This window comes from Tinamus guttatus, unplaced genomic scaffold, assembly GCF_059628265.1.
Source record: "Tinamus guttatus ecotype Peru unplaced genomic scaffold, ASM5962826v1 Tinamus_guttatus_pri_ptg000439l, whole genome shotgun sequence".
NCBI lineage: Eukaryota > Metazoa > Chordata > Aves > Tinamiformes > Tinamidae > Tinamus > Tinamus guttatus.
In genome coordinates, this window is record NW_028288973.1 from 1,470,504 (window position 1) to 1,585,980 (window position 115,477).

Consider the following 115,477-nt stretch of genomic DNA (forward strand, 5'->3'; position numbering starts at 1 on the left):
GAAGTCACACTCCACGGGTCAAAGAGACAGTCTTACGATTTGTATCCTCCTTCAACTTTCAAAAGAAGGTAAGAGGTAAAAGTTGTTCTGCCAGCTACCAAATGGAAATAGACCCTCCAGGTAATGACCATAAGATGTTGGTATCTCTAAACCAGAATCTAATCTTGGTGCTTCATCAGTATGTGATGCCAACCCCACTCCAGGCTATTTAGCAACTGGCATACAATGAATCATACTTTTCCAAAGGTAACCCACCAGTTGGTTGAAACATTTGGACTCACAAATCCAGCTATCCCACAACATAACTAACTACAAAGCCTCACCTGCTCTGAAATACTGCAGGGAATTGGTGTTTGTCAAAGTAAGGATTAAAGGACTCCAAGACCACCATAGGAAATCTAATGCAAATAAACAAGACAGAGGACTTCAAACTGATTGAATTAATCTTTGTCATATTTGATTCAATAAAGCTTCCACTTCTGAAATTACCTCAAGCTGCTGGAGAATTTCCAATTTATCACAGAACTTGGCATCAAAATGATACCAACAACAGAAAAACATAGTTAAGTATTCTTACCCCATCTATACCTCAATTATCTTTTCTCCTTTCTAGCATCAATTAATCAAAGTAGAAAAATCAAATCTCACTTTGCAGCACCTGCGCTTCCCAAAAGATAATTTCAGATGTATTACAGATGTGCATTACCATTTCATTACAGTCTGGTTGTGTTTTAACCTAAGAACTATTCCTTCTCAAACAGAAGGAAGCAGAGAAGACCTTTTACTAACAAATATACTTCAGACAGATGTGACTTGCAGTCCTTTATAAAATATTCCCTCCTCCCAGAAAAAATAAAATTAAATAAAGAGAAGCAACCCCATATAGATTACAAACGGAAATGGGTTTCAATGGCATTTTTATTGTTGTTATTGCTTGACATAGTAAAAATGAAAATGTGTTCAAAGATGTCTTTATTCTGAACAAACAAGCTTGTAGTAGGTAGACATAAAGGTTGTAGTTGATGTATTATGACTGTACATATTGTAGCTCTCCGTTTACAACCTTCCATCTCTTCTAAGTAAGCTCACGTTTAAAAAAGTATAGGCTTCTATGGCACTTTACCCAGTGGAATCCAAACTGTATGCCCTTTTGTATGTCCCTTTAGGTAAGAACGGACATAATTACACAACTTAGGTTTGCTATTGCCCACACGCTCCCGAGTATCTGTGTTAAAGTTGACTACATCTAGACTGGGGTCTGTATGAAAACGTATTTCTGCCTTGCTTCAAGATCAACAGATAAACCAAGTGCTGCAGCTTTAGGTGCAGGAATATGTTTTAGGGTTGTTCTCTCTTGTTTTGAGTAGTGCCTTCCAAGGCTAAAGAGCCAAAAAGATAAATTCTCACAATAAGCCCTTGCTCTCCCTCACTCTGATGGGGACGTTGCATCTTCATATTCCCTTTCTTCTGTAACTCTTGCTTCATCGTGACAACTCACTTCATCTTTTGCAGGATGAAGCACCTATTTGCCCTCATATAGTTATTTTATACCCCTCTGCTCTTCCCCTTACCATTAAAATGTCAAGCAGACCATCCATTTGCCGATGTAATAGGCTTTTACAGCTAAGGGAAGGTGAGTGCCAGGGATTATTAATAGTGTTCCTTGATTAGTTAAGGGAAAGATAAATGTGACACCGCCACCAAAATCCCTGAATATCTGATACCAGTGAGGAGTGGGTATCACCGGCCGAAAATAGAAAGCACAAGAGAGATTATATAAGTGGGGCTCCCACCCCGAGATTCACCTTTCCTTGACTGTCTCCCAATCTAACATTTTCCAGCGTGCTTCAGAGACATCCAAAAGGTAAGTAGCAAGAAATGTTAACACTGCCACTGCAAGCGTGGATTCATCCGCTCCTAGAGGAAACCCAGAAATTTCGCCTGAAGGAAAAAGGAAAAAAATAGATACGCGATTCCTCCAACACTCCGACCCGTCCCTCTTCCCACAAATAAAAGTCGAGAGAGACAAAGAGGTGCGAATCTTCAAAACACAGAGGAAAGGCTTCCCGCGGAGAAGACTTCAAGAGAGAAGAAAGGGCCGTGTAAAAGGAGGAAATAGCTGAACATATTGAGAGATAATAAGGAGAAGAGAAGGGGGAAAGTGAGAAAATGGAAATGAGAAAATAAGGGAAAAGACAAAGTGGAAAAAAAGTCGTGAGCAAAGATTTGGTAAACTGAATTTACGGGAATGCTTGGTAGTAAACCAAAATCAAACCTGCCCCAGAAGTTAAATGCTTGTTTATGCACAGATGATGGTAAGCGATGAGATCTAGTTGTTCTCCTTGGCGTGGTCACCAGTTGTATACAGGAATGTGTTTTCCTTTTTGCAAAGGTCTCCCGGGTTTCTGCTTGTCTGCAACGGCAGCTTCAGGGTTTGGTGTGGGGGCTTCTTGCTGTTCATTAGGTTCTCCATCCACCGTTTGCTTTTGACAGCAGTGGTTTGATCTCCATTTAGTTTATTTGGTTGTTTACTTAGTGAGAATATCATTCTGTCGCTAGCCGGAGGAGGAGCTGATCTACGCGAAAGCTTCTTTGCAGTAAACTTGGAAATCCACGATATAGATTTTGCAAAGAGTTCGGGCAGTAAATTTGGCAAAATCTCAGAAATAAAGAAAAACACATCATCCTTCTCTGAAAGATGATGAGAAAAGGGTGACGGGCGGTGTGTGAACTTGCCAATTCGTGAAATGCTGTTTTTATTAGAATAACATAATATTTTTAAATAAAGTTTTGACTAAGAGCTTCTAGAAGTTTGCTAACTGTCCTTAAAAAGGATGATTATAGCTCTGAGATTATAGCTCGGACTCTGCAGTCTCTGCACTTTTGATCCAAACTGTCGTGGCTTTCAGTTTTCTGCTTCTGATCAGCACAGCCTCTCGACTTCTGAATCTGGGACATTAAATTAGGAGAAATGTTATTTATATCATACAAATGACCCCACTTAACCTTGAAACCTTGTTCGCAACTGTTTCCTCTCATTTTACACCTTCACAAGTTTAGGCCTTAGCGGCCTGAAATCCGGATTAAGGGGGAAAGTGCTGGGGAGGAGGCGGGGGAGGCATCGTTAGGGATGCGAGGGAGCTCCCGGGCTCCCGTTCCTGAGACACGAGCAGTGAACGAGCTTCAAACGCCACTTAACAACCCGCCTCTGGCTGCTTTGCTTGGCCTGAGGCTACCTAACCGGATTCCTGCCTGTGCATCAGCTCGGCCAGCTACGGGCTTGGGTTACGCTGGAGGGCAGCCCTCCAAACGTGCTCCTGCCTCGTCAGCAGAGCGGAGCTGGCTCCGAAACGCGAGTCATCCTCCTCAAAATCATCTTCACTCGCTGGGAATCAGGGGCCTGCCTGCTGGCAGGGCCATACTAAGAGGCTTTGTGACTGCAGGTGCAGGACAACCCTGCAATGAGTTTGCCAAGGCTTGTACGAAAGAGAAGAAACTGCGGTGAGGGAGGCCCAGCTCCTCTGTGGATTGCACCTCTGCTGCCTTGAGCGGGGAAGGAAAGTATGTGGATGTCATATTAGACCGGTGACTTCTCTACTGGAAACAAGAAGGGACTTTTGCTTCTTCTCACACTTAAAAAACAAGGAGATGCCAATTACAGAACACTATGCATCAGGCAGGTTTATTTTTCTTGTAAATAGCTGCATTTTCAACTTCATTCTCCAAAGAGAGCTCCGCCTGAAGCAAGGGACCCGAATAGTGTCTTCATTGCACCCTGTCACCTCTCCTCTCCGAAAAAAAAAAAAAAAAAGAAAAAGAAAAAAACCACGGGGAGCAGCTGGGAGACAGGTATCTGTGTCGGAGACCGAGCAAAGCTCTTCTGCGGGGCTGCAGCTCGTCTTAGACAAGCATCCTGCTGCCCGGGCAGCTCCTCTTCTGCTGAAGATGAGGGGAAGGCGCCTTCAAACTACAAAGATGATTTCGACTCCCGTATCTGTCACCGTTGTTTGTCCTTGGAGAAAACAAAGCCTCTCGCGTATCTCGGGAAATACAGGAACACGGAGATGAGGTGGAAAAAAATTCCAGGGGGAGAAAAACGACAGTCCCTCCCACAGCGCAGAGTCGCCTTTTTTCTTTTTTTTTAAGACCCCAATGTCACCTCCTCCTCCGTCCTTCTGCGCTCAGTGGCACGTTAATGACCCACCCGTTATAGCTGAACATGGGCCACGAGGAAGGTGGCGCAGAGGGGAGGCTCGCACTTTGAAGGAGCGCTGAGGAATCATCGAAAGAGCAAATTGACGGGGTTTTGGCTTTTTTCCCCCCTTCTTTTCTATTTTTTCAGCTGCCTCCTACTTTTTTTTTTTTTTTTTTTTTTTTTTTTAGGCCGCTCTTTCCCAGCCTCTCTCAGGACAACGGTGCAATTGCATCAGCGGGAAAGAGCGGCGGTCCCGGGCTGCATCTGCTGATGCCAGTGTAGGGATCCTGCAGCCCCCGCGCTTCCTTCCCCCGCCTTTCCTTACCTGGAGATGCCAATATTCCTGCGGAGATTTGCCCTACTACTGGGCCCTAGCATTGGCTACCTCAACCTAATGGCTCCTGCCCAAACTTGGAACATAAGTTGGACTAGCTGCTGTATTTTATATGAAAGAAAAAAGGGCACGGTTTCTCAGAGAAGACAAACCTAGAAAATCCATCCGAATTCCTAAAGGTTTTGTCGGCTCTTTTGACAGTTTTGGGCAGCGCCCAGTGCCGGCTAAGGGCCCGACCACTGCACAAGAACCACCTTTAAGCGTGCTGTCACCTCGCATCTCCTTTCACCGTATTATATCATGCAATATTCTGCAGCATATTGTGCATTACAAATGGGATCCGTAGGATTCGCAGGGATGTGTTAATTAATTCAGTGAGGATGATGCTTAATATGGACTGGCCCCAAAGAAACAAGGTCTGAAAGGAGTGTGTCTGTGGAGGGGGGGTAAGAAGGGGACACGTCTGAAGTGTCTGAACGTTAAGATAAACGCTTAAAAACTACTTTTGCTTCCTGGCCTCGAAAGCGGCTTGAAGCTTGGCATATGCTGCAGTTCTCTACTCCTCAGCAAACGTAGCTGGTAAAGAAGGTCTTGACTTCCTAAAACGAAGAGGATCTGCCGTGCACAACTAGCCCTTGCACCGCACCTGCGGACTTGACCTTGGCGCAGCTCCCTTCCTCCCGTCGGTCACAACAGCCCCTGGCACCGCTCCAGCCTTCCCGGGGCTGCCCCCCACTCGCATCCTCCCCTCAGATGGGCGCCCGCTGCTCTCCCCGGCTCCGCGGCTCCTCCCGGGGACCGAGCGGCGCCCGGCGAGGCGCAGAGCGGCAGCCCGTGGCACGTAGCCACGCGCGGAGCTGTGGAGCTGGCGCGGGGCCAGCCCTTCCCGGTGCGCCGTCCCCACACGGCACTGCAGCTCTGGTCATATGAGCAGGAATGATGAGGAAAGCACTTTTTAATCTGTTCGCACTTGCTTCCCTGTTCAAACAGTTGCAAGATGAGTATGACTGACGTGCTCAGCGCTGAGGATATCAAGAAAGCTGTGGAAGCCTTTACAGGTGAGTGCTTTTTTTTTTCTTTTCTTTCATTCTTTCTTCTTTTTTTTTTCTTTCTCCCTCTCCTCAACAAGGGAGAGAAGTGCATTTATTTCAGCCGAGGGAAGATTACAGGACCTTGCCAGATAATAATAATAATAATAATAATAAAAGAGCAAGTGCAGTGAAAGCATGATGGGATTATCAAGTGCAGGGCTGCATTCTCTGCGAAGTTGCCCTGTGTCTTACAGGGATGAAATGCTCCTTCTTCCTAAAGGAGAGGAAGAGGTAACTGCAGACGGATCTTGCTACTAGCAACGGAATACTTAAAAAGAGAGAAAAGTTCCAGGCGCCCCAGGGTGGCTTTTGTCCTGATGTGGGACAGGGTGGTCAGCCAGGACGTCGGCAGCTTCCAAATCTCCAGAAATTCAGTTTCAAGTATTGCAGAACTATTTCTCTTTTTAAGGAAGTAAGAACCGCTTTTTTTTTTTTTTTCTTTTCTTTTCTTTTTCCCCCATGGGGGCTCCTCGGGTCTTTTTCTTTCTTTTCTTTTTTTTTTTTTCTTTTTTTTTTCTTTTTTCTTTTCGGGATAGAGCAGGGGACAACAGTAAAGCAAGTTAGTGCCCTGCTCTACTGCAGAAGCTTCATGCAGGACAAATGGCTGCAGTAGCCACTCTGTCGGATATTCCCTATCACTCCCCTTCACTCGCGACCCCTCTCCCTGCTAGGAGAGTTTTAAATACTTACTAAGGTTGCCCCAAAGGAAAGTCAGAAATTGTGCTCCCCAAGCCCCGCTAAAGCTCCCTGCCTGGTCCCACCACCCAGGACAGCAGCCTCCTTCTCTCCTTGTCTGCGTGATGACCTTCCCGAACAGGCAAAAGCACAAAGTCAGCTCAGCCTAAGGAAGCTCAGCAGCCGGAGAGTCATAAGGAGCAACAAACTGCCCTGCTCGATCCCGCAGCTTTTTTTCCCCTCGTTAGCTTCCATTGTCCTAGGGAAGCCCCGGAGCAGATGCGAAGAGCAGCCGCTCATCACAGACCTCAGTCAAGAGCGCCCCGAACGACCGGGTCGCCTGAGTTTTATACAGTAGGAAAAGGTACGGCGGGAATAAGGAGGCAAATAAATAATAAATGAAAACCCCCAGCACGTCTCGGAGGTCACTGCGCTGGATTTCGCTAACATCTCTCCAGCTCTAACAGCCCTGCGCGGGTGGGGACAAAGGCGGGTGCGGTTAAAGGACAGAAAGGTCGAGCACCAGGTAAGCTCGTTCATATCCCCTCTAGCGCCGAGGGCTCCTGTCTCTGCCCTGGACTCCTGCTTCCAAGGCTTGCAGGCAGCAGCGCGCTCTCCACCGCCGCGTCCGAGCTTGCGAAGCTGCACCTGCCTTTAGCGGTGGAAAGGCAGTGCTGATGTCTAGGAAGGCTCCAGGAGCCACGGAAAGGAACTGAGCCACGCAGGTGCTCCGGAACAGTCCTCATCAACGCGGGGCTCCGTGGTCGAGCAAGACTAGCGTGCTTTGGTTTTTATGTTGTTTGCTTATTTTTTTCATGAGTGGAAATGTCAGGGAGTGTTACATACAATCTAGTAGCTAGGGGTCACCTTTAAGAGAATATTCTTAGCACAAAAACATTTCATTAACCTGAAAAAAAAAGTCTTGCAGTTAAGGCATTGTTAGACTTGAGTCCCCAATTCTGTCACACAGACTTTCTGTGTGACCTTGGACAAGCGTCTTCATTCCTTTGTAGCTCAGCTCGTCACCCAGTATCTCTCTCATCAGTTGTTCATTAAATTACCATGTCTTTGAGGCATGGGCTGTTACAGCTCCTACCACAGCTAAGCTTCTGAACAGTTTTGTGTTCCAGGGTAGGATACGCAGAAATAGGGGAAAAAAGTATGAGTACGTGTATATGTTTCAATAATTTTTCTAAACAGTTCTCTGCATTTTCATCTCCTGTAGCTGCTGAATCTTTCAACCACAAGAAGTTTTTCGAGATGGTAGGACTGAAAAATAAGAGCCAGGAAGAAGTGCAGAAGGTTTTCCGCATTCTTGATAAGGATCGAAGTGGCTTCATCGAAGAGGATGAATTAAAGTAAGTTTTTTAAAAAAATTCTCAACCTCATCTTAAGAGTCTAATTTCGTATTTTTTATTAAAAAAGTAGTTAATAACACACAATTATTCTGACCAGTTTTTGCTGTCGTTGTTGGTTGTTTGTTTGTTTTTGCTATAATTATTTACTTTCTAGTTGTATAATCTAAAGTATGTCAGAACTAACTAAGTGTAGCTTTTACAGCAGAGTGTCCGAAACATACAAATGATTTACACTTTCCTGATAGTTATTCAGTCAGATGAAGTTTCAGAGCAGAGCCTTCCTCCTGAACTTTAAAGGCCAACAGCAGAAGCATCAATCCTAGATCCCCTCTCAAATATTAAAACAGAGGTACAAATAAATGCAAAGTGAAAGTGTTCTTAACAAACTTTTCCTTTTTCTATGGCTTTTCCTTAGGTTTATGCTGAAGGGCTTCCTTTCGAGTAGCAGAGACCTCTCAGACAAAGAAACAAAGGCTCTTATGGCTGCTGCAGATAAGGATGGTGATGGTAAAATTGGCATGGATGGTACGTAACTAAAGGAAAAAACTTTTATACCAGAAATTCAGTGTTACTCTTACATGCAAGGAATGAGTAAACCTGCGGCTCTCACTACAGCTGTGACCTCCTGAAGGGCAAAATTTGGGCTTAGCCAAGTTTTGCTACATTTGCTTGAAAACTTCATGGGAAACAGACACTAGAGGGGGCAAGAGTTTACAAACCCCAAAATTCAGTTAAGGCACAATACAGAACAGGAGGTAGTTCCTGATCTTCAATCTCCTGATGATGCTTTAATCATTTAATTTGTTCTGTTGACTTCAGTACAGTGAGGATCAGGATACTGGGAGCTCACGGACCTTGAGATTGACTCAAAATCCCCATGGAGAAAAAAGGATAATAAATAAATGTTGTTGAGTACCAACCTGCTTGGTAAATAGGAAAATGATGCAAGATTTTGGACAATTTAGGAAGCAAGTTCTTAGAATTTGAAGTGCAGTCAGCCGGCTAAGGAACTTCTCTACAATGGCTCTGTAGCTTCTGCTAGTGCTTATGTGGGTTTTCATAGCTAAAAAAACTTATCACATTCTCTGGGAAAAGAACATTTTCACTCATAGCATTTCTAAAAAAATTAAAAAAAAATAAAAAAAATACTGTTTTCTTTTACCCTTTGGGAGGAAGCGAATTAGCCCACACAGAGGAGACAACAAAACAAAAAGATAAATAGAAAAATATGTCACTGAAATAATCTGGAAGAGTCACCAAGAGATGCACATCTGAATTAAATCTTTCCCCACTGCAGCACTGCAGGAGACAGCAGCAGGCATTTGTGGTCAGAGTACAAAACTCAGTAGACATCATTAAACAACAACAACTTTCTAAGTTTCCACCAAATGGAAAGGCCATATGCTAGGTTAAAATTCAAAAACATCTAAAAACTCATACCTCTCTGTGTTGCCTGATTTCTGGGCATTAGAAAAGTATCTCTAGATAAAGGGAACAAAAAGGCAAGAATGAGGGCAGCTAGGAGTCTCCTAGTTTAGAATCTGAAGAAATGACAAACCAAATCATGCACTGCCACATTAGCCAGGTGATATATTAGCACACTGGCATATCAGTTACTATGATCCTATTTCTAATCTAAAGCTTCTTAAGTTCTCAGACCATGATGATATCACATTAGCAGAAGAGAAATTGTGAATCATTTAGGGAGGTTGAAGCTGAGCTTTAACAGCATTACTGAACCTAGGAGGTGTCCTTACTTGAGGTACTTTCACATGATTTATTATACGAGTTCTTCTTATACCCATTAAAATTAGTGACATATTAATGGGCATGATTTTCAGAAGAAAGATTGATTCAGGTAAGTAAGCTTATAGCAGACAACCTGATATCAGTGTTTTTTTTCTTTTTCTCAGTAATACCGTAATAGGGACTGCAAAATGAGTAGAAGTCATGACAAAAATGAAAAATATTTTGGAAGTCCTTCTCCTATATATTTGTTTTTGCTTGTGCTATAAAACAGATTAGTGTAAATCATTATTTATTAAGTTTCTGAAAGAGATTTTCTAGTGTAAAAATAATGTAGAAAACAAAATCTGACCATAGAAATCACTAAGCCACTACATATTGGAATTGGTAATTGGGAATTGAAATTGGTAATTGGAAACTATAGTTTGTGCAAGATAGATATAACTTAATTTAGTTTGGAAGGGAAATTACAGAGGGCACAATCAATCAAAAGGAGTATCACACTAACAGGTGACTCAGAGGCAAAACAATTTTCTAAGAATGACCAACAGACAGGCAGCAATATCATGTGTTTTATATTAGAAGCTTTCCACGTATCAGTGAAGTTTGTAACAATGTTCCCCCAAGCCATGTGCAGTGAGATAATCACTTTACGTAACTTTTATGTGAAGATACACAGTGAATAAGTTTTAGAAAGCTATTCGTTTTGTATGTACTTGAAATACTTAAATCTGTCACACACATTGAAAATAGTGGAGAAAGTATAATGTGTATAACAGTTATTCATGACAGGTCACCTTATAGTTTTTTTGATATCAGGAAATACCCCTGAAATATATTACCAATACAGTAATTGTCCATAGACAAAACTTCTTATAAAAAGGACTAAGGACTACAGTTAAGCTATAGCAACTATAACAACACCTTCTAACAGAATACGCAGTTGTTTTTTACTTTTAGAAAGGTTTCATCCATTTATCATTTGAGTTTCTGCTCTGTAGGATTTATTCCCAGCCACTTGATTATCACAGCCTTTTGCATTTTCTTTCCAGAATACTCTTGGTTCTTAACACAAGTGCTTCATTTCATCCCTTAAATTCATTTTGCAACACTCTCAATCTATGTACTCACTACACCCAGGATTTATATATGTTTCATGTTAAGTATTCTGCACCACTAATCCTAATTTGGATTTACATCTTTCAAAATGATGGACAAATGTGGATTTAATTTAAATCCTCTGAGGTTTTTTATTTCCCAGCCTGGTTTGTCAAGATTTGGTAAAACGTTTTTTTTGGATACATCTAACATAAGGTACAGTAGGGTTCAGTAGGGTAACAATTTTTTTTCCGAGCTGAGCATTTTTCAGTTGAACATCAGAATTTTCTTACAAATGTCTAATTTACAACTTTATATTTTTCTTGGTTGCAAGACATTACTTCTCATTACATCAAACCTCACTAATTTTCTCAACTCTCTACAGATGACTACATCCTCCTGTCATTTTTCTCTCAGCTGATTACGTTAAGCCCATAAACCACTCTCTCTACACATCCTCTAATCCTTTTATCTCTTTTTTTTGCCCTTCTTGGGATTCCCTCCAGTTTGTCAGTTTTAATGCTCTGGGGCGCACACACACAACTGCGCAAGGTTTTCTCATGGGTGACTACTCCAAGGCTAAACAGTCAGGAATTAACTTCCTTGGCAATGTAGTATTCAGAAGGCAGTATGCCAAGCAGCTACTCACTGAGATGCAGATGTGCCCTTTCCATGCTTTATTGTCCTGTTGAAAGACACACTACATTCCAAAGCACAGAATAATGCCAAACTGCAAACGTTTATGTATTACGGATACAACACTGATGAAAGTAAGCAAAATCCTGGCCCTCTAAAGTTAAAGGAATTTTTGCCATTACCGTCGGTGTGGTCAACATCACTGTGTAGCAAAGAGATGAACCTTCTGTTTTTGCAATCTGCCATTTTCAGTCATTTTACCTTTATAAAATCAAGCTTAAATGCAACATATTTACCATATTAGGACACAAGCACTCTGAAACACTCGTTAATGACTGTCTTTGTCAAACTCTAATATAAAGGAAATTTATTTCCCTACAAAATTTAATTTCTAGTTTTTGATTTTATCCCAGTGAGATTTACAGGGAACTAATCAAGTTCCTCAGATGAACAACTCCGGACACTCTTCATGGTCTGCCATGTACGGAATTTCTTCCTTACCCTCAAAAAAATCCTTTCATGTCACTAAGAATTTCTAAATTATACTTTCCCTTTACCTTGGATTTCTTCCTTCTTCTGCTATTGTGATGTTCCTGCTACATTAGTGATTCTGTAATCATTGTAATATGCTTGCTCTTTACTTTTTTTTTTTTAACATTATTTTAAAATAATTTTTCCCTTCTCCAGAATTTGCAACTATGGTGGCTGAATTATAAAGGCTTTGACCAATGCAAACCCTTCATCCATTCTTCACTGCCCAATTCCAACCACCTTCTGCTGACTGCTTTGCCTCCTGTTCTATTTAATTATGTTATTTTATACTCCAGCTCTGTTCTCTGCAATCCTGTAACTCTGTAATTGTGCTGAAAGACACTGTTAAAATAATAAAGGTCACATCAATCCAGGCTTTATTCCCTCTCACTATGTCTGGTTTCTTCTTTCATGTAGTCTTGGTGCACATTAGGAGAAAAGGAAATTTGTTTTTACTCATTTTTGCTGACACTCCTGCTGCTTCTCCCTAATTAAGGTAAACTTGGAAGAAATTTTTAAAAGCATTTGGTATAAAACATGTGTGCAATAAGTCATTCAGTCTAAACTCTCAATTGTGCCAAGCCTGACTGCATTATTTTTAAGCCATCCCTATTAAATAGATGCATACTCATAGCCTGGAAAATCTCTGGTGATGGCAATTACCCAACTTCATTTGGCAGTTTGTTCTTTTGACTGTTACAGCTATAAAGGATTTCCTAATACTTAACCTACATCTTTCCTGCTGCATTTTTTTTTAATCAGTGATTTGATGCTTGTTTATATCAAAATTTGTTAAATTTGTCTGGTGCAATGGAATTTTTTGATTAAAAGCCTGACAGGAATATCAGTTGCTACCAACTATGCATAGGGGTAACCTCAGACTATTGAAATCACATTTAAAGTACAGGTTATGTTTATTAGCAACATTAAAACAAGTATCTAGAAAAGTAATAATGGACTTCTCAAAAGAAACAACATGCTGAATTTCTGAGAAGGAGGCACTTGTTATTCAGCACCAAAATTCAGCTGTGATGTCACTGTTGACCTTCTCATTAAAAGAGCATACCAAAAATCCTATGACAAAACATAGATCCTCTAAAACTTCACAAAAAAAGGTGAACATATTTTGAGTTACAAATGAGAAATTGAGACTTTAGTTAAAAAAAATGAGCCACATTAAGCCAAGGAGAGAATCAAGAAATAACCCCCTGCTACCCATCTCCCAGCACAGTAACCTTGACATCAAGCTACTCCCTACTCTCCTTTTTAGTTTGTTTGCTTAAGCAAAGGTTAAGAGGGAGGATCACCCGAGGAACATCTTCCTCACATCCTCACAGCGCATTGATTACTATTGCAAAGAAGGAAATCTGCTATTTGTGGATGTCAAACTGTTCCCTGAAGGGAACTGTTCTGTTCTGATTTAATATCATCAGTAATTTAGTATTAACACAAAGCTAAAACGCTGAAAGCCTTTCTCTCTGTATAGAATATCATTCTTCGCAGGAATGATTTACCAGTGCTGCCTGGGAAGCCAATAAACATACCTAAACCTATTCACTCTATAATAGCTCACAAGGAAGATTTTTTTTTTTTTTTTTGCCAAAGCTGTTGTTCATTCAAAATAAATCCTCTGCTTTTCCACAACGTTTGTATGGGTATGAAGAATGTATTCATTTAAGTATTCTAAATAAAGTAAAAAATGGATTGCAAAAAGGCAGGATTGTTTTTGTCTTCCTTTTCTCAGCAGCTGCTGACCTCAAGTGGTAAAAAAGTCTAATTACAACAGCGTGGTGGTGCTACAAAAGATCACTATCCCACCTATTAGAATATCACAAATAAGACCCATGGTATCACAGAATCAACATTAACATGATGATACAAGCACGGTATGACTGCAGTCCTTTATATGCTCCTTCTAGTCTTTGAACCTGCAAGGATTTATATGTTAAAACATTTCTAGTGTGTCATGCAACCTCAAATTTTATCCAGAATTTTACAAAACAAAACAAAAAACATTAACACAGCCATTAATGAGTCCTAAAAATTATTTACAGTACACTGTGCATAATAAAGTATGTTAAGGCAGTATTAACTGAGGTTGTTTGAAGGCATAAAGTTTGAAGGCATTTGAAGAATCATGATTCCTACATCATTTTTTTTTATATTATTCTCTCATTAAGTCCTGGACAAGCAATAGTAAGCAAGTCTAAGACCTGATTTGGCCTGAAAAATTTCTATTATGTAATGATATATAAGATTAAAATAAATATCCTTTTATTTTCAAACTGAAAAAATAATTACAGTGTGGATACCACTTACAATGAATAGAGATAGCTCCAAAGTATCACCCTCATTTTTCATGGTAGACTGCACTTTATCTTGTAAACAAGAATTTATATTTCCCTATCTATGCATTTGTCCATTTTATTCAAATATGCTACAGCATATGCAGGCCTTAGGTAAGCAGAAATCTCATATGTTTTAAAATACATTTTTTTTCTTAAATGCATTTTAAATTCAAAGTTTAAATTTCAATGTTTCTCACCTGTATCACTAAAACAAGATAGTCCCAAGCAGGCATCTAACATAAATCAATTTCTGCCTGAACCTAAAATTATTATTTTATGATTTATCCAACTCAGTTCTTGCTCTGCAATACAAATTGCTTCCACACTTTACCCAAATCTGGAATTGTTGCATTTCCACTTGATAAAAATCCCCAGAATTTTCCTGATTGATTCTTCTAGGAGGAACTGGCTCAAAAAATTTGCAACAAATTTAAATGGAATATTTTAAATTACAATAAAATAAGCACAAATTGCTTTTTACATATACAGAACATATACATATACAAAACATTAAATTATTCTCATCTAACCCTCATTTTAAAGTATCAAAGACTCTCAAAGAATCTAACAGGAAGATTAGGAAAACCACGATTTGTACAAAATTAAATCAAGCTTTCATCACAGGCTGTGGATTATAGTACACTTAACATATAGAAAAAATCCACATTATTCTGCATTGCACTATTTTATATAAAAGAGGTTTTATTTTCACACGGAAAAGCAAAGAGGCAAGATTTTTTTCCAAGAAACATTTATCTTGAATTTCTTAATTGGCATATTATATCTTCTCTGCTCTCCTAAGCTGTAAATGTTCTGTAATTTTCTCCACTGCTGTAATAAAATAAAAGTTATAAAACACCAAAATCAGCCAGCCTGTTGAAGATACAATCTTAGGCAACAAGGACTTATCCTTTCTTTAGATACGCAGAAAGTATTTCATGACTAGACAAAATTAAAAAAAAAATAAGATTTGCAAACTGTTTTTATTCACACAAAAAAGCAGTACTTGTTCACATTGATGCTATATATTGCCAGGGAAGAAATGCAGCACTCTTTCAGCTACAACTCAAAAGGAAGAAGAGCCAAAAATCCACAAGCCTTAAAGAGTAATTTTCTAACAAATGACAAATTAAAATCATACATAATAGGTTTGCACCAACCAACCACCACCTATCCTTAACACACCTCAGACCACCATTACCAAACTTTTCAACAACAAATTCCCAACTCCTTATGTTTTACATGGTCCTTTAGAGCTATTAATGGAATTTTGTAGATCAGCAATTTTCCACACTATATATTTTGGGAAACAATGGATTGGAGACCTATCCATTTTGCCAGAGCTTAGACTGATATGTACAATCTATCCATCACTTCTGAGCTCATCCCTGTAAACCTACGGTCTCATGGTTGCTTCTACCCTTTGTTCTTTTGCCTTCTCCTACTTCACAACTTTTTAGGGGAAATAAGGACACTCTCTCCTGTTTCTAAATACTTTCAAACACTGGAAATACAGTTTGCACTCTCTCTTCTAGCAACAGACAAATATTCTTATCAAAGCCTTGCTACTATTGGTGTCTATACATGGATACTATTCTATTCAGAACAGAGTTAACATTGTTATTGCTATAGAATTAAATACCGCAGCTGTGCAAAATATTCCAAATAAGCTCTGCCTCCACAAAATAATTCAAATTATGAATGTGAAAATGGCTGAATATTATGAATTACCCAAGGTTCAGCAAGGACACAAATTAGTCCACAAAACGTTTATTAGTGAGCAGAAGACACAAAAGAGCTCCATTTGGCTGCAAAGTCCCAGGCTGTGATTAAGTGGTCAGTAGATAGAAAATTCATCCTTTCATTTATAAATCAATTGCAAATGATAGAGAAATTATATGGCACACAATAATACATCAAAATTAAGCTGTGATTAAAGCATGTGCTAACATTCCTGTGTTAATTACACCCAGAAATCAGGGGTGACAAAGAATCATTATGTTTGGAAAAGACCTTCAAGATCATTGAGCCTCCCATGGAGCCCAGGGATGGTGACTCCACCACTTCCCTGGGCAGCCCGTTCCAATGCTTGACTGCTCTTCCTGTGTAGAAGTTTTTCCTAATATCTAACCTGAACCTCCCCTGGTGCAACTTCAGGCCACTTCCTTGGGTCCTATTGGTAGTTATTTTAGAGAAGAGACCAATCCCAAAGATACAAGAGCATAGGCTCTAGACTATGCCAGCAACTAGCATGCTTCCTCTAGGTCCTGGACTCTGCTCCTGGTAACACATGCTTAAACTTGATCTGCTGCACAAACACACCTTCATCCTGAGAAAGTATTTTGGCAGATACTCTTATCTAGGGACCTACGTTTTAGAAAATCAGAAACTCTTTAGAGCTCCAAAATGTTAATGATTTTCTCCTTAACAACAACAACAACAACAAAAGAACATGTCACAATGGGGGTAACTACACACAAGAGATCAATTGTCAAAAATTCCCCAGACAGTAAGGTTTGTAAGGTGGACTTACATATTTTACAATGGAGAAAGTATATTTCTGATGGATGCACTCCTCATTAATAAAGTAACAAAGCTTAACAAAGTTTATCAAAGGTTAATACAGTCTTAAAGACAGAAGTAATATAAATGCAATATATAGAATATTAGAATCCCTTCTCCAGCCACTGACAGAGAAAACTGCAGTAGCTTCAACAACAAAAAGGATCAGGATATCCAAATAAAAATATTGGAGGGCATTTAATCACAGAATGGTCGAGGTTGGAAGTGACCTCTGGAGATCATCTAGTTCAACCCCCTTGCTCAAGCAGAGTCACTTAGCATGTCTCCAAGGATTGTGTCCAGGAAGCTTTTGAATATCTCCAAGGATGGAGACCCTACAACCTCTCTGGGCAACCTGTTCCAGTGCTCAGTCACCCTCATGATAAAGAAGTTTTTCCTCATGTTGCCCCTCTTGGCCACTAGGACACATTGCTGACTCATGGTTAACTTGTTATCCACCAACACTCCCAAGTCCTTCTCCAGAGAGCTGCTTTCCAGAAGGTCAGCCCCCAGCCTGTGCATGGGGTTATTCCTCCCTAGGTGCAAGACCTTGCACTTGTCTTTGTGAACTCCATAAGGTTTCTCTCCACCCAGCTTTCCAGCGTGTCTAAGTCTCTGTGAATGGCAGCACAGCCCTCTGGTATAACAATATACAAATAATAACAAATAATAACTCCTCCCAGCTTTTTAACATAAGCAACTTGCTGGGAGTGCACTCTGTCCCTTCATTCACGTCACTGATGAATAAGTTGAACAAGACTGGACCCAGTATTGATTTCTGGGAGACACCACAAGCTACAGGCTTCCAACTAGACTGTGCCACTGATCACAACTCTCCGAGCTCTGCTATTCAGCCAGGCTTCAGTCCACCTCACCGTCCACTCATCTAGTCCACACTTTGGTATCTGTTTCAAGGATGTTATGGGAGAGAGTGTCAAAAGTCTTGCTGAAGTCAAGGTAGACAACATCCACTGCTCTCCCTCCTCTACCCAGGAAGTCAATCCATCATAGAAAGCCATCAGAATGGTTAAGCACGATTTCCCCTTGGTGAATCCACACTGACTACTCCCAATCACCTTTTTTTTATGCTTCACATGCTTAAAGATGACATGCAGGATGAGCTGCTCCATCACCTCTCCAGGAATGGAGTTGAGGTTGACTGGCCTGTAGTTTCCTGCATCCTCTTTCTTGCCTCTTTTAAAGACTAGACTGACCTTCTTCCAGCTTTCACATACCTCTCCTGTTCTTTTAAAGGTGAGGGAATGACCAAACAGTAACATCCACCAGCTCCCTCAGCACTCATGGGTGCATCCCATCAGGTCCACGCATTTGAGGGGTGTCAAGTTTGCCTAAATGATCTCTAAATCGATCCTCCCCAAACAAGGGGTAATCTTCCTTTCTCCAGACTTTCTCTTGTCTCTAGGGCCTGGGATTCTGGAGGACTGGCCTGAGAAATAAAGCCTGAAGCAAAGAAGGCGTTCAGTAACTCCGCCTTCTCAGTATCCTTCGTCACCAGGGCATCCATCCCATTCAGGTATGGACCCACATTTTTCCCTAGTCTTCCTTTTGCTATTGATGTGTTTCAAGAGCCCTTCCTGACCCCTCCGCTTGACTTGTCACTCCTAGGAACGCACCAATCTCCAGCTTGGAGGAAGTAATCCTTGAATACTCATCGGCTCTCTTGGACCCCTCCATTCCTTCTAGGATTCTTCCCAGAAGATCCCAGAAGGTGTTCTCTGGAAATAAATTTACAGAATGTACACTTAGAAGATGAAATGTTTCTTTATAAATTCATTTGCTCTTCCACCTAAGAAAAGCTAAAGGAAAGGATCTTGGCAATGCATAACTCAGAATGTGAAGCCTTTATAACATCAACTCTATGAGATACTAGTCTAAACAATTGATGGTACAAGAATACAGTTATTTTCACTAGTGTGACAGTGGCCCAACACTGGCATTAATGACTGCTAACTTAGGCCTTCAGGCAGTAAGAATACAGTAAAGTTAAACATTAATTGCAGTATCTCCAATGTAGAACTTCCAGAGAGGCAGAAAGAGAGCGTGGAACAGAGGTCAAATGCCTAACATAACTGTTGAAAGGAAGAGTCATAGGTTACTGAAGAGACAACTCAACACTCAAAAAACACTCAAACAATCAAAAACACTCAAACAGTGGCATCTTGAAGTTTTGTAAACTAATAAAACCATGCAATGTTTCATTTTTTTAATTATTAAATTTCCCTTTCAGTATCTTTAATGCCATCCAGTTTAGCAAAAGCATCACTAAAAAGATACTGAAAGTAATGTCAAAATTATAAAGTATTCATATTACTGCTTTAATATAAAGAAGACTCACAATTATGTGGCTGTGCTAATTTCCGCTTCCTTATGCGGATGAATGAAGCTTTTCTATTTTAACACATTTGCATTCCTCCCTTCCCCCCAAAGCAATTTTCAATTTTGCTGGATGCAGCAGAACTGCATTTACTCCTTCAGCTACAATGGACTGTTGAAATAAAGCTATTGCCCAGCACCTGCTCTTAGTCAGACAGCTCAAATCAGAGGTTAGGGGAGAAAAGAAAAGATTTTATGTCATTGTAATGCAAGTCTCCTTTTAGGTTTGCTGCAGTCAGTGTTCAATTATGTTCTGCAACAATCTCTATTACTAGAGCCAGTATTTTTCTGTCCCTCCTTGAATGCATTAACTTTCTTGTTCATATACGATAGCCTTCTTAGCAAAGCAGAGGAGCCCTAAAATAAGTCTGTCAATAGATTTAATGATCCTACATCTTTTTTTTTTTTTTTTGCCTGGTGAGAATCGTAGGATTCAAGTGCATTCTCAATTTGCATGCTCCAAAGGAATATAACTGATGCATATAACTTATTATAAATTAAATTACAAATTGCCTTTCTCTGGAGGTTTGATAGGTCAGAATTAACCTGAAATTTAACACATTCTTCTGAATACAAAACTCATAGCAGGTAAAGGAGGCACCTCATACATTCTTTTCTGGATGAACTCTGTTTTTACAGGCTTCGGATTTTTCCCATTCAGAATTTTTATTAGTTCAGTCTGCAGACAGAATATGTAAGACTTCATCAGAAACAGGAATGAAGGCTCTGCTTTTGTAGAAACAAAAAGAGGCAGAGAGTTATTCTAGCTGGGCACAACAGCAAAGGGGAAGGAACTAGCTAGTGTAAATAGCTACTGCAAATGCAGGAGGGCTGTCTTGCTTTTGAAGCAAGAGAGCAGCAATATATGGGCAAAGAGCTTTGTGGTGGAGGCCAGAGGGTGAAGCGCAGTGAAATTCAGGGTCTGGGATTTGAAGTGAAAGGAATCTGGAGCTGGAAGGACTGGAAATGCCTATAGGGAGGATTTTAAAAGCTTAAAGCAGGAGAGGTTTTATTATAATATGAACACACTGTAATAAAATGACCTTGAAAATAAGGACATGGTAGACAAGCTTGTGTCAAAAAATTAACCTTTGAGATAAGTGCAGATGATAAAAGGCAAACAGTGTCTGGATCTATTTATTAGGAGTCTCAAGGATTTCTCTTCTCCCTTCCCCATTAAAGCTTTGGGTCCTGGAGCCACATGATCAGCTCAGTTTTCAGGAAGGGGAAAAAATTCTAGGTGCCATGCCCTCATGAAAAAAACCTTGAAAACACAAAGCCTAAGACTTCACATGGAATTTAAAAGAAAATGATTCATATCTTCAATAAATCTCATGACTTTAGTGTGATTTGTCCTATGCTTTTATAGCATTAATGTAAACTTATCAGTTGCTGTCTAAGCACTGGCAGCAGCAGCCAGAGATTCAAAACAGATTCCCAGCTGATATCATCATCATCGCCACCACATAATGACTGGCAATACAGAATTACGGGTAGCTCATTTGAAGATGTCAAATACTTATTTCTGTATTCTACAGATTAACCCCTTCCTCATGATGCAGAAGCATATACTTACAGCTCACTTCCCACACTTGAAAAGACCCTATGCACAACATTGTGCTGAACAGCGTGACGGTGATTGCTCCAGGAATACACCCTAGAACACTCTAGTCTTTGCTGAGAAAGGTCTAGATCACATGCAAGATCACAGTCAGTCCCAAGTATGCCACTGATAATCCAATGGACATCTATACAACACAAAGACTTCTTGTATGACATGTCAGAGTTCAGATAAACTATCCCTGTCTAAAAGTGTGGGGAATATTGCTAAAAACTGCATAGATTTTACTTTTCATATCAGCACCTTCTGTAGATATAAGTATAACCTGAAGCTGATCTGTGATTCCATGAATTTCCTTTTATCACATGCAAGAGGAAACAAAGAAGCGTCAAGTTTGTGTTTTTTTCCTCTACGTACGTATCCAGAATAAATATTCTCCAAAGATTCTCCTTCTTATTTTTTGTCACTATGGATTTAAATATAGTCTTGAGAAACTTGTCCCTCATTTCATAAAAGAGGACATACTGGTTTCGCTTACCATACCTGAATCAAGTCCAAAGCTTTGTAAAGGTACCAACCCTAGACCTAATAGGTTACCATTTTTCATTGACACCACAGCCTTCATTCACTTTTATTTTCACTTTCCTAACTTAGAACAATAGAAATAAACAATCTAACAGATCAGTTATAAGCATTGTTACAACTGTCAACCCTTTGGCCGATTCCACCATTTCATAATCATCCTGTATTTCTGTGCACTGAGGCTCAGTCAGAAAGCCTTCACACCCACTTCTCAGTCCCTACCAGATGCTGAATAAGTAGTTCTACAAAATGGCAAAATTAGAAGACGCAGGACTACAGTGCTGTTACCAACAAGTAGAAAACTTCTGAATTCATTCTTCTGTTCCAAAAGCCCCACTTTAAGAAGAAACAAAAGACAGTTTTAGGGGGTGCCACATAAACTAGCCCTCAAAATGGACTGAGTTTCTTCTACTATTTAAGTAAAGCATAAAAGAAAAACAGCAATAAAATCTACACACTAGTTCTTGCTGTTCTCAAAGCTTTCCAGACATATAAGTAAATAGTCAGTGTTGTAAGAATTCTGTACATACTAATAAAGCCACATGGATTTTAAACATTCAGACATCCTGAGGATACTTCTGATGTTACCTTACCACATATTGTTTCTTTTTAGTAGCAGTTGAAAAAGAACTGTATTAGTGAACTGTATTTAAGGCATTTCTTACATAAAAATCTACTAACTCTTTTACTCTGCATTAATGGCCTCTTGAGAAGGACTGCTGTCTTCAAGAACAGCTATATTGGCTAGCTCCTCAATAGTGTCTACCAGACAACACATTCAAGTTACAAGTTTAGCCTGCTCATCCCACAGTATATCCAGAATTTTTGTTTGCATCTATACATGAATAAATAAATATATAAAAGAAACCTTAAGAATATTAGTGAATGTAGCCTCAAAAAAAAAAAGGGTGTCTATTGTGAAGGAGACAAAGAAACGACTTGTTCAGTGCCTAACAGAAGGAGGAGCACAGTACAAGCCACATCTCAATCTAAAGGACCATGTGACCTTGGCTTAGTTTTCTGCATAAAGCCTTACTTTGCTTCTGCTGTTCCTTGCCTCTCCTACTGAAGCTGCAGTCCTACCACCAACATTTTTGATGCGTGAGGAAGTGTGAGCTGCCACGTGCTGTTCACCCACTGTTTTGTGACCAGCTCCTCAAGGAACGTGACTTCAAATTGCAGAGTTCTGTAGATGCCAGGATAACTTATCCTGTTCATATTATGAAGAGGGGCACCTACTCGCACAGAATTTTGCTTTATTTGAAGAAGAAATTAAATTTGGGGAATAAGAGAGTGCTCCATTTCTCCTTAACTGCTAAATATAGGACTTAAACTCATCAACATTTCTTTGAGGTAAGGATTTCATCCATATTTTTTCTAATCCCCTCAGGGTTTTTTTTTTTCTCCAGCTCTTCCTCACGTACTAAGATGAGAAAAGCTTCAGTGAGCGCAGTTACCGGTATTCCAATTTATTTAGCAGCAACCCCTGTGGACTCAACATCACACTGTGATTCTGCTTGGATTACAAGAGCTGGATAAGTAATTCCTTCATTAATCCATCACTGTCAATGGTGTGTAATGGAACAACTTCTACCTATGAAAAGTCAGGAAAAGATTGAAGTTGTAAAAAATAATAAGAGAGAGAAAAAAAAACAGTGGGGCAAAAGGAGAGCAGAAATAAACAGGACACAAGTCTATTGAGAGTCTTGTGCACAAGTGTATGCAAACATAAATAGGAAACAAGGAAAGGGGACACCCTGTGACAGTAGAAGAGCAGCAAATGAAGAAGGAAAAAGTGATCTTCCAAAGTAGAGTTTTTCCAACAGCAATGAAAATCTCACCTCCAACATAATTTACGACTTCTATTACACAGATCTCAGCAAAAAGGTGCTGGAGATGTTTGAGACTTCAGTAAATGCTGAAGCCACACTACAGCTATGGTCAATAAATCTCAAGTACGTCATTATGGAACCTCAAAGTCTGCATATACAAACCTGTCAGTAAACTGGTACGAAATTACAAATAGACAAAAGATAATGCAAAGACTGCAAAAATGTAACAACAGAGATACAAGTTAATTTCTCAGAGAATAATATGGAAATCTAAAAAAAAAGGAGATGTACTATTTGGATGCAAGTGATGAGAGAAAAAGAACAGCAACTCAACCGCTGCTTTATGTGATGGAGAACTGTGAAAGTGATAATCAGACTGAGGGTTAATATTTGTTTTTCTCTTAAAAGATCCCATAATAATGATTCCCCTACTACGCTGCACTAGAGACCACCATCAATGAGGAAATGCACACTGCACCATAGGCCTAAGAATTTCTCTTTCATAACTTATTACAAAAAGGAAAAAAAGCTCAATTGCGTACAAAAGATTCATTTCGTTTTCCAACAGATACTTATTATTTTTATGTTATTTGCTTGTCTGACTAGATGTCAGACAGCTAGATCACATAGTCCCAAATATGCAAAAGGGGTAATTCATATTAGAAAAGACCACACAATTTGCCTTCTAAAAAGGCAACGACTTGAGGCAAAAATCTGGAAAACTATTTTCAACCAACTCTACTCTTTGAAACATCACTCTAAAGCTAAAATACCAGTGAAGTATTGACATTCTCTTCTTCCCAACACTATTTGCTTCTTTTTACAGTAAGCAAATAAAATACTTTGTTCTGCAGCAAACATCCTAGAATGTAGCCAAGTAAAATCTATACACTGAGCAAAAATATGCTTGGTTGCTATGGAAAACATGCTATCTAAAAGCACAAGCCCTGTCAAAGAGATTGGAAGGTGCAAAGATGAAGCTTCACATTCAGCTTTTCAGCTCTAACACAAAAAATAGTAAACTTGGTTTGAGTTGCTTAAGGAAGACGGGAAATCAGAGATCAAGAATGATAAGAGGAGAAACAGTTGAAGAGCAGTCAAGGGACATTTTGGTAACATTATCTGAAAATGAAGAAAAGCAAATAATAGAAGAAAGCAACTTTATCACTTTACCCAACCTGCACTGTGGATACATTGGCCTTGCAAGCTAGGTATTTATCATGCTGACACTGACAGAAAACGCTCCAGCTAAACACCCCAACTGACACTGTGAAATTCAAGGCATTTGTGGCCAACTTCAAAACAGCGAAGTGTGAGAACAGGGAGACACGGAGCCACAGCACTCAACCGACACCCAACCCCCGAACGCCAACCTCTCGTTCTGCGTCACCCGCAGCCGTGCACGCCCGTTAAACGGCCCGCAGCGCTACCGCGCACGCGCTCCGCAGCTAGGGCGGAAAGAGGGGGCTCGGAGCAGGCGCATGCGCAGGAAATAAAATACCCGGGCGCTCAAGCAGGGAAAGAGCCCATTCCGTGGGAAGGATGTAGGAGGAAGTGGAGGCTTCGCCTCTCCCCACCTCTTGTCTTTTTATTCCCCGCTGCTGCTGAAGCCCTATTCTGTAACTTAATTGTAAACTCCCCACAGTGAGTTAATTTCCTGCAGCTGGCGCGGCTCCTCGTAATCTGCCCAATGACAAGCAGGAGCCAAAAACGTAACTAGTTGCTGGGCAGAACCGCCCGTGACCCCGCGGCGACGCCTTAACCTCCAGAAGGGGCGGGGCGTGGTTGAGACTGCCAATAAGATCGGTGGGCGGGAGAAAAAAAGGGAGCCAATAAGCACTTCGGATATCATTGATGAACATAGCTAGGGTCCAATCGAGTTGTGCGGTCGCATTCCCGAGGAGGGGGCGGGGGCGGGGGCGGGGGCGGAGCTCCGTTGCTAGGGCCGCGCTGTTGCTAGGGCCGCGCAAACCGCCTCGGCGGCGGCGGCTGCCGCTGCTTTCCCGCTCTGCGGCCGCCGTTGCCGCCGGGCCCGGGGTCCGGGGTCCGGGATCCGGCCGGGCGGGCTTTGCCGGCCGTGGCCATGGTGAAGCTCGCTGCCAAGTGCCTGCTGGCAGGTGAGTCCGCCGCCCTGGCGGCGCTGTCCGTGCGGCTGGGAGAGGCCCGCGTACTGTGGCCTGCACAGTACGTAGGTGACAAGAGAGGAGGAAAGGGGTCCGCTGTTCTCTCAGGGAATCACGCTTTTTATTATGTCCCCACTCGAGTTGCGAGGTACGTGTGGGGGGTGATTTCAACTGCCAGAAAAGCAGAGGCAGGGTGCTCCAAAAAACGAGTGTCCTCATGAGGTGGAAACGTGGCCTGCAGGTGGGGAAAGAACAGAGGGGCTGAGGCTGAGCACGGTACTGGGTACCTAGTGCTGGCCCTCCCCGTGGTGCCTGGGAAATCAGGGCGGCTTTGAGAGTGCAACTGCTGAAGCCTTTCAAGTGGGCAGAAGGGAAAAGCAGGAGCCCTTCACCAAGGCTTCTCCTTTCCCAAGCAAGGTGTAGGTTAACATGAAAAAAAAGTGACGTGAAGACACCAGTTCGTCTAGCCACAGTGAATTATGGAGGTGAGGAGAGTAAATGCGGTTGACTCTTAATGCTACGGGATGAAAACTTTTTTTTTCCCCTCCCTCTACACTTAAGCTCTGTACACCGTCAACCCCAAGCATGAAGTCAGAAAACGCTCGTATGTGGACAACTCTGAGCTCTACACTCCTTGCTCCAAATCTCTTTTTTTCATCAAGAATAAAATCCCTTTGCCTTTTTGCCTCAGAAATAACTAACCAACTTTCACACAGCTTGAGTGCAATCTTTGACAAAGGCAAAATCTCCTTTATCATCTCCCTGATGCCTAATATTGACAGTTACTGTAGACAACGTGAATATCTTGCCTTTCTTCTAGGTCTGCAACTTATGCATCATTCTCGGTGTAAAAGTCTGTAGTCCTAGTACAGAGACTTTGCTGAGGTCTTTCAAGTAGTAGTGTTTAATGCTCGTAAGGCCAATTTCATGATCGTTTTAAACTAACATAGATTTTCTGTGAATGATCCAGTTAAATGCTTAATCCTAATTGGCTTGGGAGCTGCCTCTTCAATTCTGTGCAGCATTTCTAAGTGCTTGGATAATATCAATATAGCACTAGAAATAATAAATGAATGCAGCAGACCAAGCAAAATAATTTCTCCAAAAAAGACCAATATAGTGAAAGGAACATAACAGATGAGTTGTTACAACCAACTAAAGAGAACAGGGGAATGCATTTATATAGGCAAGAGGAAAAACATCCAAAGGTGGAGCAAGGAACTCTTGTGTACCTAAGGATATGATTACGAAGGTTAGAGTGGCTTACAGTATTGGGAGCAGCACAGAGGTCAAGAAGAATAACGGAGGGGAAAAAAGAGCTTGTATTAGAAAAAGAGAGATTAATAACTTGAAAGTAATTCCTATGTTATTCTGAGGGTAGGATACAGATACACAGTCAAAGATATTGCTGCTTGAGCTTGCTGTGGAGACACTGTGAAAGGATTTGCATTATAAAAAGTTGGCAGTGGTAGGCATTTTTGAGATGTACAACAGCTTCTTACAGAATAGCAGAACTAAGGATGCAATAAATACTGTAGGATGCAGTATTGGGATATGAGACCAAACTAAATGAAAAGAACAAAGAAACTTGTTTTGAGAGACAAGTGAAGTAATGGGCTAAGATGATGGCTAAGCATAACAGAAGAGTAAGAAAAGCTGGGGCTATCAAACTGTGAAAAGGCAACAAATTAGATAGGAATTTACACTGGATGATGGAATTAACATAGCCTTACATAGTTTGGAGCAGTATGTGCTTCTCTGCCTCATCTTAGAAAGACAGATCTAATTGTCTATTTAAACACAGATTAGCTGCCTCTCAGAACAGAGTGTTGTCTTCAGCGCAAACTTGAACTTGAATCAGGGAACAAACAAATTGACTTACCAGATTTTCCTGTCTAAATATTATGAGCTGAACTCAGTTTAAAGGAAGAAAGCACACCAAAAATATTTAAACAATATTTTTAATTTTGGTTGATGCATCTAGGAGCAGTTGTCACCAACTAAAGTGCCTTTCTCTACAACACCATGTGAGATTGCGAAATTTTCAATCTGCTTCAAAACACAGGAAGTTTAGGAAACTGGAATAGCCACAAAGTATGTTTCTACATTGATTTGTTTATTAATGATGCAAAATAAAAGACTTGTATTTCAGGTTTGGCTGTCATGAATATTCCTTCAAGGGTCAAGCTTTAGCTTTGAGAGATTTAACTCCCGATTCCTGCTCGTTTGAACTAATTAGATCAAGAAAAAGAGATACGAAGTAAGGATAAGCCATTTGAGAACACTGCTAACTTTCTTTTTCAATAATTATGATGTGCAGCATGTTTCATGAAGTGATTTGGGGGCACACAAACTCTGCAATTCTTTGCCACTGCATTGGTGCTTAAGGCATATTGTGGCAGTTGTCCAAGGTAGGGCAGCTTTCAAGTTTGCTCAAACAGTTGTGCAAACCAAACCAGTAAGTCTTGACTCTAAAAGAGCAAACACTAAAGTCCCCTGATTTTGTTCCCATTTAGGGATGAATCAGGAGGACCTTTCTCTTCAGCCAATGACATTTTCTTCTGTTATGTCCAGGATGCAACTAATGAGACAACAGCAGCATTGAGTCAGCAAGAGTTGCTGTCTTAGCAAGGTCAGCAAGAAGAGTCATGGAGGAATGTTACCAGCTTAAGGAGCTTTGGGGGATAAAAATGATCTGTCTCTTCCCTGAATTCAATATATAACAAGGATATGTATTCGAGGAAAACATGTAACCTAATGAGAAGAAACAGCCTCCTATGCAGTTCAGTCCCTCTTATCCTGTGTCTGGGAATTGTTAATCTTTAGGTAAAAGCTATAAATTAGACATTAATTTTAGAACAAATTGCAATTTTGCTCTGATCTTCGGTTTCTTTACTGTTGCTGATGGAGCAGAGCAATGAAATCAGGCCAGTATGCATAATGACCATATTGTTTTCACCATGTAGGCAGGCTTTTTTGGTTGATTTGTGCCTCTTCTGGGAGTTATATTACCTATATTCAGGTTATAAGCCCTTATGACATTTGATAGGAACAGAACTAAACATAACTGTAGGGAAATAAGATTCTATAAAATGAAATGAAAATCTCTTCTATTTTTGGTCTTGCAGGTGATCCAGCTGTGGGGAAGACTGCTTTAGCCCAGATGTTCCGCAGTGATGGGGCCCATTTTCAGAAGAATTATACACTAGTGAGCATAAATGAGACAATAGGCTCTCCATCAACTTTTCTGTGTTATATAAAAACAGAAAAAAATGTATATATATATATATAAATGAAAATGTCATTTTTTAAAAAATGAATAATGTCATTTATAAATATAAAAAAATGAATAATGTCATTTTAAGATGAGGCATTGAAGGTGGGATCTTGTTTTAGGGTTTTCTTTCTCCCTCACACTCCTGAAGAGAAATAGTTTAGCATTTTAAGTCTTTGCATTATGTAGGGGCAGGCTTCAAAGCTTGATGCAGAGTCAACTACTTAATTTTTGTCATTTTCCTGCTGAATCAATATTTTCACAAGCTTTTGTGGTCTTGGAGATCTTCCTCCTTTAGGGAGCGCTCCATGAAAAAGCATTGCTGAAGGAGAAAGCTGTTCATTCCAGCTATTAAATGTGTGTGTGGACAGTGTGCTTATCACTATGCAAACATGAAGATGTGCTGCGTAGTCACAAGATAATTATAATCTACAGAAACTGTTCGCTGATGAAGAGGATACAGTTTGCAGTCTTTCAGTGCAGGAATCAATGGTGATGACTAATCAGCAGCAGGATAAAAATAAAAGTAAATATAAGTAAAGTAAAAAAAAATGAGGGGGGAGAACTGGCATATGTTTATTCATTGAAGTAATGCTGGAAACCAGAAGTTAAGGATGGAAATAGAACAAATGAGCTACAAAGCAGAATGAGATAAAAGGTGGAAGAAGGACAAATTGCCACAATCCCATATGTTAGCTGATCACATGCTTGGTGCAAGAAGTTCTAAGGCAGAACTGTGAAAAGAGCATCACTGTGAAAGTGATCATAGCCCTGCAGATTTCAACTAACACCCAAGTATGTAACCAATTTCTGGATGATGTTTCTTTTTTTGTCTTTTTTTTTCCTCTTATTTGAACAAATCTACATAGATTTGACATGTAAGTAAAAGTATGTTATCAGAGCTTTGCGGAGTGTTGTTGACTTCCCAACAGAATATGTTTGATGGAATTGTAATGATTCACAAGAATTGCCTCAATCCAATGAACAGTTGGTATGCAGTTAGACAGGCTCTTAAAAACTCTTCTGATCCTTGTTTTCCTGATTCTTTTTGACAGACAACGGGCACAGAACTGTTGGTGAAGGCCGTATCGGTTCCAGAGACAAGTGATAGTGTGGTGAGTTTTTCTGTGACATAAATTGAGTCAGAAAGACATGCCTAGAACTCAGACCTCTCTTTTTGTCTCATTGGTGGAAGATCCCTCTGCATGTTCATAAGACCATTAAGTTGTATTAAGGAAATGAGGGTGATCTTGTAAGATTATTGATTCTCCAGGGATAGTTTAATCTTAGAATGCAAGTTTTACGTACTTATATACAAGACGACATCTTGAGCGAAAGCTGCTGCCAGCTTTTTAAAGAATGTGTACTGTTCTTTAGGACACTCAGGCTTAGTTCGTGTTTCTGAGAAAAAATAACCCTCAAAACTTCCACTAATGGCTTGTGTATGTGTGTATTATCTTATATAAATAATAGAGGTTAGCTTCTTACTAGCTGGTTGCACATATACTCTGTTTCCAGTAGGGATGTAAACAAAGTTTGGTGATCTTTTTCTTACTTATATAGGAAAAATAGCTATTTTTTTCTCATGCTGTTTGAACTGGCAGTATTCTTGATGTGAGAAGCTTGTCCCTTAGGGATATGGCGCTGCTGTACTGAACAAAATTTAAAAGTAGCAGATTCCAGTATTTACTTTCTAAACCTTTCCCTACACTGCAATTTTCCTAGCAAAAGCCCTCTTTCTCCTTCTGCTTTCAGGAACTCTTCATTTTTGACTCTGCAGGCAAAGATCTATTTTCTGAGATGCTGGAGAAACTGGTAAGTATTATGTAACAGCCTTCTCCTTCCAAAGAAGTGCTTTTGCTTTGAAGAGCTGAACTCCCCAGTCTGGCAGATGTAGCAGACTTTGTCTTTAGCATAAATGGGCACAGCTACCTCAGTTGCCAATTTTTCCTGCTCTGTCTCTCTGAAACTTGTAAAAATATTACAAGATAATTTTCTGGAGGAAGGAATGCGGATGTTCCTTCAATTTCTTAAACAAAGAAATAAGGATATTTGGCTGAGAAAAACTATGTGCTATTGGTTGAACATACTTTTATTTCACAGAAAGACATCCATTTTGCTACTACTACAGCAATGGGCTTTTTGCCATTATAGGGATTGCTTTGATCCAGCAGTACTCTTTCATGTCTGTGGGCATAATATTGCCCTTGATTTTTTGTTTGTTTGTTTGTTCTTATCCTCACCTATACAGCACTCCATTGTATTATCTCATTTCAAAAGGTAGAATCAATTAATTGATGCAAGATGAGACTTCACAAAGTGGCTAAGTCAATGTAATGATTCATTGCACTACAAGGGGCAATTCCACTGTTGCCCGTACACCAGGTCCAGTTTGCAAAGGACCTCTTGGGAAGCTGCTTCAGCTTCTCAAACTGGCAAAAAATCATTCTACTTTTTTCCCTGGATTAGTTTTGTGCTGACTCAGCATGCAGAATCTGCTTCCCAGGGATCAGGAATGAATGCGGGAGCTGCTACAAATAAAGGAGTGCAACTGTGCAGACAGGAATGGGGGAAGAGAGCAAGACCAACGCTCTCAGCGGCAGCTACCCATTTAATCAGCTCAACAGAAATATGAAACTGCAGCCTGGGCTTCGGGTTCTTGTATGTTAGGCTTTTTATTTTTGTCTTAGCATCTGTGTCCGCTGTGTAGATGCGGGCTGGCTGTTGACCACATCAGGTTCATTAGAGCTGACAACGCTCCTTTCTTGCTGTGCAGTGGGAGCAACCCAACGTCCTGTGCCTTGTGTACGATGTCACTAACGAGCATTCTTTCAACAACTGCGCCAAGTGGCTGGAGAAGCTGAGGGCTCAGGCAGTTGGGATGCATCTTCCAGGTAAGGAAGGCAGGGGAATCTTTTTATCTGCTCCCCTCTTGTATGGCAGCAGCTGCTTCCCTTGAGATGTGGCATAGACTATGTATTTTAAGCTAAGTCCAGGCATTGCTTCCTCCGGCTTATCTGCTTTTATCGCAAAGCAGACCAGGCACAAGTATGTTTCAGATGATTCCTTTGTGGAATCTTTTCTAGGTAGTTTTGTAATTGTAGCCTGTTCTCCCAGCCCCAAACCTTTTCAGCTCCTTCCACAAATATTCTGGCATTTACTGCTAACAAATCAGCATTTCTGGGCTGGGATTTTCTTTTTTTTTTTTTTTTTTTCTTCCTATAGGTGTCTTAGTGGGGAATAAAACAGACCTAGTTGGTCGTCGAGTTGTGGAGCAGAAACAAGCACAGGAGTGGGCTGAGAAACATGGCCTGGAATACTGTGAGATGTCAGTGGTGAGTACCTGCTCCTCCCACTGTCTGTGGAAGTAGGTGTCTGTAAAGTTACCTCTCTTTTAGGTGAGGAGCGTAACTGGGGGCTCTATTTCGCTTCTAATTCACTCTCAGTTAAAATCTGTCTTTTATGAAGTAGCTTGAGTAGTTAGTCAAATGCTTATTCCATCTGCTATTCATAGCTTTCTTGTTTCTTTGCAGAAGGAGATGAAAAACTTTGAGGCCCCTTTCCACATCCTGGTGAAGTCATTCCATCAACTGTACAGAGAGAAGGTGGAATCGTTCCACTCAGTAGTTTGAGGAATGTGACTAGAGTGACTTATTTGGCTCTTGAGCTTCTTCCAGTGCCCAGGCTGGAATACAGAGAGAAGATAAAAGATGAGATTTTTGTATTTTTCATGGTCATATTCTAGTATTTCAAAATAAAAGACATTTTTCTAGAGTTGCTACCTCAGCATTCCTTTCATGTCCCCTAGCTTGCTGCTCTGCTCACTGAAAATCTGCTTGGCTGGAGGAGGTGGAAAGAAAAAGGGGGAGGGCAGAATCAAAATTGCTAGCTCTTTGCTTTGATAGTGCCATGTCTCTTGTCTGAACAGACTTCCTGCTGCTGCAAGGAAGGATTTGGAGGTTTTCAGAAGGAGAGAGGAAGCTGACAGGGTATTTTTCAACTTAAGCAACTCAGTCCCTGTACATATGTTGCAGGGAAGGAGCGATCTGGCCCTGCCATTTGAAAAGCATTTTCAGTAGGAGACTTCTGCTCCAAAATTGACGCGTAGAAACTGAGATGTGTGGGGACCGATCTGGGCTGAAGTGTGCTCCTGAGTTTGGGGCCAGTTTTAATGGTGTTATCTGTGTCAGTTTTAAGACTGTAGGGCTGGTGACTAGTAACTGTATCTGACTTCTAGAAGTGGTTCCCTTCTCCTGCGTGGCTCACTTCCTCTGCCTGGTAGGAGCAGTCTGCCTTGCCTCGGTGTCACTGTCACTTGGTAACGCAGTGCCCTCTGCTGGTCCCAGCTCACGTGTTTTCTCAAGAAACTGCCCTACCTTGAAGCAATCAGGACTGCATCCAGTCACGTCCGAATGGCCTTATCTGCAAAAGGAGGTCATAGCAAGAAAACCTCTTTTATTCTAGAGACAGGTGCAACACTTTAAAGCGAATTATCTTTTCGTGGATTTCTTTTGTTTTTGTTTGTTTGTTTTTGTTAAGTGAACTTGGAAATGCCTTATTCTTACTAGGTTCAGTTCACAGGTCCTCATTATGGACCTTATGCTAGAATCAATTGTTTTTGTTGTTTAACTGTCCCTGCCTATCCTTTTGACATCACTAGCAGAAAAAGGATTTAGGAAGGAAAAAAAAAAAACACCTAAGTTTTTCTGATTCAGGGACAGGGGCATGGCTGCCTGAAAGTTTGATGTAAGACATGGTAAAAGCTCAGGAATAACTTCTTTTGTGTGGAGAACTGATGTTGCTTGTGTACGAGTGTATGTGCTAATACAGCACGTGAGAGCAACCATGGTACTGTGTTGTAGCTGGGCCTGAGGAGTTCAAAACTGTAACCTTTCTCTTCTCCCAAGATTATGTTAGCCTCCCTTGGACAAGCGAAGATGAAATTTGTGGAGAGTGAGCACTGAATGGTTTTTCAGGCAGGCTTTTCAGGAATCTGTATTTCAAGACTTATATGTATATTTTATAACCATTTTTATATTCATTGCTAGGGTAAGTACTTTGAACATAAGAAATGTTGCTTGCAGATGTTGTAGCAGAGTTTATGAAGAGCTTCAAGAATCTGGAAAAGCAGATGAGCTTATTTCACTGGCAGCAGAGTGCTGATGAGCAGTGTGTGGGAATTAGCTAAGGAACATGACACATCAACAAAAGGGGTTAAATACACACTAGGCCCACAAGAAAAGGAATGGGGCCTTTTGCAGGAAGCCTTCTGAATAAATATCAGAATTTATAGAGAAAGATCTTAACTTGCTCCAAAGAAGAGAGGACTCCTCCATTGGCTTTCAGGAACTAAAAGACCTGCCTTTTTTGACAAGGATTAGGATTACTGCATGCATGATGCTTTTTGTGTTTGTTTTTTGGTTTATTTTTGTTTGTTTTTTAAATCTTGAATAGGTTGTGGGGAAATCCATTTATTTACGTGGACTGAGTGCAAACTTGCCTGCAGATACTAGCTATCTCTGATTAGTAAGAATAAGAGTTATTTTAGGTGCTGTGCTGCTCTAGTTAAGGAACTATTCTGCTCAAGTCTTGTTTTGATTTGGCAGCTCTTTTCCCCCAAATTCCACTCATGATATGATTGCAACATGAGGATGATTTTTTCCTTTCATATTGAAAATAGCATGTCAGGTGTGTCTGCCATTGCAACATGGTATATGGGGGAATATAAGTGCCTGGGGAATGGGTGATAAAGTGAATCCTGTGTGATCTTTGTGATCTCCCTGCACCAGAAAGACTTCCCCTAGCTTTGAATAAACGGTCTAAACTCACCAGTAAGATGAAGGTAGGTGAACGTTGTTTATTAAATGAATGCAAAAACTATAGAATTTCATTAAGGGAATGCTTGCAGTGGTGAGTTATGATTTATAGGGAAGCTGTTTGTGAGAGGTTAGTGAAGAAAAATGCGTCCCATGCAGGGAAAGATATATTGCCTGGGAGAGTAAATGTATGATCTAATTAGCTAGCAGTAGGGATTTACCCACTGCCCCTTTCCTTCTTTCCCCAGGCCATTACAAGAATTACAAAAGAGGTTTGTCTAAAGCATGCTGGAAAACTTTTTTTTCTTCCTATGACTGTTCCAAGCACTAATGTAGACATAATTTAATGACTTTCAAAACTGTATGCTTGACCATAGCCCAGAGAAGCCTGAGAGGGGATCTTACCAACATGTACAAATACTTGAGAAGAAAATGTAAAGACGATGGGGCCAAACTCTTTTCACTGGTGGCCAGTGACAGGACAAGGGGTAATGGGTACAAGTTTAAACACAGGCAGTTCCATCTCCATGTGAAGAAGAACTTCCATACTGGGAGGGTGTCAGAGCCCTGGAACAGGCTGCCCAGAGAGGTTGTGGAGTCTCCTCCTCAGGAGATCTTCAAAACCTGCCTGGATGCCACCCTGTGCCACGTGCTCTGGGTGTCCCTGCTGGAGCAGGGGGGTAGGACTAGATGATCTCTAGAGGCCCCTTCCAACCTCAACCGTTCTGTGATTCTATGAGCATAACCATCTTGCTCCTTTCCAATGCATTTTAAAGGCACAGTGTATTCTCCCTCCTGGCTAATGTGTTGCATAATACTAATATGGTGCAGGTGATGCTTGTTGCTGTTTTCCTAGTCTATGTGTAGCCTTCATTGCAGATGCTGATGGTGAAGAGTGGGAGGGGGACTGTGGGAGACAGGTATGGACAGGCTGTGGAAAACAGTTTTGTGTCTGGTTGAAGGACCTTTGGTGAGCTGAACAAACAGGATGAGTAAAAGTCTGAAGCATCATTTAGTTCCATTTACTATATCCCCTAATTGTTGTTTCATCTCTAAGGTGAGGATGTTTCATATCTAAGATGAGGATGCTTGTTTGCTCCTTATAGCCATTGAGTCTCTCTGACTTACAGAAAACAGTGTGAGAAAAGCAGAAAGCTGAGCAGGAAGCTTGTTGTCTTTTTATAGATTTGTTTTTTCTCTTTGTCCAGCTGTGTTGTGCCGTGTGTGCCCAGAGTGGATGTTTACAACCTCGAAGAGCCCCAGCTCAACCGAACAACAGAAATTTTACAAGGAGTGAGAGGAACCGATTGGGCCTTTAACTGTCTTTCAGAAAAGCATAGTCCTTCTGTCTCTCTTTTTTTTCCCCCCCTCCTGCCTGCTTGCATGATTGGCAAGAACAAGCTTTCCTCCTCAGAGCCTCTCGTTCTTATCTTTCCTTTGGTCCACACGATTCTGCTGCACAGAATCCCTGTTCCCTGCACTGCTTTATTTAGCTTGATATATCAGAAGATATACTTTCTTTTTGTTTTGATTTTATTTTGTTTTTTAGGTCCTTCTAATTTTCTGCTAACAACACCTAATGCTACAGGACATTTCTTCTTAGGGAGATTAATAAAAGAAAACAAAATAGAATTTTTAGTCAAATTGTTTTGGAAGAACGAACTTGAAAAAGTTGACTGACCTTCTGAAATTTCTATTGGAAATTAATTTTTGTAAAGCTATAATATTAAAGATGCTTTAATAATTTTTGTTCTGTCTTGTCAAATCTGGTAGATGCATACTACAATGGAATGAAATGCAGGATATAAAATTCCAGAATCAGCAGATTTGGAGTTAATAGAGTAAGATCAGCTTTGAAACTCTAGATAAGATCTGTTCAATCTTAACAATGGAGTGGTCACTGCTGTTCATAATAAGGCATTAAATATACTGAAATGAGACTGTCAGAACAGTTTCTTCCAGAGATTTGTTCATTTTGGAGACTTAAAGCTTAAGAAAGGACATATTTTGGAAAACCGATCTGGTCCAGGGTTATTTCTGATATAACTTCCCTGACTTAAAGGGCTGGATTTAGTCTTTTATGCCAGTTGACTCCCTTGGGTAAGCTTCATTTCTTTACCCACTATACATCTTAGATCCATCTAACCTGATAGCAAAAGACACATGATGTTGTTGAAAATGAAATACTGCCTGGGGGCAGAAGGATAAACTCTGTGGCTCTTGAGGTCCTCCCAGCAATATTTTCTATTAGATTAAATGGGGAAGGAAGTAGCATGGAAAGCACAAAACAGGCTAAATCTTAAGCTAGCAATTAAACTGGGTTCTGGGCTACACTAGAAAATGTACAATCTATCCCAATTAAAAACAGTATCTCAAGAGAAACCAGGTGCCTGACGCAGGTGCTGACAGCAGGGAAAAGAGTGCTGTTCTTTAGGCAGCAACTGCTTTCTACTGCTGCTTGCACAGATCATGGGGGTCCTGCTGGAGACTCAGCTCTGCTTTTAATAAATACTCCACCCATGGTGTCCAGGTGGTAACTGCAAGTGTCCAGCCTGCCTGTGTGATGTCAGATACCTGCTAGAAGCAGGAAGACATCCCTATTCTTCACAGCATCTGTGATAGGAACCCACTCTTCCCATGCATTTTCAGTCCCTTTCTTCCTATCTCATAATCACTTCTCAATGGGGAACGGCCATCTCTGCTTGTTCTTAGCAAGTGATTTTTCTGTCTTGCAGATGGTGCTCCGGGGACTAAGGGATTTCCAGGACCTTCAACAGCAGAGGTAGAGTCGGAACAGAGGCTCTTCAAGGGTCATGTTTCCCCTCTCCACTCTCTCTCTTAGCTTAAGGGCACATCATCTCTCTCCTTCTCACATCCTATTTCCTCCTCCTGCTGTCATCTTGCCTCAAGAACGATATCTTCTGTGCCAGTTGCCCTTGGCTCTGTTGACCCGGAACAACAACATTTTGGGGAGGGAGAAAGAAGAAGGCTACACAATCTCCAGTCCTTTCAGTGTTCCTATCTGTATGATTCCCAGTCAAAGTCACCTGGAGAAGAGCATATTGCTCATTCTCCAGTATAATTTCCTGGTAGGAGACCCCCAACTTAGTCCTGTTTGTTTAATTTTGACTCTTCAGGGCTTGCTGCAATGTAACTTTTGCAGACACTGGTTCTTCTCATTCCTGGACAATTTTTTCTCTCCCTGGAGGGGGCTTTCTCTCCTTCTTTTGTTACAGTTTCACATATCTCCTCCCCTAGAGCTGTTTGTCAAGAGAAGCCTGAAACTGCTCTCAGTCCTGGTCTGTGAAATCAAATTCCGATCTAGCAATGGTTAAAAGCAAAATGTGACAGACCCCACATGTCAAGTTGGGGTCAAAGATGGGGTCAGTTTGATGAGTTTCCCTCCAGCTAAGCATTCATCAGCTGGAGATATGTGGAGTCTGTAATCTTTCTGCATAAAAACTGGAAAAATCTACTATGTGAGGATTTTGTATTAGGGACTGCAAGCCAAACAGGTATGGGGCAGGATTGATCAGCAGTTGTGTCTCACATAGGGGAAATGTAAGAACAGTTGGAGTATAATAACATGGTGGAAAGAGTGGGGTCTATTTCCCTGCGTGAAAGCCCCAAAGGAGTTGCTGAGGCAAAGTGGGAAGATGTGGAATATGGGTGGAATTACATCCGAAGAAAAAAGAAAAAAAAAAAGTGTGGAAAGGAAAGTAATATCTTCTTGAGCAATTGAGGAAAAGTGAGAAAACAGCCTAGTGCTGGATGACACTATAGGTTGAAGAATGATTGACAAAAATAAATAACTGTTTAGAGATTTTCAAGAACAATATCTCTGTGTCAAAGTCATTTGGGGCAAGTCAGAGCTATAATGACTAAGGTCAAAAGTAGCCATCAGTTTATGTTCAAGTCGTAGGACCTGCATCAGAACAAGGCATGGTGATTTCAAAGTCTGCATGAGAGGATTGATGCTATGATTTGATATGAGAATCCAGAGTGATAAACCCAGGAGTAGCATGGGGAGATGAGAACAGCAAGCTATGGTGCTGCAAGAAGCAGTAGCTTGTGAGATCAGAAAAAAATATACAGTAGGTGGGCAAGAGAGGACTAAGAGGGCAGGAGAAAGTGAAGAGATGTTGGAGATACATATAGAATAAAATTCTTCACTGGGATATTGGAGGGAAATAGATACCTACAATTATTACCCACAAACCTTTGTATCAGTTAAAACACAAATTAATTCCAGTCCTTTCTGTATTTTCTTTTTCTAGAGATTGGGGTGATCTATTTGCTTAAACATTTCTGTGGGGGAAAAAGAGCACACACATTCCTGCATAATTGTGCTGCAGTATCCCAAATGTATTATGTTCATCCATTCAAGAAATGGAAAGAGAACCTGCATCTCTCCTGACTGAGCAGAAGTGACCATTACAACCTCAGCACTGACCTATCAAGAACAGTCATAAAGCAGAATACCTTCACGAAATATCAATATGTAGCCTCAGTATAAAGCAGGTAGAAATCACCCTGTTCATGAATAAAATTACTTTAATAAATAATTCCATCGGCTCTTCATGGGACAGAACTATTTGCTGCACTGTTTTCCCTTCTTTGGTTTTGCTAATCTATTTTGACTCCTGTGAATTATCACTCTCTTTTCAATAGATTTGTGCGGTCATTGTGCACTATTTCTGGGACTGTTATGTTGGATGGCTTCAGTCCGTGGACTGTGAAGCTGGAAGTATTGGAATTCAGAGTAAAATTGAAGCAGTGGACATAAAATCAGCTTTTAAGGATAAAAACTGAATGTCTAGGAAAGATGTCTTACAGTGTTAAGAATGCTTTTCAGTGCTATTGTCCGTATAGAAATATCAGGTTGCAATGAATATGAAAACATTAAATTGGGAAGGAACAGCTAGAGGTTTTGTCAAAGGAAACAACTGTGGGTTTCTTAGGGCTGAGGTAAATGCACAGGAAAGGATGGTGTAAGTTTCCAAATGCAGATGTCTGGAGAAGTAATGGAGGAAACAGTTTATTGGGTAATGTCATGAAGCTCAGTAAGGGCAGGAGCATGTTTGTGGTATGGGCAGAAGCACAGTATTACAGTTGTCTGTCCTCTCTAGCTTCTGCACCCCTTGAGACCTCAGGTTAGTTCTTTTAAGTGGACTATGTTGTTACTGTTGATGGCCGTCCCCACTGAGACTGCCAGCACCGTGGTTTTCCCTCTTCATCAAGACAGGAGAAGTGAGCACACAGTCATTTAGATATCTTATTCCTAAATGCCCCTGTGCATGGAGAACTGGTTGCTCCTTGTAACCAGACGTACACACAGTTCTGCTACACCTCCAGTGCTAACAACTCCCCTATTATGTTTAAAACTGCTTGGATCCTCCCATGTTCCTTAGAACATTTCTGGGGTTCTAAGCTGCCATCAGGAAAAAAACAGACATTTTTTTCTATTCACTAACACCCTCTCCTACCCCTCTCCTCTCCATCTCGTGTTAGGGTAGTGCTTATGCCTTGCTCAATTGGGTACTTCTGGCGGGAAACTGGACTGGCAGAGGAGTAGGAGAGCTGTGCTGATGTTGGATGTGTATCTCTGTGCAGGCGAGGGACATCCAAGGCAGGCACCCTTTCCTCCTTTTATCAGACTGTGCTCATTTATTATACCATCTGTTTTCCCAGCGCCGGAGATGATGCTGGGGATATGTGACTTGGGGCACTCAGGCAGAAACTGGCCTGCACAAGGCCGGCCATGTGTTTGCCTCCTAGCAATGCAGCGGTCAGCAGCAAATTCTTTGCTGCCGCCTCCTCTCAGTATGGGAGAGAGCGAGCGTGGTCCTGGGTGTGTAGGAGACACAAAGAGATGAAATCGGTGAAAGGGAGGGGAAAGGGGGAGAGGGATGGATTGGGGAGCATGTGAATCAGCTAGAGAGAATGGTAAGAAGTACGGACAGACAGACGGGCAGAGTGTGGGAGAAGGGGAGAGAGATGGATTATATAGAAAGACAGACATATGAATTGTTGGGGAGGGGGGAGACAAAGAAATGGACTGGCTGGGGGATAAAGTGAGAGAGAAAGACTTTGAAGGAAGGAGAGACAGGCAGATTTGGCAGGTGTGTGGTGGGGAGAAAGATGGATTGTCTGTGGAAGAGAGATGTGTGTCAGCTAAGCACTTACAGTAATGGGTAACTGGATAGCTACGGAGATGAAGATAAAAGAGATTTTGTGTGTGCGTGTGTGTTTATGTATGTATGTGTAAGGGGGAGCTGAGGGAATGGCAGTGAGGGAGAACAGCCATAAGGAGAGAGGAGAGAGATAAAGCAGAGCTAAAGGAGCAAAAGATCATAGCTGGAGATGAACTGAGGGGAAAAAAAAAGAAAAGGAGAGAGATGTGGGAAGGAAATGCAGCCCTCAGTGCAAATAAGAACTGGGATTTTGGGGGTGGGGAGAGGAAAAGGCTTCATATGAGAAGAAGAAAGGCTAATAGTGATACCCCTTTGGTGTTTGAGGGTTGACATTCTCTTGCTGTGAGAATGCAGAGCAGAGATCAGAGCTCAACTCCCTGATACTAAAAAGAAGCATTTTTACATATGCAGGACTCACTGGCAGTGCATAGAGAGACCCACTGGACCTGGGAGCATGAACACCACTGTGTTAGTGCAGATTGCCTCCTGCCTGCTGGACTGCAAAGTGTGCCTGAGCTCTCACAGCCTGTGGACTAGCTGCTTACAGCATACCTGCTTCACTGCTTAGGAGGCGTTTAAGATCCACAGTCCTTTTCCTACCACTGTATTTTCAATGGACAGGGAGGTATGAAAAAACAGTGCCCAAACCTCACAGGAACCTTCTTAGTTTTTCCCCTCATCTCATGGTCGGGGTTCCTTTCTTTGCTGCTTAATTCTGCCTGTCCCCCTCTCCTTTTGGCCATTTTTCCTATTTTCTTGCCTGTGTCTTTTGTCATCTCCTTCTTTATGTATTTGTTCCTTCATTTGCATTTTTCTGTAACTCCACTTCCCCCTCTCTATTCTGTGTTCTAGATTACCACTTTACATACCTTGCTCTTATTGTTCCAACTATTCTTTCCCTTTGCCCTGTTTCTTTTCTTTAGCTCCTTTTTTTCTCTTTCCCTGGTTCCTCTACCCGCTTCTGTCTGTGCCTGTCTGCCTGCTTTCTCTCACTCACTGTCTGTCTCTTTTGAACTGGGTTGTGAATTCTGCTAGCATCAGAGTGGGACAAACTGTAAAACTGAGGTTCCCGGAGGGCCAGGTTGTGATCATTTTATTTTTACAGTGTCCTTGGATGTATAAAGGTGTTTGTTTGAGGGGGAGGAGCAGTGCATGTACTCCATGTGGGAGAAGAGAAGGGAGTGCAGACCAGAACAAATGAAGCTTAAAGCTAATATAGGTCAATTGCAGAGAAGAGTCCCAGTGGTCTGTGAAATAGAGTAGTAGTTTGTCGCTTCAGACTGGCTACTTGAATGATGGCAACTAAATAGTTTTATCCAAAATGTGTGGGCATATGATCTGGAAAAGTATGCTGTCCAAGAATGCAGCTGTCGTGAGCATGGCAGGAGTGTCCATCTGCACGGGAGACAGCTCATGTACCAGCTACCTCCTTAACCCAGGGAATAACCAGCCTGAGAGCCCCCCTTCCTGCCTCTGAGCTGCCTTCTCCAGTGCATGTTCCCTTACCCCGAGGTAGAGAGGGGAGCAAGGCTGATAAAAGCTTTCTCTGCCAGACTTGCTCATTGTGTCAAAGCAAACAATAATGAGCGAACAAGGTGCAAAGCACAAAGGAGAAGGTACCCCCACAGCCTTGGAGGTGGTGATGAACAAGCTGAGATGTTCAGCCGGCCCCTACTGGGGTCCACAGAGCCGATGGAGAGATGTTGTCAATGCCCTCGACCTGACCTTGTGAAGCTGGAAGAGCCAAGTGCTTTCCCTGGCGCTGCTGGGAATTGCTCTGCTCTGCAAAGCAATTGCATGGTAGCTGGTTTGCTACAGAATGTGTAAAGCCTGTTTCCACACCATTCCCCAGAAATTTACACAAGCAGCCAGTAGGTGCAGTGAGTGACTGAAAGGAATAAGTCCTGATGAGCCCTGAATTTAGCCTGGAGACTTCTGATTTCATTTCTATTAAAAATTCTGTTGTTATAGGACATCAGAATTCATGTGTTAAAATGATATATAGATATCAAAACAGACATCCAGATTTTCAGAGGTATTTGGAATCACTGCATCTGCATAAAATCAATGGGAGATGCTGATTGCTCAGCACAACCGAAAAACAGGACAGTTCTTCAATGTCTAAACATGGAGTTAAGAGCCTGAATAAAAATATGTGTTTTATTTTCCTTTTAAAGTTGGCCTCCATTCCCAAGGCAGGGAATACCTAAACCATTATGATGGTAATCTAAGACTGCTTCCTAGAAACTGCTGTGATGGATCTGTGGCTGCAATATACCAGCTGGCTTTCTTTGAAATAGTTTCTAAGGTAAAACTTACTGAAGTTACTTACTAAAGTGCATCTTACTGAATGCCTGCCTGGTCATGTGGAGCTACAGAAAGAAAGTCTAAACATTAAAATCAATAGCATGTTCTCACTGATTTCAGTGGGAACTGGTAACTTTGACTCTTCTAAGCTTCTCCACTCTTTGAGATACTGAACAAATATTAGGATACACACTTTTCTTGATTTGCCCCCTGAAAAGCCTGAAGTACAACTGCTATACTAGTCCAGAGACTGATCTTTTATTTTTCAAGCTTCCACCAAAACTGTCTCCATTTATTTATTGATCTATTTATTTATTTATTTATGCTTAGGCTGTTTCTTTTTCAATCTGAACTATTCCTGAGCACCACTGAAATTGAAGGGTCAATATTCCACTGCGATATCATAAGCTACCTGTCAAAAGAAGAGTTAGGGAAATCTTAAAGATGACAAAAGGATTGCAGAAGGGTTACCTGCATCAGTCCCACTGGACCTAGGAAAGTAAGCCTGCCCCACGCAGGAAGCCCCAGTGATGCCTCTGTGGCTGTTCAGGGTTCCAGAAGCTCCTGTTAAGGCTGGGTTGTGGCTTTAGCCTATGACAGTGAATAGGTAAGGCTGCACAGGATGCTCTTCTTTTGCGTCTCTCCATCTGTGCCATTTACCATAGATGAAAGTCTGCTACCAGGAAACATTGATCACTATCAATGTGAACAAACCTCACTGTAGACCTTGCCTTTCCTTTAGCATTTATCATTTTGCTCATTCTTCTAGGAAGATTCTGAAAATCGTCAGTTCTGAAACAATATAAACTTTCTTTCTTGGTTTATTCTTGGAAATTCTCTTCTCTGCTTGATTACTGCTGTGTTTATACGAAACGTATTCATTTTTATTCTTTAAGAGACAGTCCATGTTGGCTGCATATTTCCTCATGAGAATTTCATAAACCTGTTTGCCATGAAATTACGGGTTTTTAACAAGTGGATTCTGAAACTGATCAAGAGAGACCATCTCTTAGACCATGAAAGGAAGATCTGGGGTGAGACTGTTCTAGTTACAGAGAGTGAATGAATGGACATCTTGGGAGCAAGATGAAGTTATCTCATATTTCTGCCATATTTCATACAGGATCCAGCCAGATCCATTGCTTCTCTGCTCTATTCTGGGGGATCCACTCCTTGTGCACTGACCTTTCAGGAGATTCTAATCATAAAATTTGTGCCATATTCATTTTTAAAGTAATGAGCAACTCATTAGAGATTCTTTCCCCCCTCTTTGTTTTCGTTATCTCTGCATTGCAGAAACTTACTCATCCTGGTCTCCATTTGCCGTACCTTTCTGCCTTGTTTCCTGGAATATGCTTCCAGAATTGGTTGTATATGGATGTCCATGGAAACTATCTATGCCTTATTTTTTGGATATGGATGTGAAGAAAATGGAGGATAATGATGAAAGATTTCGGGAGGCAGAAGAGGAGTAGGAATGTCTGTATGCTTAGGAATAAGTGAATCTTACAGTGGACTTCTATAGGTTATAGATTATGGAGGAGGGTGTAGAGGTATGTATTTATAAACAAGACAGTGTGACATGTAGGCAGCCTGGGATTGTAATGAGCTGCAGAAGAATGTGTGCTCTGGAGTTTAAACACAGTAGGGATAGCATCCAGGTGTGAGGCAGGCAGTGTCTTTTAATGAACATAGTTATGCAGATATGTGGGGAGAGGCATGCTGGTGGGGTGGAGGGGATGTGATCACAGGTGATTATCTCTGCTATTCTTACTCGGTAATAATGTATGTGTACATATGTGTGTATGTATACTTACAATACTTTACCAAATACTGTAATTCTGGCTGAAGTGACTTACTAGCAGCCTGCCCTCTGTTAGAGCTAATGGGTTGCAGATATTGATTTTTTTTCTATTCCTATTGATTAGGAGCTTGCTGTACATACAAACTCCAGCACAGCATGGAAAAAGGAAGACAGGCAAAACAGTTCACATTCCAGCAATTCATCATGGTGGAAAATTTGTGCCAGGAACCCAAATCTTCTATCACAATCTACTTCAAGTAAAAGAGAAAGCCTTTCCCTGTTTGAAGAAATCAATCCACAGGCTCATGAGAGGACACTTAGCAGCATGTGATTTTAAAAACGTTGTAATCAATATAGCACATAGGGGACAACTGGGGGCAGTGTGCATACACTTTGGGAAATCCTAGATCTGAGACACCATTTCACCATTTGCATTTTTTTTAAATTATCTTCAAATAGCAAACATTTCAAAGGTCACCACAAAATGAAAAAAAAAAAATGAAAAAAAAAAAAAAGGAAAGGTTGCATGAGAAAAGGAATCTTGCACTGAAAGGACAGAAATTTTAGCTTCAAGCATCACACTGCAACAGATCTCTCTGGTAACTCAATGGGCAACTCACTTATGGCAGCACCCAGATCACAATAAAAGGAGTACAAGATTTTGGCTTTCATGGGTTTTGGGGTTAGGATTTTCTTTCCAGTGCCTCAGTGCCTCTACAAACCACTGAATATATTGCTTTCCAAGATTGTTATGAGGCTAAACACATTCTTTGCGTAATGTTTATCCGTGAAGAGAATGTAGAAACAGCTATGTTTGGAAGCCTTTTAGCCTCATACTTGATCCTCTCCTATCAGGGTTTCACTCTTAATGAACACAAGTTTTCTGTGCGCTCTCAAGATGGCTCCAGCACCAGTTCTGCAAAGAAACCTAGTCACTTCAGAGCTCTTTGTTAGACCTCTATGCCCTTTATCTCCCTTCTTCCTTCCTTCCTAGTCATAGCATTATTCTAGAAATGAATCCCCTATAGTATTTGAATGTTTGAAGCTTAAGCTCCCTTTTGTATTGATTCCCACATTAATAGACATGAAGATAAGGAGTAAGGACCACTGGGGCTTTTCGATCTCTATCTGTATCACTGTTGCCGTATCTCTATCTCTATTATCCCTCTCCCTCACTCTCTCCTTTACCTCTACCTGTCAAAATCACAAAATTTCTTATTACTTCAGTTTGCTAGTTCATTAAATGGTTTTAAGAAAGCTATCATCATGCAGATGTTGTGTAACTAATATTTCTAAAGTGTTTTGAGAACATCAGCTTTAGGTGTCAGAGATGACTGCTCTGATCTTCTCTTCTGCTTGTCTCATCATACAAATATGCGTTCTTTTTCCAACCTTCTCCAGTGAAACGTCCTATATATTAGTTATCTTTCTGGAGTCATATCTCTCTTCTGTCTTCCCTGCCTCACTGGCTTTCATTTTTTACTATGATCATTACCTCACCCCAATTTCTTTCTCCTAACATCTCCTATGCTGGTGCATCTATTAGCACCTCAGCACTGCCTGTGAATACAGCTGCATCAACTCCACTGCTTTTGCATTTCATTACAGCAGCTTCTCCGTAGCTGGCCTCCCCAGGACAAAGATTCCTAGACACCAATTTTCATGTACTATCACTATATGATTTCTCCTATGTGCCAAAAAGTGCCACTGCAGCACTCAAATACTCATTTCAGTTCCATGGAGTTGCTTCTTACTTCATGCCCTTCATCTCCCTCCTTGCATCTTTCTCATGCCCCTTTATTTCCTACAGCACTGCCCCCTCTCTCCACAAATAGCAGCACTCTTGGTTTGCCATTGGAAGCAGACTTCCTGCAGCTCCCTGTCTCATCAGCTTCTCATTTCATGTAATTTAAAATGTAATTTAAAATCTCTCTATTTCCTCCAGCCTATTAATTTCTCTCTCCTTACTCTCCTATAGATGTCATTTTGTGTTGTGCTGTTCGGTAACACACTACTGCTGTAAAAAAAATCTGCCACAGTGCTTTTATTCTGTATTCTTGTTTTGTATAATCATTTTTAATGATTCTTTGTAGGAAAGATGAAATCTCAGCACAGCATCTAGCCACAGCACAAGTAGTCGCACAGGACATTCTGGCATTTGCATTGCCTTTGTTCCGTTCTTCTCTTGTGGCATTTAGAATTGTAGAGGGATTATTGTGCACGGTCTAGAGCGTATAAGTAGGATAACAGGAAAAGAATTATTTCTGGAAATTGGGAAGTATGAGGCAGGAGGATGTATTTAGTCCTGATTCTAAGACATGCTGATTCCTTATAGGTCCCACTCTGTTTAGCCAGAGAATAAAGAACTCACCATATTGCAGACCTTGCCTTCTTGCATTGGCAGTTTCTCTTGGGAGAATGCTCCACTGTTCTGTTGCTGGACTAACCTGAAATCAGACTTGTCAATAGTCCTGTACTGACTTGAGAGTGTTTGTTTTGGCCCAATTGCAGCTTTATCCTCTGAATCTGACAAGATGAGTCTAATAAAAAAATATATAGTCCTATAATTTCTGCAGCATTTTCCTTGTTGCAGATTAAATCTATAATTTAATAATTTAATAATAATTTAACCTTGTAGGAATGCCCTGTAAGCCCAAATCTTCAGCCTCAGCAGTGTCTGCTTACTCACCCTACCAGTCCCACTACACTCAGCAACAAAACCAAGCTCCTCAACTCAGACACCACCCCTATTTGAACAGAGCAGCACAACAACCCTGTGCCAAGTTGTCACAGTAATACAAAGACTTAACCACACAGGCTACGCAGGTAAGCCCTAAGCAAAAAGAAACATAGCATCACCTTTTCTATCCCTCTCCTCTTTGAATGACTGCTGTGTAAGGATAGCTAAGCTTTCAGGGGCCTTGAGCCTTTCATATCTCCATTCTCTCCAGTCAGATTGCCTGTGCGGTGTTACTAGAAGATTTGAACTAGAATTTTGGAAAACACAGACTAACTGAGAAACTCATCTTCTACGGAGCTACGAGCTCCACAGACTTTCATAGTTCCTCCGCCTTCTGCATATGCAGTGTTGATGCCTGATGGACTTCAGTGACAGAATATTAAGCAAAAGCTTTCTTCCTCTTCAGAGCCTTCAGAAATAAGGGTAAGGTAGGAAACATACAGCTACCAACAAAAGAAGAAAATGGTTCTAAGGCTTCAGAGTGACTTATTTCTCCCTTACTGCTTTCTTCTCCGAGACACTCTCCCCTCTCTCAGGGGAAACTTCTCAGAAGGGGAGTAGAGATCCTAGGATGATCTTAATTAACTTCCCTAGCTACAGGCCGCATGAAGACCCCTCGTCACTGCACACAACCCTTGTAAGGCCATCTTCTCCTAGCAGCTGGAGGGTGGGGTTCTCTGCAGCTCTCAGCCTTTCAAAATACTTTGAGCCAAAAACACCATTTCAAAGAAACAATTTGTCACTGCTCTCCTCCCTTCAATGCAGAACGCTGTACACAGAGAGTTAAAAGGCCCTCCTGCCCTTGCCACACTCAGCTGTTTGACAAGCCCAAGAACCTTGTCTTCTCTCCCTCCCTACCCCGCTGCAGCTCCTGTGAAGCCAGATTTCTGACAGATGAGGCTAGGAACTGTGCTTATTGCCTGAGGAGATGGCAGGGACTCCCAGCAATGCCTCATTGGGGCTCAGCCTACATGGCCTCTTGTCCACCTTCCTCCATCTCTCCTCCTGCTTCTGCCAGACCTTTTCCTGCATTCTGCTGAGGATCTGTGTATGGTGGGTTCCAGACAACAACCAGTGCTTGCTGGTGAACACCCTTCTCTCTTTCTCAACTGTCAGGGTGGCCTGGTCTGAGGTCTCCCAGTCGGGGAAATGCTCAGCAGTCTGTAGGGTATCCAGTGGACATCCTGCCGCTTGCTTTAGAGTCTGCCATGTCCAACAGACCTGAGGGAAATTGTCCTCAGAGGACAAAACCATCATGAATCCCAGAGAGGGAGAAGGGAGGACAGAGAAATGGAGTTATGAATTTAAAATGTAGCTGAAGCCCTCAACTTTCCAGCACCCCCCTCCCCTGATTCTCACCCCCACTCCTGCAGAATAGTGGATGTAAAGCCGCCCTTCTGGTATCTTGTTCACTCAACTATGAAGCGGATCACAGAGAAACAAAATCAGTAGCATCAAGAACTACATTATTCTTTTTCCTTATGATTGTTGCATTAATGAGCAGCTACATGTACAGAATCAGGAGGTGACTAATGTAATTAACCTGGTGTAATGATGCTGCTTAGGAAGGGAGAGAGAATTAAAGCATACTTAGAGGTCAGTATTGCACAATTTTCTATATGTTTCTGGTACTGTTGGGTTGTGTCTGACATGGGATACTTAAGCATCACAGGCAGTGGTAGATTTCAGTTTGTATCCATTCTGCTCATGCATCTTTTTGCGCAAAAGGAATATGTGAAAGGCGGATTATCTTGTGTAGAGCGAGGGTGGGGAGGAAGGGATTCAGTTTGCTGTGGTTCCTTTTCTTAGCAAAATAATAGTAATAAATCATCCTTTTCATGACAAATCTTCCCAAAATGTCTGCTTCTTGGAGCAGGCTTTGGGATTTCACAGAAAGCTACAAAGAGAAAGTCAGAACACAGGGATTCATGCAACACTGGTCAGGGGAAGACAGAGGCACAGAAGAAAAATGAGCAACACCAAAGCATATGCAACTTGCAGCTACCCCGAGAAGAGTGAAGAGCAAGCACTTAAAAATAATAACAACAACAATAATAAATGCTCATATTCGAATTACCCTTCCACGTTACATTTCACCCGTCTCGTGGGGAGAGAAACGTCTGCCCGAAGTTTTGCGCGGGTCTAAGCGCGATGCGCGGGGCTGCGCTCGCAGCTCCGGGCACGCAGGGCTGGGATGCGAAAGCGCCCGAGCCGGGGGGCGGCGGGCGAAGCGGCGCCGGTGGGGGCAGAGAGAGGCAGAAAAGCAGGGCGAGCCCCAGCGACGGCAGCGAGGGCAGGCAGGGAGGGCAGCCCGCGGCAGCGAGCCCTGCCGGCAGCGCGGGCCCGGCGCGGGGCGGGGGGAGGCCGCCCGCCCGCCCGCCCCTCCCTGCCCGCCGCCTGCCCGCGCAGCGCGGAGGAGGCGGCTGCCGCCCGCGGATGCTGGGGCGCGGGCGGCGCGGGCGGCGCGGCCAGCGGAGCTCTCCCCGCAGCACCGCGGCCCGGCGCGCGCCCGGCGAGCGGCAGCGTCTCCTGCAGCACCGCGGACAGCGCCGGCGGGGAGCGGCCCTTGAGCACCGCGCGCCGCCGCCTCCACGCACCGGCGGGGCCCGGGAGCCGCCGCGGGGCAGCGGGGGCCGCCGCCGGGCGCCGCTCTGCGCCCCCGGCCCGTGAGGGGCGCCGCGCCCGTGCCCCCCTGCTCCTCTTCCTCCTCCTGCTCCGGGAGCCCCCCTCCCTCTCCTCGCCCACCTCCGCCAGGAGCGAGCGCCGGGGCTGCGCGGAAAAGCCATGGGAGGCGAGACCTCGGCACCTGTTCAGCTGAAATCAAGGGCTTACAGTATACTGGGCAGTCTGGCTTGGTGGTAGGAGCGAACGGAAGGAAAGGAGAAGCCAGCAAGGAAAAAAAAAAAAAAAAAAAAAAAGTGAGAGAGGATCGGAGCGACCGCCACTGCTGGGGGAAAAAAAAATTAAAAAAAAATAAAAACACAAGGAAGATAACTGGGAAGGAAAAGGATTTTCATGGCGCAGGCTGCAGAGCTAAGCAAGAAGACTGAAGGTTGCATCTCTGCTCTTACAGTCTCTAACTGTCTAGGTCCAGATAATGAGAGATTGTGTTGAGGATGCTGCTGCTGCTCCCCCGTTCACTGTGGAAGCCATCTCCAAATTAGCCATTACATATGGAAACTGGAGACCAGAATTTTAGAAAAAGGGATTAAGGCGTCTCGTTTTGGGGGGGGTTCTCTATTTATTTGTTTGGTTTTTTTCTTGGTTCTTTTCTCTCTTTTTTTCTTTTTTCCTTTTTCCTTTTTTTATATTTCAACCAGAACGTTTCCGATTTAAAAGGCAAGCCTCTTCCCGTGTGGTCTTTCTAATTTACACTCTTTTCCGTGGGCTTTCTTACCTCCCTTTTTTGATATCTATCTCTCTATAAATACCCATTATATTATTAGTCGGAAATATTATTCTTTTATTTTATTAAACACACACACCCCAAGAATCAGAAGGCGGTTGGGTATTTGTATAATGAAGAATTATGGGGCTCTTTGACAGAGGTGTTCAGATGCTTTTAACCACCGTTGGTGCTTTCGCTGCCTTCAGCCTGATGACCATAGCTGTGGGGACCGACTACTGGCTTTACTCCAGAGGGGTTTGCAAGACTAAAACTGTCAGTGAGAACGAAACCAGCAAAAAGAACGAGGAAGTCATGACCCATTCTGGATTATGGAGAACCTGCTGCCTGGAAGGTATTTGATTCCGGATCTTCCCCTCCCTCTCCTCTCCCACCACCCCATGTCTCCCCCCCCTCCCCAATAGCCCCCCTCCACATTCCACCATTTTCTCATTTCATTCCTTCCACCACAGAGCAAGAGCAGTGGGCTCCGTTACTCAGGGCAGAGAGGCAAGAAGATAGGTGAAACACTCTCTGCTCTGTTCCCTTCTTCCCTTTTCCCCACCCTCCCATAGGACTCCCTGAAATTCACTCCCCACCATCCCCAAGTAGAATAATGTGTGCTACAAAAACATCAATAGACCCTTTCAAAAAGCAACTGTGCAGTCTGCCTGTCTTCAGACTGTTTGTATTGTCTGGAAAAGCAATGCTGAAATGCTGTGTTATTACTGTGCTCCAGCTGTAACCACAGACTGAAATGTTTTCTTTGCAAAAGGCTTGTTTGCAAAGACAAGACGGGGTAAGGGGCAATATGGGGAGGGGTAACAATAACACACTCCAGCTACAAAAACCAGTTCACTTCAGGAGGCAAAAGGAGAGAAAAGGAAGCAACCCTGTTATGTCAAAAATGCCTTGTATGACATATCTAACGGTTCCAGTCACCTCAAGCAGAGTTCTGAGCATTTCGTAATGCCTGTGAGCAACCACTTCTCATCAGTTGGGTGCAGAGAGGTCTATTTGGTGGATGATTGGTTTGTTTGGGGGTAAAGAAAGGTTCTCCTCCAACTTGTTTGTTGTTGGGGAAGGTGTTTGTTTGGGGCTTTCTTTTTAAGGTTTATGATAAACGCTAAAAATAAATGAGTCTCTGAATGGAAAATTAGCCTAAGTCTGATTGAAACTGAACAGCAACTCAGTGATATGTCTGATGTCAGAAGAGACACCACCGCAGCCAACTTCTGGAATCAGACTTCCTAAGGGAGGAGAGGAAAGAAAAGAGGGGCCAGTGATTCGCTTTTAAATGTGTGTTGCTCAGTACTGCTATTGGCGTACGTGTGGGCTGGGGAGGTGGTCTTCAGCCTGTGCTGGAGGGGATAGGGGCAACTGATGTAAATGCATGTTTTATCTTATACACATAGCGAGAAGGAGAGAGTGAGAGCACAAGAGCGCACATTACAGCCCACTGTAAAACCCCTGCTTATGAATCAACTTTCGGTTGGAGGGTGGGTTGCCAGGGGCTTATGGACATCTGCAGATAACGTATGTGTCTAGCAGTGTCCACCAGAGCAGGGTGTGCCTTGATCTCCCTGATGGGAGAGAATGGGAAGTGGGTACCGCAGAACTGCTTTTCTGAGACCGGCACTGGGAGATGGAATGCTGGGGAGGAGGGAGGAATAAACTATGTATGTACTAATGTCTCTCACCAAAGCAAGCTAAAGCTGCTGTTTGGAAATGGTTGTGTCTGGGAAGAAGCACGAATTTCCCCCCCCATTCTTGGTGCAAGCGGTTGAGTGATGGCTGGACATGTTTTGAATAGCTAAGTGACTTCATTGAGCGATGGTCTATTTGACGCATACTGCATTTAGTGCCCTTTGTCAACCCAAACTGCTGCCTTTTAACATATCCTGCAGAGGAGCTCTATGCTGAATACTATATTCTGTCTCCACGCCAGAAAATCAATAGCAGTAAATTAATGGGGGATGTTTTAAACACACTCACGCACACACACGCACACATTTCCTCCAAGTAGATAAATATATAGAGATATATATTAATAAAGAATGAAAAGTCTTTCACACAGCTATTCATTACAATTGGAGAAGGAGACCTCTCCTTAATTAAAAATTAATGAGAGAGGAAAAATAAGCAAATCCAAATGCAAAGCCATGCAGGGAGGGAGGCTGCAGGGAAGAATTCCCTTCCTGAGCTCTGTCCCCAAGCCAAAGGATGGAGGGAGGCTGGGGTGGAGACAAGAGGTATGAGGACCCCGGCTGGGTGAAGCAGTGAATTCAGATCATGTCTATCTGCCCATAGAGCTGTATCCAGAAGGACGCAGTCTGAGGGGGAGGAGGAAGGGGCGGGTGAGGTTTGTCAGATCGGAGAAGCTTGGGGCGCCTTCTCCTTTACATGTGACAGGAGCCCAGAGGCACTGTGGAGAAGGGACTTGCACAACAACAGAAAGTGCCAGGGTGCTTCCAACTAACATCTCCTAAGTTCCCCATTGCATTCCCCACCTCCATGTTGCACTTCCAGCCCATTCCCTCTGCTCTCCCTGTCCATGATTTCCTGCGGGCTCAAACTGCAGCCCAGCACAAGCAATGTGAAATGCAGCTTGAGTGCAAGCTGCTCTGGTGGGATGCTCATTCTTGCCCCTAGCCATGTGAGGGCTAGGGCTGGCTTATTCCCCTAGCCACTGAGCAACACAGGGTGGGTGCGTCAAGCAGAACAGGAGGATGAAATACACCACGCAGGAACAAGCACAGCTCTGATCCAAGACCTTCCCTGGGTTGTGGGCACAGGTTGCACCAAAACTTTGCTGAAGGCAAAGAAACCAAAGACACATGGTACAAGGCAAAGCCAGCTCCATAGCTGCATGCTGAGCAGGGCCTGGACACAGGTTCGCCTCATGGGGTGGCATGGCGCTGCTGGGATGGCTCCTCTTGGCTTCTCGCAGACCTGTAGCCTGCACAAGGGCCAGCCACTGGCACCCCCTCCCTCACAGAACAGCACAGCCAAATACCTTTATCGAGCAGTTGTGAACAGACCCAGGCTGGCAGACCTCTTGCCATCATGTCTGATTACCTGGGGACGGCATTATCTTCCTTCCTGGCAGAAGGAATCAGAAAGGTGTCTGTGGTTCCCTCTCTTACTCTAACAAAAAATCCTGCTGGAGAGCAAGAGGGAGAAAAGTACAACAGAGATTCCTTTTCCCCATCTTGGATAGGGTGGAGAGACTTGTTCAAGGGCTCAATCCCAGGAGGCTACAAAGAAGGACAAATCCTCTGCTTATTATTAAAGGAACTTGCCAGAGGGTCTGGGTCAGAAACGTTTCTGTAGCCTTGAGTGGGTGTCAGGGCAAGCCTACAGGTTTAGGAGATGTAAGAGGGTAAGAAGATATACAATGAGATAATAATCAAAGAAGTTGCTGTTACAGTCTTCCATCACTGGTAGGAAGCCTCTAAAGAGGTTGTCTTCATCTTTGGAGATGTAGGGCAACTCTGGCACCAGACAACACTGTAGGCTATCCTCCAAAAATGAGGACTCTTGGTGTTCAAAATATTTCGGTAAATTGTCTTTTCTCTACACAGACCCAGTGCAACTGTGATATTTACACCTGCCTCTCTACAGGGCTCCTGCCATTTTGTGTTAATCCCCATTAATGGCCACAGTCTAATCCACCGTCCCTGTTCCTCACCTAGCAGCAGTGTTAAATGGTCCAGCTGCTATACTGCCAGTCGCTCCATCCTCCCAGTGCCTTTTCTGCTCCCTGCAGTGGTCCAGCTTCCTCCTGTCTAGATCTCATCTTGGCCAAGATATCCAATAGCAAAAAAGGACTTTGGGACTCAGTCTTGGGCTGTATATCTAGATATGCTGTGTTGTAAATTGCTATATTGTCTTTAAGAATTTGATTCCTAGGCTTTCATTTTTCGGGTTCCCATCTTTTCAGTCATTACAGTGCCCATAGTGGACTTTCATTCAGTATTTTCAGATCTTTGTCTTAACCAGAGCAGAAATGACAGGGATGTCATTTTGGCTGCCCCTCCTCTATCAGGTTTCCTTTCCCCTCCGTCTTGTGTCCTACAGAGAACCCCAGTTCAATAATGGGACTAAAGCAGAAGGGTGGTGTTTGTATCGCTGCAGATCACACTTCTGATTCTGTTTCTTATCTTCACTGAGGTATTTCTTTCTCAGACTTTGGGATTGTCCAAATACGACTCTGAGCCGTTCAGAAAGCTTTGTCCTTCAAAAAAGAAGACAGGTTAACCGTCTTTCTTGGATCTTTAAGTGCATATGCTCAAAACATGCACACATGCACACTAAGCAATTGAGATCTGCAAGATCATGTCACAGATGGATACAGACTGCACCTCTTATAACTTTGGAATGGCTGCAGCTCTTCCAAACTAATCCTTTTAGGCACATAATTTTTAAAAGCAATTACTATTATGAGTGATGCCATGTTGAATTTTTTTCATTAGCTCCTGTAAATCTCCTACAGGATCCTAAAAAGTGAGTGACGATGCCTAATCAGGGTCTTATGAAGTGAGCAAATGAAATGTATTTTATATCTGTAGGTTATTGGTTTTGTCATGTTGTCATTATTATTAGGAAAAGGATTGTTCTTGGAGGCTTTCAGACCAAGAAGGAGGGAAAGCAGAGTCCAGGGCAGGCAGGCATGAGTGATGCACATGGGGTTAGACATCCCTATAGATCTGACTGGTGTGAAGGCAAGTAATTGAATAGATGTTGGTGCAGAAAATAATTCCTGCCTAGAGACCCTTCCCAAGGAAAATTAATGAGCTGGTCTGTTCCCTTTCCAGCTTGTTATATCTGAACAACACATAAGAGTTAAGAGCAGTTTCAATGTTCGGCAAAAATGAAGAGCTGACAGCGAGTGAGGCAGGGTAAAGGCAGGCTTCTGCCACACAATTCTTGCATTGCGTCTCTTCCTTACACTGCCTTCTCGTGCTACTGTTTGCTTCTGGACCTCTTCTTACCTTTCATATGCATCTTGCAAGTGTTTTTTTTTTTCCTTATTCCCCTCCTTTCTTTCCTAGCTTTCTTTCTTTCACCCTCCCATTCTGACATTTTCCCCCCATTTGTCCTGCAGAATTGCCTAATATCCTAGTCCTAAGGTTTCACAAGGATTCTGCCAGGGGCCTTGCCCACGCTGTCTTAATCTGGAGGTTCTTCTGAACACACAGTGAAAATATCAGTAGATTAAGAAAGGGTCTCTGTGTCTTTGTGGTCCAGGATCAGCAACAGCCTATAGCATATCTCTCAGCTGCAGCAGGAGGCAATAGCCCAGCACATAACTGATTGCTGCTGGCTTTGCATCTGTCAGGGAAAAGCAGGATGCAGAATTGGACGGGTCTTAGGATGAAGAGGAAGATGAAGAATTTAAAATTGGGAGAATATATGGTAAGGGAGATACTTGGGGTCTACTCTAAATTTAACTTCACATCTGACTATAAATTGCTGAGAAACTATGTATTTGATGGAATGAGACCTGCAGATTCAATTCGTTTGTAAAATTTAACAAGCAAATAGTGGTCTACACCAGTCAGTAGCTAGAACTGACTTTTAAATTGCTTTTAAATTATGAAGTTTTTTACTGACAGAGAAAGCAGAATGGGTTAATATTGTCCTGAAATGCACCAGAAATTGCCTTGCTGAAGAGAGTGAGAGTGAAATGCAGTGGGAGGGACATAGAGATTCACTGTGGCAGCAGTAATGTATAAAGAAATTACACAGAGATAGAACAAATGTCTCTTTGCCAGGGGAGACCAGGAGCTATTCCTATCTGACGTTTCCATTTTAACCCACCCATTTTCCTGTGCAGGACCCTAAGCCCCATTTTCACCTCATTTTGGTGTCTTACAATCTAATCAAGAGTTTGGGGGAGGAGGACCGCCGATGTTTGACATCAGAATCTCCATATTTATTTATTTCAAAAGCAATGGCGAGGAGGTTGCCGGCGGGAGCAGGAAACATTTCAGGCTCTCAGATGGCTCTGCCCCCTGCCCCTGTTTTAAGAGCAGATTCCCAATCAAGCATGCCCTTTTTATCCCAGGGGGAGCCCTCACTGCTCCATTCTGTGCTGCTTCTCCCTTCCATATTGCACTAGTTGTCAGGGAATGTGCTGCTGCCTTTCACGGGCATGAAACCTTTCCCCTTTCAGGAGACTTACCGGAGAGGGAAAAGGCATCCTCTGTCGTAGGAATATGTTAGCGGGGGGAGGAGGAGGGTCTCTCTCCCTTTCCTCTTCCATGCAGCTCCCATCCCAGAGATACAGCTACCTAGAAGGTGAAACAGAGAGCGCAGAACAGGTCAGGGATGCCCAGAACATACTGTAAATACAATTCACCCAAAAGTTATTTTCCCTTCGCTTATACGGCTTCAGCTTTTTTCTGTGCCCTCCATCTTTGACTCATTCTATCCATCTCCATTTTAATTTGTTCTCTTTTCTCTCCCCTGTTTTTTCCTTTTTATTTTTCTCTTTCATCTTCATGTCTCTTCTACGCTTTCTTGCAAGAGCAGCTTCTCCTTCATTATTTCTCCTTGATTCACTCCAAGTTCTCGGAGGCCCATCCCCCTCACCATCGCCTCTGTTACATTATCTTGTCCTTGCTTTCTTCTGTCCCCTTTGCTCCTGCCATCTCATCTGTCTGTCCTCTTTCTTCTTCTCTGACATCATTTCACTCTGGTTTCCCCCCATCTCACTTTCAGAACTCCGTCCTTTTGGAGCTGTTCTGCCTCTCCTTTCTAAAGCAACTCCTTCACAACCCCTCACTGTGGCTTTCACCCTTCTTTTCTTTGTCCGGTGTCTGCACCCATTTGACAGTGTGAAACTGGTTGCCTTTGCTGTGTTCTCTTTCCTTCAGGGCAGCTGGCTACCTCTAAGGGGCAGGGGAGATGGGGGGAGATGGAGAAGGGGGAAAAGGGCTGATGCAGGTTCCTCCTTCTGCTCCCCTGTGCTCATTGCCTGTGGTCAAGTAAACATCCCTTCCCTTTGCTGCCTCCGACCTCCCCTGGCCAGAGGGCTCACTGGCAGTTCAGCTGATGAGCAGGCTCATCTGCATGAAGTCAGCAACTGGGCTGGAAGGAGCTCATGGCAGTCCCTGGCAATCCTCGGACATGAATCAGGCCAGTATCCAAAAGGAAAAACAGGGTCTCTTTAGCCATAACCCTGGGGCAGTTGTTGTGCAGTACAGTGAAGGATCTCCACTTGTCAGAAAGAAGTGTCTCAGCAGTCATCCTTTTCAAGCTGTTTATAGAGCAAATAATCCCTCCGGATTATTTTCTTTGTAATCAAGGAGATAAAAGTTGAGATTCCCATGAATGCCTAGAGGTGTGAGAAGAATGGGGAAGGGGTCTCCAGGTTCAGCGGATCTCAGTGAACTGTGAGTCAGGCATAACCTTGCTGGTGAGAGAAGAAGGATCATACACATTGCAGTGATCTAAATGAACCATAGCAGCTTGCTGGACCCCAGAAACAGGGAGAGTGTTGTTAGCAGCCCAGTGTGGTGCAGAAGTCCCACCACCATAAAGGCCTTAAGCATGAGAAGAGAAGCAGGCAGGATAATAGAAAGCACTACTCCTACAGGAGGGAAGGTCACCCAAGGGAAGATACTGCAAAGCCAGAAGAGGATTTGTAGGAAGGAGACAGGGACAATGAAGAGAGCATGAAAGAAGACGCATTTGCCTGAAAAAAAAAAAAAAAAAAAGAGTTGAAAGAGAGAGAAAGTCTTTGGATTATACAGAATAACGAATAGGCGAGCAAGTTGGATCAAGAACTCCTGATTTCCCCATTTTGTAACACACAGACAGGAGGACCTGATGTGAGTCACCAGAGACCCAGTTAAAGCTTTCTTTTTTGATGTGTATCAGGACTGTGGAACTCACTGCCCTTAACAACTTTTAGTAAGCTAGTGGGCATTTACTAGAGAGTTCATGAAAATTAAGCATCTTCATAATGGATCTGAACAGCATTTGGGTTTTTTTTTTGTAACTCAGCAATTAAACCAGTCTCCATGAAAACTAGGATAATGTTTCACAAGGGCAGTCTATCCCCTACCTGACTGCCATGTGGTTTTTGCCTCTTCCCTGAAACATTTGCTAGGGATTAAATGGAGCTCAGATTTACTTAGTCTGGCATTTCTTTTGTTTCTAGATGCTTTGCTATGCAGTTGCAACATAAGATGCAAACTAGGCTTGCGTTTCTGCTGGTGTCAATGACTGCCCTAATTTGACAAATTAACAGTGAGTTTAGATATTTCTATCATATTTCACTAGGAAGGATCTGGGATAAAGAGCAATTAGGAGCATATGGAATTAAGTGGAGTTCTTTTTCTTCATACCCCAGGGTATAAAATAAGTAGTTAGCAATGAAGGTGCTATATATGTGCGAAGAATTATTATTGTTAAAGTCCCTGCTTCCCAGGAAGCACTAGGTTTTGGGTCTCTTTGATGCTATCATGACTAAATTAGAAACGAGGTTGTCTCTTTTTTCTTGTATCTGTGGAAATGATTACTGAACTGGCATCTGATGACGTAAAATACTGTAGTGTTTCTATGCACAAGAGATGAAGGCCTGATTCTCCCCCTGTTTGCACTGGTGGACCCTCACTAACTTGGATGGAGCTTTCACAACCCATGTAGGCAAGGAGGGAATTAGGCAGGGGCAGGGCCATGCTTGCTTTAAACAGCCATGCCTCCAAGGTCACTCCATGCCTCTGCTTCACCAGTGCTGGTCCTGACAGACTAAGGACTAAATTTACTTCCGGTGCGGGTGCAACAACTCTGAAGCTAGTGAGGTTCTGCACCTACCTGTCCTAGCAGGTCACCCAGTCCTATAGGCACTTTTCAAAGCCATTTTCATTTTCATCAGCTTCACCCGCATTAGAGAAATTCTGCAATGTTTAACAAGCTGTTCTTTCTGCCTGTGGGGAAAAAATCCTAAGTGTTCTTCACCTTGGGTTGGTAAAACGGCCAAGATGACCACGAATCTACCCCAGATTTTGCTTTCCCTTTTTCTTCCTTTTGAATTTCTGTTTTTCATTCAAACTCTTTTTATATACTGATAGCTTTCTGTCTCCCAGCCCTGTTTACCCACTTTGTGTTACAAAAACCTACCCCATAGAATTCCAAACTACACAATCAGAGTTTTCATAACAAGCCCGTAGGATAGGTGAAAGCCACTTCTGTTTCTGTGGCACAGGCTGTTGAAGTTTCTATACTAGCTTCCCATCAAATTTGTAACTCCCCAGAGAAGCATCTGAGCTGTATCCTGCACATCCTGTCCCCCAGAGCATATACTCCTACCTGCCAGCCTTGGGAAAAAAAAAATGAAACAAAAAAACCCCCAAAACACACCAAAAAAAAAAAAAAAACAGAAAATGAAGATGGTATACAGAAGCTTGAGAATGCTGTGCCATCCTATCCATGAATAGGAATTCTTCTGATGCGTATTTTTGCTAGAAGCAGAAGAACAACTTTAAATTCCTGACTTAGCTTGTTGTATAAAGTACACATTCTGTCAAATAAAGAATAACACTATCCACCTCCGTCCCCTGGATTTTCTATCAATTTCTGTTTTTTTTTTTCTTCCTATTTCTCAGCTTTCATTCTCCTCCTGAACATGTATTTTTAGCATCTGTTTTATTTTCCTCCTCCCACTACTTCGTAGCTACAATTCATTCTTAAATTTCCTTCACTCAGAGAACTTCCATCTTTCTTCAGATCTTGCTGGTATCAGTAGCATAGCTGCAATGGGATGGATCGCACTTGAACACTGAATATACCCCAGGTTTATGGCCATGGTCATTCAGTATTGTAAGTCAAGCACTGCAACACAACCACTTTTGATCTGATTGCATTTGCTGACTCCCGTAACCTAACCGTAGTCTGTCCACTGTAACTAGTAAATTTCTAAAAACCATTTTCTGCAGCTATACTTTCTCCTGGATATGTTGCCTAATACTTTTCTTTCTCAGTTTCAATTTTTATTCACTCCTTCCACCTGTGCCCTTCTAAATTCATTCTTCCTCTATTTTCCCCATTTTTCTCCTCTTCATCTTTCATGTCTGACCTTTTCTGCTCCTACTCTCACCCTTGATGATACTGCTGCTCTTGCCCTTACATTTCTAGCCCCCAGCTCTCCTGGGTAGGAACCTTCTTGATCCTGTTCAGCCTCTATGGAGAATTGGTAAAAACAGACGGACAGCTAAGTGAGTGTGTGTGTGTTTCCTTTCAGAGGCAGTCAGTGGTGGGTCATTGCCTAGCTGGTGTGCAATGAAGTGACCTGGCTCTGGCTTTTGCCTTTCACACAGCCAGGAGGAAACATTTCCAAATGCAGAGCGTCCCCTAGATCTACTTTCAGAGTATGGGATCCCAAGGGATCAATTATTGAGATTTTCTGCGGCTTCCTTTTAGATTAAAGCACTACCCTTTTTCTTAGGCTGTGGGTCATGACTTTCTGAAGGGCAGAGCCAGAATTATGAAAGAAGACATTTTCGCTTGCTCATTTTTGAGTGAGGGAGTGAATGAACTGTGCTAAATATTTTTTCTGTATATAACTAGAGCTGTCTCAGAGAAGTGGCAGAGGAAACAGATGGCAGAGGCCCTTTATAGGCAGCTGCTGTTGTCTCTTAAGGTGTCACCAGCACAAGAAAAGTGGTTGTAATTGGGGAGCTTCAAGATCAGCAGCGCCTGAAAGGACTTGAGCGGAAGAGAATGTCATCATGTGCATGGGGGAGGGAGGAATCAATATTCAGAGACTGGAGAGTGGTGCTTCAGAGGTGAAGTAAAGCAGAGGGAATAGCTGAATCAACTACGAAGTCTTATTAAACGGCATAACTGGAGGACGGCCAGTTTCCCAGCATTTGGGAGCTCATGTCCAGCCATAGACAGCAGGAAACTTATCAGGAGGATGAGGAAGGTGATCCAGGTGGTTCTGGGGCAGTGAGAGCAGAGGAAAGAGAGACAGAGCCCTAAAGAACTGTGGAAATGAAGTCTGGGGGAGAGGAGACACCCAGGAATAAGTATTGCCTGCTTCCTGTCTTCTCCAATTTGTTTCAGATCAGCCCTGCACAGTTCACTTTTTGGATGAGGCGTTATCACAGCTTGCTTTAGGAGCTTCATTCCCAGCTAGTGCCCAAGTGACCTGTCTTCCTGGAGACCAAGCAGTTTACAGCATGAAGAGAAATAGTAAAATGATCTGAGAAATATCAGAAGCAGAGATGTATAGCTGCTCTCTCAAGAACTAACCAGAGCAAGGACCTTTTGTATGCTCCAGGCTGGGAGGGATTTAGCACCAGGCTATCCCTAGGTTTGCCTGTCACAGAGATGTTTAAATCTCTCCTGCTTCCTTGGTGTCTACAAAGTAGGAGACATTTGTTATACTTTCAACACAGAAGAAATTCCACAGAAATTGTCAGTAGGAAACTAGGAAACTTGGAAGGAAACCAAAGACAATGACAGAGCCTATCTTGAAGCACAGGGGTTTGCGGTGACATAACAGCAACCGTGGACAGGCTTGGAGGTGGAGGTAAATGGAGCCAAAAGCTGCACAGTTTCTTCTAGCTGAGACATCTTCATTGTCACAGTATTTGAACAGCTCATAGCCTTGAAGGTAACATCTGCTGAGAGCAGAGCAGCATAGCCAGTTCACTGCTGGAAAAGGGAGGAACAGGGAAACTATGTCTACCCTGCAGAGTGAACTGCAATGCAAAGAGCAGCACAGAACACAGGAAGCCTGGGACTGAACATTTCCCTAGATTTCAGGTGACTGCCTAACCATTGCACCATTCTTCTTCTCTTCAGTTATCACTTTGCCAACATATATGCAGAAAAACGTAACTCAGTAAGGCTAAAAATGAGTTCCCAGGAATTAATTCCAGGGGCTGCCTGAGATCACAGGAGAAAGGTGTTCTGTGAGCTGCATCATTACAGCTTGGCCCACATTTAAAGGACTAGTGAGGAGGAAAGAATTCAGAGAAAAGACAGACTGCACTGTGAGGATAGAGAGGCTCCAGGGCTAGGGAGGATTTACGCTGTTCTATAGAAATTGGAGGAATGGATTGTTTCTGGGAGAAGATCAACACAGTTGTGTAGGGAAGCATTTCTGTATACTGGACACACATGAAAGGCTGGGGCTGAGAGGGCCTGTGGCAGCTAGAAAGCACAGCTGGATAGATTCCACTACACAAGGCAGAACTAAGGGCTCAGCTCTGGTGTGAGATAGAGACGTGGCAATAGCAAGGCAGCATAAGGGCTCGAAGGAAGTGCCTTAAAGCTATTTGGGAAATGTGGTATGAGAAAGGAGTGTGAATCGGGGACCCAGGGACATGGAGGCAGGAGAGACCTGGCTGGAGAGAAGCAGAAATATCAACTGGAGCAGTGCAAAAGATGGAGAGACAGATATGTTATCCATCTCCTCTGTCTCATGGAATGGGAATGATTTCTTCCTTCTGATGACAGCATTTACCACCCTGGAGGCCTATTCTGCCTCTCTCTCCTGCTCCAGCCCATGGGAGAAAAAAAAAGAGCCTTAGATACACATAGACAGAACAAGATCAGTCACATTAACCAACCAAGACAAACGTAGCCATTCCTTGTACTGAGTTTCTGTTTCCCAGCCTTATAGTTGTAAATCATATAATCTTTTACATTCCCTCTCATAAAGGAAGGGGATACAGATAAAGGGTTGCGATACAGATTTGATGTAATTTTGGCCAAGTTATCTATGGCAAGGCAGGGAAATCAAATGTTAGTGCTACACTCTTTTCAAGCAATGGAGGGTTTCTGAGTATTTTACCTTATATTGCCATTGTGACTGCACCAAAATGTCCTGCATGGAGCTGAAACATCTTGCGCTTGACACTAGACAAACAGAAAAAGAGGTGTCTTCCCTACAACAAAGAAGCAACAATCTAAGGTGACAAATGACTTATGAAAACTGTCAAAGAAGAATACAGCTAACACACATAAAACTTGTGTCTTTTTTTTTTTTTTTTGACATCAATAATAGGGTATTACACCTATAACTGACCTCCTCTCCTTCTCCAGGGCAGGGAAAGCAGAATGCCCAGAACCAGGCAGTGTCATAAAAAGATACCTGAATAACTCTAAGCAAGTTAGCTTAGGTACGAGAAGCCCTAATGGCTACTCAAGTGTGTTGTTCAGCATACACAAATTATGAGCATGTCTGAGCACTGTCAGGATGCTGCGCTTACTCAGGTGTGCTGCTTCTAAGGTCCTGCGAGGTCACATTGCATTGTGCCATGGAGACTTACAGTAAGAGACTCACAGCTTTCAGTCTAATTCTCATATCTCCAAACCAGCATGCCTACATAGCCTTTTTTGTTTCTTGTTTTCTTTTTTCACATTTGGTAACTACTAGTAGTCTGAAAGAAATGAATGGTTAGGTCTTATTTCAGCTCCTATGGGAGGGATATCATATTTGGGGTGCTGAAAGGGAGCTTGGAGGATGTGGTCCCAGTTGCCTGTTTGAGTCCTTGAGAAATCTGGAGCCAGAGATGCCATCACAGCTGTATTTCTCCTTTCAGTTTGAGCAGACAGGGCTGAAGGACATAGAGACTAATCTCCATGTGACCTGCAGATCCTGTCCTTTCACATGAGGGCTGAAGCTTGCTGAAGAGGCAATGCTGGAATGCTTTAGCCCGTGTGGTAGCAGCCCTAGGGGTACACAGCCACTACTTTCCCTAGGGTTGTCATTTACCAGTGAAAATGCATTGGCTTCTTGACAACACTGCAGGATTTACCAGCAAAGAAATAGTTTGTTCTGAAAATAAATAAAAATCTGATCTGGAGGAGGTAATTTACTCAGATACCCATGAGATCACTTATTATGAGTATCTTCTTTAATTCTCACTGAGACTGCTAGCTTTTTGTCAATCTTGATGTTAGTTTTCTTGGAGAGAGGTGTAATATGACTTCTCCATTAAAAGAAGAAGAAGAAGAAGAAAAAGAAGAAGAAGAAAAAGAAGAAGAAGAAGAAAAAAAAGAAGAAGAAGAAAAAGAAGAAGAAGAAGAAAAAGAAAAAAGACTGAAGAAGAGAAAAAACTCCTTGGTCACCACATCACTGAGCTCCATCAGAACAGGGATGAAGGTTGAACTCACATCCAAAGAAATATTTAAAAAAGTATACTAAACCCTGCTCTTCTTTGGAATCTACAGGAAGAATTAGGTCTCTGCAATAGATACACAGTTGGTAGCATTTCCCGAATAATGTACTAATCAGAAATACTAAAAATAGGCTGCATTGGAACATCAGCTCAGTCATTTGGAATGTAGAGCAAACGGCACTGAATGTGTTCAATGAAGTGAAAGAGCTTTGTTTTTAATCACAGAGCTATTGATAAATTGTTGATAAGTGATCAAATGTGGACTTCGCTTTCAAATGTGGTGACTTTCTGCACCTGCCAGGACTCCCTTGAGCTACCATCATCCCTTTCCTTGCTAATGTACTAGGACTTCCTGGCCTTTTCAAGACCTAATATAAGAATAATTGTAGTATCATCTTTTTTTCCAGATAACAAATTTTTGTCTTCTAGGCCAGCAATGCAGGAATTATCTTTTGGGTCAGTGATCGATTTTCAAGAATAAGTGTCCATAGTCCTATGAAATCAGATTCTACCAACTGGGTAGGATATGTGAGAGAAGATGACAAGATGGGAGACAGATTAGTTCACATCTCTGCATGTTGTTATGGTATATTATGAAAATAATATCAGGGCATTAGATTAGGAGGAGGGTGGGCCCAGATGAGGGAGAATCTAGACTTAGACGATATAGTATAAGAACGGTGGCAAATTGTGATAGAGTCTGCAGCTGAGAGGAGATTTGATGTTCATGTGGGAAGGAACTGATCTCAAGGATATTTGACTGAGGAACATGCAAAGGAGTAAGGGAAACTGAGGCCCTAATGGCTGTACTTCAAATGTAAGCTAGATGTTCTGGCCTGTCTGGATGACACACAATCCAGAATGAGAGAGGAAGATGAAAGATTTTTAATCTACATTAGAGTTCTAAGCCACATTCATGTCCACTAGTCCCTGAAAATATGTCTTCTGGAATATTCAAAATGTCTTCAAAAGAAAAAACTTTTTTTTTCCCCCTGTTTTGTGCTACTGAGTGAGGCAATTAGAATGAACTTAAGCATGAAGCCCTATATCTGTGCTTTTGCTTACATGTGATAACTCATTAGTGATTTAGTGGATAGTTTGTTATTCACCTTGAAGCTATCTATACTTATTTTTTCAGTGGGGAAGAAGCATATTGTCTTTCCAATTGTCTGCAGAAATCTAAAGATGTATCTGGGATATATGTAACACCTTACAGCAATGTTTTAACACTGTTTCTTAGTGGGCATAGCTCTTAGAAGTTCTGTCTCAATATTATTGGGATGGAAGGAACACCTAAGCTGTGCTGAGCCAGTGTAGCAATTAATCAGCTGATCTACCATATATATATATTCTGACTATAAATTCAAAAATTATACAACTGTATCCTATCAGGAACCAGATTTTCCCTTTAACCTCAATCCTAAAACACTCTGTCCATCAAGTACGATGTACTTATATATTAGCATGATGAGTGCAGCAGGAAAGCTTAAATGGCTTGCTAGAAAATGCTACAAGTAAAATATAGATGTATTTCATTAGTGTTTGGAGGATTGGCTGCTCATTAATTAGATGAATCACCCAATGGGTGTGCTCCCTAAGCCAATAAAAGCATGCCAGTTCAGTAAAGGCACAGTGAGCAGCGCTGTGCTGCGTCATTCAGCATTCTCTGGTGAGTGATTAAATCCATGTCATTTATAATAAATCAAATGTTGTCACACAGGGTTAACTTAGTGGGTCACGTTAGGTTATCTTGGTGATTTTGCTTGTGTTACATCAGGTACTGCTGTGTCATACAGCTTTTTGCTGGGTCATGAGGTCATGCTGGGTTACTTAGATACCACCTCTTGAACTTGTCAAGAACCCTACTGGGATATGTCAGGGGAATGATGAGAATGGTATGTTGTGTAGCCTTTTAGTGCACCTGGTTACTGCTTCTTATCATGGATGAAGTATTTCTTCCTGGGAAAATGTGCATTTGTCTCATTTTCTAGTTTAAGCAGCACTGCAATTTTGTGATGATTTTCTCTCTATCCCCTCCAAAATGACACCTACCCAAGGTCCATAACAGCCAAGTCTAGTCACTGAGCTAGTGACCTCTTTTTCAGAACAGAAAATATCATGCCATTTCAGTTAATTATATTGCTGTCTGACTCCACACAGTCAGAAAGAGATCCTGACCTCCACGAATACTGCAGTATATTGCTGGTTTAAGTGGGTACTTTCCCTATCATAGGGAAATCCCCATGTAGTCAAGAAATGCATAAACCTCCCCTCAGTTAGGGGATGTGACCAAGGGAAGAATAATACAAGTAATGACATTATGTCACAGTTATCCCCTACGTAAGTGGTATCTTGTTTTAAATCATCATTTGACCAGGTATAATATTAGAACAACCTCGAGGTAACTCTAACTTGCATTGGGGAGTAAACCAATCTCTTCGAGTCTGCTGGTCAGAAAAATAGAAAGGCAGAATAAAATCACCTTTAATCTCTACACCTGTTTCAGTGAGAAAACCAGAAATACCCAGTTTCACTACAATACTCACATCAGATGACAAGAGTTTAAATCTTGACATTTTAATGCCTAGGAAGACAATTTTATGATTCTTTTAATAGTTACGGCCTTCTGTAAAGTCTGTGTGGTTTGTTTGATAGTAATTGACTCTTGCTTCATAGAAAAGGAATGAAAGAATAGTCTCAACAACATTTTTATACCTCCTGAAATAAATGTAATTTCCATGACACACATGGCACTTCCAGAAAAATATGACAGACTGACATACAAAAGTTCTACTAGTACCAAAAAGGATGACATATTGAGCCTACTAGTGCCATCACAGTTAAGAAAACAAACAAACAAAAAAACAATATATGATTTGCTGAAGAAAATGTCCCGTTTTCATCAGCAAAAACAATGTCACTGTCGAGATTTCAACTTGTTCTTCCTATGCAGGACACTGCTGCCCCCTGTTCATGCCAGCTGAAGGTATTCTGTTAGTGCATTATTTCTCACTCTTTAGTGCATTCCATGTCTTGGTGTCCCTGGAGCACAAGGAAATGCTCCCATGCCTGCTCTATACATGGAGAATTTGGGACACAGAAAGGTTAAGTGGTTTGCTAAATATACACAAAGCCAGTGACACAGATGAAATCACTTTTCTGCAAAACTTTGGTTCCTGTCCATATTACTTCACCATCCTTACACAGACCTGTTTACCTGGCCCTACTGTCTATCACACAACTGCAGTGCATTGTTTATTTTCCATGAGTGAAATACACAAATGATCTCAAAAGCACCACAGAAATGTCATGGATTGAAATAAAAAAATGTATTAGAGCTGATTCAAGCTTTACAGTACTTACAAGCTCCTGGATTCTTTGAACACAGGAGGTCTGTATAGGAGCACCATCAGATCTTGCTGGCCTTCTACTGGTGTCAGTGAATGAGCCAAAAAAATAGTTATTCCCTCTGCAATTGAAATCAAACTCATATTTTCCTCAGCAGCTATTTTAAGTCATTCATTATTATCTTTTTTCTTGCCAAAGAAAAGCCTGCTTGATACTCAGAGGTTCTTAGAACCAAAGGGGAAAGAGAGAACTCTGGGGTATTGTTCTTCCTGCAACTGAAGGTATACTTGGTACCAAGAAAAAAATACTAAAAAACAAATCAACTTTACAATGCTTTGTTTTAGGAGAAGGAAAAAAACACATGTAGCAGAAAGAAGCAGAAAATTTATGCCATTGAAGTCTAGGATGGTGTGGCCATTAGGGAGGTTAATGCCTGCAGTTGACTTATTGGGTCAAAGCCACAACAACTATAAGTCAGCATAAACCACTGACTATTATATTCATTCATTATGCATGTGAGGCTAAGATGCATTTTATTTCATTTAACCTTTGTGATGTAAGAGGATCCGATACTGAGTTCCTGGGTACATCTGTGACAGATGGTGTTTAACAGCAACAACAGTCACTGTGGCTGTGCCTTTCCATGTCTTGCTGGAATCCAGCTTCCTTCTCAGGCTTCCCATGTCATTTGTAAACCTCCCAAAGAAATTTTCAGCTGTGTTCTTCCACCGCAAAAGCAAGACATTGAAATGTATCCACATCAAGAGTGCAAAAGTAGTGCAGCCCCATGTGAGTCACGTAACACAAGCAATGACACAGCTAGGCATCTATCTCTGTTTCCTTTCTTCCACACAGTAGCCCAGTGAATCCTCTCACCATCATCCATCCATTCCTCTCTCGATTTGCTTGTCTTTTTTTTTGATTTCTCATTCAAGCTCAGCAGGTGTCTTCAGTTCCCAAATATGTCCCCAGTTCTTTCTAATATCAGCTGTGGAGCTAAAAAGGAATTTTCTAAATTTGATTGATCAGGTTGTCACAAACCTGGCTGGGAGCCATTTGTTGGACACTCATCAGATCCAGAATCCAGCTGCTGAATTTTCAATGTGCTTTAAGCTTCTAGAATGTGAAGAGAAAAAAGCGCAACACCTGACTGAGAATCTCCAGAGGTGTTCTGGGGGCACAGAGCCTCTATCTGACAGCTCCTCCTGGGAGCTTGACCTCCTACTGCAGTTGCCTGTCATTGTGGGCTCATACAACTTCCTCAGGTAGCCTTAAAAAAAGCCTTTCACAGAATTCTATCACTAGGCATGAGTCTTCTGGCTTACACTTTAATTTGTCAGGCCCTGCTAGATGTAACAAATGTGCAATAAAGATGAACTTTGCACATAGCATCTGAACCTGACACCTCTTTAGACTTCTCAGCAAATACAGATCATGAAAAAATAGCAAATACAATCTCCACCCCCAGCTCCCTCTCCCTTGGACTGTGTGAAGCCTTCTACCTTCAGGCTGCCCGCCTTTTCTGAACATTGTTATTCCCTTCAATAACTTATGTTTCACTTTTCAAAAAGCTGTTCACTCTCCACCACTTATTTTCTACCATTTCTTAACGCAGTTTTCTGTTTTGTTCTCCATCCTTATCCAGCTTGGTCGTTCAGCTCTTTGCAATGAACCTGTGTCTCAGTCATCCCACCGTCCCTGTCTTTGACTTCAGTCATCACCCTTCAGAATTTAAGGCCCAGCTATTTTCAGTGGTGTGTGAAGTACTACACCACATTTTCTACCTAACAGTAAGCACACATCCACACTGAAGCTATTCCCACAGTAACAGAAATGTAATAACACCACAACATGAAGGAGAATGTTTAACTCACACAAAGGTCCCAAATCACCACGAGGATCAGGACCAGCTGTTCAAAAGCTGGCACAGAGGAAAAAGATATTTAAACCCACTATTATTCCAGTAGAGCCGAACACTTGATAGGTACAACGACCTCAAAAGAGACACAAATTTACCTCAACAAGCAATAAGGGTCCTCAACTGCTCACCTGGCAAGAGGTCAGAGCTACTGGTTCTGGAGGACACTTGCTTACCTGGATCTCCTCCATCCACTTATATTCTTTGCACAGGAGCTTAGAGTATGAAGACACAGGTCATCTAGCAGTGACACAACTCATGGACACTGGCGACAACCTCCACATTTTTATAGATGAAATTAAGCGGAAGTATCACGTAATCTGTGACTATAGCTCAGACAATGTTCCATTTGCACACTACAATTTATAAGCTGTGCTGAGGTATGATTTAGAGGGAAGAGGACAGAGTGCTTTGATTTCATTGGGGACATCGAAGCAAAGGAAAGCTTTCCATGAACACGCTGAGAATAAAACTTAGGGTATAAGACAGAATCTCCTTACGCTGACATGCCCACACACAGACCAATGCACAGATCACCCTTGGCTCAATGAGCTCTTATTATAAATGATCCTTGGCTAACAACATAGACAAAGTAATTTATGGCTCTTCCTGCACTTCTGAATAATCTTTAGTAGGTTGAATTGTCCATAAATCTACTGCTGTTCTTTGGATACAGATGTGAATCCAAGGACCCTCTGCCTCTTAAAATGATGAAGTTTGGCAAGCAGAAAATACTTTCTAAATCAAGAATTCACTCTTTCTTCATTTAAATACTGCAGGAAGTGATGGCGCATTTACAGGAAGTAAGATCTGATTGTGGTAAACAGGGCTGAAATAACTTGCCATTTTCAGAGATAGGTCAAACAAATGGCAATTATAATGCAAGAAGCTTTATGAGAATGTAACTGTTTAAAAGCTCATTAGGAAAAGAGGGACTTGGCATCCAGTCTGGAGGCATAGTGGAGGGAGGGATGGCTGCATGGCAGGACTCCTGTTGGTGTATGAATGTTTGCTCCATGGTGGCAATGTTATCCCTTTCTAGTCCTGACAATACACAGTAAATGGCACTTCAGGAGGTGGGTGGGGGACATCTGGTTAATGAGGAACAGATGGACAGCATCGGACATGCACTATACCTGCTCTTTCCTCCACCATTCCCTCCCTCACTCTCCGATTTCTGTCCTCCCCTGCAGCTGAGCTCTTACTTCTCCCTCCTTTTAATGGAAGAGAGTATTTCTGGGCTAGCAAGACAGGGCAACAGATGTCTCTGATCAAAGCAGGCCTAGTACAAACAAATACATTAAGGGTATTTCTCAGCTGTAGTATGTACCTTTCTCTAGGAGCCCTCTATGCTCTGCTGGCAGCCCCTAGTCAGCACTTACCACATCTCTTTCAACCCCAGTTCCTGGAGCCTTACACCATCATGACAAAACATCAAGTTTCAGCTCCATAGATCCCCCTCTGGGAACAGCAGAACCAGAGGTGTGGAGGACACTGTTAATGAGGTACATGAGAGAAGAGAAAAATCGACTTCAGAGGTTACTTTCTTGGGTGTCATTCTTTTGATATGGCCTGTTTAATCATTTCAGAAGGACTTTCTTAAGGTCATCCTTTGGGATTTGGCCATTTACCCCATTGTGAAAATTTCTATGTTTATCCTTCCTGCCTCCCCTCTCTCTAGCTTGTTGAAGCTATTTTTAGAAGAGGTACAGTGATTAGAACTATCAGCCTGGATTCCCCTTCTGTTCTTCTGGTTCCCTCACAACATGTAGGTAGGATCTGTGTCTTTGCTTGTGTTCCTGACCAGATTCCCAAATATGTGCATATCGTAGCACAAAGGACACAGTGCTGTGCTCCTGGAAGTTCTACAAAAGATATCTTCCTAAATCCTGTGTTCCAACAAACACTGACAAAAGAGCAAAATAATTCCTATCTAGTTCCAGCTGGGTTTTATAAATACTGCGAGCTTTTACTGAGCCTCTGTCCCTGGAAGATGACAGAAAACTGATCTCTAAATACTTATTCACTCATTCTCATAACAATTTTACTTTACTATGGCTATGCTTTCTCACAGTTAGAGAGTTGAACTGATCTCCCAGTTTACATTACACAAAGAATGTGCTCATGTAGCATCAAAAAAGGTTTTCTAGATTTCTGTAACTCACTGAGCATTTCAATAAGAGCGAGCAGAGTCACCTGAATAAGTTCCTTTCAAGGGCATCAAGCAGGGGTATAGTCAACACTCCATCCATCCTACCTTCTTCTGTCTCTCTAATCTGAGAGTTATTGCAAAGTCCCAAAAGGGGATTAACTTTGTGTGTAAATCTATTTTGAACAAAAGGCCTCAATATCCCTTCTGTGATTTCTATGTCAGCTGCCTTTGAGACACACTGGATTTTATATGTGTGTATATATACATATAGGTCACAGACATAGCACGAATGAGGAAGTAGAGCTTCAGAGAAGAATGATTTAGGTGGGATAAGGGGGGAATCATAGAATCATTAAGGTTGGAAGGGACCTCTAGAGATCATCTAGTCCAACCCCCTGCACACACACGGTCACCTAGAGCACGTGGCACACAATTGCATCCAAGCGGATTTTCAAGATCTCCAGAGATGGAGATTCCACAACCTCTCTAGGTAACCTATTCCAGTGCTGCAGCACCTTCTGTGTTAAAAAACTTTTCCTTAAGTTCCTGTGGAACTTTTGGTGCTTCAGTTTGTGGCCATTACCTCTACTTCTGTTGGTGGCCACCACTGAAAAGAGGCCAGCCTCATCCTCTTCACTCCCTCCCCTGAGGTACTTATATACACTGATCAGGTCCCCTCTCAGCCTTCTCTTCTTCAGGCTGAACAGGCCCAGCTCCCTCAGTCTCTCCTCATAGGGCAGATGTTCCATGAAGCTAATTCATTTTTTTCTAGCTGATAATTTCAAAAAGTGAAATGGACCGAGTGCCTGCTACATTCTTACTGTAGCACACAAATGCTGAGTTAGCAGCCAGATCCATCCTCTGCCAGAATGTTGACTTTATGAATAACAAAACACAGAAGTATTATTCAACATGTGTCTCAGCTGAAGCATCCTGCCTAAATTCGTCTGTCTGGTTTTTCCTCCAGAATCTTCTCTCTACTATCCCTCTTTCTGCTTTTTCCCAGAGGACCCCTCATTCTTCTTTTGTATATGGTGGCATTAGGAAGCAATGTCTACCACAGTGACTTAGCAGTATTTCAGCAGCCTTACAGAGTCCAGTGTGTGCAGGACAAGGCAACAAGAGAAAATGTGTATCACATCTCTCTCCTCTGCTATTCATTACAACCTGGAGTATGTCCATCTTAGCTTTATCCTGTGTGATTTCACCAGGATTCTGCTTGCTGCCTAGGAAATTTGCTTGGTTATGGGGCGGAGTGGAGTTCCTGGTAACTTCCAGAGTAACATCCAAAGTTCAAAATGGCAAGATTGTCCTTTCATTCCTATCCTCTCACAAGTTAGTAAACATGGCAACCTAGTCTTGAACTGATGTACATTTCCTTGAGTTCACAGGGAGATCCTGTGACGATCTTAAGAACTCATGCAGAAGTCCTCAAGGACAGAATGTACTTAGCTCTACCTGGCAGCTCATTTCCAGGCTCTGCCTTACATATGCAAAAAAATTTGTCAGGCCAGTCAGCACTACCACTTTCCATCAGTTTGGATGGCTGTGCACTTTGTGTTTCATCTTAGATTCTTTCCTCAGACACATTTAATATCTCTCCTTGTACACATTCTGTGGGGATAGCCCAAGGTCATCAGTCATTCATTCCTCCTACTGGAACAGAGTTGTGGTCTGGGAGTTTTTTATCAGTGTAACCTTTCTGTTTGACAGCTCCTTCCCCTCAACATCAGGGTACATGTCTTGGCAACAACACCATCTTCAGTGTTCCACCTCCAAATAGTCCTCCATCTGCTGAAGAGTGAAAATTGGTGTCAGTGCACCTGAACCTGTTCCCTTGAAGGAAGATTTTCTATGTATTGCCCCAGATTTGTCAAGTCCATTATGAAGAATCCTGTTGTGCAGAACTTCAGTTCAAGATACAGTGCTTTGTAAGATAAATGCAGGTTGAAATTGTGCAGCTGCATTCTTAGAGACAAGAGCTACACTTCCCTAGAGACCCTCGAAGGCCCAAGGTAGCTGCAGTCATGACCTCATTGCCTGTACTAATCTCATCATTGCAATAATGGAGTGAAATGGTACTAGCCCCACTAGAGAAGAGACAAAACTAATAGTTCAAATCCATTCATCTAGAGCAAGTGCATGTCCAGAGATGACCTTGTATGCATCTGACAAAACCTTAAGCCCAGCACTAGAGAGAGAGGGAACTGGAGTCTACTGATGGCTGTGTGAATTACTGAGTTTTGAATACTTGCTGCAATTCCTTGTAAATTACTAACTGAGTTTTTACTTTCCAGCAAATTACAACAAGGTCTATGTACTTGGATATATACTGCATTCCATCTGTGGAGACTGCTTCACCAGGATCCCCTGAATCTCATTTTCCTGCTTTACTCATAGCACTTCTAAATTGTGGTGACACCCCTGGTTACCCCAAGTTGAATAAAGCATCCATGGATGCCTGGATCAGAGTTCAGTCTCAGTTCTATCCTTTGATTTGGCTTCATTGATCAGTTCAAACTAGTAATGCATCGTAAGTCTTAGTAATCTCGGGGGTTCCATCCAAAAATGTTCTTGGAGTTTTAACAGTTATGAACAACAACAGGACCCCAATGGGATGGATCAGCCAGAGCGCTCATCATTTCCTATATACAGCTTGACACAGATTCTTAATTTTTTTAAGTACATCATGAACTTGCAGAAGTCTGTCAATATGTTGCTAGTTAAGGGAAGTATCTGCTTCTCTACATATGTTTTTCAATCTGATTGCCTCTTGCATTGTAAATTCTAGTTAAAACACAAGTTCAGGAGCTGGATCCTGTGACAGGATGAACTTTTAAGTCTCTGTAGGTATTTATAGCCTGATCATATCATTCTGTGTATGTATTTCAGTGCTGGTTTTACAAGCTTTGAAAGGCTGGCTTTCAACTCCATTTCTGCTTGTACTCCCTTCACTAATAGCAAAGATGGTGTTGAGAGAGAAAATACCAACCAGACAGTTGTGTTAGTAAAGTCTGAATCATAGAATCATTGAATCATTTAGGCAGGAAATAATCTCATGAAGTATCTAGAGAGAGTCCAACTCTCCTCAAAGCATGGTCAGCTCTGTGGTCAGGCCAGGTTGCTCAGGGCATTATCCAACAAGAGCCAGGGTTGATATCTTATCCTAGTAGAAATACAAATAGATGTTTTACGTCAATGAAAAGGAACAGTTCCCAAACTTTCAGTGGCAGATAGACAAATTAAATATTAATACTTTAGTCCTACTGCTTTGTGCATCACATCTTTGAAACTTATCTTAGCTCCTCACTCTAGCAGACCTCTTTAGGTGCTGATCCAGGACTGAAAATAGCCCATCTTAGATCTTAAACCAATATAAGCTATAAGCTCTACTTATGCCATATATTTGTAATTAAAAAGTAAAAGAAAGCATTTTGTATTGCTGATTTTGCAGGTAGAACACACAAGCAGAGAGTAGGTGACGTATGTTCAGACGGATCCCTATCAGGTGTGATGGTGAAGAGGTGAATGCCCAATCCTAATTCTTCAGATGAAAGAACAGGGAAATGCATCATCCATCTTATTATCATAGAGAGTGGTCTGGGAGTAAGAAATGTAGAAAAGAAAAATGTGATTTGCCATGCCAAGGTCTGTGGAGCTCAGTGTATGCATACTTAAGCCTGTGAAACCATGAGAACACTTGCGCCTCCAAAGGCCAGTGAGCGAAATATTACTTACCCTTTTTCTGGTTTCCATGTTGGCTGCACATGGGAGTTAGTAACTTCTTAGAGGCCTGAGAATACGTACAGGCACTTGCATGTCTCTGTCAGAAAAAATCTCCAGGGCTAGGTCAGAGGAATCACCATAACATAAATCATCAATATCTTGCCAAGTCCTGAGAGAAAGGACAGATATTTAAATTCAGCATAGCTGTCTCTGGTCAGCTTATATACTACTGGGTTTGAATTCCTGCACCAGGTTGTAGCACCTTGTTGATGTCAGGACGGACTAGGGGAAGGATATCCTTATGAAGTCTTATTTGTGTTGCTCGTTACTCAGGAAATTGTACAACACTGTATAGATTTTACTAGTCTTATTATACAGTACAAAGTTATACAGAGATTCTGGACCAGGCAGGAAAGCAGCAATATTTATTTCGTGTATGCAAACAAAAATTGCAAAGAAATAAAGTATTAGCTGTTACTGGACATAAAGGAAATAATTATAAGAGAAGCAATTTAGCTCAGGTAGAAAGGATTTTTCCCTAAATGTGAGAAGGCATCATAGTCCCCATGTGCTGAGATTCTAGTGCTAATGCAGGTTCCAGGGCTGTGAAACTGTGTCACCAAGGGCTGCTCAATAGTTTAATGACTTGTTGGTCAACTGAGAGGATGCAAAACACAGTACAAGCAATCTAAGACCATGTGAGTTTCTGTCAGCCAATGCCATGGTTCTGGATAGCCCTGAGTCACAATTACAAACAATAAGCATTTCATAAAGCAGTATCTCTTCCTGTGATACATGTGTTAGATAAACAGAGAAACAGGCTATGGACTGGCCTGCTGAATTAGGTTCGGTCAGTGTGCCCACAGACTAGAGGAGGCTTCCCAAAACCTGAACTCTTGAGAGATGCTACACCTCTGGCGCCTGCTGGTGCTTCAGAGCCACTGCCCATGGGGTTGCAAACAGCATTTTTTTTTTAATCCCTGATAAAAGCTTGAGCCTCTTGTATAATCAGAAGCTTCTTCATCTGTTATTTCGGTGATTGCATTCGTTGCAGCCATTTCCTCTCTACTGTCACCTTCATTAACTCCTTGCATGGATACATATCAGTTACTATTAATCCCACTTTCCTGGAGCTGAATGCCCATGTTAGCTAGGAGCTGGGACCATGTTAAAGAGAGATATTGTAGTCCCAACTTTATACTGTGCAGTCAGGGGAACCCAGTCAAATGACTTTGCAGATGGCCCCAGATTTGCTTGCTCATATTCACAAGCACACCCCATGGCACAGACCATCACTGTGCTACATATGGTAGATGAGCGCTTGGTGTTTTGTTGATTTTGAAATGTGTGTGATTCCAAGGGCTGCTTATTGGTTTTATAGCTAGCTTATAATCTATATATTAGGCATGTAATGGCATACAGTAGCATAATTGATCCAGAGCTAGATGTAGTAACAGTGTCATCTCTGGCATCTCTCTCTTAAATAGTTCATCTGATGTTTGCAATATAAGTTTCTATACCACCTTTATTTATCCATTGCTCTTAGTCTACACTATAACCATTTCACTACATGTAATATCTGGGATTTAATTTCAGGACTCCCCTACTCAGGAGCGAGAGCCTTAGATCCAGCAAGCTATAAGAGCAGTTTCACTGGCTCAGAAGGAGAAGGTAGAAGTTTATATCTAATAAAAATACCAGCCAATCTTTTATATTTGGCTGCATTCACAGCTTGAGCTAAGTGAATTGGAGGCAGATTGAGCTGCTGTAATGTGTCATTTTCTCTGTCCTGCCAACAAATAACTCACACAACTTAAACTACCTTAAATGCTGTTGGATTCCCCTACATTCGTCCCCAGCCATCCAATAAAGAGAATAGTGATGTGGTACCCAGAATAGCACCTGTAAGACTACCCTGTACTACAACAGTAGCCTTCCTAGAGTAGCTGAGAAAAGAAACGTAGTTGGGTAGATCAGTAATGGAGAAAGCTGATATATTTCCAGCAAAAGAAGGCAGCAATTCATACTCTTTCCCCATCATTATCCTTAAGTATTGATTCTTTAGGCACATTTTCTTTGTTAAATGGCTTATTTCATCAAGGAGGAATTCTGCAGTTGAAGTCAAACTAGGACAGAGTGTATGCATACATTTGGAATGAGAAGCATATGTGACTTGAATTTTAGAGTAGCCTCTAAGACTACTCTTTTAATGAAAACCTGACATGCTATATCTCCCATTATTGATTAACTCCTACCATTTTAAGTGATGGGTTACGTTCTGATGGGCCTGTTGTTACGATGTGGTATCTTACTTTGCAAAAATTATGCAGTGGTTAAAAAATATGTGAGAAGATGGGCTTTAATAAATATTACATAAGATATTTGTATGCGATCATTCAATTTACTTTTAACAAATTTGTTTCAATTGTGTTTCCACTCCATTTGTGTTTGCCTTCTGTGGATTTTCCAGAAACACATTTACTGGCAGGGATTTTCATGCAAATAGCAATATTTAAGTGAACATGTTTGTAGAAAGTAAATACTAAATATATAATCAAAAAGCATTTGCTCTGGTGAGATGCTAGTATTAATGAGTTAAAGCCATAACCAAATAGTCACTGGAAATGATTGTCTGGGAAAAAAAAAAAAAAAAAAAGATTTTACACAAAATGACAATAGTTGCAAAAGTGTCTATTTTGGGGGGGGCCCTTTCTAGAATGTTATTCCTTTTATAGGGAAATGGGGAGGGAGGCAATGAAAAAAAATCTATTTCCAGTTAATGGCACAGGTTAAAGTAGTTTTTATATTTGGAGTTTCCCAACGAATGTCAGAATTTTCCAGGTAAGGATGAGTATTTTCTGACTTGTTCCAGTTAAAAGTAATTTGGTATATTTTTCCAGCCATAACAGAACTGAATTTCACATCTCAGATACTTGAAGTAATACTGGCAGGAAAGGATTAGCAAACAAATCAGAGGTTGAACTGCCCTTGTGTTGTCAAAAAAATATCAGTCAACAAACAAATTCAGGGTGATAGTGATTTTTCTCCAAGGACAATTTGAAACAGTTGGGTGTGAGGGTTAAATCTGATTGATTGATAATGTGTGGGGACTGAGTATCTCTTAGGCTTCTACTTGACAATATTTGAAGGAAAGCATGATTTTGCTTTTTGTTGGTCATGCACAGAATTGTGATATTATATTGCTTTAAAATCCCCCTTATCATAAAATTTTTACTCTGTATTAGAAGAATCCAGGTTGGACTGGGTGCACAGTGGAAAAATACAAGAATAGCGTTTCATAGAACAAGTGAAATCAAATCTGAGATCAATTTAAATCAAGACAGAGGGAAAAGAGAGACAAACCAAAAAAAAACACAACAAATAAACAAAAAAACCCAACAACTACAACAACAACAAAGAGAGATGGAAGTGCTAGTCCAGGCCAAAGAAGCAGTTCTGTAAGCTGAAGCTGTGGGACATTGAGGAAGTCAGAGAAATATAAGTAATGGCAAATCAATTATGAAAATAAAGGAAATGAGCATTCAAATTAGTTTTGAAAACAATGGGAAACCATGGGTTTGAGGTGAGGAGGAAAAGATATAATACTGATCATGTTCTGTTGTAAAGAAAAAAAATTGAAAAGCATGAGGCAAGAAAGTTGTAAAGGACAGACCATACTGTGGATGTGATTACTGATAGATTTGAAGACGTGACATATACTGCTAGAGAAGACAAATTAAGAATCCAGGACAATGCCTAGAGTATGCCCAACGTTTGCAGAAGAAATTTCAATGGGCAATAAAAAAGAAATATGGATTTTGAGGCATTTTCGTTTAAGAGGAACTATTCTGTCTGTGAAAAAGTTAGCTGAGAAAAGCTGACACAAGTCCAGAAGCTTTCTTAGGCAAGAGAGACTTCAGGTAAGCAGGGAAGAGGCAGTGAAATTATAAAAGGTTTGTGTATTTGAGTATTATTGAAATAAAAGTGGCTGGTATACCTCAAAAGAATTTTCTGCTGAAACACATTTTTCATCCATTAATGTCAGTTTGTTGAATCTGACACTCTTTGCGGGAGCTTGCTTTCTAGACTCAGGGGGAAAGATTGCTTAGATAGGAGATAGTAGTCAAAACGAGAGAAAGAAAAGAGGCAATCAGAAGAACCAAATAATTAATTCACTCACATGGAATATAGAAAATCCAAGATGAAGTCTTTGCTGGGTGAGAACAAGAATGTTGAACCAATTTTTCCACCATTTCAGAGGTGAGTCCAGCTACTGGACCATTAGCTTTTCTAGGGCAGGGTTATTTTCTCTCTTCCTCAGAGAAAAGATCTGAGGAGGTCTGGATATGTCAAGTGCAAACTGGAGATTCATTCTGAAACCTCTAACAATTTGATCTCTAACCACCACCTAAGGCAGAAGGAAGATCCTGAAGCAACAGTATCCTAGTGAATGGAGGCAAAGAGGTCTTTGGCTGTGATACCAGAAGAAATGGTGAGCTCTGTGGGTCTTGATCAAGTGGTATGCAAAACACATTCTCAGAGATGTTCATTTCTGAGTGCTTCATCTGAGATATTTTGTGTCTTTGTTTTCTGTATTCTATATTGCACAAAGGTGCTGAAGACCTATTGCTCCTTTCAAGTCCTACAGCAAACCAATTAGGTTAAGTTATTTCAGACTGGGTTCCCAGAAATGAAGATGCATCAAATGAATGAACACATGAAAATATTGGCCCTAATATCTCTGTGACTCAGCTTTTCCATCTCTACAATGGAGAAATGATGCTTACAGATTTTTGTAAAATGCTTCGAGCTCTGCAGATGTAAAGCAGTATGAATGCTAAGTATGATTATCATTTTTATTAGAGAAATATTTAAAGGATCATTCATCCCTGGAGAAGGGATCCCAGCTCAGATGAGGCATCCCTGTCCTAAGAACTGCTTGAAAGTTGAGCAGTTGCTAGGAAACCAGAGTATCTTCATTACTATGAATACCCCCAGACGGACAGATCCAGCCACCATTTCACAAAGCTGCCACAAGGTAAAAGGAAACAGGGCCAGACGTCATTAGAAGAAGGAAGATCATTACAATTCTGTGATATGGTCCACATGAACGTACAGTGAAAATGGATAGGGACAGTCATGTAGGAGAGATAAGAGGGAGTGACTTTCTTAAGTACTCCATGAAGAATAAGGAGACTCTGAGCGCTTGTTAAGTAGAATGCCAGTGCCAATGGAGGAGCCTAAGGACACAGAAGATAATGGGTTATTTTCAAAGAGCTGAGCAGAGTACCACAAACTAGGGAATTACTGGAAACAGGAGTAAAGTAGAAAGCAGGAGTAAGGAGACAGACCTAAATGATGGGGTCAAGAGAAGTAGTTGTTTTCCTGAGCAACTAAATTATGTCAGATGTTTCCAGGGCCACAAAGAGAGTAGGAGAAGAGGCATGAGAAAGAATCAGGAAAGGGAGGTGTTAGGTCTGAGCAAGATAAATCACAGCAAACAGTGATTGAAAGTGGAAAATAAAGTATCTTATACTTGTCTGGAAACGGACTGGGAGGTGAGAACAATATGGAAACTGAGAAGAATACAAGTGCCAGAGAAATAGAGAAAGGACTAACAGCAGCTTTAGAAATGAAGGAGGAATAGAAACAGATTTATCCATATTAAACTAACCTAAGTCTTCTGCTGGACTTGGAGGAAGGATTTGTACATTGTTCCTGAAGGTCTCACCCAAATAATTGTAAATCGAGACTGTACTAAATATCCTGAAGAAGATCACGAATTATGTTTTTTTTTTTTTTTTTTTAATGCAGCCAGTGTTAGATGAAAGTAGAAAAATAAGATAGCAATGCAGATATTGCTGTAATGGAAGAGGGAGGAAAGGAGGAAGGCAGCCAAACTGCAGATGAGCACTAAAAAGCACATGGGAAGAATGTTTGATGGGAGTCAAAGATTTAGTGTAAGTCTGAGATGAACAGACAACAGAGGTGGTAAAAATCAAAAAGGCAGTGTTAGGTATGGATAGAAAAAAACTGGCCAATTTAAGACAGAGTCACAGGGATAAAGAAGCTGAGAGAAACTTCCCAGTGTTTGGGAAGGGAAGAGAAGAAAGAGGAAGGGCCATCATGAGGAAAAAGCAGTCATACTTGAAGTATATAACCAAAGATTGCAAGAAGTCTGAAAGATCTGGACTGCTAAGAAAATAGGAAATATTCACATACAGAAAATTGCATTAAAAGTGAAAGGAGGGTTGAACTGTTTAAAAAAATAAAAAGGGACAAAAGATCTATTTAGAGTTTCTGAATCTGAATCCACCTCATTTCGCAGCATAACAACTCAAATGCCATCCTTGCTCTCACAATGAGCTAAATAAGCTCAGAATTAAAATCTGGTACCCACATTAGGCTCATCTTCCTGGGTGCCATGTAGAGATGAAGAGTCCTCTGCTTCCCCCTTCCACGGCGACATTCCTTTAGCTTTTCTTTTCTATATATTTGGGGGAAAGGGACTTACATTCAGGGACTGTTGTGTAATTTCTGCTCCTTCTGTCATAGATGTTAATCTGTACAGAAGCAAGAGATGGGACTTCTCCTGGAAAGAGAGCCACATTAAAAGAAAGTTTTTTGCTCATGTTGGCAGTTCTGTAATGCAGGTATCTCCCTTTAAGGACATGACTGAGTGAAACAGCAATAAACAATGCAGTATTGATCTCTTCAGAAACCCACGGAGTGCAGGAAATGTTCTACTGCTGGGAACATCTCCTTAGTTGCCTTTTGGGGAGGTCATGACCACGTCCCAATTCATGGGAAGGATCTGTGCACTCCCACTTGTGGGCCAGCGTAGTGGATGTTTAGCCCCTCAGTGTAATGTTGTTTTGCTGCTATAAGTGCATGCAGTCCACCGCTTACAAACAGCCCTTTCCTTATGACTGTCTTCTCTTTTAGACTAACATTTTTTGATATGTGGCTGTTTTATTAGGCAAGAGCAATACAGAGACTTCACTAACCTATTTAGATCAGACAGAAAAGTGCAAAACCTCTCCATTCTCAGAGATGGGGAGGCCCAGCAGGACTACAGAGTAGGCTTAATACTCAAACTAACACACCCAACATGCAACAGCTGCATTATCTTTTCCTTACCTGCTGTTCCACTTGTGTCATTCTCTCTTTTTGAATACCTGTGCTGACTTCCAGGCTCCTTCTACATCAAAGTTCAGTTCTTCATTTAATCTCCAAGCCCTCAAGTGGCTCTGTCAGAGCCTGTTCCCTCCTTCCTCCCTCATCCTATACTGTGCTAACTCAGCACATCTTCCCCTCCCCAGCCCCATCTCTATCTCACTGAAGCAAAGACTTTACTTCTCTCCTGCTGCCCGGCCTTTCCTGTTCACTGCACAGCCTTATTCATCTCTCTCATGCCCACTCTCAGGATTCATTCACTGCAGTTAGCCTTCTTGAGTTAATGACTTCCACCTCTCCCGTGTTCTTGGCAAGCTTTGCCCCTTCTGACTGTTAACTTTGTTTACTATATTACAGCTTTAGAATGAGGAATGATTCAGAGATACTGAGATAAAGCCAGGAGAAAGCTAGATATGAACATGCAAGATGTTCAGCTTGTGACCTTTCTCCAGCGCTTCCTTTCCTTATTCTGGCCTGCACCTCAGACTAGTCTTGTTCCCACTCTTTTCTCACAGACCTTAACAGAAGCGGGATCTAGGCCTTGCGTTTGCTGCCTGATTCTGCAAGCTACTAAGACCCTCCTATAAAGAATGAGCACTTTCATTTGTTAGTGCCCCAAAATGTTCTTTATACTGTGAAAACCTGCAGGCAAGATTCTGCCTTTTAGCTGCCAGTAAAATGCCATATACCCATGATGGCATGTGGAAATGCATAATAATGCTTAATACTATGAGGAGACAGCATTAGCAGGGAAAGATTTTCCCCTCCCACTCACCCTTTGTCTATCTGTTTCTTTCCCGTTGTCAAAATTTAGCATCCTCCACTGAGAGGCTCAGTTTTGTTTTGACGCTTGGAACATATCCAGTCCCGGCTCACTCGCTTTCTCTGCCAGTCTCTGCAGGTTTTCTGTACACAGGGCTTCTAGCTAGTCAAGAAATGCTCTCTCTTCTCCCCCCTGCAGGGGAATCTCCAAGCGCTGGGGTTGTTACAGAATCCTGGTGGTTAGGCAAAGTCATTCATTCTTGCTCAGATATATTAACTGCTTCTACTCCACAGTGCACTGTGAAGCACACTACAGTAAAAGAGGAGGCCTTCCACAGGAGCAGAGGCCATGCAGAAGAGGTATTTACACAGTCCAGGTCACAGGGGAAGCGAAAGGAAACAGGCATGGTTTCTCTTCTAGCTTGGCCAAGCTTCATCTCAATGTTATCTGCAAGTAGCTCCAGGAAACACAGTTTGGACTAGAGACTGATGCATAAAGGAATGAGGCAAACTGAATCTCATGTTTGGATTTGGAATTACTCTAACGCTGGCTTGGCTAGCATTAATCAAATGGCCACTGCCCCTTGAGGCTCTGCTTTTCCAGAGGCCAGGCCAGATCTTGGTGCAAGATGTATCTGAAGAAACGGACTGGTAGGCTGGGGAGCAGCAGCAGTAGGTAGAGTTGAGTAGAAAACTAGTCTCTCAGGAGCTTCTTGCCACGTGGAACTTCAGCAGCCACAGCTGCCCAAATAGTTTTTAAAGAGAAGCTGTGAATGTATGCCAGGTATATCGGGGGAAAGGTACATGCCAACTCACAGGGAGACACATGATGAGAGAGAGGGATAGAACAATGCAGGGAAGTATTTTTCTGTCTCACACAACTCTGAAATTATAAACCTTCCTGTTCTACATCATGATGGGATGAAGACTTATTTAAAGATATTTTTAGATCATAAGCATGAGTTAGATACACTGAAATTGTTACTAGCCATTACTTAAGGAATTTGTCTTATTCTCCGGGGATTTAGGAGATCAAGTTGAACTCTCTGAGTCAGAAAAAATTTCATTGAAAAACTGACCAGCTGTTTGGGATAGAGGCTTTAGGAAGTGGCAGCAGTGCAGGCAGAAAAGAAAAAGGATTTACTCATAGAAAGACAAACACAAAGTGAGACTAAAATGCTGCTCTTCTTTGATCTTGGCACATTTCCTGGCTGGCAACTCCAGTGTGATGATAAGATAATGAGGTCAAGATCTAAGGTATAGCACAGCGTTTTAGGGCTCTGTTGCTTCATAGACTGCTTTAACTGAAGCAGTAAATTAGAAATTGAAAAAAGGGATGGAATTTCAGAACAGTGATTCCAGTTGACAGCTGATACCTTTTTCAAGGAAAATTGGGCAAACCTGGAAGTATTTAGATTCTGACAGTCTTTAACAGTCCAGCATCTGAACTGAAGTTTCGGTTGACAGACTTCAAAGTAGGGAAACTTCAGATTTGAGACCTATCTTGTCTATGTATGAGATATGTGGAGGGTTTTGCATAAGAAGTTCTAATGGGCTCATCTCAGCTAAACAAGATGTCTGAGAAAACTGTTTAGACACGATTCAAAGCCTGGTAAAAGCCATGTAGGTTTCCAACTGAGGATAAATGGGACAGATCTTGTTAGAAATAATATTCCCTAGTCTAGTATGGTGAGTAAATTTCATCCTGTCATGAGTAGGAGTAGACTCCTCCCCATGACGCAAGAGTAATGTTATGTGTCAAGTGGTAGAAAATGCTTCAGAGATTAGGCCTAGTATGTAGCTCAGACCTCCAGACTCTTCCGTAATAGTGTGCTCAATGGATGAAAAAATATTGATGCAGCAGCAGGTTTTACAATCAAGCTTCAAAAGGATTTTTATCACTGAACAGTAGTACCTGCTCCCCCATATGCCTTTGCTAGCTGTTCAACAGATAATTTCATGCTTCTCCTTCTTAGTCTCCCCTTCAAATTCTCCTTTCCAAATCAGCTTTCCCTCATGGACCTCTGCTCACCTTTCTTGCAGACACCATCTCTAAGTCTAAGATACTGTTCCCCTCCATGTTTTTCTCTTTAAAATCCAGTGTAAGTTAGCAGGATATACACACACATACAACTGTAAATGTCTCATGATCTTGCACTGCTATAAAACTCCCTCCTCCAAGCACCCTGCCGGCACTGTTTGCTTGTTAAATAAGCCCAGTGCTGTGCTTAAGTCTAACTTTTGTTACAAGCACTTCAGGAGAGGGCCAAGTAATTTTGTTTCCTTATAAAGCACCGGGTGTACCTGCAACTTAGCAGAAATAACAATAATAAAATTATTAATGTTATAATAGCAGCCTCTAAAAGCTAACACTACTCACAAGGCTTGGCATTTAGTTTTACTCAGCTGCATAAAAAGGACCTAAAATTAAATCCATACAATATCTACTTTAAAATCCAATGTTTGATGTGGATTATCAGTAAAGCAGCAAGCTGCAACAGCAGCAGCTCTTTGGGAGATAGAGAGCTGCAGCGTAACTGTGCTAACACAGTTTGATCTAATTCACACAGGCCAACTACCTTGTTTGGCCCCATGAGATATAAACATTGTTTACCAATACTTTTTGAACTCTGGTGACCCATGCCAAAAATAAGTATGATAGAGTTTTTGTGCGTGTGCGTACCAAAGTAAAAGCTGTATCCCAGCTCCTTTATCAAAGAGGGCGCAGGTTTCCTAGGGCTTTTGCAGACCCAGCACAATCATTACTCCAGACATTTGGCCTGCCAGTGATGACAGTGGAATAACCTCAGGGAAATTCGAGCCTAAAATGGTTGGAGACCTATAAATGCAAGCCCTGTGATCCTTCCATTCCAGAATCATGGCATAGCTGGGAAATACAAGAACAAAATAATAAACCATGCTTGGATTCAGTGTTCTGTTTGATTAGGAAAGGGGCTTCAACAGCAGCTGTCCTCACCATGGGGACACTGCCCAGACAGAGAAACCTCCACATGTGAGAGAGATGAGGACACCAGTGGCTTTCTCTCTGAATGTTTGTAAGAATAGTTTTGCTGTACATCAGCTGGGTCCTCCACTCTTCTATCTCACTTGCCCCCTGCAGTTTGTTATCCTGAATTACTGCAGGATCATTTGGGAGATCTTGACTGGTTTCATGGAAGAAGCCCAGCTTAGAGGTGGATTTACTAGAGGGAATATCCTAAAGGGGTTCTGCATGCTCATGGTTCCCCTCATCCCATATTGTCATCCACAGCTGAGTATCAGGCAGCCCTAGTCTGGCTCAGGAGCTGCTGTGGCCTTGTGCTCTCCCGCACCACCGGTGCTATAGGGCTACACAGTGGCTACTATAGAGAATTCTAGAATTAGAGAAAATCCTGACCTTTTATTTGCATGCTTCATTTTTTACTTGTAGGTGGTCAAGGGCATAGAGCAGAAAAGCTGTGTGAGCGTAGGGCTCTGTGCTCCACAGCTCAACCCTATGAGCTGCGTTTGTCCTCAGTGTTGCAGTCAGCAGGGCTTTCTGCCAAGGAAATCCTAAACCAAGTTCCCTCCCGGCCATCTCTGATGTGCTGCCTGAAGGGACAGCAAAAATCCCAGTACACTTTCAGATGGAATAAGGGATAACCAGTATTCCCTGTCTGGGTAAAGCTGCCTCTGCTCTCTGAGGGCATGTGTGTGAAAGATCAATGAGCATGTAATGGCTGCCATGCTTGTCTGCAGAGTCACCGCACTGGGGGATCTTTCTCAATGTTGCATGAAGGGCTTTGGAGTCCCTGGGGTATAAAAAGTGCTATAGAAAACTCAGCCCTTCTCTTGTTCTATTTCCTGGCCTAAAATAAATTTCACACTCAGATGTTCTGTGCTGGAGTATCAACATAGGTTTTACATTGATGGTGAGGCCACTCACCCCAGTTTTTGCGGCTGCAGCTGGTCTCCCAATCCTCATCCAGAGATTGTTAACGAAACCAGGTGGTAGCTACCTATTTCATCCTTACCTCCAAGGGACAGTGAGGTGAAAGGGCTTGGGGGCCACCAGGATAGGGGCTCACTTTTCCCATAGAAAGCAAAATAGGAATTCCAATGCCCTGCTCTTCCCAAATATTTCTGGTACTGGCTGCTAATTTGTTACGATTTGGCAGTTTCTACTGCAGGTAGACAATGCTGTGTTGGAGAACACGTGAGTCTTATTGACTGTGCCACTAAATTGCTAAACACCCGTGGTTGTGGTCTCTCTCTTCATCTGCTCCTGGGAGGGAAGGGGGAGGAGAGTCAAGTGGCTAAGAAGAAGAAGGATGGATTGAAAGATGCCTCTGTCATTGACTTGCTCCATTCTTAGCATTATTTCCCTGGGGTTCTTGGGTATTTTCGTTATTAACAACTAATAATAACTTTTATTCAGCACTTCGCATCCTGAAGGACCCTAAAGCACACCACGTACTTTATGAGCTAATTACCAGCTGTGAGCCTGATTCCTGTCTTTATTCTGTCCTGTCATTACAAAGAAGCAGCTCAGACCCATGCTAGATTTACACTAGTTTATCTGAGGACAGCTTCTTCCTATAGATCCAGCAGTATCTATCAGAGACAAATTCAGCTTGGGTTTGGAAATAAAGGTCTTAACCATCTTTTCTCCTTCTTTGTAATTTTAAAATTACTAAGGATATAGCATTCAAAAAGCTTTGTGAACACAGCATTACAATTGTGAGTTTCAAGAACCGGAACTTGGGAATCATCAAGCCCAAGCTCTTACTGAGGCCCACGTCGGAATGGGGCGCTGCACAGACAGTAGTGGGCTGTGTGAGGCACATTTCAGAGTGTTCATGGGGGTGTTTTTCCTTATCTTCTTGCCCGGCAAGTCCACACTTGTTCACAATAACTTCCAATCTCCCCTAGCGTTATAGTCTTGCCACCCACCCAAAATATTACCTGCTAAATAGGATGGGTCTGCCACTGTCCTTTGTTATACACTTCCCAACAGCAACAGAGCTATATGTGAGAAGAAAGGCCAACAGAATGAGCTGAATTTTAAATTCCTTGGGACAAAGATTTTCTCTGAGTTCAAATTTGAGATTGCAAGATCCCACATCCTCATCCAACTAGGATGTTGTTTACATGCTCTAATTTCTGAGAGTTTGATGTTATAACCCTATATGCAAAACCTGTCCTAGTTACAATGTTGTTGCCATGACTGGAGAAAAAAAAAAAAGAAAAAAAAAATCTTAAATACTCTCCTCAGCCCATCCACCCCTTTCCCTTCAGGCTTACATTAGTATCTCCCTCTGACATCTGGATGCGCAGTCACAGATTGGGATTGCCTGTGGTAGCTATGAAGCAGCTCCTCTCCTCCCACACCTTATACACATCATTTTCTCTCACTGCAGATAATTGCATCACCCTTCCTGTCACTAGGCTCACAGTTGTAGTGTCACATTTGTCTCGTTTTCCACACACACACAAATGTTCTTGCTACAGTTTGCCAGGATTTTTTTCCCCTCTGTAGTATCTTGATTTCTTTCACTTGCCCTTTCTATTTTGTCAAGGCTTCTCTCCATGCCCTGATAATCTTCTGCCTTCATTATTCCATCCTCCAACCGAGCAGCTCCAGCTCTTGTGTTGTGTTCCTGGAGCTTAAAACCCAACATCATGCTACATCATCTGAGTACAGCTATCTATGAACCCTGTTCTCAATGTCTTTTTTGGTTCCAGTTCATTTAAAGGTCAATTCTGCCTCTGCTTGCAAGGCAAAAGCAATAGCTTTCACCAGCTCAGCTGATGTACCTTGAAAGGTCTGCAACTGGGCTTACATGCCTGAAAGTTCATGATTTTTTCTACATATATCTGACAATCCAATAACAGCAGAAATCGTTGCTAACATCTCTGCTGAGGAATCAGAGATACCATCCGTGCTTTACTCTTCCATTGCATCACACAGTAAAAATATCAGTAGGGAAAAATAATTTATTTCATGTGTATGTTTATGTATGTATGTGTGTATATTAAATCATGACATGTATTTGTTATACATGTGTATGTAAAATTATTTTCAACTCTAAAATCCCAGTGCAGCTTGAAAATGCAAGAAACACAATATTAAGAGCAGCAAAGTTATGGATATTTAGATGAGTCTACTACGTTTTGTAGTTTGGTACATTTTGTGGTGTTTTAGTAGTATGTTCTCAAAAAGAATTCAGCTTAGGTTTGATTCTGGTAAAGTTTGGAAAATAAATGCAATTATTCATCAAGGGAAAATGTTATCCTGGATGTATGCAAAAAAGATTTTTGAATGATTTTTATTATTGCTGTGTTGGGGTTTTTAATTTGTAATTTGGACAGATGTCTAGCAGTCCCTGAAAACTAGCCACCCGCAATGTTTCAGCTTGTAAAGCTCGAAAGTGCTGGATTTGTCTTTGCATCAAAATACATTTAAGAGCTTTTGCTCAGTTTTCCCAGCCAATTTCATTCTCTGTCTGTGACAAACCACAGGAAATTTCAAGCAACAGCGAGGATATTTTTGAAAGTTACAGCCCTGTAAAAAAGGCTGTTTATAAATGGAAATCTTCATATATTCTTAATAATAGGTTTTGCTACCATTGCAACTCCACCCACATACATAGAATAACTATAGTCAGTTCTGAGGCAGAGTATATTAGCTACTCATCAGCACACAGCATCGTCACAGAGCAGGATAGGAAGGAAAGGAGACGCCTTTTCCAAGAAAAAATGCAAAGCAGTTGAAGGCTGCCAGCACGCGAAGGGTCCAGCTGTGATGCAGCGCGGTTCCCGTTAGCAGCCGCAGCTGCAGAGCCAGGCAGGCTGAGCGCTGCAGGGCGACCGCCGGGTGCAGCGGCGCGAGGTTGGGCTATTCTTCACTCCAGCGCTTCCAAAGCTATGCTGGGCAAAATAAAGCCGATACCTGGGCTGCATCTTTTATCATTAGCCTCCCCTCCTTCACTGAGTGACTGTCAGGAAGGACTGAGGAGAGAAATCAATCTGTGAAGCCTGAAAAAGTCAAAATAGGAACCTGGGATTGGTTTGGACAGAACTTCTTTACCTGCTGTTCAGTGGCCACTCTGCCTCTCACCCTCTACCTCATTGTCTCCTCCCTAGTACTACCTCATATTTGCTACTCCCAGCCTTTTCTTCTCTACCCATCTATGCCAGTATTTCTTTTTCCATTTATTTAAACACCTCCAACTGGATTCACCTTCCCGAAATTGATACTCTAATGCATTTTACTGCTGTAGCTTTTGTCATTGCCAATACGTTGTGATATATCTCTTCCCTCACGCTCATTATGGTAGGGATGGTGTACAAGGCAGTGTTTGTACCATTTTTACTGCAGTAAGACCCCTTTATTATCTGATTCTTTGCAACAGCTGTAGTAAACATGATTATTAATAATAAGGTAAGGAGAGCTAGTATAATGGTTCTGCCTTGTAGGGAGGGGGAATATTCTTTAATAACTATAAGATTTATTACCATTTTGCATCAACTCTTTTACTGTATTCTTCACCACAACCATATTTCGATGATTTCCAGTGCCACATTAAGTGATGGGGCTTAGTATAAGTCACATGTGGTTTGTTCTTTTATCCTCTCCCCAGGGAGAGAATTATATATGCAATATACTGGTTATGTTGCTAGGGTTTTGTTTGTTTTTAACATATGCACTGCTGCATGTGTTGAAGAAGGCTGCATCAAAGAAGGCTGCATCAAAAAGGGGCATCACATTTGGACTGGAAGGCAATGAAATTTATGATAGTCCCTCGTCACAACATGGGATCTGTGTTACTGCTGCAGTTTAACCCTTGAAGATCCTGTTGCCAGCTCAATGAGCTTCACCTTCTAGTAAAAAACTCATCTGACCTCAGGGGAAGAGCTGTGGACACTTTGGTCTTAAAATTACCCATTTGAGTCAGAAAGTACTGCCACTAGCACAGCCACCCCTATCACTGCGCTGGGTCAGAACCGCTAGAATGGCATGTGCTGATGCACCAAAACAACTGTCCCCTGTAGCATGGGAGCCATGTTTACTGGTATAACCCTACAGCCTCTAACCTCAGCCTTTAAATCTGTACTGTGGCATGTGAAAAATACATGTGCTAATTTTCTTAAGGTGAGGTCTGTGAAGAGATTCTCCTAGAGGCATAATGAGCACTTTTGGAAAGCCAGCCTTTCTTCAGAGCATGTCAGCCTCAGTGAATAAAAGCCTATGAGGACTGCCTCTGCACCCTGTTGCTGTATACTTTGCCAGGACCAAATCCCCCCAGATCATTAGCATGTTTGTTCTTGGAAGGGTGGAGCAGATTCATAATGCCAGTGAAAGGCCCTGTGCTTTGCTTGGCAGCTCATAAAACTTCATTCCTTCCTCTTGAAGTCATCTCAAGTTGAACGCTCAAAACCAGAGACACTTGGTATCACTCATATCACTTTTCGAGAGTGTTGGCAAACTTCCACACAAGGAAAACCATGAATAATCATGAAATACTAACAGTTTACAACAGAGTTCTAATTTTTTTTTCCAAGTCCAGATACTAGAATCCTGAGTTTCTGAGCCTACTTCATTACCTGGTACCAAATGGGCTTGGTTCTGAAACAGGGACCTGGAGCAGAAAGAAATGTTCATGTCCATGTCAGACCACAATTTATCCACCATTCACACCTCATTCCTTACCATTTTTTCTTGGGTAAATAGCAATTAATAGTTTACCTCCAATCAGAATTACTACTAAAGCAGGAATCACAAGTGTGAGTTTGGGAGATCATTAACAGCTTTGTGCTTATTTGGGATGTCACATCAAAGAGCACTTTTCATTTGAAAGAGAAGATGGAGAAACTTATCTGACCCAAAATATGACTGAACACTATTATATTTTTATATAATATCCTGAGATTATATTAAATATCCTAGGCTAAAATAAGTATGCTGGGGTTAATATAAATATTCTAGGATAATATAAATATCTTCAGGTACAAAGATGAAAACAGAATCCCTTCAGTGGTGCTCAGTGACAGGATGATTAACAATGGGCAAAAATTTAAGCACAAGAAATCCTGTCTGAACACAAGGGATTTTTTTTTTTTACTATAATATTGCTTGCACATTGGAAGAGGTTGCCCAGTTAAGTTTTGGAATCTCCATTCTTAGAGATAATAAAAACCCAATTCAGCATGGTCATGGGCAACATGCTATGTCTGATCCTGCTTGAGCAGGGGGATTGAACAAGAGGTATTTGTCAAGACTCAGAGGTCCCTGACAACCTGCACTCTTGGATGATTCTGTATTTCCTGAGGCAAGGATAATACACTACAGCCATTTGCAGTGGAAGAAGAAGGGGCTTAAGTGACTTGCCTAAAATCACGCAGGAAATGTGTGGCAGAAAAAGATACTGAATCCTTGGCCAATATCAGACTTACCTCTGAGCTTTTGGAGACAACAACTATATCCATCCACTTTCATTTATTTCTCTAGAAATGATCATGCCAAAACCTCTGCTAAATCAGAGTGTGAGACTAAAGGAGAGCTCTCAGTGGATTGCTTTTTTCCATAAATGGAAATATCACAAATCATTCTGGGAAAACAGGTCTTTCTGTTCTCTGCCCTCTTTGTCTGCTTCTTTCCTTTTGGACATCTTTTCCTCTACCTCTGGCTCCCTGTTTTCAGATGTACGGTCATGACCATTTAAAAGTGTTCCTACTCTGCAGGAAGGGATTAGCTTTTTATTCTTTGGAACTTACTATTATCTGATGCATTGCACTCTGCAGGCAAGCAAGACTTCTAAAAGAGATGGGGCTGCACAAAGCAATACAAAAATAAACTATATCACCAACAATACCGAGCCAGATTCTCATCAGGGGTAACTCAGACTGACTCTCACTGCAGTAGAGCTGACTGCTTCCAGCTGTCCTGGATAGACAGCATGTACCCAAATGATGACCTGGCCACATTGGAGGAGGACTCTTTAAGGGCCAAACACCCAGTTAGAATTGATTTTCATATATCTTAGACATTCAAACCCCCTTGGCCGTCTGGTAGGCTACAGCCTGCTACGCTGTCTCTGCACTTAATGTCCCAGATGAACAACTTCTGTCCTGATCCAGGCATTGTGGGATGCCTGTTGTGCCAGCCCTAGATGCCAGGATGGTGTTTTGTAAAGCTTTGGCAGGCAACAAGCAAATGATGGGGATCTCATCCAGAGACTCACAAAAATACCCCGGGGGGGTTGGAGGCTGTTCTGTGACTGTATCATAGTGTTAGGGGCAAGGGGGAAGAGAGACAATGCAGGACTGGAGCTAGGAGTATATTTTATGACTCTCTCCAGCTTCTCTGTCCTGTGTCAAGCCAGACTCTTGCTTTGCAGCCTGCATGTCTAAAAGCAGCCCATGCAAAGGATCCCTAAACAGACTTGTGAGGGAGAGTGAAGTGGCTGTGATAAATGAGACTGAGAAATAAGAGGAAGATCTGGTGGATGAGCATGTGAAATAGGGCGAGCGGACAGTCTGAACTGCACTGGAAACTGGAGGAAGGGGAGAAGGTGGAAGTGATCAAGATTCCTGGAGAGGCTCACATGGAAAGCTTGAGAGCTCAACACCTGTCCGTTGGGGGTTTGCTGCATAAAATGGCTCAAGTCAAGAATGGGAAGGACAAAAGGACAAAAGGACATGAGTACAGAAGAGATGTTGCTCTTATCCTTTTAGCCAGGTCTCAAAGCCCTACATGTCCTTCCAAATAAAAATTTGCTCGTTTTCAGGAGTAGTAGCTGTATTGTGTGGCACATGTCTTTTCCTTCCCTGGCTCTGCAAACGGCACGTGTGGAATCAGAAAAGGCTGTTTTATTTGTCCTTGTAAATGCTGCTGAGCTGTTCCATCCCCCTCCCCATGTGTGGCTGAGGCATTTTCGCCAGCACAGGTGCCAGGGAGGCTTTTGAACCATCTCAGCAGGCCACAGATGTCCATGAGAGGGTTGCCGAGTGACCTTGGAGCAAAAAGTGACATCTAGGCTTTCCCCACACTGAGCTGTTTTCTGAACCATTGCCATCCATCACTCACTTATTCCATGCATTTGTACAGTCTCTGATGTTGGTGCACCGATACAACGTCCTCTTTAAAACATTCCTGTACATCATAAGGCAGAGCAGTGCTGTTAACCCCATTTTGCGAAGTGGTACTGTAAGGCACGGAGATAAGAAGTGATTTTAATAGCATGCCCGTGGCAGAGCAGAAATTGAACCTTTTTCTCTTATGCTCCCAGTTAGCAGGTTAATGACCTAAATGCTTCATCCTTTCTACATCACCCAGATGAGCCAGGAGGCATTGGAGGAGAGAGTGGTGGCACAATTTAACAGTCAGTGTCTAGAGTCATGGTGTCTTATATGGAGTACAGACAAAGCAGCAACCAAGGTGGGACTAACACTGACCACCTCCCTTCATGAACACCAGTAGGGTTGAATCAGAGCGGTGCAGTGTCAGTCTGCAGTGAAGGGCATCTCCTCAAGACTGTAGCACTTCAGTTGAGCCAGGGCTATTTACCCCAATGGATAAGGACCCGTCTGAGTCAGATCATGGAGGCCTTTGGAAACTGAGCACCAGAGGCAGATTTTCAAAGAAAACACGCTGTCTGGGCTCCTGGCACTGCCCCATCACCTCGTCTAAACATCTGAATCCCAAGATAGTCATCTCACACAAGTCCATATAAAAAAAACACCCTGCACAAAACAGCATTTTTCCCAAGTATCTTGATTCTTCTCATAGAAATTAATAGGGCTAAAATACAACAAGGAGTGGGGCAGAGGGAAAGAGAGAAAGCAGGTAAAACATGGCACAAAGCAAGGGACTCATCTTCCCCACATGGCCAAATGTGGCATCTCTTCCTGCCTGATTTCATCCAGACTTCCCTGGTTGTGCTCTGCCTGTTGCCCCAGCATATGCTGCAAGGAACTCAGCACTCAGCACTCACTGGGATGGCTTAAATCTGATGACCAGAGAGCTGAAATCTGAGGCTTGAGGCTTTCCTGATAGCTGCACTGAGATGCCTCAAAAGGCAGCAGTGTTTGTGTGCCTGGAGTGAGCTACCAGGCTGTGATGAGCAGACTGTTTAACACCAAGGTAAAGGCTGTAAAGGCTGCTGTGTGTCTGCACAGGAAAAATAATTTTCCATTTGCAGTGGGCTGAAAGTTGCTCTTCCAAAGCCTGAGAAAGCAGTAGAGAGGATGCCAGTACAGCAGTGACCCATAGCCAAAAGAACAGGGTGATGAGATGCGTGTCTGTCATGGGAAGATAACACCAGGCAGTCAAGGGTAAGGAAGAGAAAGGACCTCCTACATGTTATATCAGGCTTCCTCACAGCTATTTAAGTTGACAAGCAGCAGGGTGGGAGTGTGGCAGGGAAATTTACTCAGCTATGAAGCTTTCCTTCCAGAATAACCATGACTGAGAAGCAGGCACTTTTTAAATTGGGAAAGGTATTTAATAACTTCATTTCATATCCCACAGGTTCAGTGGGGGAAGAGCAATTCAGAGGTACACAGACACTTTGTTCCTACCTCCTCTTCCTAATACTTAGCTCTTACATACATACACACTCCTGTGTGCTGTGTGTCTAGTTTCTTCATAGAAGCCTTTTGAGCTACTAGTTAAAGATGATAATTGTCTCAGAAATACGAGGTGCAAGCAGACGAGATGCAGAAGGAGGAGACCATGGGTGCGGATCTACAGAAAATCAGCAATGTTTGCTCCACAGTCATCTGCTCAGTGCTGCCTCCAAAAGCAGCCCAAATTTTGCTTCAGCACAGTTTGGCCACAAGAAAAAACCTGGGGGAATCCTTTATACTGAGTTATTCTACTGGATGCTCGAAAATACCTGGAAGATAACTGGAATTCATCAGAATAAATCTTCTAAAACAATCCTCAGGGACCTAATATAGTGTCTGCAAGTCTCAGCCTGGGAAGGAGCCCTGGGTTCCTCATGACCAACTCTTCCTGGTGTCAACAGTTGAAACTGTGGTGGCTCTGTGGGCCATACACTCTCCTTGTCAGGCTGGTCCAGCACCAGGGTTCAGGCCCGAGGTGGCAGCCTGACTTCCAGGTTGCTATAGCACTTCTCCCTCTCCAGACTGAGGGTGCAAACTCCTCTGCCAAAGGCTCAATCAGCCTGGGGCTGACAGAGACAGGCCTGTCTCTGGGAAAGGCAGAGATCTGCAGAAGGAGAGATTCTCTTCCATAGCCTCTTGCTCAAATGCCACTTTGGTGATTGAACACCAATTAGGAGACCCACAGGATAACCACGACCAGCCAGCCACGCACCTCATGAAGACCTTGCATCCCTCCTTTCCAGCCAAACTGTGCCCATTGATTCTATGTTAGCAGACTGCCAATGCAAGGGTCAAGAGGGAAATGTAAGCAACAGAAGAGGAAGAAAGAGGTTGGAGATTTCCCAGGAGGTATATGGAAGTTGCCTTCCACATGACCACCCCCGTGCCAGCATAAACATTGTGATATTTCAGGATATTAGTCAACCAGTGACCACAATGTCTGGATGAGGCCCACTGATTATCCTTCCAGAGTGGTATTCCTGAATTCAAGGAGAGAGAGAGAGATGAATGACAGAAATAAGAACCTGATAGAAACCCGTGAGGATGAGAGTCTGGTAAGATTTCTCTGGCTTCCTGCTGGGATAGCTTTGTTGGTCATGAAATATGTGAAAGATACTACCCCAAGACTAAAGCAGAGACACAGGCAGAAGATATGAAACCAGCCTGATGAAACAGATGTACCAGAGGAGCTTCTCTCACCCACGATGGAGGATTCTGCTCCCACACTGCAAAGGGATGTTTTGCTGCAGAGCTGCATCCACACATTTCTGCCAAGCTTTGTGTAGACTTAGTATCTGAGAGGACACAAGAGGAGGTCTGATAAAGGTGTATAAAACAAGCAGTTGTACAGAGAAAGAAGATTAGAAGCTTTTGTATTTCTCTCATAAAACCAGAACAATAGAATATATCTCACCAGAGAAATGAATAGGTAGCAAAATCGCAGCTGAGAAAAACAAATATTTTCCCACAGAAACATAATGAACCCACCATATACAGCACTGCTGGAACTCACTGAGGCCACACAAGGTGAAATTCAAGTGGAGAATGGGTGTTTCTGTAAATATACAAATATCTAAAGTTACTCCAGCAGAAGCGATATTAAACTTCATGCTTTGAAGCTTAATCCAGTCTCTAATCACTGTTCTCATCCCAGTCTCCCTCAGAGGTGGGCACCAATCTCCTGTCTGACTCAGAAGTCGTATCTGCCAGCAGAAGCCTTTGGTGCTCTCCACTGCTGAGCAAGGGATGCTGTGGATGTCAGGTTGGATGCAGATGATGATTCTCATGTTCCTGTGCAAAAGAGAGGGAGATGGCTGTGCGTGTGAGGAGAGTGCCAGGACGTTTAATGGGCATCCATATGTGAGTGTATGTGCTGCCTGGGAAAAATGAAGGGAGGGTATAAAGAATGAAGCAGAGGGCAGTTGTTTCCTCAGGTTGTTTTTTGATGTTCTCATTTGTTCTTTTTTCCTCTTGTTCCACAGGGAATTTTAAAGGTCTGTGTAAGCAAATCGATCACTTCCCTGAGGATGCAGATTATGAAGCCGATACAGCAGAATATTTTCTCCGTAAGTCTGCAGGTTGTTTTGCTTGTGATTGCTTAGAGGTGTTAGTGTTGGGTGTCTTTTGCTTTCCGAAGATGACACAATTAAGATCATGGGCCCCTTCAGGCTTAGCAAGCCAGAGAAGGCAACCACTGGGAGAACTGGGAGGAGATCTTCCAGAGTTTCTGAACATCTGTCTCAGAACCTCTTTATCCATTTTCGCCTCTCTCAGACCATGTCCATGAGACAGTTTCAAACTCATAAGGAAAATAAATGGGATTTTTAATGAATGGCAATCAACTGTTATATAAATTCAGAGTCTTTTATCCCAAATCTGATGGAAAGCTCCTGAGTGTAACTCTGAACCTGAAAAAAACTATCTAAAATCCCCTTTCTAAAGGGCAAGACACATTGAGACATGGGCTGGTCTGCAGAGTCTTCCTCCTACTCTGGCACAGGCTTTACAGCCAGAGGCCTGGGTGCAGGACACTCCACGCCACTGTATCAAATGCGGGTATCCTCTGGGCCCAGATCACCATGCTCCAGCACTGCTACTCCCAGGCAGCAGGCCCAAGGTGTGAGCCTGTTCCTGCAGCGTGCCAGCCCACCATAATGGCGATGGTTAACAGTCCTGTTGTCTGCCTTTGACAAAATAAGTCCAATACTGAGGAAGCTAGAGCAGTATGTTTGTGGGGGCATGTGTCTTGAACAGAAGAAATTTATGCTTCCTTAGCTGATACTCTATAGTTATATCAAATTTAAGAAATAAGCTCATGGAATAGGCTGTCTGAGCATCCTGTCATCTCTCTCAAACAATGCTTATGTAGGAAAGGTTGTGGATCTGAGCTTTAAAGCTTGGAATGGTGAGAATGGGATGTAGAAGAAAAGGCAGTCTGAATCACTTACCCAGGGTCTCTGGAAAACATGCTGTACCTCAAGCTTACTGTGTCTACATAAGGAAACCGAATCTGAGATCAGAGTTCAGCTTGGAATCTGCAGGTAGAAACGCGCCATGTGAACAGGGATAGGGGAGGCAGTCTATTACCAGAGCAGTTCTGTATTACATGTTGCCCTAATGGACCACAAGCAACCATCTCCACATGCCACAGAACCAGGACCTTGCTGTTCCTTTAGGAGATCTAAACAGGAATCACTTCTCCTCATAGGCTCTGACATTACTATCCTTTCCTTCCTCCACGAACACATCTTTTGACATCATGAAAAGAGCCCTTCTCCCTTTAGGAGTACGAGATAAGAGCTTTTCTACCTCCCAAGGTTAAGCATCAGGGGTCTCCAGGGCCCAGAGACTTTCAGAATTGCTCCGTGTCATCTGGATGTGCTCAAAGCTGGATGTGGGGGCCCAGCCCTGCAGCAGAGATGAGAGAGATAATTCAGGCTCTGTAAAGCTCATTTATATGTGCAGAGGCAGACTTTACACAACTTCCTCTTGGTTTCTCAAATGGTTCTTCACCCACTGTTATTTTAAATAACCCCAGGGAGACTGTTTCTTCTAAATGCCTTTCTACAGAACTGGTCTCATAATCCCTATATGGCCCTTGAATGACAGAGCTGAAAACTTGTGTTTGATCCATTTTGGCACAGATTGCCCCTGAGGGCAAATCAGCTAATGCACAATTGTTTGGGATTGAGGAAGCCACTAGCATTAACTGAACTTCAGAAAGAAGGATTTTGTAGGGGAAAAACATGTCAAGAACTATGAATCTGTTCCCTCAGAAGGAACATGATCAGAAGATAAAATATGGCTCAGTGTTAAGACCGAATGGTTTCGCCCGGGATAGAATCCCTTTATAAGAAAGAACTAGGTTTAATGGAAATTTGTCCAGGAAAAAGTACCTCTTGGGTTCCTCATAAGAGAAGGAGGATTCCTGCTAGCTTAGACCTGGCTGAAGAGAGACGCTACAAGACAGCTTATTCCCAAGATTTTTGTCAAAATGGAGTTCCTGGGAACTCTGTGAGTATGACACCTGATGGTACTGGCCAGCGTGGTTAGGAAGCTGTCAGACTTTTTGCCAGCTTAGGTGATTCCCTGCGTCAGGGGACCAAGATGACAGGATGCAGCAATTTCCGTAGCCTGGACAGAAGGGCTCAAAGTTCATTTCTGTCTCATATAAGAGACTCATATATGAGTTTTTCTCATATAAAGTCTTACGTTTCTTTAAAACATGTCTAGTGTCAAAGAGGAAGCAGACCAACACTGTATTACTTCGGTAGTACACTGGACTCAGAAGGTAGGCAGATGATATAAAGGAGCATCCAAACACCACAGTGAATCTGCTTTTCTTTAGATCAAAGACTGGATCTTGGAAGACTAGTAAGATTCCGCAATGCCCCTCTCTTTCTCAGCAATATGCTAGCATGTTCCTTTTAAGAGGCAGAATACAGCCACCGAGCTGTCCTTATCCTTCACATAATCCCTTTAGCTTCCCATGTCAGCTTGCAAATTTCTGTCCTCCCAACAGATGTGAATTTCAGAACAGAGGCCAGGCCAAAATAATGTGGTTAGTGGTTGTGGTTAGTGGTAAAGTGATGTAGTTGCAGAGGGACTGAGCATCTTTCTGCAAACCCTTTGAACAGAGGATGTCTGCTTGATACTTATTTACTGTCATTTAGCTTCTTGTCAAATCCTCCTTTGCTTTCCAGAAGCTACTAAGACGGTTATTATCACTGTCCCATTCCCTGAAACACAGCCAGGCAGAACCGAAAAGCAAGCAAGCAAGATTTCATCGTGCTTTTTACATTACCCATGCAGAAGGCTAGAATCCCTCATAAAGCTTGTGCCTGGGAGCATCTCAATGCCAGCAGAGCTATGAGGCACAGTCTGCGCTTGCTTGGGGAAAAGCTCTGCATTTGCTTCAGTTGGGCTCGTTCTTGTAGGAAAGGAGAGATTTGCTTTCATCCCTCTCCAAATCTTTGCTCCACAAGCAGAATTGTAGCAGCCCATCTGATACCTTTCTTTAACAAGCACAGCTTCATTTCACACTTTAATGGCTTATTTTCTCCTGGGAAGGGAGGAAGGAAGGCCTTCCTAGCAAAATATACAAATATTGGCAACACAGGTTCATGCAGACCATTAGTATCTGCTCTGTGCGTGTGTATGTGTGTCTACACATATCCACAGTCACTGCCTTTCACTTTATGAATATGCAAGAGTTCCCCCAGAAGCTTTTGTGTATGCTTTACATGCATTTATGAGCATACGTGTGCATATATGCCATTGCCCTCTGCTGGCTGAGCTCTTCCAGCATCAACTGATGTGGGTGTGTGACCTGGCTCACACAAACCAATTTCTGTCCTCTGGAAGGAGAGTAGTTGTTCAATCACTAGGATAAGCCCCATGTTTTTGGAGTTCAGGGCTGGGAGTTCTGCTTCTCAGTCCTCGCTGCAGTCATGGAGCAGTGTACTGCATAAGGAGCTGTTTCCCAGCCCTAGAAATCTCTCCTTGAGAGGCTAGTGCCCTTTCGGGATGATTCAAGATTGAGCAGCTCAGCAGGAATCATCTGGGTTGCTGCTCTTTGAAGAATGGGCTCAAGCAGCATTGCACTGCGGGAGGAGAGACCAGATTGTGCTTGGGCTCTTCATCCAGCCTATAGTCTCACAAAAGTATGAGAAAAAGAGAGTTTGTGAGAGAGACAAGCAGCGAAGGGAGGTTATCCACAAGCTTATCCACATCTCCCACCAGCCCCTTAGCCCCCTCCGTAAGCCCTGCTCCAGGCCACTGGCTTCAGAATAGCTTCAGCGCCTATCTAACGTGGTAGAGCTGCTTGTGACTGCTCTTTTTCTGACACACTTTGTTTATCTCTCTCTCTCTCCACCTCCCTCCATCTCTTTACTCCTCCTTGAATTCTCTCTCCCCCTCCACGCTTCTTTCCTTCTTCCCCATCCACAAAACTCACTATTGTTCCCCGGCCCTCTCCCCTGCCTCTCCTCCTGCGCTCCCTCACGCTGGTGCTGTTGCCATGTCCCCCTTTCCTCTCTCTCACGTGTGCTGCTATTTCTACCCGCTCCCTCTCTCCTTCACAGGGGCTGTTAGAGCCTCTAGTATTTTTCCGATCCTGAGCGTGATTCTGCTTTTCATGGGTGGACTCTGCATTGCAGCCAGCGAGTTCTACAAAACCCGACACAACATCATCCTTAGTGCCGGCATCTTCTTCGTGTCTGCAGGTAAAGAGGCCAACGTGGCTTACAGAGGCAGAAGAGGGGGCGGACTGCCCAGCTCAGCTGCCCTATAGTGGCAGGTTTGCATGGGTGCTTTTTTCCAGCCTCCATGAGCCTTAATCGAGGGCAAAGCAACCCTGCTGAGGAAGCTTGGCGGGGAGGTGCCTGGGGTGCCCAAGCAGAGCTGTAGGAAAGTCGACCACATGAGGGGTGGGCTGGCAGCCCTCTGGTAACTCCCCTCCTGGGGCCATTCCCGCAAGCAGAGGGAGCAGGGGCTTAACCCCAAAGCTGCCATAGTGCTTCCACCTCCTGAGGGTTTCCTCTCTCTCCCTTGCTGCCCGGCTCGCAGGTCTGAGTAATATAATTGGCATCATCGTATACATATCAGCCAACGCTGGAGACCCCTCGAAGAGTGACTCCAAGAAGAACAGTTACTCCTATGGCTGGTCCTTCTATTTTGGGGCCCTGTCTTTCATTATAGCCGAGATGGTGGGAGTGCTGGCCGTCCACATGTTCATAGACCGGCACAAACAGCTGCGTGCCAACGCTCGTGCCACGGACTACCTCCAGTCCTCTGCCATCACCCGCATCCCCAGCTACCGGTACCGCTATCAGAGACGCAGCCGCTCTAGCTCCCGTTCTACTGAGCCTTCACACTCCAGGGATGCCTCTCCCGTCGGGATCAAAGGGTTCAACACCCTCCCATCAACAGAGATCTCGATGTACACGCTGACCAGGGACCCGCTGAAGGCTACCACCACTCCCACCGCTACCTACAATTCCGACAGGGATAACAGTTTCCTCCAGGTTCACAACTGTATCCAGAAAGAGAACAAGGACTCTATCCACACGAACACAGCCAACCGTCGGACCACCCCGGTATGAAGCCTTCACCAGGAGCTGAAAATGGGGAAGGAGCAGGCAGGAGGAGGGAGGGTGGGCAGGGGTGGGAAGGGTGGCGGAGGGCAGGGGGCAGCGGAGGTGGGAAGGAGGAGGTGAAAGCGCCCCTGGGGGGGGGAACCTTCCAAACGCAAAAAAATAAAATAAAATAAAATAAAACAACCAACAAACAAACAAGCAAGCAAGCAAGCAAGCAAACAAAAGCAAACAAACAAACACAGAAAACGCAAGGAAAGAAACAACAATGAAAAAAACTTTAAAAAAAAGGAAAAAGAAAAAAGAAAAAAAAGAAAAACTTTAAAACAGAGAGAGATTTAAAAATAGAAAATAAATTTAAAAGAAAATGCATGATTTCCCATGTACCATTATTTTAACATTTAATAAAAACAGATTAAAAAAATAAAAGGGAACCAAGAAATAACAAACAATAAATCAAGTGGGAGGAGGAGGAGGCAGCTCTTTGGATTTTGGGGGGTTTATTCTTTACTTTTATGATTTGTTTCCCACCTACTTTAAACCCAGCATAGACTTACAGGCTCCTTAGGGGACAGGGGATGGGGCTTTGATTAGCAGTGACTTCTGTGTCCTTGGGCAGCCCGAGGGTTAAAGAGGATCTCGGTGCCGGGGTTAATCATGATCTGCTCAGTTACCCCATACCCCGGGAAACGTGGGGATTCACTTGTCCCTTGTGAGTCCTTGGGGGTTAGTAGTGAATCCTGTCCCTAGGGAGCTCAGGAGCTGATGCTGAGTCACTAGTCCACAGTGTTCCCAGGAGGTTCCTGGTGACCCAGCCAGACTTCCCAGGTCCTGGGGATCCTGGGGTTAATAGTGACAGTGCAAAAAGCAAACAAACAAATTAAAAGAGACAAAAAAAGTTTATTTAAAAAGTGGCATTTTTTTAATAAAAAACTATAAATAAATGTAAATATAATAAGTGGATTTACTTGCAAGAAAAAAAAACAGATAGTATTTTTTTTCTTTTCATTTTTGTTTTCTCCAGCTTTAAACTGTGAAAATAAGTGGGAAATAGGGAGGGAGGGAGGTGCATACAGATCTGCAAAGGGAGTGGGGGGGCTTGTAAGGAGAAATCAGGACTTGAATCCATCCAGCAGAAACAACAAACAAACAAAAAAACCCTTGAAGGCCAGAGATCATCTGCTTGGGAGCAGGGGAAATGCTCCCCTTGCACCCAGGGGCTTGGCACTAGGCAAATGTCTCTTCCTGAAGAGAGGAAGATACTGCTGCAAAGGGGCTGGGAGACCCAAAGCAAGGGCAGTCTGCCGGGGAGGCGACCGGCGCTCACACGCACGCATGCACACGCGCACACGCACACGTACACGTGCACGCACGCGCGCGCACTCTCCTGTGAATGCTCTGGATGCTCCCTGGGGCAGCCACATCGTGGCCGGCCCCGGCTCTTCCGGACTGCTCCTTGGGCTGCCTCAGACTTGCCTGGCTCGGTCTGGTCTCACCGGCCGGGCTGTAGCTACGCAGGGGGGGCACGGCAAGGGCTCACCCGGCCGCCCCCTGAAACCCGTCCTGTCCCCCCAGCAGGTACACGCAGCCTGCGCTGATGCAGACCCGCACGGGAGCCGGCCACCCGCTGCTTTGCCTTTGCGTGTATTTACCTTCCCGGCCCCGATCCCGAATAGCTGCAGCGAGCCCCCAGCTCTGCCTCCGTCGCTGGCCCTTCGCGCTCCCTCAGCCCGGGGCCGTGCCCGGGAGAGGCACGAAGCCGCCGGGCTCCTCCGCACCCGCTCCGTTGCCTCCTCATCCCCGCCTGAGTCTCTCCTGCTGTGGGTCTAATCCCCTTAGGGCCTGACTTGCAGCGGCAAGGGGCAAGTCAGGCCCCTGCCCCCAGGGCTCCTGGCTGCACAGCTACCCCGACACCCCACCACGAGCCCCATCCCCCCGTCAGCGTGGGGAGTCAGCCCAGCACCCAGCACCGCCGCCTCACCCAGGGGAGCACGGGCGTCCCAGAGGCGCCAGGGGTCCCAGAAACCGCTGTTAATTCCAGCTCTGTGTTAACGCTGCTACGGGGACATGGAGAGGGCAGCGGGGAGTGAAGGGCGAGGGCAGGGGAAGGGTATCAGCGGGTATCTGCGACACCTGGCCAGCCGCCAGCTGGCACAGGGCAAGGACAGGCCCCTGGGGCAGCCCTGGGCAGCAGCCTCGTTGCCAGCCACGCACCCGGGCAGGTGCGAGGCCGAGGGCCTGCAGCGTGGGGCCGCCGAGATGCTGCGCAGCTCAGACCCACTTTTCTTGGCTTTTTCCATTCCAGTTCCTGCTGCTCCAGTTTTACGAGCCTTGAAGTCCCACAGTTCAGCTCCCACTGGAGTTTCTGCTCTGCTCCTTAAAAGCATCCTGACCCTCCCCGCCCCCAAATGCTGCTGCTCTGACTTGCTTTATCCCCCAGGCACAGGCGAGCAGGTTCCACTCCAAGGCAGGGCTGGGGAGAAGATGTGGGAGACCCAAAGAGCTGGGAAGCTCCTCTGGGCTCTAGCTGGGCACAGAGGTGAGCTCTGGCCCAGCAGCACAGGGAAAAACGAGATGGCGCGTCCAAGAGGCCTGGCTCAGTGTGCACTGGATATCCAGACTCCCCGCTGATACCTCTTTCCCCTGCCTTCCTGCGAACCGCTCCCCTATCCTAGCACCCAACCCTTAAAAATATATATTTAAAAGAATATATATATATATATATATCAAAAATTCAAAAGACAATCCCCTAATCCCTAGGAACGCATTAAAAATTGGTTTCCCAAACTCCAGCATAGACAGAGCATGGCATTTTGGTTTAAATCCAAAGCTGCTCTCGAGAGTTCAACGTCTCGCGGAGCTCGTGAGCATTCACAGGGCGAAGTGCGAAGCCAAGCAAGCCCCCAAGTGTGATAGTGGGTATGTCAGAGAGGGAGGGAGGGAGCGCCAGGGAGCGCTCAAGAGGCGAGAAGGACAAGGGCTGGCAGGGAAGCTTTTTTCCAAGGATATTGCTCATGTCCAGCTCAAACCAGTACAAGAAACCAACCTCCATTTTCTTTATTTTGTGTTTTTTTTCAGACTGTTAAAAAGAAAAAATTTTAAAAACAGAAAATTAAAAAAAAATCCTGGTACATGAAATAAAGATTTTTTTTTTATAACTTGGTCCTTGTTCATGTGGATTTATTGGGGAGATCTTAAAGAGAAGAATGTCCTGATGTGATGGAGGAGCACCTGGAAAACCAACAACAAAGTGAATATACTGCAGACAGTTTTGTCCTTTTTTGAGATTCAGATGATGTTCTTGCTACAGCTGCTCTTCTCAAGCCAATCTTTGCAATATAAGAAGGAAGGATAAGGCAAGAGTATTAAGGAGATAGGTTTGCCGCATTGCTTTTGAACTAAATGCAGTTAAACTGGAGTCATGTATTCATCTGTCCTTGAAAAGCAGCCAGATGCAATGTGAGCTTTTCTTTCCTTCTTCCAAAACATCTGGCTCAGTGGCTATTTAATTCACAGTGTTGTCCCTCCTCTGATGTTCCTTGCTTTTCTTAAGCACCAAGTCCTGGACTCTTGTGATTGCAAGGGATTTTCAGTTTTCATGTAAAGCTGAAAAAAACTTAGTAACTTCCATGAAGGCAGGTTACGGTGTTGAGTTAGTGCAGATCTAAAGGCTCAAAAAGAAAGACAATATAAACTATACCTAACCTTGTTTTATGGGTTTATGAATTTTTAGCAACTCCCAGGATTTCAAGGCAAAGAGACACCCATCTTTTGTTTTTGTTCATCGGCTGCCTGGTGGAAATATCCAGGCCAAACTCTGCTCTACAGCTGGACTACAGAGTAGGAAAGTTACATACGCACACACGCACCATTCACATGAGTACTGTGGGATCTCAGCTACCCTAGCACTCAAAAACCTAGCTCACAAACTCAGCGGAGAATGGGAGGCCCTCCCTGAAAGATGGGTTCAGAGGACAGAGGCAGACATGAAGGATCATCTGCAAAGCCCTGCACAGCCAAAGTGCTGAGCCAGAGGCGAGAGGGACAGGCAGAATCAGCATAACTGAGATCTCCAGTCTTGGGCCAAGCATCAAGCCTACAGCTCTGCTGGAGTGTTGATGCTAAACCCTGCGGGGAGAGGCTGCCCTCAAGGCATCTCCAGCCTGGCAGAGATTGGATGTACAGGACAGTGGCATTCTCCCACATGGTCTCCAGGAGGGGCACAATCAGACGTGCCCTGAATGCTCCTAGATGAGCCCTGGGGCCCACCAATGCCCAGCCTGTCCATGGTGGGCCCAGGAGAACAAGGCTATGGCAACACAGAAGAGAAGAGAGAGCTCTGCAGACAGAGCAAGGCTACATGCTCCTGGGGCAGAGGATGCAGGAAAGCCCAAGAGGGTTTTGAAACATTGAGAGCCTGAGGAGGGAGAAAGTGCCTGCCCCCGTAGTCCTCCACAGGGGTGGCAAGTAGCAGGAGGCCAGGGGTAAGTCTTGACACTGCCCCGCCTGAGCAGGGGCGCCTGCAGAGAGTATGTGGGGTGGTTCTGGTGGATGCTGAGGCAAAGCGGCACCTCTGGAGTTGGTGGGTACCCATGGGGCTTATACCCTATGCCTACGGTATGGGACAGAGATGGGAGTGTATGGCTAGCGTAGGGCAAGGTTCCTGTCATTTCTTCAGATCTTTCTACCTGAGGCTAATTTCCAAACTCAGATGCATTAGCCTACCTGTAAGTAGCAGCTCCCTGCTGCACAGAGAAGGAATAGGTATGTGAGGCAGTGACTTGTCCAGAGTCCCATGGGCAATCACTGGAAGACTGAACCCACAACCCCATTTCTCCAATCACTTTGTCATCACTGTGCCCAGGAGGGACACCCAACACCTTGTCTTGGAACCCACCCTTGGTGACTGTGAGGCGACTTTCACACTGCCATGTCCCCTCGTGTCCCACCTCGTCACTGACAGCAGGGATGCCATCAAAGTAATGAGATATCCTTTCCCTCTCCCAGTCTCCTGTTTTCCCTGTTTCCCTCCTCAACTTCAGCTTTCTGACTAGACCAGAGCTCTGGTCAGACACCTGGCTCCTCCACATGCTCATATAGAGCTCATCATGGGGTAGAGGGCTGAAGGTAAAACCATTCTGCAGGAAGATGGGGGTAAAAAGGCAGGGTGACTCTCCCAGCAGGCACTGATGAATTACAGTGTGTCCACTGTATTAATAGGACTGCAGTTCTCCCTGCTGCCTGCTGCACCTCTTCAGGTCAAGACCAAAGCTTGGCATCCCAGTTTCCCAGGTGACTCCTGGGGCCAAATGCAGGTGTCTCTTCTGAGCCTTCTCTGCTACTCTCCAGCCTGATCCACTTTGGCTCCTTCAGCCTTCTCCTTTGGGCCCTCTCAGTCCCTCCCGTAGTACCCCACAGCCACTCCAAACCTCTACCCACTCACCAGAGAAATGCAGTGACCACTAAAGTCAAAGGATCAGCCTGGGCTGATGAACCATAGATAAACACACATGACCTCAAATCCCCAAAGTAAGGCTGCAACGTTGAAACATTTTTAGTCACTTTGAGGCATGAAACTACTCTTCTCCTGCCCCACAACACAGAGAGGGGCTGAGCGGCTGAACCTGGCTGGGTTGTGGGCTGTGAGCCCCTAGGCCTCCAGTTTGGGGTGTGAACACCCTGGGGAGCTGAGCATCCCCTGGCATTCCCTCAGGGCTCTGTGTGGACTCAAACCCGGGCTGCCCCTCCTCCCTCCCATTTTTTACGCTTGTGTTCTTGGCTTGGCTGCTTCTCAGTACACACAAATCTTATTCCTTCCCCCTCCAAGTCCTTTCAGGGCTTGGTTCCTTGGCAAGCACCTCACATGGCCCAGTGAGAAGCCAGGGGCCACATCCATCCTGCTGGCCCACTCCACCCACTGCAGCTAGTTGTGGCCTTGCTGCAGAGGGAGAAGAGCTGTAGGCAGCCCGTGGTGCCCAAGACAAAGCATCATTTATCGTGCCTGTTTTTTAGGACCATAAACAGCTGTTGTGAGGTCTACATATGAAGACCTTGCAAGACCTCTGCAGCCATAAAGGCCTCATGGCTGCCCTGGAGCTAGGCTGCAGGCCGTGGCAGGGAGCTGGCACAGAGGTCTCCAATTCAGCAGTGCCAGCCAGGCATCATCTCTCCCTTTCCTCTCCCCGCAGCCCTTGCCTGCTGCTCTCTGTCTCCTTGCTGGCTCAGCTCACAGCAGGGGCTGCCCCTCTGGGGTGGCTGCTATCAAAGCCCACCGTGGCCCTTTGATCTGCACATGAGGAGGCTGCTGGAGCCAGCCGGCAGGACGCTTCATCACAGAGATAATTGCGGGCACCCGCCGCTCCATTTCTCCTCCTCCTCTGGGGACCCGTTCCATGAGGAGCCTGCATGGAGAAGGAGGGCACGAGGAGGGGAGGGCAGCAGCAAAGCAGGCCGGGCAGTGGCGCAGGGATGCGCAGGCAGTGAGAGCTGCAGCAGGGGCTCGGGGAGCTCCTTCCAGTGTTGACTCCCCCGAAGGTGGGACGGTAGGCAGGAGATGCCCCTCAGGGCTGCTGAGATCTGCACGGGGAGTCACAGCTCCAGCTCCACTGCCCCTGGGAGGCCTCGCCAGGAGGTGTTGGGGCTCACGGCTCAGTCCCCCTGCCTCCCTGAGATGCTGCTTGATTGCAAGGCTCAGATACTCTTATTTCTGCTCTCTGCTTCTTCCTTTCTTCCTCTCTCTTTTTTTAGGTTCAGGCAATAGGAGAGAGGCAGGGAAAAGACACAATCTTGAAATTAGATGTGGCAAATTCTGCTCAGCGCTCCAGACAGGGCCAGCCTCCGTGTAAGAATAATTAATACTAATACTCAGCACTTATACAGCACTTTTCATGTTCAAAGCACTTTACAAACATTAACTAATTAATCTGTCATATTAAGTGATGTCTTAAAGGGGCGGCGTTGAAAGCAAAGGGCTTGTGTGTGGGTGTGAGTCCTCATTTCCCCTGTCTTCCAGGATGTATTAACACTTTGGTGCGCATGAGACCTTAAAATGCTACCATGTACTTCTGCTAGGTCATGGGTCTCAGTGCTCCTATTCATCTCCCCCATTTCTGGCAGTGTGTTATGCTAGGCCCTGGCTATACCACGTGTAAAAGGGTGGGCAGCATATCAGGGTTTTCTTCTCCTCTGCAGTACTGTGCCTGCAGGCTCCGCTGAAGACCGAGGGCTTAGGAAGCTGGGAGACTTCCAGCCTTTTGACTGAGAGATTAGTTAAAATATTTGGGTTGGAAAAGCCCCTCAGTCTCAAGCCACAGTGCAGGATGAGGACAGCTAGAAGACCTTTTGCAGCACAGCAGCAGCAGAGATTCAGCATGCAAAGCCTGCTCTGACATGCTCTGCCAGATCTCATTGCTCCCCAGCCCCTTTCCAGACCTGGATCCCTCTTCTCGTCTGTCACTCCACGCTGCATTTAGCACTGCCTGTTCCAGAGGAATCCCCCTCCCCAGCTTTTAGGTGCTGGAGAGCATCCTCCAAATCTGAGGACATGCTCTTGGACACTGGGGACAGATGGAAAGGGGCCAAGGTTTTTGCCAGGAAAGGTTCTGCCCTGCTCAAACAGAAAGGAAATGCAACCCCCTAGGAAGGGAACTTGCCCTAAGACTGGGAAGGTTTCCCAGCAGCTAGTGGAGCCGAAGAGCCCTTCCAGATGATCCAGCAGAGTATCCAAGCTTGAGAGATTGTGAGGACACGCTTAGCCCAGGGGAAGAGGACCGGCAGTGGCAGCAGTACCAGATCCTCCCTGGCTGCAGAGGGAACCCCCCTCAGGAGCGGCCCACGGCACGGGAACACGGCAGGCAGTGGGGCTGTTGCCGAGTACCGCCTGGCTGGTGGGTCTGCTGCTATCGCGTGCGCTCTGCTCCCACGCTGCCCCTCTAGTGCAGGTTACAGCTGGGGCTACCTTGGGTTTGCTTCTGTGGGAGATAATCCAAGCACCCTGCATGTGCTTGGGGAAGGCCAGATACTTGGCTATTAAATTAACGCAGGGCATTTAACAGCATCATTTAAGTGGTTTAAACACCTAGGAGTGGTAATTAGTAATAATGGTTTGGAGATGGAGGAAATTAAGACCCAGGTATGGAGCCCAATACTTTTCTCTGCAGATAATTTTTAGTGCCAAATGACTACTGAGAAAAGCCAAGCACCTGACACACAAATCTATTGTTTTGCTTGCATGTGAAGACTTACGCAAGGGAGTAAGACAGACGGTTATCTCACCTTTCAGAAAGAAAATACTGAAGCTAAGAAGGGAGAAAGACCTGGAGACAAGAGCTCCTAGAGAGAGGGGTTGCTGAAGAGCACAGTCAACCACATGAAAGCCACATGTAAGCAAGGTTGTAGCAAGGAGTAAGCAAGGCTGACAAAGGACAGCTAAATATCTATTTTAGCTGGGAGCCCTTTTTGGATGGGAAGGCACTAGTCCATGGCTACAAGAGCTTCTCCAGGACATGTCAGAGAGGAAGATGAGGGCAACAGCTGGTCCTCCAAGGAAGTTTTCAAAGAGGTCACTAACAAGACATCAGGTACCATACACACACCACCTCTGGTGCAGGAGCTATCTCCTTTAGCCAGATCAAAAGCCAAGATATCAGCCTGACTGCAGGAAGATGCCTCTTCCTTCCTGGCAGGTCACCAGGGACAGCCAGCACCATGTCACCAGCTCCTTTCTTGGCACACTTAGCACACAGGTTGGGAGCTACTCGGGTGACCTTTAGTTCCCGTCCCAGGTCTCTTGCCTCTATTCTCTGAAATGGGGAGCTAACAGAAGTGTCTCTCCAGTACCTGGCTCCCAGAGGTGGGACTGACCCTAGTGCCCTCTAAGGGAGACTTCCCAGCACTGCCTGCAATGGCAGGCAGGTCTCCTGACTTGTCTTGGCCAGGGGAAGAAGATATGCGGCTGGGCACTCCTGCATCCTCCTCTAGGTTCCCTGGAGAAGGCTGTGCTTGAAAACACTGCAAGGAGGAAGACAGGGATGTCAGTGGTCACAGCCCCAGCCTGGGTGCAGAACCAGGCTTCACTGAACCCAGTGCCCTCATGCAACACTGCGTTTGCTGAGTCCTGCACCACCTGGGCTGCACAGGTAGCCACACTGCCCAGGCACTGCTCCTGCAAGCCCAGCACATGCTGTCATGCTAGCAGAGGCCCTGTGCGGGACAGGCTCTCCAGAGCCCTAGGATGGGTCCTGGAGGGGCCTTTTTTCCTCATTGTCCACCCAGCAGCACACCAGTCCACCAGCGCACTCTCTAGCTGCTGACAAGAGGCTGCAGGCTGCCCTCCAGCCAGCCAGCACAAAAAAAAAAAAAAAAAAAAAAAAAAAAAAAAAGTGTCACCTGAAGGCAAATAAGCAGCAGCCTTAGAGGCGGTAGGGAAGCATGAGGACTGCCTGCTCTAGCTTTAGTCATCCTGCTGACAGCAAAGCCAGCAAAGCTCAAGCTCCCGGTAACAGAAGCCAGAGCAGCCCATGGACCACCACCAGCAGGCACTCCAAGGGGCCCTGGTTACAAGTGGCAGTGTCCCCTGCTACCTTCAATAATCAGGAGTGTATTCCCAGACCAGCTTTACAGGGATCTGAGTCCACAAGACTAGACAACTAGACGTGCTGTGATGTCCCAGCATTTGCGGTGGATACCCTGACCCAAGGCAAACAATCAGAAGCATTAGCCGGTAGAGAGGGGCTAGGGAGCTGCTGGGTATTGGACTGAGGTGAGGGTCCCACGGGATACGTGAGGGCCATTGGGCTGCACGGCTTCCCGTGGGCACAGCAACAGAAGCAGGAACCTGGTGGCTGCGTGCGCACAGAGCCCTCATGTTCCCGGGCTGCAAACCCCAGGATTGACCTGGCTCTGGCAGAGCTGATGCAGACGTGAACTGTTCTGGCAGAGCGTTGTCATTTGTGCCAGTTTTACACGGCGGAGAGGAGTAATGTGTGAATGACGCCAAACGCTGCTGGCCTCATTTCACTTGCCCTTTATTGAAACCTCCGGGCCTATCCAAAGGTAGGAAATGGGGTACAGAGAGATCCACCAGAGGTAGAAATCCTGTGTGTGGAGTGAGGAGAGGGTAACAGCTCGTGTGTGCAATGAGAGCTAACATGAGGAGGCCTCTATGTCCTCTGCAGTGACCAGCCCTTGACATTGCAGAAAGTCCCTTGGAAGCCAGCTGGCCCAGCACCGGCAGCTTCAGCAAAGGGGTCAAGATATACAAACATGGGCTGAGTCCCAGGAACAGATCTGCAAGGGCAAAGAACAAGGCTATGGAAAAGGTTTTCACTGCTGCTGCTCCTCCCACCCCTTCTGATCCCCTCAGGGATGGAGAAAACAAGGGACTTGCTCTCTAGGGACCTGTCAATCAGAATCTGCCACCACCATTTAATTTTCTGAATTTATCCCTGCCAGGAGTGCAGGCTCTCCGCCCATTCCTTAGCAGGCAGTGCCATCCCGTGGGACAAGCTCAGCATAGCAGGGGAGTCTGAGAACCGCATTGTGCAGGAAGCAGAGCAGATGCACAGCTCCAAGACAGCGTGAGCCTGCAAGAGACCTCCCGGCTCTTTGCAACAGGACAGGAACCCAGTGTCCCATTTGTGTGCAGGGGATGGCTGGCCAGGCAAGCAGGCTAAAGCTTTCCTAAGCCATGTTACCAAGCATGTAGTGTACATACACCAAGGAGGAGTACAACCCCCACACTGAGAAGCTTCAGCCCAAGCTGACCAACAAAGGAAAGTGCCAGGGAGATGAACCAAACATGTCAAGAGCTGCTGCAGAGCTGGGGACAGAGACAACAGAGACCAGGTCTCCCACATGCACTCTGGTGCACTGCAACTAGGTAACACAGACTTCTAACCAAGCGGGAAGTTTGCACGTGCTGCCAGATCTATACAGGACAACTTCCAGTTTGCTAAGGATCCTCACTACCTGCTTCCTTCTGGGCTCCCCCTCCTTCCACTGGGAAATCTCAGAATGAACATGATGGAACACAGTTGCACACATGAATTCACATTCCCATCCTGGACATGATCTAGCCAGCCTGGGGGAAAAGTATGTTGGTTGTTGGGAGGAGAGAGCAGATACAAAGCTGTTGCACTGAGTTTGGAGTGGTAGTTTTTGAGGTAGGCAGGTCCCAGCAAGCTGCTTGCTAAGCAGAGCCAAGACTATTAGCAAACCTCATCTGCTCCCCACTTTTCCTCCCCTAAACTTTACAGCCGCTCCAGTCTCTGACTGACACCGGACCAGAGATCATCCTGGAGAACTCAACTCAGAGATTATTTCACACGTGCAGAGAAAAGCACAGTCTCACTAAGCAGTTGTGACTTTGGGAGCTTTGTGCCTGTCCTAAGCCTTTTCTCACCTCTATTGCTCTCCCCTGACAGCTTGGCCATATTTTTGTGCCCTTCTTGGAGGTAAGAACTGCAGGACAGGTCTTTTGCCCACCCCAACCCCTTCCCATCCTCTCCTGCAGAGCCAAGGCCATCTGGCTGCCTCGGTTCAGAGGCTGTGACCTTGGGAAGTGCCTAATTTAGACAGAGTGGTAGAGGACGGGGAAGGGGAGAAACATCTTGGGCTGCTGCAGTGGGAGCTTTCTGGAACAAGGCTAAGATTGTGCTTTCTCCTTCCCGGCTACCTCAGGGTGTCTGAAGCTCGATAGGGGACATATGCAGCACAGCTTTGCCAGAAGAGACAAAAGCACACGGCTGACTCCTCCAAAGGCAGAATGGAGCAGATGGCAGCGAAATCTGCTCAAGAGGAGAGAAAGGAATAGCCCCGAGGCTTAGCACTCATATACCTCAAGACGCACACTTGTCCCTGTCCCAGAACAGCAGCCAACCCCATCTCTGACTTTCTGAGGGGCAAAGAAGGGAAGGACGACAGTGGGCCCGATGGGCTGCTGTTCCCCTTGCCCCTGCGGTCT

At 43.5% G+C, this 115,477-nt stretch overlaps 3 protein-coding genes and 1 long non-coding RNA gene across 7 annotated transcripts; 3 read left to right on the forward strand and 1 right to left on the reverse strand.

The window, feature by feature from the left end:
• Positions 1-1,858: 1,858 nt before the first annotated feature.
• On the reverse strand, positions 1,859-2,759 carry LOC148593177 (uncharacterized). Its single transcript, XR_015913776.1, has 2 exons — positions 2,276-2,759; positions 1,859-1,941 (listed from the first exon to the last, which is right to left on the reverse strand). It is a non-coding gene; the product is annotated as an uncharacterized LOC148593177 (long non-coding RNA).
• Positions 2,760-5,425: 2,666 nt separating this feature from the next.
• Positions 5,426-12,037, forward strand: PVALB (parvalbumin). Its single transcript, XM_010212993.2, has 4 exons — positions 5,426-5,587; positions 7,521-7,653; positions 8,069-8,178; positions 11,821-12,037. The coding sequence occupies exons 1-4, from the start codon at positions 5,527-5,529 to the stop codon at positions 11,847-11,849; spliced, it is 333 nt and encodes a 110-aa protein (XP_010211295.1). The 5' UTR covers positions 5,426-5,526; the 3' UTR covers positions 11,850-12,037.
• Positions 12,038-25,022: 12,985 nt separating this feature from the next.
• On the forward strand, positions 25,023-32,114 carry IFT27 (intraflagellar transport 27). 2 transcript variants are annotated; one of them, XM_088531925.1, is made up of 7 exons: positions 25,023-25,060; positions 28,195-28,274; positions 29,396-29,455; positions 30,096-30,155; positions 31,117-31,234; positions 31,566-31,675; positions 31,874-32,114. In XM_088531925.1, exons 1-7 carry the CDS (start codon positions 25,027-25,029, stop codon positions 31,970-31,972), a joined length of 561 nt encoding a protein of 186 aa, XP_088388051.1. In that variant the 5' UTR covers positions 25,023-25,026; the 3' UTR covers positions 31,973-32,114. The 2 variants fall into 2 exon arrangements, with proteins under 2 accessions (XP_088388051.1, XP_088388052.1); XM_088531926.1 differs by lacking the exon at positions 25,023-25,060 and adding an exon at positions 27,592-27,698.
• A 17,746-nt stretch (positions 32,115-49,860) lies between these two features.
• Positions 49,861-105,382, forward strand: CACNG2 (calcium voltage-gated channel auxiliary subunit gamma 2). 3 transcript variants are annotated; one of them, XM_010212991.2, is made up of 6 exons: positions 49,862-50,253; positions 50,796-50,941; positions 98,404-98,487; positions 102,505-102,645; positions 102,989-103,518; positions 105,091-105,382. In XM_010212991.2, exons 2-6 carry the CDS (start codon positions 50,800-50,802, stop codon positions 105,343-105,345), a joined length of 1,152 nt encoding a protein of 383 aa, XP_010211293.1. In that variant the 5' UTR covers positions 49,862-50,253; positions 50,796-50,799; the 3' UTR covers positions 105,346-105,382. The 3 variants fall into 3 exon arrangements, with proteins under 3 accessions (XP_010211291.1, XP_010211293.1, XP_010211294.1); XM_010212989.2 differs by having other exon boundaries at positions 49,861-50,941; XM_010212992.2 differs by lacking the exon at positions 105,091-105,382 and having other exon boundaries at positions 49,866-50,941; positions 102,989-103,763.
• Positions 105,383-115,477: the final 10,095 nt, after the last annotated feature.

Bases quoted from the DNA above. Each gene is read 5' to 3' on its own strand.
- PVALB (XM_010212993.2), top strand. From the start codon at position 5,527: ATGAGTATGACTGACGTGCTCAGCGCTGAGGATATCAAGAAAGCTGTG. The intron at 7,654-8,068 runs GTAAGTTTTTTA...GCTTTTCCTTAG, and splicing joins ATCGAAGAGGATGAATTAAA to GTTTATGCTGAAGGGCTTCC. The intron at 8,179-11,820 runs GTACGTAACTAA...TCCCTTCTCCAG, and splicing joins TGGTAAAATTGGCATGGATG to AATTTGCAACTATGGTGGCT.
- IFT27 (XM_088531925.1), top strand. From the start codon at position 25,027: ATGGTGAAGCTCGCTGCCAAGTGCCTGCTGGCAG. The intron at 25,061-28,194 runs GTGAGTCCGCCG...TTGGTCTTGCAG, and splicing joins TGCCAAGTGCCTGCTGGCAG to GTGATCCAGCTGTGGGGAAG. The intron at 31,676-31,873 runs GTGAGTACCTGC...GTTTCTTTGCAG, and splicing joins AATACTGTGAGATGTCAGTG to AAGGAGATGAAAAACTTTGA.
- CACNG2 (XM_010212989.2), top strand. From the start codon at position 50,731: ATGGGGCTCTTTGACAGAGGTGTTCAGATGCTTTTAACCACCGTTGGT. The intron at 50,942-98,403 runs GTATTTGATTCC...CTTGTTCCACAG, and splicing joins GAGAACCTGCTGCCTGGAAG to GGAATTTTAAAGGTCTGTGT. The intron at 102,646-102,988 runs GTAAAGAGGCCA...CCCGGCTCGCAG, and splicing joins CATCTTCTTCGTGTCTGCAG to GTCTGAGTAATATAATTGGC.